The sequence below is a fragment of the Cenococcum geophilum genome, assembly GCF_001692895.1.
Source record: "Cenococcum geophilum 1.58 unplaced genomic scaffold K441scaffold_24, whole genome shotgun sequence".
In the NCBI taxonomy this organism is placed as follows: Eukaryota; Fungi; Ascomycota; class Dothideomycetes; order Gloniales; family Gloniaceae; genus Cenococcum; species Cenococcum geophilum.
Genome location: NW_027137582.1, coordinates 327463 through 434184, shown reverse-complemented (window position 1 = coordinate 434184; position 106722 = coordinate 327463). Strand labels below are relative to the sequence as shown.

The 106722-nt window shown below is 40.7% G+C and overlaps 20 protein-coding genes across 20 annotated transcripts; 11 read left to right on the top strand and 9 right to left on the bottom strand.

Annotated features, from left to right (window-relative positions):
- The first annotated feature begins 1467 nt into the window (after positions 1-1467).
- K441DRAFT_124979 (GTP-binding protein rho1 precursor) lies at positions 1468-2631 on the top strand. The gene is made up of 5 exons (XM_067640034.1): positions 1468-1677; positions 1761-1788; positions 1923-2120; positions 2202-2336; positions 2421-2631. The coding sequence occupies exons 1-5, from the start codon at positions 1610-1612 to the stop codon at positions 2571-2573; spliced, it is 582 nt and encodes a 193-aa protein (XP_067503376.1). The 5' UTR covers positions 1468-1609; the 3' UTR covers positions 2574-2631.
- Positions 2632-7034: 4403 nt separating this feature from the next.
- On the top strand, positions 7035-9657 carry K441DRAFT_660640 (acid protease). The gene is made up of 3 exons (XM_067648736.1): positions 7035-7907; positions 8114-8936; positions 9064-9657. Exons 1-3 carry the CDS (start codon positions 7470-7472, stop codon positions 9243-9245), a joined length of 1443 nt encoding a protein of 480 aa, XP_067503375.1. The 5' UTR covers positions 7035-7469; the 3' UTR covers positions 9246-9657.
- Positions 9658-9739: 82 nt separating this feature from the next.
- K441DRAFT_611846 (uncharacterized protein) lies at positions 9740-12927 on the bottom strand. Its single transcript, XM_067645595.1, has 4 exons — positions 12534-12927; positions 12383-12476; positions 10903-12333; positions 9740-10847 (listed from the first exon to the last, which is right to left on the bottom strand). Exons 1-4 carry the CDS (start codon positions 12773-12775, stop codon positions 10092-10094), a joined length of 2523 nt encoding a protein of 840 aa, XP_067503374.1. The 5' UTR covers positions 12776-12927; the 3' UTR covers positions 9740-10091.
- Positions 12928-12939: 12 nt separating this feature from the next.
- K441DRAFT_124763 (Formyltransferase) lies at positions 12940-14643 on the top strand. Its single transcript, XM_067640033.1, has 4 exons — positions 12940-13360; positions 13411-13481; positions 13536-13663; positions 13714-14643. The coding sequence occupies exons 1-4, from the start codon at positions 13102-13104 to the stop codon at positions 14405-14407; spliced, it is 1152 nt and encodes a 383-aa protein (XP_067503373.1). The 5' UTR covers positions 12940-13101; the 3' UTR covers positions 14408-14643.
- Positions 14644-14879: 236 nt separating this feature from the next.
- K441DRAFT_562948 (uncharacterized protein) lies at positions 14880-15704 on the bottom strand (the record flags this gene model as incomplete). The annotated part of the gene is made up of 2 exons (XM_067643586.1): positions 14880-15419; positions 15495-15704. The coding sequence occupies 2 exons, from the start codon at positions 15702-15704 to the stop codon at positions 14880-14882; spliced, it is 750 nt and encodes a 249-aa protein (XP_067503372.1).
- Positions 15705-19576: 3872 nt separating this feature from the next.
- On the top strand, positions 19577-21064 carry K441DRAFT_611837 (uncharacterized protein). Its single transcript, XM_067645594.1, has 2 exons — positions 19577-19680; positions 19730-21064. The coding sequence occupies exon 2, from the start codon at positions 19839-19841 to the stop codon at positions 20814-20816; it is 978 nt and encodes a 325-aa protein (XP_067503371.1). The 5' UTR covers positions 19577-19680; positions 19730-19838; the 3' UTR covers positions 20817-21064.
- A 495-nt stretch (positions 21065-21559) lies between these two features.
- On the top strand, positions 21560-22851 carry K441DRAFT_611834 (RTA1 like protein). The gene is made up of 3 exons (XM_067645593.1): positions 21560-21803; positions 21882-22298; positions 22366-22851. Exons 1-3 carry the CDS (start codon positions 21585-21587, stop codon positions 22576-22578), a joined length of 849 nt encoding a protein of 282 aa, XP_067503370.1. The 5' UTR covers positions 21560-21584; the 3' UTR covers positions 22579-22851.
- Positions 22684-24050, bottom strand: K441DRAFT_563423 (uncharacterized protein; the record flags this gene model as incomplete). The annotated part of the gene is made up of 3 exons (XM_067643610.1): positions 22684-23009; positions 23062-23566; positions 23619-24050. 3 exons carry the CDS (start codon positions 24048-24050, stop codon positions 22684-22686), a joined length of 1263 nt encoding a protein of 420 aa, XP_067503369.1.
- A 1526-nt stretch (positions 24051-25576) lies between these two features.
- Positions 25577-26468, bottom strand: K441DRAFT_124672 (uncharacterized protein). Its single transcript, XM_067640032.1, has 2 exons — positions 26438-26468; positions 25577-26219 (listed from the first exon to the last, which is right to left on the bottom strand). Exon 2 carries the CDS (start codon positions 26084-26086, stop codon positions 25724-25726), a length of 363 nt encoding a protein of 120 aa, XP_067503368.1. The 5' UTR covers positions 26087-26219; positions 26438-26468; the 3' UTR covers positions 25577-25723.
- An 893-nt stretch (positions 26469-27361) lies between these two features.
- Positions 27362-28201, top strand: K441DRAFT_660628 (uncharacterized protein). The gene has a single exon (XM_067648735.1). It carries the CDS (start codon positions 27421-27423, stop codon positions 28021-28023), a length of 603 nt encoding a protein of 200 aa, XP_067503367.1. The 5' UTR covers positions 27362-27420; the 3' UTR covers positions 28024-28201.
- A 257-nt stretch (positions 28202-28458) lies between these two features.
- Positions 28459-29269, top strand: K441DRAFT_660627 (uncharacterized protein). The gene has a single exon (XM_067648734.1). It carries the CDS (start codon positions 28652-28654, stop codon positions 28952-28954), a length of 303 nt encoding a protein of 100 aa, XP_067503366.1. The 5' UTR covers positions 28459-28651; the 3' UTR covers positions 28955-29269.
- Positions 29270-29595: 326 nt separating this feature from the next.
- K441DRAFT_660624 (uncharacterized protein) lies at positions 29596-31692 on the bottom strand. Its single transcript, XM_067648733.1, has 5 exons — positions 31458-31692; positions 31016-31364; positions 30761-30950; positions 30425-30617; positions 29596-30344 (listed from the first exon to the last, which is right to left on the bottom strand). The coding sequence occupies exons 2-5, from the start codon at positions 31197-31199 to the stop codon at positions 30096-30098; spliced, it is 816 nt and encodes a 271-aa protein (XP_067503365.1). The 5' UTR covers positions 31200-31364; positions 31458-31692; the 3' UTR covers positions 29596-30095.
- A 1019-nt stretch (positions 31693-32711) lies between these two features.
- Positions 32712-34521, top strand: K441DRAFT_660623 (uncharacterized protein). The gene has a single exon (XM_067648732.1). The coding sequence runs from the start codon at positions 33053-33055 to the stop codon at positions 34334-34336; it is 1284 nt and encodes a 427-aa protein (XP_067503364.1). The 5' UTR covers positions 32712-33052; the 3' UTR covers positions 34337-34521.
- Positions 34381-36908, bottom strand: K441DRAFT_124582 (glycosyltransferase family 22 protein). The gene is made up of 5 exons (XM_067640031.1): positions 36351-36908; positions 36037-36267; positions 35765-35967; positions 35550-35696; positions 34381-35446 (listed from the first exon to the last, which is right to left on the bottom strand). Exons 1-5 carry the CDS (start codon positions 36618-36620, stop codon positions 34426-34428), a joined length of 1872 nt encoding a protein of 623 aa, XP_067503363.1. The 5' UTR covers positions 36621-36908; the 3' UTR covers positions 34381-34425.
- Positions 36909-39168: 2260 nt separating this feature from the next.
- On the top strand, positions 39169-43491 carry K441DRAFT_563277 (kinase-like protein; the record flags this gene model as incomplete). The annotated part of the gene is made up of 2 exons (XM_067643600.1): positions 39169-39974; positions 40068-43491. 2 exons carry the CDS (start codon positions 39169-39171, stop codon positions 43489-43491), a joined length of 4230 nt encoding a protein of 1409 aa, XP_067503362.1.
- A 136-nt stretch (positions 43492-43627) lies between these two features.
- On the top strand, positions 43628-44412 carry K441DRAFT_124543 (uncharacterized protein). Its single transcript, XM_067640030.1, has one exon. The coding sequence runs from the start codon at positions 43763-43765 to the stop codon at positions 44234-44236; it is 474 nt and encodes a 157-aa protein (XP_067503361.1). The 5' UTR covers positions 43628-43762; the 3' UTR covers positions 44237-44412.
- A 1011-nt stretch (positions 44413-45423) lies between these two features.
- K441DRAFT_660618 (uncharacterized protein) lies at positions 45424-47275 on the bottom strand. The gene is made up of 2 exons (XM_067648731.1): positions 45890-47275; positions 45424-45837 (listed from the first exon to the last, which is right to left on the bottom strand). Exons 1-2 carry the CDS (start codon positions 47165-47167, stop codon positions 45604-45606), a joined length of 1512 nt encoding a protein of 503 aa, XP_067503360.1. The 5' UTR covers positions 47168-47275; the 3' UTR covers positions 45424-45603.
- Positions 47276-48018: 743 nt separating this feature from the next.
- K441DRAFT_660617 (uncharacterized protein) lies at positions 48019-50363 on the bottom strand. The gene is made up of 4 exons (XM_067648730.1): positions 49893-50363; positions 49699-49839; positions 49161-49623; positions 48019-49097 (listed from the first exon to the last, which is right to left on the bottom strand). Exons 1-4 carry the CDS (start codon positions 50216-50218, stop codon positions 48372-48374), a joined length of 1656 nt encoding a protein of 551 aa, XP_067503359.1. The 5' UTR covers positions 50219-50363; the 3' UTR covers positions 48019-48371.
- Positions 50364-58263: 7900 nt separating this feature from the next.
- On the top strand, positions 58264-58858 carry K441DRAFT_660616 (uncharacterized protein; the record flags this gene model as incomplete). The annotated part of the gene is made up of 2 exons (XM_067648729.1): positions 58264-58694; positions 58750-58858. A coding segment is annotated over exon 1 (214 nt), but the record flags the coding sequence as incomplete, so codon positions are not given.
- On the bottom strand, positions 58772-59112 carry K441DRAFT_660613 (uncharacterized protein; the record flags this gene model as incomplete). The annotated part of the gene is made up of 2 exons (XM_067648728.1): positions 58939-59112; positions 58772-58868 (listed from the first exon to the last, which is right to left on the bottom strand). Exons 1-2 carry the CDS (start codon positions 59043-59045, stop codon positions 58772-58774), a joined length of 204 nt encoding a protein of 67 aa, XP_067503357.1. The 5' UTR covers positions 59046-59112.
- Between the last annotated feature and the right edge of the window lie 47610 nt (positions 59113-106722).

Here is a 106722-nt window from a genome sequence, read left to right as displayed (position 1 = left end):
AACTACATAGAACTTATTATATACTCTAAAGTAAGTAAAACACAACTCTCAATTAAATTAAGGTCTTCTCAAACTTATATAGCTTTTACAGTAGTGTTATTAAGGCATATTGGTGGCAGAAGAGTTTTGACCCAAGCGCATAATTGGTTGTAACGCGAACGACATGAGTCTTCGGTTTGAGTCATTGCACAACAGTCACTCAACACGATACCATAAAGATGGTACTAGTACATCAACATTAATACCTCCGTTGCCGGATATCATTGGTTTATCGCTCAATGATGCCCTAAAAATACACCAATTACATCCTCAAAAATTAAAGCTTTCGTAGAAGATATTATATTAAAATATCCTCCTTAGTGACTCTAAGTTAACTCCACCAAAAGTCGCAGGGCACACATTATCAACAATAGTACAGCGCACTTGCATGCCAAAGCGACAGGTTGCGTTCATGCTATAAGAAATATAAAATACCTTTATACAAGCCAGTGATTACGTGACTCGCTTGCAAATCGTTTGGAGAAGTTCGATATAATTCTGTAATATGCCGGGATCCACATAATTGTTAGAATCTGACGGACCGACATGTGGATGCCAATCAAGCACGTGTGCACAGTTTTTGGTAACAGATTCTTGAACCTATCATACCCGTATCTAGTTAATAATTTCATTGTAGTGGGTGAGTGTAGTGTATGCTGAGAGCAAAGGGAGGTAATTTATACAATAGTCAAAATTAGGATCATTAGCTGAATGAAGCTCTCGCTGGCAGGCGAAGCCTTGACCGAGACATGACGGGAAATGGAGACCGCTCCGGCCCAGCAGCAGAACTACGGTTCATAATTATGCTGCTAGTGTTGACTGCGCCGCAAAGACCTGATACACATTCCGATAATCGTCTGCCTAAATCGAAGAATAATTGAGTACCAAGATGTCGTCGACAGGATACGATGACACATTGGAGCTGGGAATGTTATTCTGGCAGCTTGCGCACGCCACAGAAAGGCGTCTGTGTTGATTCGCGGATAAGCACTGCGCAAGGCAATGCTCAGCGTCCTCACCCCAAACGTCTGGAGGGCTGTTGCTGAAACGGCTGTGTTCCTAGCTGCTGTCGTGTGTGACGAAGTCGATGAAGAGTGACGTTGCCACGCTAGACTCCCTGCTCGTTGGCGAAGCCGAGCGAGAGCGATGCAGAGCGTCGCGACCTTTATCAGCGGCGTTGCTGCTTCAGAGAGTTCTGAGACAGGACTAGACCCGATAGCCGCTGCCCTGCAACTCTACTGCTGCGTGCTCTCCATCAACAATCAACCTCCTCTACTTTTTGCCCACCACCAAGCTTGCCATTTCCCTCTGCCGCACTCCAGCTTCACTAACCGTCGTTGCAACCCGATCGGGCGTCTGAACCGCCCGTCGCTCACTGTAGCAAAAGGCAAAACACAGCCGCAACACAAAGCCTCTAGCTGGTCAGTGCACGTTCCTGCCTAGCTCCTCCTCCTCCACACCACAACGTACTTCAACAACTCCCTTTCCACCATCACACTGATTCTCATCTTCCCACACAGCTCTCTCCTGCCCAACGAATTCCACCACCCGTCTCTCTTGATTGTGTAAGATGGCGGAAATCCGTCGAAAGCTCGTCATCGTCGGCGATGGTGCCTGCGGAAAGACCTGCCTTCTCATGTGAGTCCTCCTGGAAACTTACTGCTCTGTCAACACCCGGTCTCTTGAACGCATTCCAAAAGCTAACGATCTTGTTTCAACAGCGTCTTCTCCAAGGGTACATTCCCAGAGGTCAGTCATGCAAATCCACGTCATCCACTTAATTATGCCGAGCTGCGTCAGCCTGGCAGATTATTATCTCCATCAAATAAACCCACCCTCACATAACCATATTTGCATCGAAACTAATATAATGCTTTGCATAGGTATATGTCCCAACTGTTTTCGAGAACTATGTTGCCGATGTCGAGGTCGATGGGAAACATGTAGAGCTGGCCTTATGGGATACGGCGGGGCAAGAGGACTACGACCGTCTCCGACCCCTTTCATACCCAGATTCTCATGTTATCCTCATCTGTTTCGCAATCGACTCGCCGGATTCCCTTGACAATGTTCAGGAGAAGGTAAACAAGCCTCAAACCAGCTCTCACGTGCTGTTCGTTGCTTCTTATCTCAGATGTGCTGACAACTTTTCAACACCGCAGTGGATCTCTGAAGTCCTACATTTCTGCCAAGGCCTCCCAATCATTCTCGTTGGTTGCAAGAAGGATCTACGGTATGACCAGAAGACTATTGAGGAGCTACACAAGACATCGCAGAAACCCGTCACCCCAGAGCAGGTTAGTCTCCTATTTATCCCAGCTTGCACTCTTCAGCACTGGATGAAGAATGCAATAGTAACTCTAAGCTAACTTTTTATTTAGGCCGAGGATGTACGCAAGAAGATTGGTGCACAGAAATACCTCGAATGCTCAGCCAAGACAAACGAAGGCGTTCGGGAGGTTTTCGAACATGCCACCCGCGCAGCTCTACTTACAAGGAAGAAGGATAAGAAGGTCAAGTGCGTGATTATGTAAATCGGCACTTTCTTTATACTCTTGCGACCGTCACGGCTACATCATTTCGGCATGCATGGACTTAGACAACTGCTTGTGACGGTCAATGTGCTTTGCGGTGGTCTCCTGGATTAAGCTCATTTGCGGATGATGAATTTTGGTGGAGGGCGGACGTGGATGCTATTCTCGACTGCAGTCCGCTCCCGCGTGTTAGAGCTTTCTTTACGGCAACCAACGAGGCGTTCAGCACTGGGTCTTTGACATGGACATCTTGGGGCAGTATACAGACAATATTTCTCAAACTGAGAGGGAGCGGATTTAGGACTAAATGAGGTGGAGAAGCTGTCTGGATTTGTGCTCGAGTATTTCTCGATGCTATCAACGACGAACCTACAAGAGGTGCTTTCGAGGATGAGCATGTTCCGGTGGTTAGCTCCTATCATTCATATATCAAATTTGTAGTCCTTGTCTGCGATTTCTTGGTTTCGGGTTCCTTTCGAGCACGTCATAACCTTCCCCACGACCTATTCTCTTTCTTTTAACATCCAATCCCAACCTTTTTTTCTAACCCCATCGTGTTGTTTGCTGTTTTCTTTTCCCGGCCTTGTGTTTTCCGATTCTGCGCATCCAAGGTATAATACTTTTTCCCTATAGGCGTCGAATTGATCTCATGCAATCATAACATTGCCGCTCTTACTTGATTCATCGTAGCTATTCGGACTACCACGACTTTTGTAAGAAATTATACATTGAATGTTGACAATATACGTTCCGCAGTCTCGCTGTGACGCCCCACATTCCCGCCTTTACAGTTGTTGCTTTGATATGTTAATCATTACTGCTAAATTATCAAACGTCTTACGGCTTTTCGAGTCACCTATGCAAAAGTGGAGGCGTCGTAGGCGATCAGGGGCACGTAAACATTTCATCTGTGCTTTCGGGCAACATTACGCGTCTTCTCGGGAACTAAGGATCAAAATACGGACTACCGAATCCACTGTTAGGAAATGCTGGTTTTTAGCCACTTTTGCCGATCTTTAACCATCCCTATCATCAAACCTTTTCAAATATGCCGGGCAAGGCCAGCGGAATCCGTCATGCCAGGTATCACTGCAATGAGGCTGCCGATAGATCGTCCAAGTGGCGCGGCCAATGTTAGATTTACAGGTACTGTCCTTGTAAAGCAGATGGGGTACGCTTAGTTTGCTACCACACCACCACTCGAAGAGGCCCGATTCACAATTTATGCCATTGCAATTAGATCCTCGAGATTCTTTGATAAAGACGTCGCGGTGTTTCAGAAGATATACTATACTAGTGGTCCCGGGCTCAATGCAACAACCGAGCTCAATGCAACTTTTATATTTGTATGGCGTCTCATACAAAATCAACCTTTTTCCAAGTTGAATAACTTAACAATACTACATAGAAATTATATAAGAATTTAAAGGCTTATATATAATCCTTTAAAAATCAATATCATAACTTATTTAAAGCTGATATTTATTGTATTTATTGTATTTCTATACTTTTTATTATTATATTTTATTTAAGGCCAGTAAATACTAAAACTTCTATAAAATAGAAAATTAATATTAAAATTAAGTTTCTTTATACTTATTTAGGTATAAAAAAAAGAAGTATATATATTTAATAATTTATTATAGCGTTGTTGTTGAGTTATTCAACTTGGAAAAAGGTTAATTTTGTATGAGACGCCATACAAATATAAAAGTTGCATTGAGCTCGGTTGTTGCATTGAGCCCAGGACCACTAGTAAGCGCTGCTTACTAGTGGGTACCACGAGTATATCAAACACTCTTCGGTTCGACAAACAGCCAAAATCCCCATATCCCATGCGCCGTCGCTAAAGACATGCACGCGAAGGGCCATTCGTTTAGTCCTTACAGCACAATAGGGACTTTGACCGAGTATCTAAAGCACTTCCGAATGTAATATACACCACGAGCAATCTCATATATCTCTCATTGCGCAGACTTCCAGTGCAGCCGATGTGGCTATGAAAATCGGTAGAGAAGCACAGTATTATTTAGGACGTTGGAGGAGCTAATGAGTATGTGAAGACTTAATTCGTGTTTGAGGGTATAGGTGGTGCAGCAGATAAAGCAGATCCAGCAGATGCGGTAGATACGGCACATCTCGTTGTTCTATCTAATGCATACTTGCGGGTAGTAGTCTTTCTTCAGTATTAGACAGAACGTATTTCTTTTTCTTCTAATGGATATCTATTACACATTTGATGATAAAGCTTTATTATATGACATGTTCTGAGCCGTCGAAATCGGACTCTGCACTTGTACGAGGTGACTTGGCCTACGAACCTGCTGGTCTCCGGATTCAGCAGAGCCAACGCAGAGACGTCGCGCAGCGTACGGGTGGGATTTGGTGGTTGTTAAGACGTAGGTAATAAGAAGTTTTCATATAAAATGGTGATTTGGAAAGCTACTACTAACGGCACCCTTTTATAGTAAATAACCACATCCCGAGCCCATCTGTGTAATCCTCATAGATACGAGTCGGATTTAACGTCCCCTTATGATGGACGAACGAACAAATAAGTAAACACGCCCCTTCCTAACCCTTAGGACGATACGCCCGCGGAGAATGATAGGTTACTCGCCGTTAATCGCACTATACTGCCTGGTAGCCTGGATAACGACCACACGGTTTTTGTCTCCTCTCTACGGACTGGCCCTCCCTAGAGACGGCCCAGGCGGAAAAGATCCCAGAGCATACACATCCCGCATCCCGCATCCCGCTCACTCTTTAGTATTATAGTGCTAGTTACAAATAAATCCCCCTTACACTTTTGATAAGCTCTAAGAGGATTAGCGTATATATAATGGTAATAGTCTATGAGTGATAGCTGTAATAGGGGACGGTTAGGATATAGGAAACTACTAGTATATGGCAATCAATTAATTAACGGTAAGGCCTAGCTGGGACGTAATGAACCCCAGCTCCAGATAAGCTAAGAGAAGGATGTAATGGTAACCACGGAGATCTAAGATCTAGCGGAGGTTTGGATGTAGCTGCTGAGCTAGCTACGTGCGGAGGTGGTTAAACCGGGGTTTTTTTATCTTACTAAGGCGGCTTATAGGATATTCCCCCTAACATGCCAGGGATTTTTTCCTATATAGTACACAACTTTCCCCTGTGTACGGAGCAGTCTGTGTGGGCCTAGATAGGATCCGTATCGGGCGTTAATCAAAGAGTCAAATAATAAATGACATGTTCTGTTTTACCTTTGATGTTTCCTCAGCAATGCAATGGTGGTAGAACTTAGCAGTATCTTCGCTGTCTCTGTATTCATGGTGTTTTGCCGTTGTTTTCTTCGAAGGTCAGTAATATTAGCAACATACACTGTACCAAGCCACCACTAAATTACCAGTCTTTTCTAGTTTTAACATAGGATGTGTCCCTAGCGTCTAGCGTGTGCATTGTCGGCGCTCATATTTTCACCTGGCATTTAACCATGAACTTTTCAACTTGACGCAAACCTATGAAGTTTGTCGCCACTCCCTACAAGAGGTGTCAACTCCCCACCTATAAACGGTCCCTGTTACTCTAAATAAGAAGAGATTTTATCGCAGCCACAGCCATTGTCGTTATATGCTGCCATCGCTATATAGCGCCATCGCTGCATGTCGCTATTACCACTACCACTGCCAATACCGTCATCACCACTTTTGTTACTGTTGTCCTTTTTGTTAGTGACATCCTCTAGAGGCTCTTGCTGATAACTCTTCCAATGTAGGCTGCTAGTAAGCGGGAGACCTCCCCGCTTTATGATGATCTGGAAAGGAAATTTTAACTGGTTTCGGTCCACGGCAATTCCGTGCGCACGGAGAGATACTGCGATGGGTGGGTGTGCGGTTATGACTGTATGAACTCTACTGGGGTATTCTCCCAGGCTCGATCCAGACACGCCCATGAAGCGCCATCTTATGTAATTATGAGGAGACTCCCAGGCCACTTACTAAGCAAGCTGAAGAGTAGCAGGCGATTGTACTTCGTGTACTGTTATTGTAACCATCATCATTGTGTTGATAAATGAGCCGAAGTCCTAATGAGTCATATTTAATCACTTGATGTGAGTTTGATGTGCTGTTATTGAGCTGCCAATATGATGTGGCGAGTGTAGAAAAATGAGGAATGCTTTTTCGGTCTCGGGGTTTGTCGGGGCTGGGCTTTCCTCAAAGAGTCGTTGTTACCTTGTGAGTGCTTGCAATCAACTACCGAAGGCCTTTTCGAATATTTCGAGAGTGTATTTAGATTACAGCTAGGCGTGGTGGAAACATGAAAAAAAGGGGGGAAAGGGGAGAAAAAAAACTGATGCGTTGAAAGTTGCAGAAACGGACGGAAAGTGGTGACTCCTGAACCAGAAATTTCTTCTGCTTTGCGCACAAGAGCGTTTCAAGCACCGACCATGGCGGGAGTGGCGGCGAAATCAATGGGACACAGCACCCAGAGTGACCAACGCTAGCTCAGCTTCGGCCTCACACGGGCACTCTGACCTTCACCGCCAAGCACTTGAAAGACATCTCCCAGCCGTGCATATGCGCTGCACACCTTCTCGCTCCATGGCCTCTCTTTTCTCCTCCTCCTCTTCCTCCTCTCCCTCCTCCCTTCAAATGCGCCTTCTACGCTCACCCAATCGCTCATCTTTATCTGTTGTTGTAGCGTTTTCTTAAGTACTTCTTCTGTGCGTATCGTCTAGAGGACGGTCATCCAGAGAAGCATCCGAACCTTACTCCGCAACCCTTCCGAGGACAAACAAAATTGCATTGTGTATTTTCGCCCTTGCTTCTCGTGCATCTGGGTCTGCTTAATTGCTTTGTATCCAGCTTTCTCCTCTCCTTTTAACTCGTCAAGGGCAATTGAACACTTAATATAATGCACATTCCCTCAACTTCCGCTGTAGCATGTCTATCATTGCTTCCGCTCGTCTCAGCCTTCTACCCCTACGTGCCCGTGTATCCAATAATACATTCACGGAAGGACCTATATGAACCCGTTCGTCATGCCGAAGACGCGCTTAACCCTCGAGATGACTCGATTTCTCTAGGTATTAGTCGCACACTTACGAGACGAACGAATAAGTACAATATCATTAACTCCCAACCTCCGACACAGTCCAATAGCGTGGCAGTTGATCAAGATGGGACTGACTTCTCCTATATGGTAACGATTACTTTCGGAACAAGCTCAGAGGAATACCATATGTTGTTGGATTCGGCAGCTTCAAATACCTGGATTATGGGAGGAGATTGCACATTAGATGTCTGCAATACACACAATACTTTTGGGAATGGAGACTCTACGTCTCTGACTGTGAGTAATACTTGTTCTAATGCGAGAGTCGTTTGGGATTTCGATTTCGCAGGGATGTCCCTGTCTGCCCTCTTATTGAGATTGGTATTGCGTCTGCCTGTGATATTCCCCCATGAATATGCAATGAACGCTAGCCTATTTTTTATATCAACCTCGCCGCGCGTATCACTCCCTCTAGAGCACTAACTGAAACTGACATATTCTAGATATCAGATAAGACATTCAGCATAGTTTACGGCACTGGCCAGGTTAGTGGAAACCTCGCTACCGATACTGCTCACATCGCTGGTTTTAGCGTTCCTTTTACCTTCGGTCTTGCGAGTAATGTTTCTTCCGACTTCTTGTCATATCCCATGGACGGCATTCTTGGGCTTGGCCGTGGCGACTCGACCTCTAACACAATTGAAGCGCCTTCTATACTGGATGTCCTAATATCGGAATCTCTCATCAAGACCAAACTCTTCGGGGTGCACCTTTCTCGCACTTCGAGCGGCGTCAATGATGGTGAACTAGATTTTGGTACGCCGAATCCACAGCTTTACAACGGAGACCTCACATATATCCCAACAATAGCCAACACCAATGGCTTCTGGGAGATTGCCGTTGATGACGCTGGTGTAGATGGTAAAGCGTTAGGTGTGAAAGGCCGCTCCGCTATCATCGATACCGGCACCTCATTCATCCTGATGCCGAGCGATGACGCTGTTGCTCTACACAAACTTATTTCCGGCTCCACGCAAAGCGGTGAGACCTTTACAGTCCCCTGTTCAGCAACAGAGATTGTCCAGCTCTCATTTGGAGGTGTTAACTTCAATATCTCAACCGCCGACTATGTCGGCCGTAGGCTCGGCGGTGGTGCCTGTGCTAGTAACATAATCGGACGGCAGACCTTCGGTACTACGCAATGGCTAGTTGGAGACGTGTACCTAAAAAATGTCTACACGGTGTTTGATTTCGACGGGTCGCGAGTAGGATTTGGGGTCAAGGGGGAAGAGAAAGCGGCTGCATCGTCTTCAGCCACAGTGTCAGGTATGTCGTGCGCAACTCCCACCTCCGTGACGGAAAAATCTCCTACGGGTCAAACTTCCATCATCTCCATTCCCACTATGACTCCAACTAGCAATCCGGTGCCGTCGACTGAGAATAGTAACTGTAGGTAGCTCGCCCGTTCCGAGCAAAACTTCGCCTCTAGCCGGCACTACCGCACCGACTGCTCTCTCTCAGCAATCACCCGGCGCTTCTGCTTCACCAACTCATAATATGGCAGTAAAATGGGATGAAGGGTCAGGTGCTATGCTTGCGCTTATGGCTTTTATTGTGCTAGCTGTCGTTTTGTAGTGTCAACAGAGGGGGAGATGGGGACGTTCTTGATGGAGCATGTCTTACGACGTCGAAACAAGCTAATGCGATGTTAAGATTGGACTAACGTAGAAATGCTCTGGTCCAAGGCTGCAGGTGCCGCACCTACTTTAGCCGTGCGAAGGAATCATGGAAATGCTGATGAGAACAAGGAGCTGGGATTACCCTGAAATGAGGCTTTATGCGCCATGGGAGAAGTAATGCGTCGCCGCAGCAAAGAGTATTGCGATTCTTGCATGTGCGATTTACTTTCTTGAATTGCATCCCTCACCCTTTGAGGAAGCTTGCATAGTGTAGCTTGGCAGCATTAGATTTAGTGAGCAACAGTTCGTATGAAATCAACGAGCATTTTGTCATGCTTGTCAGGATTGTTTGAGATAGTGGTGCCTGAATAGTACTTTAAACAAGCTTTTGAAGGCTTTTAAAATACGTTAAAAGTTTGTCTAAAGTACTAACTCTTAATGAATAAATGACTCGCGTCTGGGATCTATTATAGTAGCTTAAAGATTGTATCGGGTTGGTATAAGGGAAGGTTGCGGGTGGAGCGGTTTGTTTAACTGAAAGTACCTACTTGATACCGAACCGGTACTTTTGAGGATCTTCACATGAGGTCCACCGAATATGGTATAATAACTGAGATATGGGTTAATTCCTGCTTGCCTAGTCAAAAACTTCATTGGAGAATGAAGTTCCACGGTCTGCGATATTCGCGCGATTGTCGAATAAGGCAGAGCTCTCAGTGCACCAGAACCTATTGAAGATCTAGGAACTAGCACTTCAACTCACGGCAGGTGTGTATCCTCATTACTTCAATCCAATTCCTCCTCAACGATTCAAACTCAGTAAACCCTCGACATACCTTCTCGCATCGATCCCAATACCCTCTGCTAAACCCCTAGGACCCCATCCTGCAGCCGGCCCACCCATCTTCTCTCCCGTCGTCGGTCCACCACCAAGCCTCCACATCCCACTTCCCATCCTACTTCCCACACTCTTTGCCCCCGGTGGCGCCGAATCCCTGGCACGGCGGACTAAGAACGCTTCGCGGAGGTCGCCGGTGTCGTACTCATCTTGCTGCGTCTCGTCGTCCTTCCTTGGCTCCACCTGCGAAGGTGGTAACCGCATCCAGACAACCCACCAGCCACGACTAGTTTTACAGGTACGTTCAATCTCCGACACGGCATGTCGCGTCCCTGCTACAGTAGTTAGGATCTGCGAGTGTACGTTCAGCGCCTCTACGCGGCTCCATCCAATGACCCCTGCAATACCGCCGAGGCCTTCCGCAACGAGAGTGCCGGGCTCCGGAATGTTTGGAATGCTGGAATGTACGGTAAGAGTACGAGGGTCGTACACCAGATCAAAAATCGGCTGTGTATTAGGGCCAGCACCCTGGGTCGTAGCGGTAGTAGTGTATGGGTTTGAAGCGGCAGCGATACGAGCGGCAACTCGGTTTGGTGAAGTGCTGTTGCTCAAGGGACGATGTAGAGGTGAGAAATACGTGTGGAGGTTGCGGTAGAAAGAAGAGAGAGTGAGCGATGTGGTACGGGGGTGGAAGAGGAATGTGTAGATGAAGGGGCGGTGCTTTGGTTGACCATTAGTCACTTCAACAACCATTGAATTGGAGAGGAGAACTCACCACGTAGACTATGACTCGGAGCCTCATGTTCTTTCGCTCAACTGAAGAAGTGTCTTTCAATTCATCCTGGTAAGATGGATGAGTCTCTGTTTCACCGGGCGTGGGCAGGGGGCAATCTTTCGCAAGCTCGACATGAAGAGTCCGAAGCAATATCCTGCTATTCCAGTCGCCTTCACCAGCATCATCAGCATCATCGTCATCTTCATCATTTTCCATATCACCCTTAAGACCAATAATAAAGTAGCCAATGTTTTCTTGGAATATTTGAGTTTTCAGTCGTTCCTCGGCATTGTCAACGTCAGGCCCAGGATCCACGTATCGCATTGACATCTCTCCCCTTTGACTTCGCGCGTCATCATTTTCACTGTCCGCATATTTTTGGGATACCTGTCGAGATGTCTGTGGCTTTTTGCCACCCCAAGTACTTCCATATCCCAAGGTGAGATATTTCACCCATGTTTCGGGATCACCTAGCGATGCTTTGATAGTTTCATTTGTCTCGATCCCTTCCGTTGAATCTACAGTGGGCGGGGCCTTGTCCGGTGGGGGCTCTACGGCAGAGACAATTGGAAGCGGTATTCCAGGAGGGAGTTCTGCTTCAGGGTCGGTATTATGGGCTTCTTTTCTACTCTTTGCGTTTGCAGGCCTTTGAATACTATCTTTAGCGGGCGGTTTTCCGACTGAAGCTGGATGATGGGCTAGAGCAGCTTCTTTCGGATTCTTCCTACGTCTCTTCCTTCTGTCTGAACTTGGATTATCCTTCACTCCATATGTATATTCTCCATATCCGTAAATCCACTCTACCCATTGCGACAAATGCTTAAGAGAGGCACGAGTTATGGCACCGACCCCAGAAAATACGACACCGTCAGCAGCGCCAGGGTATCTACCACTTCCCATCCATGGTTCTAGTTCGGGAGCCGTGTTGGTTAGTTTGTTGTTGCTCGTTAAGATTTTTGGATCCAGTTGCTGAGCTGCGGAGGGCTCGCCAAAGCGAGAGACGATCAGGTCTACAAGACCATCTGTACGGCGTGCATAGTCCTCCAGGACCTCACGTTCACCACTACCCCATTCTTCCTCGCCAACTCCCATCCCGAGCTCTCCACCAGAAGCGAGCTTAAGACCTCCAAAGATATCGACGGCTGGACTTCCATGGAGCATTACGTCCCAGCTATTTGCAAATTTTGTCCAGAATTTGCCCAGGATGTTGCAGAATTTGGATCGGTTTAATTTTACGTAGAGATCACTAAGGGAAGACCCATGATGGAGAAGGAAGATGGAGTGGGCGCGGTGTAGGTGTTGTAGAAGGAGTGCCGGAGGGCTTACTTCCCTAGATGAATACTCAGCAGATAGCACAGTAGGAGTAGAACTACTGCTTGAGGGCTTTGCGGGTGGTGTTGGGCTTATAGGAAGCCGAGTCAAGTCAATGGACTGCAAGTGGACATGTTAGATTTGTACACAAGTATGACGTTATACCTACAGCCAATATCCACCATCCAACCTCCAGCTCATGCATTACAATACGTGACTTTTCAGTCTCTACAGAGTCGACAGCTTCTCCATTCGAAAAGCTCCTGGATATGCGTCAGCGGATATATATTAAAACACAGCAAGAGAAGGTGGAGATGTACCGGGCAAAGCTGACCATGCCCTGGGCAAGGCCAATCTGGCGAAGTTTCTCATTCTCCTCCTCGCGCAGCTCACGGCCATGATTTGCATATTTTCCATTGCCCTTGAGGCGGGCCTTGGAGTAGTAGAAGACGACTTGATTGCGGAAGGTCTCGTCTGTATTTCCCAAAGAAGGATTGTATATCCCCAGAAAAGAGAGCTGGGCCGGCACAACCTTCGAAGAGTGTGCAGCTACCCCAGACATTGGAGAGGTTGGCGCTCGTCGCGCATATATCTGCTCACAAGCTTCTTGTTGTAGCCCAGGTTAAGCAATTGCGTCACTGGCGGTTGCAGCGCCGAACAGGGATTTGGTGGCACGGCGGGAACAGCGGCCTCGCTCTTCTTCGATCGAGACGGGCACGCCCACGCCGATGGATCGAGCAATTGGAAATACCTGCGAAACCAGGCTTGGGCCTCGCTGTACCTGCGTTTCCTTCTCATACGGTAGGACAGAAGACAGGACACTCGGTTCGACGCGCTTCGGCCACCAAGCCCAGATCGCTGATCCCCATCCTTGCAGCATCTCATGCCATGAAGTTGCTTTGCATGCTCCAGCTTCCTGCCCGCTCCTTTAAGACCCCAGGAACCCTGTTCTATAGCTGCCGACACAGCTCCACCAAAACATCCAATCCGCTCAGAATCCTCTTCTGTGGCTCTGACGAGTTCAGCATTACTTCATTGCGAGCTATCCGCAACGAGCACCTCAGGAATCCGAAGACGATAGCATCAATTGATGTTGTGCATAGGCCAGGGAAGCGCACTGGAAGAGGTTTAAAGCTTATACGTGAAGGCATGCATGCAGAAGAGCTTCTCTCAAAGCGCAAGCTAATTCAATCAAAGTCCCAATTAAAAAGGTAGCACAAGAGTTGAAGCTCAGTACCCACGAGATTGACACTTTTACGGGTTGGAAGGTAGCGTATAATTTTGAATAATTGCATGAGCTATCCTCGCACTAACTTCAATAGCCACCTGTCCATCAGAATGAACCCATTAACCTCATTGTTGCCGTCTCCTTCGGACTATTCGTCCCTCCACGAATCCTGAACGGTGCGAAATATGGAGGATTGAATGTCCACCCATCCCTACTACCTGAGTATACACATGCATTCCTACCTTACGATAGCTACGTGCTTACAACTTCAGCCTCCGTGGCCCCGCTCCCATTTACCATACCCTCCTACAACGCCGCCAAAAGACTGGTATCACTCTCCAAACCCTCCATCCTAAACATTTCGACCAAGGCATGATTCTGGCCCAGACGCCTTACCCAGGACTGAACATTCCAAACAGCGACATGTGCACACCAGGCCAGCTGTTGGACTTTCTTGCTCCATTGGGTGGTCAAATGCTCGTGGAGACGCTAAGAAACCGAGTATTTGCGCCTCCGCTTGAAGACGTCGGTTGGTACGGCAAAAATATATCTGAGGCGGACTTGAAGCATGCACCCAAAATACAAAAGGAAGATAGTCACATCGACTGGAACACGTGGACTGCCGACGAAATTCTGTTACGAAGCCGCGTTCTAGGAGATCTATGGGACAATATAACGTGGCGGGAAAGCATTTCCGACAAGGGCATCGATCATACTTCACTGCCGCCGAAGAGGACTATCTTTCATGGGTTTGAAGAGTGGCAGAATACCGACTTCGGCAAACTGTCTAAAACGGATTCTTCTTTTTGCCTAGCGACCCGTGAGAACCCTCCAAATTTTCTAAGGGTTACTAGCTGCACCGTAGAAGGCGGGAAGAAAGGGACTGGGAGCAGAGAAATCATCGCAAATTTGGGGAAGTTTGCAAAAAGTGATGTCGGTACACATCTACGATGCATAGAAGTGTAGTCTCACCGCAACCCTGTGAGATCCAGTTGCTAAGGCCGGTGAACTAACTAGGCAACGTTCGCTTTTAGAAAGACTTATCGAAGGTAGGCATTTGTATGAAAAGTCGTATGGAAACCAACGCCTCGAAAACAGGACGTTAACATTTTGTAAGTAGATAGTAACGAGCGGCCTGCATTTTGCGGTCAAGCTCGAGCAACAACCAAAATTACAACAGAATAGTAAATCGAAAGGCATATCGTCATGAGATCCTTCTCCAGGTTCCAAAAAGGAAATCATATCTTCTCGTGAGCTTGAGCACTTCAAGCTAGAGTGCCACGGTGGCTATTGGAAAGAGGACTAATCATCCAAGCGACCCAATCCAATACAGAAACCAAAACTTAACAGAAGCTAGCACCGACGGCAGTGCGCACCATTAAACACGCAGTGTCGTTTCGGATCCCGAATCGACCCACACCTTTCCTTTTGCCATTGATCAAGCTTTCGCTCCATGTTTTGGGCCAAGAAGATCGTCCAAAAATCCACCCCACACTTGTTTCGCCATACCCGCTGTCTCATCTATCGACCCTGCCTTAAACCTGGCAGCGGCAGCTGATACCTTCTCGGCCATGCCCTGAAAATCGATGGCGGTATTGTCGGAGACTTCGGACATTGCGGAGGGGGCGCTAATGTGAGTGCTATCGGCTGAAACAGTAATGATTTCGGGCCGCATCACCGTGTTCTCAGCCTCAACAGCGTAAGGGTTCAAAGTCGAGGTGGAGGACAGAACGGTTGAAGGAAGCAGCGGCACGCGGAGCATCGGTGCAGCCTCAGTCCCCGGGTCAGAGTCGGGTAGAAAGGCAAAGTCGATTGTGGAGCTATCGTTGACGGTTTTGAGGGTGCGGCTGGTGTTGAAATGGCGGACAGGCAGCGGGGAAGTAGGCGCTGAGGCGCTAGGGCGTTTTGATTCGGAATTCATGGCTGTGCTGAAGCTGTGAGTGTTGACAAGTTCGTGGGCGGAGAGGCGTTCCATGAGCTGTAGAACAAGAGGTGTGTAAGTAAAATTCTACTTGATNCATGATGTGACGACGCAGAAAAGCGAAAGATATACCTCTGTTTTGGTACCAGTAGTCGGAAGGTGACGCTTGTGGCATTCTACTCTCAACCCCGCAAGATCCCGAGGCACGTTGATGGCAGGGCGTTCAGAGGTGAGCAGAGAAGAGTAGGTAGCAGAGCCAGTAATATGAAGCTTTCGAACTTGCCTGCTGCCCGCAGCAAGCTGGTTGAGAGCGCGTAAAGATGAAGCTCGCGAAGCTGCCATTGTTTGGAGAAGACGAAGAATGGTAAGTTTCAGGGGAATATCTGGACTGAGGGACAAATAAGTGATGGGCTCAATAAACGTATATATGTATGCCAAATTGCTAGGAGGGATTACGAGACTCGGGATTGGAGGTGAGGAACGTCAGGGAAGCCGGGAAGTCGAGGGTGGCCGGATACAATGGGAAAGACCAACACAATCAATTGATGCCAATTTATGAAAATGTCGCATACTTTGTGCACATCTCTCAGGCACGTAACGCAAACCTGTGACGCTCGCTGAAGCCACGGGCGGCATCTCAGCTTACATTGCCCGCCTTGGTACTGGGACTTGGTGTGCGTGCGTGCCATCTCATTCAACGATAACGCTAACGGGGGAAGCTTGGGCCCTCTCAACGGGAAGGATAAGGCGCTATCTAGGGGTTGTGGGCCACTGAAGGCACCCCGACCCACGGGTGCGCCATCAGCTGAGGCATTACGAAAACACCTGCCCATCAGAACGGCCTTCCCCGCAATTTGGCATTCTTTTGACAATCCTGTCACGCCAGCTGCGTCGTCGGACAGAAGGCCACAGGAGCGTCCGCGGAAGATATCCAGACTCTTGATTATATGCATCTCGGCACCGTACCGAAGGATGTTGTTGGGACCGCATAAAAGTCAGGACCCGAGTCGAGGGCGGAGTTTGATACGGCGTGTTCGGACGCCGAAACCATCCCGGTTCCCCACCACATATGCGACGATGTGATAGGAAAGCCACGCCTGCCGAAGCCTTGGTGACCTCTAGTGTTTCATAGATCGCTATAGCAAATGCACTTTGGAAGTACTAAACGTACATGTACCTGTATGCATCAAATTGAGAACATATACCTTTCATGTTATCCCTTCTCTTAGCTTCAAAACCGCTTCAACAAAAGGGGTAATTGATATTCCGTACAAATGTAACTAGTCCTAGCCGAAGTCTAGTGTTGAAACACAAAGGAAAATGCGGTGAGGCGTGTTCTAGGCCACCAACTCGTTGAAGATTGTTGGTCTTGAACGAAGATCACAAGTATAACAAATTTTTAATTTCCGCACCATCTTAATTCGGCCTGATGGTCTGTATGTATTACCCATTTGTTCCCACCAGAATTACAGTTAATAATAGTATAATAGAGTGGTATGATTGTTGCTTCGGGAGTTATGCGCCCTAGATGCTTAGCGTCTGTAATAGATCCCGGGTTCAAATCCCGGTCAGGCCCTATTTTTGCTTCAGTGGTATGTGTCTTCTGTTTTGGTCCTTTTTTTTGCAGTTAGGAGCATGTAAACTGTTGGGAGGGGGGGTACTTGGGCAGTCTCTTTGACCTCAGCGATGTGCACGTGATGGGTCACGTGACAGCGCGCGGGCCATCGTGTAGATATCTTCTCGGGGCCCTCGAGCCCTGAGATTCTTCCTCATAGAGCATCATATGTATCATTTCCATCAGCCTGCTCAGCGTCTGACATAAACTATAGTGGCTCGCTAATTATTGAATGGTCTCTATCCCTTAACCCGTAATGAGGCGTGCTAGAGGTTGGTAGGGACGGTAGGATTAGAACAAGCTATAGAGTGTTAATGATGACCTGAAGAACATTTATTAGAGTAGTGGAGTGATCTGGAATAGTTCCTCGATGTGGAATTAAGATTGTTTATATAGCCGTAGAGGACGTGCTCATGGACCCATTAGCCCGATTATAAAAGAGTTAACACATGCTAAGAATATCACTCGGACTAGGCTCCATCTAAAGGCGTGAGCAAATAACAGGTTATGGAAAGTGCTGCAAAGCGCCGCCTAACCAGTGCTGCGGAATGCGGAGTGGGAACAGTGACGTCTTTTGATCTGGTCCAAGGGTCGTGGAGGGCGTTATTTGGTTCCTGAATCTTACAGAAGGAGCCGCTAAGCCGCCAGCTAACATCTAAGAGCCTACCACTGGCTTTAGAATGCTTGATTGCGGAGTTGCGCGCTTCGCTGGTGGCCTCAGTGGCTGTGTTGAAGAAACATTTAGGTACAACGTTACATGGCGGAGAGAGGCTTAATTTCGAAAAGGGGCAAGATCTGCCGTACCTCAGCCTTACCAACGGGCTAAGACATCAACATTTTAATATGGTAACCGTAATAGTTCTTGAGCAATTTTTTCGTGCCAGTATCTCAAACAATCCTCCTATGCTTGCATATCTCCCCGAAATATTACCAATTAGAGTATTAAAACCCTACAACGTGACATTGGTGCTGATCTATACGAAAGAGTATTCTGAGCATCCAACCCGCCTTGGAAGTGGCTGGGAAGGAGTGCTGACCTGCCACCCCGTGCGTTGTAATCTAAGAACGGAATTATAGGAGTTTGCAAGAGGGTCTATGCGTTATCCCGTGTCACGGAACAAATCTTTTGCGGAGTGTCTGATTCATGAGATAACCTTCTGTAGGTCCGTGAGATGCTTCTTAAGGGTTTGGTACTTCGTTTTCAACGTACGGAACTGCTCACGCGAGTCCAGGATGGTCTGCTCGAGGTTCTTAACTGTTCCGTCCTGGACCAATAGTTCATCACGCACGTTTTGGTAGGTCTTGTTCATTTCTTGCGGTAGCCCTAGGGTGTCTTCCTAGGCACGGTTCTTCAGCATGCCTTTCAGCTCTTTCATGTTTTCCGGCTTCTGGAGATCCCGAATGAGGTCGAACGCGCGCTGTCCGACTTTCTGATTCTGTTCTTGTTCATGGCCCTCTTGGTCGGTTGAGCTCACTTGCGTGTTCATGGTTCTGGGTTCGTGCCACGTAGGCGTGTTCCGGTCTGGATTCTGGGGTTCGTTCTGAAGGGTTCCGGTGGCTGTTGTCGACTGTGGCAATGAGGCCCTAATCAAAGGACGCGTTACCGTGTCGCGAAGCGCGTTGGAAGGGTTGTTGTTATGGTGAAAGTGAGAAGGTTTTGAATTATGCCGCAAAGGATAATGAAGTAGTAGGAAGCTTAGTCTTCTGTCACGGCGGTGAAAGAATAAGAGGTGCAAGGTGCAAGTTCACGCATAGATTGATCTGAGACTATAATGGCTCGACTAGCAACCATATTTCACAAAGCATGAATGTGGCAGTAACGCGGGCAAACGCGGGCAAGCGCGGTCACAACGCAACACTTCACAAAGTACTTATAAGCCTAATGCCAAGCATTAGGTAGTTTTCTTCTCTAAGCCCAGTCTCAGATCAATCTATGCGTGAACTTGCAGCTTGTGCCTCTTGTTCTTTCACTGCCGTGACAAAGAAAAAATGACGGAGAATCCTTCAGGCCAGATCGGTAAGCACTTGTACTAGTCATTGATGCATGCAGATGGACTAAGCGTCTTATTGTTCAGAACTCTCTCCAGAACTGCCAAAACTTGCTCCCGGCCTACGCTGGTCTCCTGAACCGGAGTCTGATGAAGACGAATCGTCATCGCAGAAAAAATACGTGATAGTAGCACCAAGACCTGGCTTCTACAATATTGGGGAATCAGCCGATAGTCCAACACTCACTATTGGAAAAAACCTTCGTTCAACATACGGCATAGTTGTTGGTGAAGAAGATGAGTTTGATCGTTTTCGGAGAGCCGATGAAATAGGCGTTACCAAAAAGGACATTGACGAAGAAACCATTGACGAAGAGCTTATTGACAAAGAGGAAATTGATGAGGAGGATGTTTGGATACCGTACCAAGAGTTTCGTGCACCCGCCAATCGACTGGCCACAACCACAACTACGCCAAACACCTCCCGAAGTTCGAGGTGGCAGGCCTATATTAGCATACCTTCAGAGACCCATGCGTTCATCCACCCCACCCCTGAAGAGGTCCTCTATTATATGCTAGAGAGCATAGAAGAGTTCCATTCTGATGCTTATGGTAGCTTTCTACATCGGAGTAGAGATTCTGGCCTCGATTTTCTAAGTTTACTTCGTCCAGAAGCACTTAGAGTGTTATCATCTGGTAACTACTCGCGAGACAAGTAAGTTAAATTCTGCTATAAATAGATACTATTAACTAACAAATTCAAGCCTCCTTCTAATTGGAGGCAACACCCCAAAGGTTGGAATATACTTGCATATCATCTGGCTCAAGTCTGATTCTAGTATCTACTTTCTCTATGTTGGACAAAGCATAGAAATGCCAACACGACTGGACCACCACCGGGACCCTGAGTATAGGGCCAGGAATCCGAGCTTGCATTACTTCGTCTGGGACCGAGGTGATGAGAACAAGATGTACGAAGTTGAAGAAGAATTCGTTTTCTTGTCTGCAATAGATAGAGTAGATCCACTTCTACTCAATCTACTTGAAATGTGGTGTTGTCTAATGTTGCAAACTCTCACAAAAAATGCTCTTGCAAAGTATCTGCCGGCAAATATGGTTGCACCTTACGCCGGAACCCATCTTAACATCGCCATACCTCTTCACCAGGCTCCTTATTGTGTCATGGTCGATACTCAAGATCCCAGCATGTATCACACGTCCGACCCAATGGTGGCGCAATACTATACCAGTCTAAGAAGACGGTTTTACGAGCTAAAATTTTCACCAAACATGGTCCTTCGGGACTATTATGCAAAAGTCATGCGACAAAGAGTTATTACACGAGTTCAGACAAACCAGAAGAAGCTTGTAAAAGGGTTAGAAGGAGTCGAAAAACTTGTCAAGATTCGTCTAAATAAATCTGGCTCCGCCCATCAGGAGTTTTTTCTAGCCAGTTTCAGTTTCACTATCAGTCGAAAGTGGGTTCATCTTGAGCACAACGCCCCTGTCCAAGTTCGTTTTGAGAGTATAACAGAGGATGAATTCAGGCGTAAAGGTAATCATCCAAATGTTTACTGCCTAAATGCTACGAAAGACGATCCAGCTAGTCGTCTAGCAGTGTTTGTTGAAGGCACTTCTGACAGTGGAGCGCCATTTGCCGGATGGCTTCGATCAAACGCCGAAAAAAAGGTCTTTAAAATAAACACTCTTGTGGACATGTTCGAGGGCGGAAGTATGATAAAATCAAGGCATCTTCCACGGAGATGGATTGAGCTTAAATTTCAGAATCAACACGGCGAGATAGTCCAGCAGGCTTTCTACACGAAGAATTCCAGCCAAAAAACAGACTAAATGCAGGCATCGATCCAAGATGACGGGTCGAAGGTCAACTTTGTCATGATTGCCAAACAGGTGGGACTAATACACTAAGTAGTAAATAATGGATTTCGGAAGGGAACCTTGACGACTTGGGAGAGCCGGAAGGTACTGGTCGGAATATATATTGTAGAAGGAGTACAGTCAATCCTTTGAGTGTTTGCATTTGCTGGTGCATGAGATTGCGGGAGTCTGTGTACGCGTGGAATAGAAGTTAATGTCTGAATGGTCCGTGAGAAATCCTGTTTTCACATAGGTCCAGTTGCCATAGAAATACGCTAAGCGCTCGTAGCAACTCGTGTTGATCGGGAAGGAATTTACGCGCGCCTTCAAGCGGCGCTGTCTGCCAACAAGGCTTTCTTGCGAGGCGCCTGAGCCTAGCCAAGGGTCCGGCAATACGTGGAGGCTTGGCGGCCAAGAACACGAAATACGACGAATGCGAAAAGTGAACAAGTCGACCAATCAGAGCAAAGTCGATATAGCTCTTAGCACTCTTCAGTGTAGAGATTCTATACCAACTTCGCACTCTTCGCATTTATCGTTTGGGCATCGCAAAGAGATAAATATTTAGAACAAGAAGCTCATTTTGAAAATCGAGAATGCGTAATCTTAGGAGTTTTGACTGTAAATAGCAGTATCAGACCATGCAAGGATTGAACGGAGTCCAGTATATAAGTGAGTACTTTGTCTAGAGAATGGCTATCTAAGAACGGCTCAACCATACCTACCTTAAGTCTTCCCATAATGGCTAATGACAAATCCAATAGTATTTGGTCCTACAACCCCTCAATCGCACTAGCCATCGCAGTCGCTATTTTATATCTCATCCCAACATGCGTACTTTTTTTGCAAACAGTCATCAGATATCGAAGCTACTTCTTCCTATGCGTCGTCTTTGGCTCGGCCCTCGAAGTAGGAGGCTACATCGCGCGAGCAGTATCAACTCGTCAGGTTGATGAAATCGTACGTAGTCTTTGCTTAATAGACTCTCATTCAAGTATTTTAGTAACACGATGCTAATGCGTTATAACTGGAACACAGCCACCCTACGCGATCTCAAGCACCCTAATCATCCTCGCCCCTATCTTTGTAGCAGCAGGGAACTACCTCCTTATCGGACGTCTCATTCAAGCAGTCCTTGACCAAAATCAACATCGTATACTCGGCATCAGAGCTGAACGCATCACGAGGACTTTCGTTGGCTGTGATATCGCTTCATTCTTGATCCAAGCGTCTGGCTCTGGGATTGCATCCTCCGGAAACTGGCAAGGCAACAACGCTAAAATCGGAACTGATGTCTTGATTGCCGGGTTATGTACGCAGGTCCTAACGTTTGTGTTCTTTCTGGTAATCATTTGGGCGTTTGGGAAGAGCGCTAAACAATACACGAAGCTGGACGCACCAAAGGGATGGCGAAAGGTCTTGCATGCCATTTATATCTCGTCGGCACTGATTCTAGTATGTCACATCTGAATACTGATCGGAAGTCTGAATGCGTTTTCTAATGATCGTAACCCCGCAACAGGTGCGTTCCGTATACCGTGTTATAGAATTTGCTTGCGGGATCCACGGCTATCCTTTCACGCACGAATGGATCTTCTACGTCTTCGAATCTCTGCCGATGCTGCCTGCAATCTCGATATTCTGCCTTTACCATCCAGCGAAGTATTTAGGAAGAATGGGCGGTCTCGGAAAGTCGTTGAGTTCAGACGCAGGGGTAGACTTGGGTCAAGCGTAGAGTGAAGCGGGAAGACAGGCAATATTAGAGCAGGAGGAAAACACTGAGGTTTGCGGATCCTGGAGGGTTCAGTGGCAGTAACGACTGTAGTGTATGGCAATGTGCTCACGGATCATATTCTATTTGGCGGGTTGCATTGATGCGGTGGAATGGATATCTTGATGTAGTCCTACACCATTCAAGATAGGGTCGAAAACAGTCGGGCACCGTTCTGTATATGTTCTCAATCCAGCTCAAAAGCGCCGTAGGGGCGTTAACTCCTTGGAAACCCATTCTTTCAAACGACAGGATCGGCGAGAGTATGGCCTGCACTGCAATGAAATGCGCCAGCAGAATTTGAGAAATGCTATTGTGAGGATTGATGAAGGACAGAAACTGGTCGTGGGTCCATCTTGACGGCAGGTTGTAGAGCGTAACAAGCGTTGTATATGCTTATTCAAATTGTAAGTACCCCAGCATTTCCAGAATATAGAGAGTACTCACCCTGAACGGGGTAGTTATATGCAAATTCTAGCGTTCTTACAATAATATTATGGAACGCTTCCTCCCAGTCAGTCAATGGTAAGGTCTCTACAGCTTTGATCGAAGCGGTTGCGTCATCGAGATCATTCGTATCGATAGGAAATTGGGATGCGTTTGAGAGTCTGTTTTGCATTGTCGCAAGATGGTTGGCTTCATGAAATGCGTGGAATACAGAGTCGGGATTCATCAGCTGGTCCTTTCCTGCAATAATGTTACATCCTCGAATCATGGTCAGAAACTCTGCCAGACCGTCTTGTAAATGGCTTGACTGGAAAGCGAGTGCCAGTGCAGCGGCCATCCTGGCATCGCATTCGCTCCTAGATTGAGCAGGATGTGAGAGGGCTTCATTTAAGGACCTCACCGCGATAACGCGGTGGGAAAGGGCTTCAGCTCCGACATTCGCGCTAGAAATAGCGTCGAGATGGGATGCGGCCAGAGCAAGTATCGAGTGGATTAGGTATTCGTACTAGATGTATCAGCCTCGGCCTCAATTTAGAGAAGAAATAGCATTAACGTACATTGTGGGCAATGCTTGGAATTATGGTGATCCAGATTTTGTCAGCCCCGACAGGGAGATGAGGGTAGCCTGTGATGAGAAAGTGATGGAATAACCGCATGTCAGACATTGTGAAAGTTCCCGGGGTCGACCTCAACTGCACCGCATCTTGGGGACTCGGGGATCCCTGAGAATTCTGTATTATGTTGGTCGGGTACTCGCAGCGCAAGCCAGCTTTTACACAATGATTGCAATCTGGATAGTTCTCGTTGCATTTGATTCTGCGTCTCTTGCAATTGAAGCAACCTCTTCTCGACTTTGTGTGGCCCTTTCGTGGGATTGGCTTGCGTGGTGCTGCAGGCGTTGTAGATCCATCAACTGATGCTGCACTCGCTCTGTCTGAATCGCTCGACGTTTCTGAAGTATTGAGATTGGAGCATACAGGCAGAGACATGACGGATATATTGGAACAGCTTAAACAGAGAGTAAATCAGAAAACCGAAGTGTATGGATATGGGTAATTTACTACTTGAAGTCGTGTTTTATGCTCTTTTAGCGCTGGAGACGAAGTTGGTTTAGAGATACGAAGCTCGTGGCTTAGACCGCCATGCCGTGGTAACGCCATGGGCCTCAACCTGCATATTGAGGTTGGCACGGCTGACTCACAGCCCTACACCACTAAAGCAGCACCAGATCATCCCGTATTTCCTGGTCGGCTTCGCCGATTGACGAATTAATCGATCTATCTTCATTTTAATCTATACGACAAGAGATTCACCGACGTAATTCTAAATATAGATATCAGGCAAGGCAGTTTCACCTCAAAAGCAGCTAGCAACCACGCAAACCGTTCATAACGCTGCCTGGAAGAAGAAAACTATTACATTACTAATGCGCACCCTCACGCTCCTCATCCGCGTGTCCAAGTGTCCCAGCGCTGACATTGCCGAAGCGGCTTCGACTCACCCCTGGGCAAAGAACGAAGGATGCCACGGCTCTTAATTACTGAACTTGTAAGGTCCTCCCGAGTCTTCGCCCAGGTATGAATACCACAGAGCTATGGCCACAAGCTGAATTCCAGACATTTAACTGAGAAGAGCAACGATCATCGCAGTTTCAGACATTATGCAAGCAAAGCCGAACCCGGCATCATGCCGATCAAACCCAGAACCCTCTCATTCTTGAAAGACGCCTTGTGGGCCATTGATATTATCCATCATAAGAATATTTGTCAGCCGGAATTCGAGGCTATATATTGTCCTAATTGGCGCTGCCATTAGGACCAGTTCTTTTGGCGCCCAGTTGGGGTTGACAATATGGGTTGTTGTAATTGGGCAGCATCGGATTCGTGTCATCACCAAACCCTTCGAACTGTTTTCCGGCCTTCTGGACAGCTGCTAATGCGCCCACGGCCTGACTTCTGGGGCCGTTAATTGTTTCTGCTGCGACTGTAGTTAGCTAAATGAAGCTTAGAGCTTAGAAGGCATATGAGATCGGCCGCAAAAATTTATTAGCTCTTTTGTGCTCCCGCATGCTCTAAGGATAATAAAGGCAACTGCAACGGAATTACCCATGGAATTTCCCAGCTTGACTCTGCTATGCCAGCAGGAGTCTTCGATTTTGGTGATATACCCCGAGATTCTGCGGGAGTTTGATACTTCGTAACCTAAGCTCGTATTTGAAAGTGAACTTACCAATGAATGATTTGAAAAGTGGAATAATTGAAGACCCGAGGAGTGCCAACGACACGATTTGTGCAAAGCTACAGTTACTGTCCTTTGCTTTAAGGTACCAGGCATTAATCTCCATGTGGTTACGCAAGCCATTGTACATGTACGTGGCACTGGCCACGACGCAGAGATTGACAAGCGTTACAAGGAAGCGAATGATCCACCCAATCTTTCCCTCCAAGGCCTCACCCACAGAACCCACAGCTAGGAAGATTAACCCGATGACAAATGTACATGTTAGTGGGATCAACAGTGACCAAAATTGACTCGTAGACACTGTATGTTAGAGTGTGGGTAGGAGAGCTGCGGAAATATTGCGCGTGGAAAAGAAGCTTGGATCTAGGATACTATTGCTGCCATTGATGAAGCAGGAGACTGGGAAGATAGTTGAGAGATGCTACGTCCATTGGAAATCCCTGAACGTCGCGGTTTTTGCACAGAAACCAAGTGAAAACAAAAGTAAGGAGGATACCAAATAGTCAGACGAGTGCCGACTAGAAGTTCTTTTGAAAAGGTGAGGAATTTTGACGAAAGCGAATATATGTGTGGCCATAGACATGAGAAGCATGCAGCACACGAGGTTGTAGTGGTATGCCGAGATATCGCAGCTCTGATAGAGCGTAGCGAATAGAAGGCCTATGCTAGCAACGAGCTGAGTGTCGCTCAGTGAGTGTAGAGTGGTATCGATACTATGAGCAGCTCGCTGGTAGTGTTCATTGCTAAATCCTGATAAGTACCCCCAATAGATTATAGAAAACATGTTAAACCCACTCCCGTACTGATTGACCTCTGGATTCTGGATGCGCCAAAAAAACCAGATGGGCCATGTGAACTAGCGGGAGCACACCCGCACCCAGAGCCAGAAATTCGGCGAAAACGAAAATGTTTATAACCTGAGGTATTGTTAGCGTGCTTAGGAGTTCAAAGGGGCTAGAATTGTGTATGAGGAGAGTTGCTTTGCTCAATAGTTCACTGTCTGCAAGAATAGACGGGAATCAGGTGAGAAATCGTCTCGGAGCGCCGACAAAAACCGAAGGTATGTCAATCGCTAAGCAGCTCAGAAACTTTTGACACAACATTTCAATGCACCATTTCCGCTCGATGTTCTTACATTACGTCCGTGACATCAGTGTTTAAGGGAAGTTTCTGGTTATCGTCGAGATTGATAGCGTTCGCGTAGAGTGAGAAATCGCAGGAGTGTTTTGATTTGGGCAGTAGATAGTAAGCCCATAGCGAAGTATTTTAGAAAGAAAGGAATGAAGAGTTCGCAGTGAACTAAGTAACGAACGGAAGGACCGACAAATGCTATGGGGATTAAAGGAATGACCAAGATGGGATGTAGAAAGATCGACTATTTGATACTTAAAGAGGGGCCTTTTCAAAGGGTGACCGCATATATACTTCGACGGCTGTCTGCACAGCCACGGGAGAAGGAGAATGGTATGGATATTTTAGAACTTCCCTACCACGTCTATTCCGCTTCAAGGTTTGCTCCAGATGCTACTGCAAAGTTGAAACCTGGTCTGAGCCCTTGGCGCCTCCTTTCTCGTCCTTCCATGGTCCGAACCCGAAAATTAGGGGGCCAATCTAGCGTGGGTTTTCCATGCCCATGTATGCAAACGAGGGAATTGTGCAAGGCTCACTAGGCAACTAAGCTAAATTGAAAAATTTCGATGTTTACCTTGATAAGTCGATTAGCCATCCGTCGAGAGTCTCAGGAAGGATTCTGCCAAAAAAGAACTTCTCTTACTTGGGATGGCTGTCCGAAACGAAGGGGCTTCGATCTGCAAAAACAACGCGCCCCATGGATTAGACTAGGCTCTGCCTTGAGATGTGGTAGCGTTCTGTGAAATGTACTGAAGGTCCTCTTACGAAAGTATGATGATATCGATAATCAGTGAAGTCACTTCGCTAAAAAGGGGGCGTGGAGCCAAGATATGGGCGCACGCAGTAAGCTTATTTTGCATTTAACGAGGTCAGAAACTAGTGAGTTTCAGCCTTGTCAGCCTTATATTCGCAAACTTCCCCGCCAACTCTCCTCTCACTCTCACTCTCACTCTCGTTATTCTTGACGGTAGCAGCAGCTTCTACAAAATGCCTATTCTTGAGGTCTGCCAGCTTCGCCTGAAGGAAGGTGTCTCAGTAACCGACGAATCTCTGGTTAAGAATCTTTCCACGGTTCGCTCAATCATCAAAACAAACTCTCAGTTCTACCACTGCATAGAAGATCCATCTCTCATATACATTCTTGGCATGTGGTCCACTCTGCAGACTCACCAAAATTTCCTTGCTTCTCCGGAGAAGAAGAAAATTCTGGGCACGCAGGATGATCAGCTTGAGTTCCAATGGATGCTACATATGGAGCTCGACAGCATGTCCTCCCTGCCACTAGACGCACCTGTTATGGCAATTTCAAGACTGTTTATCAAGGATGGCAAACACGTAGAAGAGTATAACCGAATCGTCAAAAATCACAAATCAACCATCGTGGGAGCCACTGAACCGTATAAAGTCGTGGACGGTTGGCGATGTGATTCAGAACCTGGCAAGCAGGAAGCGTTGATGTTTACGGGCTGGGATACTGTAGATTCGCACAAGGCGTTCATAGAAAAGGCGAGAGAGAACAAGGAGTATGCTAGCGTGCGTGAGAATTATGATGGCATGGAGGTCCGCCACGCACGAAACATGGAAGGATAATTACGAAAGTCTACCAGAGCTTGGCCATCGAGGCTTACATTTATGACACCACTGTCATAGTGTTTCGAATGGAGTGATTCGAAACTGTATTGCTCAACTCAGACACTTGATTAAATCTCACGGGTAGGAAACAAGATGAATTAACGCGACTCTACCTAAATAATGATGCATAATCACCAGTCTGGGTTTTAGAGGTGCTTGTTCTAAGAATCTTTCTTGGCGAGGAACGTCCATGCAGGTGGGCACAGTTGAGAGAGACGATTAATCACGAGCGAAGACATTTGAGTGAGAAGTGCAGGTGTGAGGTGAGGTGAGATTTTAGGAGCGGGAATGGAAGGGATCAGCGCAACACGCTGTTTCCGCACGAGGGCAGTGATACTTAATCACGGAAGGTCACACCGAAGCCTTCGGCAGGGCTTTTGCGGAACAACTATCATTCTCGAGATGGGGAGCATCCTCGATTCTCGGATCTCTTGTTTGCAATCTTGCTTCGATAAAAACCCGGAAGTAACATTGACCAGGCTCAAATACCTCCCACCGCTTGCTAGGATTTAAACTCGACCCCGCAATGTGCAAATTAGGCAGGAGCGATTGCAGTCCATCAATCTTAAAATGAAGTGAACCCTTCATGATGTTTTACACCATCTCTACTTTCGTTTGCTTGTCCGCCCACGTTGGGGGTTGTCCTCGCTTCACCCTCAACATGCACAACCCACTCTCTCCAAACACTGCAATCTTTCTATCTGCTCTCCTGATTTCAGCGTCATGGGCTGCTGATTTCGATGTACTTCGCTACGTTAATCCATTGATAGGAACAAACAATGGCGGCAATGTTTTCGCAGGCGCAACTCTGCCTTATGGAATGGCGAAGCAGCTGCTGATGTCGATGGCCAAAACACAAGGGGATTCTCCGCAGACGGGAGCAATGTGACTGGATTCTCGACCACGCATGACTCGGGCACTGGTAACCATTCCCTGGGAAACTTTCCCCTGTTCCCGCAATACTGCTCGGGAGACGAATTAGACAGTTGCAAGTTTCCGATAACAGCTCGCGCGACACATTACATCAGCGACTCAATTGTTGCTACCCCTGGATATTTCGCACTGTCTGTCTTTTTAGCTATATGGCAACGTGGAGCGGGACACGTTGTAGATTAGTAGAATAATCTATACGAGCGAAGTAGATTAGTTAAATTAGAAGGACCAGATAACCAAGAGAGGTAATTTTATTGATTTAGAAAGCCATAGAGGTTCTATTTATATAGTATTAAAAAATATTTAAGAATATATATTTCTTTACTTAGATAAAACCCTTACAGTTAACTTGAAGTAATATTAAGTACCTATTAATATTAGTTATTTACGCTTACGGATAAGGTATTATTAATTTTTATATACTTTTTATTATATATAATACGAACTAGAGCTTGATAGCTAGACTAAGTCGTTTGTTCCTAAGTTATAAGGGACAAGGGATTAGCGTAAGGTATATTACTGTGCGAGTGTTTAACATCTACAGAACGCGTCACGAGGCCTGGGAATTTAATGCTTAAATCTCCATGAGAGATTAGAGTTCTAATGTTTGTATTGATAAATTACCAGTTGTAGTACTTTTGAAGAGCAACACAATCCACCCAGCCTAGGCTCTCCAATACCAGAAGCAGCCGATGCAGAAACTCAGAAGCCCAACCATGACACTAACATGCTTGCTATCTCATCTACTCATGCAAAAGTATTTCTCAAAGCTTGTTTTTCTGTTTTACCTTAAAACGCCACTCTGAATGCTGAAAATCACACTACGCTCCCCCTTTTTCTTTTCGTTCGCTGTCTATAACTAGCTCTACGGGATATCTGATAGCACTAGGCACATGCGATATATGCTGACTAAAATGCTATCCTTCGCTCGCGAACGCCGGCTCCCATGCATGTGATCATCTCGTTCGTCTTCATTTCCCTCTTTATGCCTATTAATACTAGACATGGCTGTGAACTTCAATAACACGACCTCGTAAATGCACTCAGACCCGTACACCACGCGCAATGATGACAAATAGGCTCAGCTCGGTCCTCGGTCAAGCTCTTGGCCTCGGAACATTCAATGTTAGTAGCGGTGGTGGAGGCGTGAGAGGCTCTGAACTCTGGAGTCGCCATTTGTGCAGGCTCGCCTGCCATAGCACAGTGCGCTCGTCAAAGAGCTCAATCATGCACTCGTCAAGGATGCGGGCCTTCGGGTCTGCGTAGGTGTGATACTCCAAGAATATTGATTCTAAAGACTCGGCTTGACATTTGCGGAAGCACCCGACGACGCAGCCGGTGCGGTGCTATTGCAGTGTTAATGGCATATATTTGGAGGGACAGTGTGAGTTGGTATTTGGGGAAAGGAGGGAAGTGCAAGACCTACTTTGCCCTTATTACAATGGATCAAGAGCGGATGGTTTGACCGATCCAGTAAAATCCCCAGCGCCTCCGTCATTTGATACTGCGGTACGCAAACGGTACCCTTATTTGCCGGGATATGCACTTGGAAATGCCGGATTCCGTTTTGGGCCATGAACTCGACGTTTGGCTGGGGGTATTTCTCCGGAACCAGGGTTCTGGAGATGCGATTAGCACCATCTAAACAGCAGCACCAATATAGCAAATTAAGATGTTTCCGATCCCCAAAGCTCATGCAAATGAATAGATGCGTGTGGATGGGCTTTAGGGGGTCTAGGAAATGAAGTGACTTGGGCCATACAGAATGGTCTTCAGCTCTAGACTCCTCAAGAACCCAAAATTTTCTGCCAAGGGAAAGCTGCTGCGGTAGATACTGCCTGGGATAACAGCGCCGAAGTTGATTGGGGGAATGAGGGAGCAGAGGCGGTCAGGAGCACGTGACTCCAAGCGTGGGATTGGTAAACCCATATTGAGGCCTGAGACATGCGTGGCTATAAGGCTATAGTTTCAGAGGGATGCCAAGTAAGAGGAGTGGAGCCGTGATAGTGATCATTACCTTCGGGCACGCCCTCCTTGATCGTTCTAGAGGGAACATCCTCATGATCCCTCGTTGCTGCATGGTGAGACAGGGTCTTTGCATGATCTAGACCAACTGCCCGCATCATATTGTTCACACATTCAGCAAGAATGTTTATTGCAGCCTCGCCATCGGCATCCTCGGGGACTGATGGTATAGACATGGCTCGGTGATATATGGGTTTAGTCTTTCTTGATTTGTGTCGACTCGATACTTTTGGAATGGGGCCTTGAAAAAGGGAGATAGTCGGCCGAGAGGTAAAGGGAGTTATGAGAGATATAGGGTGGTGGTCTAAATTTCAGAGCGGTCCGGCGGCGGAGCAGGGAGCCTGACGACGTGTAAGTAAATGCAGGGCGCCTCGTTTATTCCCAAGCGGTGGGAATAGGAGGCTTTTGGGGGGGGAATCCTGGTCTAAGCTTACTTCGCGGGTTACCGTCTCACTAGCACAGGCATCTTGTGAAGGAGATGGTGCTGTTATTCCAATAGAGATTCATGGCAAGTAGATATAAGTGGCATTAAAAAATATTTTTTGGGGGGAACGAAGCGAGGCTGTGCAGAGGTCAGAGGGGGATGTCGGAAGATTTTGGGGAGAAAAGAACAAACTGGTGAGAGCTGGAGCTTGACGGGGTGAAGGTTTAGCTGGGAGTTGGTCAATGAGAAGCGAGAGAGGGGAGCTTTTTGGAGCGTCGGGGGACAAGTTTGAATTCATTGTTAGGGAAGGCCGCGCGGGCCGGAAGTTGATCCGTGAGAGATTGGCGGGCGCCGTCCCTGCATCACAAAAATAACTTGGGCGAGTGGGAAACTACGTCACCGTTATTCTCCATGTGGCCAGGAAGGGGGAAGGGGGGGAGGCTGATGGAATTGTCAGCCAAGCCCACGACATGGAGAGGCACCTACAGAGGGCCGCGTGAAATAGATTTCCCCTTCCTTTTTGGGATTAGTGGTTTTCCCCATAAGGTCACTCATAAAGTTGCTGTGCTCAGAGTCTTATGGGCAGGACCGCCTAAAATCTCGTTGCTTAGGCCCGTAACTCTGGGAAGTAGCGTGCCTTTGACTCTCGCACGATTGTGGCCCGTGCGCGAACACCAAAATATTCAACAAATGTATCCACCATAGAATCTATATAGCTTCCTACCCTAATTGTATACCACAACAGGTCGCAAACGTACTTCCAGAAGTAGACACCAAAATATATCATTTTGAACTTTATTATCACGATTTAAGATGGCGATTGTGACTCTAAATCCTCAGCTTCATATTGCTAAACTCTATTTAATCTAGGCCTTTTAATTGGTTCGTTAGTGCAAGAGCCTTTATTGACAGCGCACGGGATACAAGGGGGACCACAAACGCCCCCCTGCTAGTATGTGTCAGAATAAGCGAGCCCCAAAGTGTGTACCATAGTATAGCAGCTAAGTTAGTTTGCTTACACTAGTAGTAGGGCGTCTGACCCGTTTGTGGTGGTACCCCCTCCTTGTAGGCTATACGCGTACTTCTAATTCTGGATTTACGCACGGATCACATACTTGATGGACGTCGGGATAGGCACACACTGCACACATGCTGAATAATACTAATACCATCATAAATGGTGATGCTGAGATCCTGTCGCGTGTTCGAAGCCACGACCAAATAGGCGGCCCTGGCTGGAATCGCTGCAACGCCATATTTGTATCATCATTCTACCGTCTACCACCGCTGCTGCCGCTACTACTGCTGCCACCACTACTACTACCGCTAACACTACCAAAACTTGGCGCATCCAGTGGGTGACGGCAAGCTACGCAGAGCATCTATCCGTTCTAGCCCTGACGTCGAAGGCTTTCAACGCCCTCAATCATGTGCGCTATCGTGGCTTCGCTCCCCGCCTTATCAACACTAGCGTGATGATCTCCCTTGGAAGAACTTCCACCTCAAATCTTCAACCCTCACTACCACCACCACCACCCGCCTCACTCCCGCTCCTAGCACTCCCATTCATCAATTAAATATCCAATTACTCTACAGAGGCAAGCTATGGACTCACCACGCTCTTCCGCCCTTTCCTCTCGCTCCTCTCGCCGCTCCTTCCCAAACCTACACCACCTCTCACTCGCCCCACTGAGTTCCAAATACCCACTCGACGCCTCCTCGCCCACCTCACCTTCCGGCGACTCTACCCGCGCGGTCTATACATCCTACATCCAGGGCAAATCCGCGCCAGCCACCCCAGGCATCCTCAGCCTGTCCCAAAGCCACAGCCCGAGCCGCCACGGCCGCAGCACCGGCCGCACCTACGCCTACGACGGCTACTTCCTGTCCGCAGACGCGCCATCTCGCGACCTCGGCGCGATCCCCAAGGCGAAGAGCTCCAGCGCGCTGCTAGCCGCGCCCGCAGTGCAGCCACCCGGCCCACACGCACTACCGCACCAGCACCAGCACCCGTACGCGCACGCGCACCTGCACGCACGCAAGGGCGTCGCGCCGGCCCCGCTGCGGCCGCGGCTCCCGCGCCGCGCCACCGATGAGCCCGACGACGAGTGGCTGCACCGGGCCGGGCTGGCGATCGCGAGCGAGACGCGCGAGAGCAAGGGCCAGAGCTGGCTGGTGCGGCGGGCCAGCTCGACGAGCCTGGCGCTGCCGGGCGAGGGCTTCGGCGACCCGGGCCTCGAGCACCCCTTTGCGCTGCTGAGCGGTGAGCATTTTGCCGACGACGAGTATAGCCCGCTTACCCCGCGCCTGTCGCGGTGGGGCAGCAGGGCTGGGAGTAGAGTCGGGAGTCGCGCTGTCAGTGCGCGGAATAGTAGGAGGGGCTCGATGGTCGGTAGTAAGATTGAGTTGATGACGGCGGCGGGGCGGAGGACGCCATCGGCGGGGTTGGAGGATGGCTATTTTGGCGAGCAGATGGTTGCGGAGCCGGATTTTGTCGAGCCGGATGATGAGTTGGTGGGGGATGAGGAGGAGGTGGCGCGGTTGGCGAGGGAGAGGGGGTTTGGGCTCGGTGGGTGGATGGATAGGCTTATTGGGTGGACGCTATTTAGGGTTGAGGAGGATGGGGAGGAGACTGAGGACGAGGAGGATACTGAACGAGAAGAAAGTTTGACCGAGGAGCAGTTGAAGTTGAGGAATGAGGTGGATGCAAGGAGGAGAAAGTTGGAACGAGAGATGATTATCAGGGCTTCTGCGGCTGGTTCGGGAGAAAAGGGCGACAAAGGTGATACGAAAGAATCTACAGAGACACAATCTGCTGCAAGCGATAGCGAAGGAGGGTGGCAGGATGCTGCGTGGCTTTTGAGTGTTGCTTCTAAGGTTCTGCTGTGAGGACGATGCGTCTAATGTGTCTAATGTGTCTAATATCTATATACCATCTATATGGCAACTGTAATGCTAATGGCAGCAATCCGAATCTATCAATACTTTTGGGACGAAATGCCTTCCTCTAAGCACCAGACAATCACGTCTCCATTCCGTCTCCGGTCGTCGTGGAAGTGGCTATTAAACCCTCTCCAGCACTCCTTGTACTTAGTTCCATCCAGCACTTCGTTCAGCGTCTCCTCCAACTGCTCAAAGAAGACTAAATACTGCGGCCATTGCCTGTTTTCCGTTTTCTTTCCACTAGAGCCTTGCTCTTCCTGTCTTCCGTCGTCACTGGCCCTGCGGATTGCCCTCTTGTCTTCCATATGGTCTGCTAGCCACTGGACTGGACCTGGGTCCAGATAAAATTGATCCGCTTCGTCGAGGTACTTGTCACGATCCTGTAAGGGCACATTGATCGGCGGTTCACAAGTGAGAGCCCACGCGCTGATTTCTGGATGAACGAGATGGCTACGCCAAGGCGTGCTGTGGCATGGCATTAAGAACCCGACGCTAGTAGCCGCATATCTCTGCGTTTCGTGCTGATGCCGCAGGTAAGACAACACGTCGATAACCCCGCGCTGGTGGACCTGAGAGACATAGCCCGCAACGGTGAGGTTGAGAAGGAGCAGGAAAGCGAGGATGGCCTTGCGAGATGCAGTGAGAGGCTTGAAGAAGGAGGCAAGGGGGCGAGCAGCGAGAATGTGCAAAAAGGGCAGCACAGGATAGAGGAAGCGGACTTCCTTGTGGGAGATGAGGCTCAGGATGAAGGCAACAAAAATGCTAGTCCAAGCGAGGCGGCCTAATACTAGCTGAGACGGCTCATCCTGGCCTCTCGATCCAGGAGCATGTGCTGGCCTCCTTTGAACAGCTTGCCAGAGCCCTACGATGGCGAAAGGCAGGGCAGTGGTAAGTAGCAGCGGCAGTCCTTCGGTGAGGTAGTAATCTCCACGGTTCTTTCCGTAGAATACAGCAAGAGATTGGGCTATGTTGAAATAGAGGAACCGGACGGGCGGGAGGGTCCAGACTTGGTAGTAAAGCCTATCTGAGAGGCTAGATAGAGCGAGTATGGCGGATCTGAAACGAAGCAGACCGTCAGCCAAGCCAATTAAACGGCATCATCGACAAAACAAACGTCTTTTTGCAGATATCGATCCTGTGCAGGGCCCACTTAACTTACCCACAGAGAAGGATTTCTCGGACCAAGGCGTACCGCGTCTGAGTGGTCGCCTGTCGCAAGGTTGGGAGAGCAAGGCATAGCCAGATGAGGACATTTGTGGGTCGCAGGATACACGCGGCTGCTGCTAAGAGCAGTGACAATCTCAGCCTAGAAACAAAAGTGCGGAGAATCAGCTTCTTGGCATCGTGGGATTCAGACGAAGATTCATTTCATACTTGGCAGTTTGGTCGACAGTCCGGTCGTCGTTCTTCCGGGCATCCTTATCTGTCCACGACGTCCTGCTGCTGAGAATGGCAGAGCCAGGCAGTTGCCAAGGCCAATGGTAAACGGCGATCAAGGTGATTGTCGTTTCAAGACAGTTGGACAAAGTGCGCGTTGAGCAAAGCCATTGCCATGGACTGCAGAGAGATAATGCAAGCTACAAACAAAGAGTAAGATCAGCTAAAGGATGGGCGCGTTTTTGGCGAATTCTCTTTCGGCTACCTACAGCTGCCCATGCCGTGCGAGTGCCTCGTCCATAGATGCTCTCCGCAAGTCTCCACGTGTAACAATCCAGGAGAGCTGCAAAGATTGCTTGCGTGAATTTAGGTGCAGCAATGAGCAGCTCCGCACGTAGAGCCGGAGAGACGTCACAGATGCTAGCCAGCGTTGCCGCGATGTGGTAGACTCCTGCAAACAGCGCTGGATGCAGAGAGGACCGCAATTGGGTTCTCCATTCCTGCAGACATTGTGAGCTTGCACCCCAGGAGAGTCTGACAACGTGTGAGACGTGAGCGAGGCAAAAAAGAAAACATTGTCTACCCATACCCATGTCATCCAGGCACCGCTGGAAGGGCCAAAAGCGAGCTGCCAGGCCGGCTCCAGGGATTGAAAGTATTCATCTGGCTGGAAGAAGGTGCTGAGGGTTAGTGCGTTCACGATGCGGAAGGCAAGCAGCAGGACGAGCACGTTCTGCGTGGGTGCACGATGGGTGTCCGAAAGGAGGCGAGCATCCTGCTCTCCAGTAGGGCTCGTAATCGTGGCTTTCGTTCCGTGGGCGCCTCGAGTTCCACTAGCGGACTGGGTAGGCATAAGGCAATCAAATCAAGGTATGAGCAGGAGGGAAAGCAGGTCGGGAGCTAGAAACGTCTTTTTTCAACCTGCGACATTGGGAGGTTGTCTGGAACGCTTGGGGCACTGCCCTGTCGGACAAATCTCCTTGACCCTAGAAGCGAGGGCAGACCGCCAGGGTTCTGCTGCAGCCGGCCAATTCCATCATGTGTCTGAGCAGCCACAAGCGCTTGGTCAGGCACGATCGCAGGAATAGCGCACTCATCTTCGAAATTTTGCTATCGTGAAATACCCCATCTGGCCTAGCCCCGCGACTTCTTGGCCCTCTCACGGTGTTGCTCGCAAAAAGTGACAAGTCACTTTTCTCTCCCGCTTCCCTCGCTCTCTCTCGCTCTTCCTCGCTCCTCCTCGCTCCCTCGCTATCCCTTCCCTGTCCCCAACGCCCGCCCTCCAACCACTATCAACAGTCACATATCAACCCCGCCTGTTCAGTGGGTCCCATGTTCGTGACATTTGCTGTGACTGCGTCGTGATTAGAGCGAATCCGCGGAGAAGGACTGGAGGCCCCTTGACAGCCACAGCGACGGCCTCTAGTCATCAGCAGACGGGATGACATGGCTGAAGGCGGCGCGCAGGCAACACCACCGCCAGCGCCAATGGCAGCCGATGGCGTCGTGTAAGTACCCATCTCATCGGTTCTCTCGGGTCTGGGCGAAGGAGTTTGCCGTGCTTCGGCGGGAACCAACAAGCAAAAAAAGCCCGAAAATCCGGGGAAGCGGCTGGGCCGGCTGATCCAGCGCTCTCGCCATGAGTGATGCAAAGCCTCCCAGCGACACAAATTGTGGTGTTCGAAAACAGAGCACCATCGTGCTGGGTCGCTGTCACCACGTCAAGGCGCTGAACGCGGCTGGGGAAATAGCGGCCTTTGACATGCATCTGCAACGCTCGCCGGGAGCAATGCGTCCTCGACCGATTAAATAGTGGGGAAAATGGCCGACTTGCCCATCAGGACTCGCAGCGTGCCTGTGTGGTTTCTGCGTGCATGGTAGCGATGGGCCTGGGCGATTGCCTCGAGTCGATTTGTTTAACTTTCGATGGGATGGATTTTGACTTTTGCTGGACAACTGCTTGGCTAGCCCGTCAGACGCCTCTCAGCAGGAGGAGCAGCACCAGGCCCGGCTGTGTTGCTTGGGAGGAAGGGAGGGGGGAAGCGCAACGCACACTGGGGCAGTCGGCCAAAACAAAACGCAGGTACTCTGCGCTGCAGCTGGCAAAAGTGCTGGCAATAGTCGCTCGTAGGCCGGAGCGCATGCTTCGCCATCAGAGAGGTAGAGTACCGGCCCAATGCAAAACCGCTTGAAGCCATCCGCTCGTCCTGTGCGCACAGAGATCAAAAGGCTGCAAAAGCAGCTCCAGATTAGGCGTGGCAAGCCTCCAACCCCACCCCGGTAGCGCGATGCAGTCTGTTGAGGCCTTTGACCAGCCTTGCCGCAGTGCTGGGCCATGCCCAGGGCAGCCAGCCGTCGCTTGAGGGGCTCGCAACGAATGGAGCGGCGGACGTGCGCACCAACAACGTCTTGCTGTCAACCCCAGCAGACCCACTGCCCACTTCGGGCCTAGATGATGTTCGTGATACTCATGCAAGGAGCGGGTGCTGCTTTGACCCAATTTCCAACGCCTCTCGATCCCAAGGCTCTCGCTCAATTATTCAATTGACGCACCCTCCACTCCCTGCTCTGCTCAACCGCGCCGGTCCGCCCTATCTGTCGGGTTGAGCGGTCGCACTACTGAGGGGGCTCAACTGCTGCTACAAATACCATCCGCCCATCGTAGCGCCATCTGCGGGCTAGCTCGACGGGGCCCATCCCCATCCTATCGTCACTGCAGCCCCAAGCCCGCCCGCCCTCACCCTCCAAGGTGAAGCCATCGTCATAATTTTCCTAGTCTGCAATTGACGCAGGTAAAACCAGACGCCGCCCCCTCTCTCCCGACAGGGCAATGAACTGACCTGCTAGTCCCGTCTGTCAAGTGTCGTAGTCCCAACTCTTGTCCTCGACCACCACGACGATCGGCCTGACTAAACCACTAACCCATATCATCATCCGCACAAGAGAGTCACCACACCACCTTCAACTGCTCCACACCCCGTAACGCCACTGCCAGGCGCCTCCGGCATTGGAGCCTTCCAATCCTTCGACCCGTAATACCAGCCCATTGCTGCCCCTTCAACGATCCAGCCCTCCACAGTCGCCACCAAGCAGGATGATACGGCCTCCACAACTGCTCCTGACGTTCTGCTCCTGACACCCGTACACACTTGAGGGTAGTATGGTTGCGCTGTGAAGCTGAACCCTGTGGCGACGCTGGTGTGAGCGAACGCTCTAAATCTGAGCCAAGTCCAAAAACAACGACTCTGGGGTCACGGCTGGCCAAACCCGCCAAAATGGCGGCTGGAGCTGGAAGCGATGCAGACGAACCGAGAAGAAACTCGCCAGCATCCTCGGTTTGCTATATGGAGTGCATAGATCCTTTGGAAACAGCTATATCCCACCGGGGGTCGTCGAACACAATGGAGGGAACTGCAGCACAGAAAGTAAAGGACACGGAGCATTCGGCTTTCAGTTTGCAACCAGACGATGAGTCTGACAGCACTCCTCGCTCAGAAGTGCCGTCCGTGGTAGATTCTTCAGTCGTACGGGACCAACATGCTTCAGCCCAGCCAACTCAAACCGTCCCTTCGGAGCCGGGTTACTTCTCACCACAACCGTTACGTTTCTATCCCGCCAGGTTGCCAACTTCGATGACAGCTTTAACAGAACCTTCACCAACGCAAAGCCTCAATGCATCTGCGACGTCTATCCATGTCCCGCAGCCCCCTTCCCTTGAGCATCCCGACAACCCCTCGACACCACTCGAACAACAGGATCGACCTATTGTTCAGAGAGACATTTCGAGTGCATCGGCCGCCAACACCAACACGGTTAGAGCGGCGTCAACAGACCCAATCCACCAATTCACAACACTCCCAAAACCCCAGCGGGACGGTCCGCACTACCCCAATCAGTCATACGCTGCACTTCAGGCGCAACACTACCCACCACCATATTTACCACATATTCTGCGGACCCAAAGCTCCCATCCCTCACATTATTCATCATTTTCTACAACTCAGATATCTACATTTGGTCTTGCTTACGACCAAGATCGTAGCATGGCCGATTCCGGCTCCAAGACTGCCGGTAACTCGCCTACAAGTAGCCCAGGACTTTTCAGTCCAACCACTCCACCTCTTCGTCCTGGTCAGCAATCTTCTGAGGATCCTGGCTTTTACTCAAGCCCATACCTACACTACACGCACAGGCAAGCCCCTAAAGAGTACGTGAACATTCTTCGTTTCTTGTCACGGGCTCATCATAGCCTTTTCGAAACCTAAAGCAACTTCAAGCGCTTGCAGCTAACTTGTTGAAGGACTCATATCGCCGATGTGGACGTAGATCCTATCTCGGGCCGCAAAATCATCAACCAGTACGAAGTCATCGATGAACTCGGACGCGGGGTACATGGCAAGGTCAAGCTTGGCAGAAGTCTCACAACGGGCGACTTCGTAGCTATTAAGATTGTCGATCGATACTCCAAGCGGCGTAGGCTTGGAAAGAACACTAGCCATGAAGATAAAATCAAAAGAGAAATCGCGATTTTGAAGAAGGCTCGCCACCCGAACATTGTCAGCTTACTCGAGGTCATAGACGATCCAAGTAGGAAGAAAGTCTACATAGTCCTAGAGCACGTTGAACTAGGCGAAGTAAAATGGCGAATAGAAGGTGCCAAGGAAATCGCCCTCGTCGAGTGGCGTCGGTATCATCGCGAATCAGACGGCATCTTTCACAATGATGCCGCCACGATAGAAGACGACAGGATCATAGAATCGGCACAGCGTCGGCGTGAGAGACGAGAGCGACGGCGATTAAGGGAGCTGCATGATCGCCGACTAAGAGGGCCGGAGATTGAATCATGGAGTTTCGAGCATGGTGGAGACTCGGACTCGGACGCATCAAATAACGACCGAAGCTCTCGAGCCTCGAATACCCATGCGGATGAATCACCAGCCAACCACTACACATTCGAAGACCACGACGATTCCGGGTACAGCAATAATGAAAGTAATATGAACACCGCTTTTCGATCGCACACTCCCACTGCTAGTTCACCGCAAGATGATCAACACATAGATCTGACAGGCCTAGAAGGGACTATGTATGGCCCATATGATCCCGACATACCTCGTGGACGAACGCCGAGTGTAGCCGGGAGTTCCTGTTCTCACTTCGCAGATTTAGACGACACCAGCGGAATTCCTGAACACTTCCGCTATGTTCCCCTCATGACCCTTGATAGCGCTCGAGATGCATTCCGAGATACCGTACTTGGTCTGGAGTATCTCCACTACCAAGGAGTTATCCATCGAGATATCAAACCAGCAAATTTACTTCAGACGAAGGAACATCATATAAAGATATCCGACTTTGGTGTCTCGTATCTTGGGAGACAGGCACCCGAAGACACCACGGAAGACCATTCCGAGTCTGAACAAGATGCGGATGAAGCTATCGAGCTCGCCAAAACCGTTGGCACTCCTGCATTTTACGCACCCGAACTTTGTAGGACTGATATCGATGCCGAGACCCCTCCAGTCACTGCCAAAATCGATGTGTGGGCTCTAGGGGTTACGCTGTACTGCCTTGTGTTCGGGCGCGTGCCATTTCATGACAACAACACCTTCGTCCTCATGCGTCTCATCACTGACACAGATGCATATATCCCCCGTTCCCGGCTCAAGGCGGTTGCTGAGAAGTCTAGCTCGAGGCCTACCTCGCACGGTCGACCATACCACTTAATAAGCAGTAACAAAAGGGCGCCTCTCGATCTCGAATATGAAGCTGTTGACGATGATCTCTACGATCTGCTCAGGAGGCTTCTAATTAAAGACCCTCGTAAACGAATCACGCTCAAAGAAATCAAACACCATCCCTGGCTCCTTCAGGGTATCGACAACAAGGTTGCTTGGGTTGAAGAGACAGATCCTAAGAGGCAAACTCAAGGTAGGAAGATCGAGGTATCAAAGGACGAGGTTGAACAGGCCGTTGTCCCTATCAGCATCATTGATCGAGTGCGTTCCGGTCTTCGCAAAACTGTTGGCGCTGTCTTGAATATCGGAACTCGTGGAGGATCCCGAAGGCGTGCACAAAGCTCGGCAACGCCCACAGAAACAACGCACCTATCTACAAATTCATCCAGCAGTACCATTAGTCAGGATGGTCGGAGAGATGCTCGCAGACCCAGCCTCGCGGTTAACGAAACAATTTTCGCGGCACTGAAGAGTTCAAGAGAAGGTGAACACCCTCTATCCCAGAGCGTTACAGCAAGCCCAGAGGCCAAAGAACAGGCACAGTTCTTTGAAGGAACGAATTCAAGACCTCACTCGCCCAGCCACAGCGCCGAAAGCTCCGAGCACCCAGCGCCTCTTACAGGATTGACCAGACCACTACCACCTGAGCGAGCTCAGTCTACTATGTCTACCATGTCTACTGCTACTTCGGTAAGAACCATTAGGCAATCAGATATTCCATATACAGCTGGTACAACATCACCTACGCTGCCGCCAGGTCTCCCTGGCACCCCGCTAACCCTCGATACACCGGGTGGATCCAATCTCGGCGGGATTTTCGGTGGAGTCCCTCGTCGGTTAATGAATAGCGTCAGAGGTCGAGAACGAGGCAACAGATCCCGAAACGAGCATAACAGAGCGAAGTCTATTGACCATCTTGTTACTGGGGATGATGACCCTCACGGAGGCCCGAGTATTGCGTTAAGCAATGCGTTTGCCGCCGGCCATGTTGACCAACCTGCTATCCTCAAAGAACCGTTGCCACCATACAGCTTCCCGGCAAGCCCTGCGAACGCACTATCAGAGCACCTCTATCCTGACCCAATAGATCGGGCACTATCGCGGCAATCGTCAATATCCTCTGCTTCCTCTCGCCTGAATCATGTATACACGGCTCAAGATGATCGATCAATGGCTCAGGGTTCAGGTGGATATCCCTTCCCCTGCCTCCAGCGAGAGACTTCAGACGACCGATTCAATCGCGCAAAAGATGAGCTTGTGCGTCGGAGGGTACTAGAAGAGAATCAAATTCGAGAAAGACCACACTCGGCAGTGTATCCGCGACCCCCAAGCGCATTAAGTCAGACGGCTTGCCCTCCAAGCCCTGACGATGAGATTTTCTACCAGAGACAGAGATTGGACGACTTATTCAGCCAGCAGCATCCAAGTCATAACTCTTCCATCGAGAATAGTCCCATAAGTTATCCCGTGAGCGTCAACTCACTCCAGTCCAGGACGTTAACATCGAGTTCTTCTGAGGACCATTTTACCTCCATGTCACAATCAACTTCCAACCCCTCAATACCGTCCGTAATCTCCGCAAACTCGTCAATAGCCCCCGAAGATGGTCTATTAATGGAACCGGTCAAAGAAGTTGTTGCTCGTGCATCGGACGACACATTGAATCCAAATGCCATTACTAGCGAAGATTGCACAGGATACGAGGGTGATGTTTTCGAAAGCGGCGATGATAATGAAGAACAAGAAGACTCGGATGACGATTTTATCGTCATGACTCGGAAGAAGAAAGGCAAGGAGGGCCTTGGGAGAAGCGATACCATTTCCAGCGCTGAACTTTCGCGACACTGTGTACGACGAGAATTAGCTTCTGCGTGCCGAAGAAGGTCTACACGCAGCGGTAGCAATGGAACCGTTAAGAAAATCCGGCCTTACGAAGACACGGACGACGAAGATCATCACAGAGAACCATCATCGGAAACCATATAAAAAATTACTTTTCCCTCCTCACGAAACATACACGAACACGACATATTTCATCACACGTAGGCAGGCCTCCTCTGACAGCACACTCCATGTTAAGGAACGTGGTCACACCCATATTTTATTGCTGTCACGAATCGCATGCACTTGTCATTGGCCACGAAGACTACTGGTCATGTACAATTTTCCTAATTATTCTTTTAATTTTATTTCTAGCGAGGGAGTCAAAAGGGTGGAATAGGCGGCGAAACGGGTTGAGAATGCCCTTGGGACAACAATGGAATGGAAATCATCTTCCGGGATATCAAACATAGGCGTAGAATTTGCAAATGCATGGGACGGTTTACATTTTGATTTGATGAATTTTGTATTCATTTCCGACCTCTTTCCTGAGCATCATAGACTGCTCTTACTCCTCTCCATTTTCATTGAAGGGCTCATTTCGCGCTTGATTGGTGCATGCTTCTGCTTGTGCTTGTACGGAGTACCTCTCGCGTCCCCGCAAGGGGATTCGCCCAGACGAAAATGTCGATGTGCGTCTGGAAATGGGCGCCGTTTGTGGGGAATCGTTAATACCGCAATTTCTGTAGCCCCCCTTTTTTCGAACACGCTTTTTCCCCTCACTTTTGGTGTGTGGGCGTTGATACATTCGGAAGGGCACAGCAAAGTATGTAGTCAGCGCGTTAGCGGAACGAGTGGGGCGTGTGGCAGGACGCCTCAAATGCAGCAAGCTGGATTGGGCAAAGGCTGATCGGTGTGCCAAACTCTCACCGCGATTGTGATGACTCTATATATTAGTGGCGATATGTCCGTGCTTCGTGCTTATGGCAACTGCCTTTTTGCTCCCACTTCCGCGGCCCTACCCTACAGGCGTTCCCCCGGAGTTGGGGTCCGAACAATATGGAGTATTGGCGACTCTCTTGTGCACATCCGATGCGGCAATCTGGGCTAAGGGTGTTGTGAGACAGTTCGCTAACCCTTGACAAAAGTGGGAAGAGATCTGTGGTTGGAGGGTCGGCTACCACGCCGCTGGAGAGGGAAATGCTAGAAGCTCCAACAACACCGATCAGCTTGATCTGCGGGATCTGATGGTGAGACGCATTTAGAGGTGTGGGTGGTTGGTGGTTGCGCTTTCATGCATTACGTCTTTTCTGGGGGAGGCTAATAACACTAAACCTTGGCCGGGCTTGTTGATAGCAGCTGAATACAGATTACTCCGGGTCTTTGGTCTGTCACATCCGTCCCGCTTTTCAAATTCACAGCTTGGATATTGCTGAAGGGATCCTTGATATTTTCTTATTTGAAAATGCAAAGAAAACCTTTTTGTGAACACGGCGCTGGGGTTTGTCAAATTACGGGGACTAGGGTTTGGTTTCCAATAGTCATACTCCAGGAATGCAACGAGTAGACTGAAGCAGCGCATCCAACGCATATCAGATAGGATTTAGGTAGTGCTGAGTCAGTAGTCAGTCGCTGAGTTAGTAAAGCGGCAGCAGATTTCAATACCACTAATATTGGTGGCCATCACTGAAGCTGACATAGAGTCTTAGGGAGGTTAGCTATATGAGAGAGCTGGGTCTCAATTGGCCAGAACTAAGAGTTCAGTCGCAAGATATGTGTTCCATTTCCTACCTACGAAAGTAATTACTTCCTTGTTTTCTTCCCTTCGGCAACGAGGGGCCTCCGCCAGTCCCCTCACTCTGATTTTGCAGAGGCTGTCTTTCGCAGGACGGGACCCGTTCTCCAAAACCTATAAAGTTGAAGTTTTCAATTTGCTGGCTTCCGTTGGATTGAAAGACACAATACTAAGGTTGAGGGGACCTGATACTATGCCCAATATACACCGGCCTAGTTTCACTTTGATTTTCCGAATAAATGAATTTTGAGTTGGGAAATGATCCTATCGAGTTTTGTACACTCCTAGGAAACTCTTAATAAATATTTTGGCCTTAACACTATGATAAGTGTTTTATATTTCAACCCCGTCTAGTCATATCCTGCCATGAAGAGTCCCAGCGGAGAAGGTTATCAGCACCATAAGACACGACGTAACTTGAAATCCTTCAGAAACATTCTTACGGGCAACGGACCAAATAATGCCAAAGACCAAGCTAATAGCTAGAAACACCAATCCCACCGCGCAGACCTTTGTCCAATTGATCCCAGGCACAAGATGCAAACCCCATCCTTCGGCACAACGAGCAATCTCGCAGATACGAAGCTCATTCTTGCGTTTCCTAGGGATCCGTTTGGCCAAAAACAGCACAGTATCAGCGTCATAAGGACACTCGAACAGATGAGTGAGGAGGTTGCCTGCGATCGGCGGGTCCGTCCCAAGCTCTGCAGGATAAGGTACATAATCTGGAGAGTCCGGTATAGGACGACTCCCTCTGACGTTGACCAGATTATTCTGCAATAACTCAAAGCGTACAAACCGGATATCTTGGATCTTCCGAATGGACAACAACGATGACCATCTGTCAACTTTACATTGCCGTAAATACAGCTCTTTCATGTACGCGAAGAAATCTTGATCAGACGTTAAGTCATCAGCTCTGCCTTGCAATAGCTTTGGTGCGTTTCCTGATTTGGCATGAGCGCACAATAGAAGAAACAATGATTCACCGCCCGATGCAGCTGCTGTCTGCGGCTGACTTCCCGGAGCTTGATCTCTTGTTACTGGCAATTTCTCTTCGTCAGATCTTTTAGCAGAATTCCAGAAACATCGGAGAGCGTTCGTAATCCATGAACAAATACCAGAAAAGCCTGCTCGTCTGCCAGCGCCTTGCCGTTCTCTGAGCCCATCAGCTGCTTGATTGAAGTGATTGACTAGTTGTTGTTCGAATTCTTGCACTGCTCCAGGGACCAGTTCTTTATAGTCGTCATACATTGGCTTGCCACATCGACAAGTCCACCGCACCCTGACTTTTCCATGCTGACTCGGGGCTTCAAAGATCTTGCAGGGATTCAGTGACATTTGAAACGCAAGCGGAGATATGGTTAGCCGGATAGAGAACAATGGAACCGAATTGGATGCGTCTGAATTTCCTTGGGTTCGGTTGTGAGATTGTGTGACTTGCTCCAGGACCTTGGGCTCGGTTGAGTTATCTGAGAACGGCCTTTGGTTTTGAAGTCGGCGGAGAAACAGTTGAAACGCTTGTCCTTCGTAAAGAAACTTTTTCGCCTGGGACAAGTTTGGCATTGTATCCACTTCTTCTCCATCACTGATGCCGTCCTCAATTTCATTCTCGGTTTCCGATTCAATCGATTTCTGTGCACGTTTTGTGAGGTGATCCTCGATTGTTTTGGATTTGCCCACCTGCTGGCTTTGCAGACTATCGAACTGAGACGGAGCAAGAACGAACCCTAAAAGGGACAGAATTTCCCATGCTAAATAAGACACTTGCGAACGAATGAGCCTGTATGAATCCTTGTGGACTTGTGTTGATGCTTCTCTTTTCAGATCAAAAGAATATCTCCGGAGGGCGTCAATGAGAAGGTGTCGAAACGTCTCATTAACTGCCTTGTCTGTACTTAGATAGCCCAACAAAAGAAATTTTAGGCTTTTGTTGCTCGCCATATCAGTTGCAATTTCGTGCGCGAAATCATAGAGAACACTAGCATTGCTGGAGGAAGAAGCGGATCCATAACCGCGGTCTTGGGACGATAACTCTGAAGTCATTTCAGAAATGGAGTTTTCTTCAGGAAAGTTCCCTTCAGATTTCTCAGGGCATGTCGACAAACTATCTTGAAAAATCTTGGGGGCCTGTCGACTAAAATCTGATTTTTCTACCACCCTGTTCCTGTTGTCTACCCCCCTATTTCTGTTGCCTATCACGCTGTTGTTATTGCCTACACCTTCCTCATATTTATGTAAGGCTCCTCTGATCGGCAAAGGCCCCCCATCCTGAGTCTCGTTAGCAGGCTAAGATGATGAATGGTTCTAGGTCCATACCACGTCCGCTCCGCAAGAGTTACATCCCATATGCGAACAGTTAATGCAAATTGGGCATAGAGTGACTGACATTGGGCCAAATCTGCATGCAGTTAATGCAAATTGGGCATAGAGTGACTGACATTGGGCCAAATCTGCATGAACAGCAGTACCAATAGAAACTGTCCATAATGCAGTGTGTCGTATACCTGATAGCTATTAAACAAAGTGGAGGTTGAGGTTGAGGTTGAAGGTAAACGCAGGTGGATTTTGTATTAACCCTTAAATAAACCCAAGAGTGGCTACAAGATATTTAAATAGTCCTCAGCCGGGGGAAGAGGATCGTACTGCCTTGCGGCGTATTCGTTACGGTTAGAGAATTGATTGGCGCCTAAACGAACGCTGGCCTTCAAGCCATCACAAGGCTGAATTTCGCCTTACCTCTAACACAGCCTCCTTCATGATCAGTCAGAGCATAAAGGTCAGGCAATTAATGGTTGGGTTAACGCAAGGGGGGATCGATTGAGTATATCCTGACGTATATCGAAGAAGAACTAGATTTATATTATTATATATAGCTAAATTGATTATCTATTAGGGTCGGTTTGAAATCTGGAAAAATTGTATATGATGGCATATTGGTAAACTTTAATGAACCAACATTGAATACTACCGCAAATAAATGAAACTGCAATACATACAGAGCCAGCGTATAATAAAGCACACAAATGGTGACTATGCCGCACTAACACCAACCGTGATCTACTTTGGCTACCCACATACTTAATTGTTTAGGACAGAGTCAGCCCGACATTTCTATATCTTGCCATCCCTCGCCTACCTCCAAGGATCGTGCGATGCCCTGCGTGTTCATGAAAACACATTGGAACTATTACCGTATAAATCTTCCTCTTATGGATATATCTTCTTGACCCTTCTTACCCTAAGATTACTAATGCACATGTACACTGGGAAGAGCTGATCCGGCGCGGTCCTTTCCTTGTATTTCCGTACCTCCGCAACCTGGCAATCCCCGCGCAGCGTGAGATGTATCCTGCCGCGACTCATAGAGTATTCTAGGAGATCCGACTAACGTTTCCCCATTGACGAGCTTGGATTTTCGAGAGCGAAGGTTGTGCGTAGTTTCGCCATTGGCGTAAGATTGGATGGCATTTTTGGTGGAGGTACCCCTTGGGGTTCCGGCTGTGGATTTGACATTGACGGATTTATGTTTTTTAATATGCTTGGATATTCTACCACTTTCGTGTCGAACAATCCCACGCGCTGAATTTGGTTTGAACGGCGCAAGTAAAGTTCCAGACTGTGATTGGAGTATCTCCGTATGATCTTTATCATGATTGCCACTCTCGCTGCAATCTGGAGTGATGGGGGTGGCCGATGGGAAATAGTTGGATGATGTCAATCGGGAAATGCTTAGGCTTGACATTTGGTGATCGGTATCCGAATCGTCGGTTACATCGCAGTCTGACAAAATATCACTGTCTTGGGTGGCCGTTCTGGATAAAGTGAAACTGTCCTCAGAAAGAATTTTAAGTTGACTAAGGATCGATGTGCGATGTACATCTCGTGCCCAGTCAAAGATGTAGTCGACAAGCAGAAGCAGCGTAAGTGCGTCGTCATTAAATTTTAAACACCCAGACCACTGATTAGATATTTCCTGGTTCACAGAATGAGCTTGCAGACCTAGAATTCTTATTTCTCTAGACTGCGTGCGACTCACATATCTTGAATTCCCTTTCTTGTCTTTTTCGGTATAGCAAATATAAATACGCCAGTTGGCCCCTCTGTATGCAAAGAACCAAACCATAGGACATGTGAGCGGGCTTATACCATGTTTGGCGCTTTCGTTTTGAAGTCCTTCCTGGATTTTGAGAAGTGTATAGATAGTGAACATTGTTTGAAATTCTATGTCGCGGAAGCCATCTGTGCTTTGCTCTGACTTTGCCTCGCAAACGAGAAATGGAAATATTATCGGATAACTGGCGCTCTTCACGAAAGACCTATATTGGACTTCGTTTTCGCTTTCGGCTGGAAGTTTGTTCAAAGCTTCTCGAAACCTCCTGGTTTCGACAAAACCAAGGGTTAGGTCGGGCCTTTCCATTTTCACTGGGTCTTTCTCCGAATTGTACACATGCTTGATTGTCCTGCCGATCCCTAGATGAAACATCCTATCTAGTTCATAACTGGAAATTTGTCAATCTCTGGTTTGGCGATCCCCAGACACAGTTTAATATCACATAAGGGAACGATCTACTCACTTCTCCGTACAGTCTTCTTTCAAACCGCAATAACACTCTGTCCGATTGCCTCGCCGTTCTTTTAGCTTTGCGAAACAGTTCGTGGAGATGGGGTAGCTGGCCTCGATTTCGGATCTCCATAGTCTACCATGGCATTTCAGACTGCCGAAGTGAGTACAAGATATATAAGCCGAATAATAGGTCAGGTGTGTTACCAATCTACTTCCATCGAAAATTGGCGGAAAACCTTTGTCTCCAAAGCAGTCCTCCACTCCCCTTCGTTACTATTTAGTTGCTCACACCTTTTGGCGAGGCTAACGATTCGTATCACCTGGTTTCTGGTTGCATTCCGCTGCGCCCTCAAACGTGCAGAGCCGTCAGTTAGCCCTCCGTACGATTCATATTTAATCTTTGTGACCCTTTTAATATCATTAACGATTTCCGGGCGAGCGGCTAGCCCTTCTTCGGCAGTGACGATAGATATCCCAAGTTTATCCGCGAGACTGCGTTTGTCGATCCTATTTGGGGCCGTCTTAGTCATATTGTTTGAAAAATGGTGTCTGCAGATGAACCAGGCCTATTTCAAGTCAAGTTTGCGATAATGTGAGATGCGCAGCGAATTGTGGGCTGGGAAGATGATTGAAATTAGCAATTAGAGAACCATGAGATGTAATATAAGAGGATTTGTATATGCTGCGCAATCGGTTGATATGGGTGTGGCACAGCACAGATGCGACAGCATATCTTCGAAGCTGCAGGAATCGTTAGGGACGAGAGTGCGCACCTTCTACTTTGGGACATCTCCGGCTAAGCTACAAATAAACTTGAAACACGAAGTACTTCAGAGCAGAACGCCGAACTACTGTCAACCTCTACTGTGGTATCAGGTATATATTTTGTATGTGGGTCTTCAGCTGCAGGGAGCCCTGTAACGCACAGATAATACAATACACCAATCAATATGCTAGATTTCTATACAAACTAGCATATTGATTGGTGTATTGTATTATCTGTGCGTTACGGGGCTCCCTGCAGCTGAAGACCCACATACAAAACATATGCCTGATACCATAGTAGATGTTAGAAGCAATGCTACGGTACATATATTAGTGGACGCCTGACGGCCACAGCCCCTAGAACTTGATAAATATAGAAGTTGGCCCTAGCTTACTTATCCTTTCATTCACCCCCACCTAGGCAACACTGTTCTCGTCTCAACGCCTAAGCGACTTCACGGAAATTTTAATACTTTGAGAGAGGGCTGTGCGTGGAGGACTCAATTTTAATCCGAGTTATCTTTCCGTATAATAGATATATTCAACTAGGTGAATCTATATGCTTAAGCTCTCGTTCGCCGATCCTCCGGAGACTAGAGCATGCAATGGAACAACAAATTGATTCAGCTCTTTCAGAATCCCCGTACGCGCGCCTCTACCTTTCGCGGTAGTAGCTGGTGCTATAAATTTACCGGACAACTATACTACCTGGGGTAAACGTTAATTGACGCTGGACTGACTCCTTCAGGAGAATAGGGTGCAGATCATCTCCCGTGGGCGTCAAAGCACATGTTGTCAGACGCGAATTAGCAAAGCCTTTCAAAAAGGTACATATGAGGCTAGGAAATCGGGGATAGCGATGGAGTATCGGGAAAAGAAGTATAAGAAACCGGGAAGCGGTCTCTGAACAAAAACGAGTATAATTGGTATTCGCATGAAGCTCCTAAACTCATGTTAGTAGACTTTAATCATCGACAAATAGTGAGAAAACCTAATACTAGAAGAAATGTCCCCTGGCAGGAGTAGCGAGGAGAGTGGATTCGGATTCTCGAAAGTGATTTCTCTACAAAGAATGGAAGAATGTGCTTTGAGGGCACCATAGTTGGATGGATAAGAAGGCCCTGGGTTACCCTCCTACCTGTTAAATAATAATAAACAATCGAATATTATATAAGATTCAATTTACCGTCCGACCTGGTCCCCCTAATGGGTCCACACAGACTAATTCCTATGGGAAAAACCTCCTTACTGAGAAAAACCCCACTTTTAAGTGTATAAAAAACCCCCAGGGGAGACGTAAGAGGTAATATTCCAGATAATATCCATACTATATTAATGGGAGGAAAAACACTGTTAGGTTGCTGCTTTGAGACTCCCTTTATATAGGAGTGTCTAAATGCCTATCTTACCCCATCTGCCATTTATACCATCTTTGCTATATTTATATATTGCTTGTCTAAGTCGTGTACCTATCCCTAGCTCCTTTTCTAAGTCTTCTGTAAATATCTCCTAATAAATAACACTTGCGTTCCGCCCGGGCCTGCATGCTAAGGTCTCTTATCCACTCCTTTATTAAAGGGTTTCTACAACAGGGTATATATAACTTAGTATCGCTTTTGCCCTAGGGCCTAAACCTAGGCCCTTGTACCTATTTATAAGGTGTAGGAGGATAATCTAGTATTTAATAGGGGGCCCAATCCCTATAACTAGATACCTAAGTTGCCGGATAATATTAAAATGGGGGGCCTCTACTACGCTTAGGGCGCGGATTGCTTATGTATGTGTGTAAATGCTATGCGGTGTGTGTAGTATTTATAGGAGAAAGGGGGTACGCCGAAGGGATGATACTTGTCGATTTAATGTCCAAATATGTATATTAGAGACGTAGTAGCGGTGTTTAAACTTTTTGCTAAGGCTTACCCCTCAGTGAAAATCTTTGCACCACTACCACGTTGCTGCGCAGGCGCTGCGCAGCCGTACACACGTCTCTGCGTTTGCTCTGGTAGTCTATTGACACGATCCGAATGGAACATTAATAGTAGCTGCCAGGTTCCCGGGCTCCACCGCATGGGGGTGCAGAAGTCGCTTTTCTGGAGTCGTCTTTTTGACTGGTCTGGCGCCAAGGCCTGTGAAAACTCTGCTGTTCTNACGGCGTCAAGGGTTGAGTATTCGAAGGCCCCCTCTAGCCAACGTAACGCTGCTGCATCAGTAACAGACGAGATCCTCTCTCTCAGCTTGACCATGCGGACAAGATGAGACGGAAAGGAACCCCCACAGGACCGTATGGGTCGGATCTCGATTTTGGTGTTCCTTTTAACAATCGAATATTAGAAGAATGTCCTATCCCTTAACCCGCTGCTTTGCGTCCATCTGTTCGATAACGAGTCAGCCAATCAGATAAGCTGCACGAGATGTCAGTGCCCAATTAATTCTAGTCGCGATTTAGCGATGGACGTAAGCGGGTTAAGAGATAATATATCTCAGGCACTGCTTTCGAGTATTCAAGTGAGCTTACTGAAAATCGATATATTTTGTAGACTTTCAGCGTGATTTCCGCCTCGTAATTATTGCATTAGACAGGGATTCATATTTGAGTATGAATTTTGACTTACTCTTTGATACCTAGGATCCTGTCAACCAATTCCCAACCAGATGAAGATGCATCGTGAATCAAAGTGCTGGGAATCACAAAGGATAGGATATCTTTTTCTTCGGAAGCTTCCTTTTGGGTCTTCCTATTATTTATACCATCATCTTCTTTTTCCAAGGAACATTATATTATATCAGCTTCACAACATCTTGTTCTTTAGACCACACAATATCTTCGTCTACCATGTCTTCTATGATCGGGATAGCATCTTCTCCACTGTCTCTACATCTTCAGAATTTACCTCCTGAGGATCCTTTCTCCTCTCTGTCACGTCAAGCTGTCCGTGTTGGCATGGTTGATGATGGCGAACAGCACGGCATAGTCAATGGTAAAGAGTATCTAAAGTGGAATAATATTAAGATTCAACTCGCGATTAGGCCTCACGGTATATTGGGTTGTGAAAGAGGTTGCTTATTGATGGGATGCGAATTGAAAGTTAGCTTCCACAAACCAAGCGCTCCATATCAGCTGATAAACTGACGCCTTTCATTTGCGGCTTCTCCAAGAATTCGCTCTAAAGCCTCTTCTCTGCCGCTGAGGTTGACATGATAATTTGGGACTGCCGCCTCTGGTATCCGGCATCCAGAATTATTCGCGAGTACAAGAATGAACTTGAGTTCCATGAAGTGCCCTTATTTGGCATGGCGGGCAACGTTGAGGGTGCTGAGCGCGATTTTGGAGCTTTGCATGCTGCGATGTGGAATAATTCCCAATTAACCCGGGAGGGCGTAGCGCACGCGGCATCATTCTTGTGTCACCACGGTGACCAAGTAGGATGGTTCGACCAGATTGCGAAAGGACATGCGAGCCTTGATTCCTTTGTATAGGAGTTTTGTTTGCGGTTTGTTATGAAAGAAACAGGGTAAGGTTTTCGTTTCTGGTCTTCACGTCCTTTTTGTGGGTATTTACTCCTGGGGATGGCGATTCCATTCCGAAGAACTATGCTAATATAATTAGACGAATCCTACGGGCAACTAAGCAAGAGATAATTGACTGGTACCGTCACTCGACCGGCCGATTTGGATTATCCGGAACCCTCGACGTATTACCACACGAACGCCTTGCTCTCGTACAGCTACAGCATCTCTCCCGAATCGCAGCTTATATCTACGATACACGAGAGAAGCCTTATCCTTCTATCCCGGAGCTGGACCCGACTGCGGCACCATTCAGGATACGTAGAGCTGATAGCACGTTCACTTGCACCGGGCCCAATGCAGAGTCCGAATAAGGGCGCCAGAAGACGAGGCTTGTATGACTACCTTCGAATATTGTATTGGCTAGACTTTGAAATTTGTGAGGCTACTTGAGTGGGTATCAACGTTCGTCTTTACGGAGGGTGCGGTTCTTGACAGGAGCATTGTTGCTTCTGCATTCCCTTGCGGCTGGATATAACTATAAGACTATATATAGACTATCACGGTCTTAATAAAATTATAATTAAGAACCGTTACCTACTACCACTAGTTAGTAAAATGCTGGATTAACTATTTAGGGTAAAGATCTTTATAAGCTAGATTTATAAGACGCCTATTATAGGCTCTATATTAAAGAAGGGGATAAATAAAAAACAACTTTTAAGACCTAATACGGCCACTTTAAGTATCTAGTAATGCCTTTTGGGCTAGCCAATACGCCTATAATATTCTAATTATGTATTTATAGAGCCTTAGGGGGACTAGTTAACCATATATATTGTAACCGACTACGGGTGCTGCCGAGACAGCCTCAACGCCACCCTATATATTAATCGCAGATCAATATTGCTTGCAGATCACTGTTCCCATTTCATCCTGTTACCTACACCATTTTATGTATATATACCTCTTAATTTCCATAGATTTACAATTAAGTCGCTTATTTAATTCCTATATACCTGCAAAGCTTACAGTTATAAGCCGGCCTGCCTACTGTACTATACCTAATCTATACATTTTAGCGCTTACTAAGCAATTAATCTGCTAACGTGTTCCTTACCTCAGCGAGCTCAGACCAAGAAATCGATTGTGCGGATATAGGAATATCCGCACCGTCCGCTAAGCTGATTTAGGACGGCAATCGTTTTCGTGGTCTGAGAGACTTTGCGAGATTTGTAGGAAAACCTAAACACGGTTTATATGAGAAGACCTTATTAACTTTAACAAAATTGATCTACCCTCCACAATACCTATTAACATAAAAATTACACTAAATTATAGAGAAAAGCCTACTCTATAAAGTTATGAGATCTTTAGCTCCTTTATACACACGCGCGATATTAAGAGGAGTTCGTTGCCGCAGAGGCTCTAATTCCACTGCCCTACTGAGGGCGCATAAAAACGACCTACGCCTACGCCACAGCCCTCTTCGCAACTAGTAGGTATTCCATCTGCTATATACCTATTTAATTATTTACTTTACAGCCCTTTATAGGTTTATGGTGTAGGCCCTAATAGAGTTATAAGCTCAGCGTGTGTGTAAGCTGTAGAGGCTTTGTAAGAGCTCTGCAGAACGAAGCTTAAGGGGAGACCTGCACGGAGCTCTTCGCACGGAGCTCTGCACGGAGCTCTACTAAGGCTCTGCGCGGAGGCTCTGGCACGAAGCCGCATCCGTACGAAGCTCCTGAAAAAGCTCTACTCGAAGCTCTGCCCGAAGCTCTGCTTAAAGCTCTCTGCTTGAGGCTCTGCTCGAGGCTCTGCTGCGAAGACTCTGCTTAAAGCTCTTCTAGGAGGCTCTGCTTGAGGCCGCTGCTCGGGAACTCCTTGACGACTCGAAGCTCGAGATCGATAGCTGTAAATATAGAATAGAAACTAAAGCTACTTACTCAACAAGCAGCACTAAATATACTGAGGAAGGTTTTTACAATTGCCCGTACGAAACCCCGCGTACGGAACGCCTATACAATTCGTCCTCTACACAAACCGTCTCTGCAATTGATCGGCCCGTACAAACGTCTGCACGCTTGCACGGCTACACTAGCGTCTGCACGCCTGCACGTGGCGTCTGCACGAATCTCTGCACGAAGCTCTGCATCGAATCTCTGCACGTGGCTCTGCACGAATCTCTGCACGAAGCTCTGCACGAATCTCTGCACGTGGCTCTGCACGGAATCTCTGCACGAATCTCTGCACGAAGCTCTGCACGAATCTCTGCACGAATCTCTGCACGAATCTCTGCACGAATGCACGATTCACAATCTCTGCACGAATCTCTGCCAGAAGCTCTGCACGAAGCTCTACTGCTCTGCACGAGGCTTTACTAAGGCTCTGCACGAGGTTCTGCCCCTAGCAGTAGTGGGGCACTCGGGCCAAGGGAGGTATTTTTAAGGAAGGCCACTACCCGCACCTATTGTACCTACTAAGTGCTTTGCAATGGCTTTGAGTAGTAGATGTCTATATATCTGTATAGTTTTATCTATATTTAGCCAGACTATTCAATAAGATACAATATGTGCTTATGCTTTTAACACAACGCGTTTTTTAACTTTAACGAAATTAATATTAGGACCGAGCGATAGCCGTATTATAAAATTCGTACCATTTAGAAGCCCTAGTTCTTAAAAATATTGTATTACTTTTGGTAATAATAACGCGTTATGTGAATGAATGGATTAGATATCCGCAATATCCGTTTTACGGATTTTGCTTATGCTTTTAACAAAACTCGCCAAAGCCTCTCAGACGTGATTTTGCAATTCGGAAGACGGCGTAAGGTTATTCCGATGCTAGCTAAAAAATCGCGTCTGAGCTCGCTGAGGTAAACGTGTTCCACCAGTCATCCAGCAACACCAGTCATCCGGCAGCCCCAAAAACCACCAAAAATTAGAAAAAATGCAACCTTAATATCTCAATAAATGGCTTAATAATAAATTCCAAAATTTTAGAATTAGCCTTTTATACCTATATTAAAGACATTTAATAAAGTTCTAGTGTAATAAGCCTGGCTATTATTGAGATATTAGGTTCTAGCCCCTAATTTTAAGCTAAATTGCGATATTTTTAAAGCTACTTAATAGATTATTTTTTAAATCTAATAAGAGGTTTAAAATAGGTTTAAAAGGCTAATTCTAAAATTTTGGAATTTATTATTAAGCCGTTGTCGAGATATTAAGGTGCATTTTTTCTAATTTTTGGTGGTTACCACCGTGGCTCATTTGAATCTGTAATTAAGTCGATTGTTCGGTTGCAGCTCCAGAATGAGGCTCCATATTTAACTTCGTAATTAACGTCGGTGAGAAATTCGAATGAGCCCCTCTCTGCCACCAGGCCTCTATCGCGACTCCCTACTTTAGTGTAGCAATAGAGCCTCCTCGGCCAACGCCCTCTCTGCGATCGACGTTTCCTACGTCTCTGCCCGCCTCCCGTAGGAGCTGTAGTAGAGCTACAATAATGCCCGCGACGCCTTAAAAATAAGCTTATCGTAACCACGAAGGTTAGAATAATATTATATAAGGCATGTAAATGCGACAGCAGTATCGCGATTAGAAGTTGTTACTTTGGCGCGTATGCGAGGGCTCCAGATTAATATGGAATATGGAACTGGAGCTCGAAGCTCCATATTGAAATAGTGCCAAGAACCTCATTATAACTACTGTATATAGTATAGCTTGCAAATTTGACGCGCTTGCCGATATGGAGGGGCTCCATATTCAAAAGTTGTCAGATTTACCGAACAACACCCTCATATTCATATTTGAGCTCCATTTCCGTTATAATATGGAGCCTCCATATTGAATATGGAGCTGCAACCGAACATGCCCTTATTTAAGAAGTTACTACTTCTTCCACCTTTATAAGTGTTTTAAGCTTCTTCTAGGTACCGCTCTTATACTTATAACTACCTTTATTTACTAAGCGGACGGATAATTAATATTAATTAAACTAAACCCAACTAACTGTATAAACCTAACTGTATAAGCCTAACCTCCTGTCACAGTACGTGCCGACTGTCAAGGTACGATGTACGAGGTGACTGTATATGATTGACAGTATGTCGTGTCATCTTATACGCCCCCGGTAGGGCTTTGTTTCCACCGTTCCAAAGCCAAAGCTACGACCCTACCCCGGGCGGGATTCTTACCCCCGTTCCACGTCAACGCCGACCCAGTAAAGTCTCTGTATCTATTCGAGAACCGATCTCTCCGTCTCCTCTTTGAGTTTCTAAGCTGGCAGCAGGGAGACACCCTGCGGGCTATGGTTTCTCTGTCTCAGTCTCCGAGTCTCCGTATCTAGCCATGCTTCTGCTTCACGTCCCGAGTTTCTAAAGCCGGCTGCAGGGAGACACCCTGCGGGCTATATTCCTTGTGTCTTGATTACAGTGTAAGACTATGGGTTACGATCTCGTCTCCGTCTCCGTCTTCGAATTTGCACAGATAGTACTTCAAGTTTACCGCGACAAGAATCTACGTTTTAACCTCGATCTCCGCACTCCGAGCCTTTCGAGTCTACGCAATAACCTCGATCTCCGTAACCCCCGAGCCTTTCGAGTCTACGTCTTAACCTTGACCTCCGTACTCCAAGCCTGTCGAATCTATACCTTAACCTCGATCTCCGCAACTTTGAGCCTTTCGAGAGTCAATATCCGCAATACGCCCCGCGGTTACATTTTTTTTTTCCGTCTCCTCCGTTTTCCATATTAGTTTCGCTCCTTCGCCTCAGCTTTATATTGTATCTAGCACTCGAGACGAGTGCTAGCGGAGAGCGATGTAGTAGGGATATAGGTAGGAGGGTCTGAGGACTGTAAGGACGAGGACCTTTAAGGACTGGAAGGACGAGAACCTTTGAGGACTGGAAGGATGAGGATATATGGTCTATTTTTTTTTTACCTCCGCATTTTTACTGCCGTTACTTGGCTCACAGGAGCTCGCCTTGGAAGGGGGATGTACTGTCACGGCACTGACCTGACGCGTTGTTATGGCTCGTGTACGCGTATGCATGAGCACGGACCTGACCCCTGAGCGACATGTATATATACCGCCTCACCTCCTACATAGATCCTTACACGACATCGTTTGTCAATCATATACAGTCACCTCGTACATCGTACCTTGACAGTCCGCACGTACTGTGACACCTCCTTTAACCTAAATATATAACCATTTAACAAAGTTAACCTATTTACTATAGCATAATAACCTTATATAGCGTCTAAGTAAGAGCCTAGCTAGTATAATAGCCTAAGTATAAAGCTAAAGCGAGATGCTAGAGTATAAAGCTAAAGTAGAAACTAGCTTAAATATACTAATAGTAAAAGATAAGGATATTAGGTAGATATAAGAAAGGTATTAAACTAATAGTAGCTAAAGAACTATTACTAAAACTAAATAACTGTTTAAATAACTAGCTAGTAAATACTAAATTAAATTAAAGCATTCTAGGAAGGCACTAATACTATACTAAAATAATTAATTTTAATTCTAAAGTACTAATTAAGCCTAAATAGTGTAACGGAACCTTGTAGCAGGAACTACGGTGGGTTCTGTTAATAGGCTAGGTGTGTAGGAAATGCAAGTATAATAGTCAACAACGTAATAACAACTAGTGGAGTGGTTGCCTAACAGATTAACTCTAATTGTATTCTAAGAATTACTATAAGGAAGGAACTATTTAGGTAGGGACTAAGGGTCCTTAAATACACAACTATACTCCTATAAAATCCTTCTTATACGTAATATACGTCTTATATATAAGGTACGTAAGTTCCTCTCGTTCCTCTTATTTAATATATAGCATGTTATATAACCTTAGTTACTATTCCTCGTTATATAGTTCTACCGGTTTTATCCTAAACTATGCTTAAATTAACTAACTAGCTTCTTCTAACTCTTCCCTAAGTAGTTATAATATAGTACTTAAAGCGTCCGTAACACTATCTCCCTCCTTTCTATCTTCGTCCTTAAAGATTTAAAATATCTCTAAGTTATTTACTAAAGGTATAATATCCGTCTAATTAATTTAGTTAATATTGTTGCTTATTATACCTAAAGCAATTTCTTCTTTATACGCCTAATGTCGTGCCCGCACTATCGCTGCGATATTATCTTTTAGTAAGATTATACTGTCGCCGTGTTCTTATTGTGCAAAAGAGGGGTTAGTTTATATTATGCTAGCGAATCCTTCTTTGTAATAACCGTCCTTTTGCTTAAAGTGTACTAAAGCAAATATTCGCTCGTCCTATAACGTTTACTCTACCTCTAATGCTAAATATACGCGACCTATTACTCTTAATAGTCGTCTAGTTCCATAATTAATTTATTTTAGGGTCTTATATTTAATCTACTGCTATACGGCTAGATAGTAAACTGTCTTAAGCCCTTACTAAGTTAGAATGTTCTTATAATGCGGAACAGAAGGCCCTAGATACTCGCATTGCGGCATCTACTTAATTACTTCGTCTTAAGAAGGTTCGTAAGAAGGTTTATTTTAAGGAGTAGAAGCTTATAAAACAAGGTCTTTAAGAACTGGGTAATAAGAGAGCTGACTCTCCTCCTGTAGTAAAGGGAACAACTTTAAGTAGTTTGGCAGTCGCTCTTCCTAGGTCCCTCTTAGGTAACTTATTTTTTAATAATCCTTCTTTATTAATATTGCCTGACCTATTTTCTTCCAATACTCCTATACCTTTCCTATAGCATTCTTTAAATTTTCTAGTGGCTCCTAGGTAGTCTTAGTGTAGCCTATCCACTTAACCTTATACTATGTTTTATTGTTAATATCCTTATAACTAACAATCCTTAAAACTTACTATTCGTCTTCTTTCTGTCCTCTGTATATATCTACCTCATAAACTAGTGGCTTAACATTTCTATATGCTAGCTCTAGCATCGCAATATGCTGTATAGGGTAGATCTTTATTTTAGCTAGTAGGTTTAACTTAAACGTAACTAGTAAAATCCTCTATATAATTTTAAAAGGTCTTAGTCTAACGTAGTCTAACTTTTTGCTTAGTTATTAACTTTTAAAATTTTTATATAGTAGCTATACTTTATCTTCCTCCTTAAGATCTGGTCCCTTAGATCTCTTAGCATCGTAGTATTTCTTTATTCTTTGCTATACTACCTTAGCCGTTTCTATAAGGTTTGTATAAAGATTTATTAAAGTCTCTATCCTTTATTTGGCTTTACTACTTATTTTCTTTACTTAATATAGTAATAACAATATTCTTAGTTTATACCCGTAATTCGCCTTAAATAGTAATATACCTATTCCTTCTTATAGTGTTGTATTGTATACAAACTATATAACTAGTAATAATAATACCCAATTATTTTATGCGTAATTAATGTAATACCTTAGATACTGCTCTAGTGTCTAGTTTAATCTTTCTGTTTAGCTATCTATCTATAGATAATATGCGGTAGAAGTTGCTGCTTAAACTCCTTACTCCGCTAAAAATACCTCTTAAAATACTGTTATAAATCTTGGATCTCTATCTAATATGATTTTACTTAGTGCTCTATATCTTATAAATACTTCTTTAACATAGATTCTAGTAATATCCTCCGCTGAGATTTCTTCCGTATATACTATAAAGTATCCCCACTTTATAAGCTTGTCTACTATTACTAAAATCGCGTTATAATCTTATCCGGTAATAAGATCTCTTAACTTTAGTAACTTAATAATAAAGTCCCATGATATAACCTCCTATGGTCTCTTTAGTATTTTAATAGGTTATAGCCCTCTATACGGCTTATGCCTTATTAGTTTATTCCTTTAGCAATCTAAACACTCCTTAGTAACCTTCCTAGCTATTCTCTAGATTCTGTTAATAATATACTCCTCCTAGAGTCTTAATACTAAGCCTATTACTCCGTTGTGTCCTTAAGTTAGTTCTTTATAAAAGTCCTCTATAAACTCTTCTGCTATACTTCTTAGGATATACTTCGCTTCTCAATTTTTGTATATATTTAACTGTAGATCTTCTAGCTATACTTCTAGAATTCTTTATGCCTAAAAGCTTTTTAGTATCTTGTAGACTTTCTCTAACTTATTCTCTTAAGTTACTATAATCTTTAGATAATTGTACCTAATCAATCTGTCTTCGTTTTTTCGCAGTAAAGCCCCTAATAGCTTTTTATTATTTTATAGTTTAGCTTTTCTGCTTAGAGCGTCTACTTATGCATTCTCTGTACCCTTGGTATACTAAATCTTAAAATAGTATTTTATAAGTATCTCTACCCATCTAACCTATCTTTAGTTAAGTTCCTTTATTGTTAGGAATCCTATTAGGTTCTTATAATCCGTTTTAACTATAAATGGTTTCTCTATACCTTATAAGAATGCTCTCTATTTTTTTAGTACTATAACTATACCTAATAACTCCTTATTATAGATGTTATAGTTTAACTCTAGTAGTATTATCTTTTAACTATAATATGCCACTAGATGCCATCTATTTAGATACTTTTATATAAAATATACCCCTAGTATAAAGTCTAATACATCTATTTCTATAACTGTTTCTAGTCCTAGTTAATAGATCTTAAGAACTGGCTCCTAGGTAAATAACTCTTTAATTTTTTTAAAGAGTCCCTACTGTTCCTCTCCCTATACCTATAGTTCTTCTTTCTTTGTTAATCGCGTAAGTGGTTTAATATCTTTTAACCACTATGCTATAAATCTTCTATAGTAATTATAAAACCCTAAAAATGATCTTAACTGCGTGACGTTCTCTAGTTCTTGCTAATTTGCTATAGCCTTAATCTTCTTTAGATCTATACTAAGTTGGCCTAGTTTAATAATAAATCCAACAAAATCTGTCTTCCTAGTAAAGAACTCGCATTTCTTAATTGCTACTGGCATCTATTCTTCCTATAGTCTCTTTAAAACCCATTTAATATATTCCCTGTGTTCTTCCTTAGTTGTTAAGTAGATAATAATATTATTAAGGTATACTATAACAAATTCATCTAAGTGTTCTCTTAATATATTGTTAATACGCTTCTAGAATGTTACTAGTGCGTTTATAAGCCCGAATTATATAACTAATAGTTTATATAGTTCTTCCTTTAACCTAAAGGCTGCCTTTTATTCATCGCCTTTTTTAATTCTAATCTAATAGTATGTGTAACGTTTCCCGCCCCAACGTCGCCATTCGGCCAAAAAGACACGGAGTGCTTGCGAACTTGTTCGCAAGCGCGGCGGGATCTAATATATGTACTCTTACAATTGCCCTCCCCTCTGCGCGTTCGCCCTCGAACGCCAAGCCGCAGGGGGTCCGCACACAAAGAGTCGCACCATATATTAGGAGTCCCTAGTAACGTAAGCGATCGGAATCTTCACCGACGCCTTATTGCACGGATGCGCATTAAACTGTACCAGAGTAAAGTAACCGATGGGGATTGAACCCACGACACCTGGCCCTAGTAAGTTCGCAAGCACAATTATAACGTTTCCCGCCCCAACGTCGCCATTCGGCTAAAAAGATACGGAGTGCTTGCGAACTTGTTCGCAAGCGCGGCGGGATCTAATATATGTACTCTTACAGTATGCCCATCTTAGATCTATCTTTATGAAGATTTATACGTTGCCTATCCTGTCTTAGATTTCGCTAATTAAGGGTAAAGGATACCTATCCTTTCTAGTAATGTTGTTTAATTATCTATAGTTAATGTATAGTCTTAGTTTACTATTCTTCTTTAGTATAAACAGTACTGGATAACCCGCTAATAACTATGATGGTCTAATATATCCCTTTTATAAGTTTTCTTAGATAAACTCTTTTAATACTCTACCTTCTTCTTTAGTAAGCTTGTAGATTGGGAAGAACTTTAGACTCATTTCTTCTTTTAGTTCTATCTTATAATCCCATACTACGTGCTCCGATAGCTTTTTACTCTTAGGTAACTATAGTTTCTTACTATACTTGCGGTATCTCTTTAGTATATAGCTTAGTCCCTTTTCCGTTTCTTTATAGGTCGCTCCTACTTAGTACTATACTAACTTGGCTTATTATCGCATCTTATGGCGTTAAGTATCCCTAATATTGACCTAACCTATAATCTAATTAATCTTTAGATTATATTCCTATAACTAAGGCATTCCCAATACTGCCTTATTATTCCCTAATGGTAATATATTAAAAAACATCTTAACTTATCTCCCTTTAATAGTTAGCTAAATAGGTCCTGTTTTAAGATTAATAATACCTCCTCTATAGGCTATCGGATCTCCTAAAATTGTTACTAATAGGTAAGGACATTCCTTTTGTCTGTGTGGTAATCCTATTCTTTTAACTACTGTTGGCGAGATATGGTTCCTTATTACTCTACTATCTATTAGTGCCTTAAACTGTTAATCTTGCTATTTAACTTATAAATTTAGGTGTTGTTCTTGAATTCCTTTAAGGGTTTAAGGCTCTACTATTAGTTCCCTCTAGTTTTATAGGCCTCTACTTTTTCCTAACTATTGGCTACTAGATCTAGTTTATACTTAGTCCAACTTAGGCTAATACTTAGTTTGCTTTTTATCCTTAATATACTATAGATAGGTGTTCTCTGGATATTCCCACTATTATTATCCGTCTAGGTATTCTTCCGTAAGGAATCTTTCTAGTTAAAGTGTTAAGTCCCCTTATTCTTAAACTTTTACTAGGTACTAACTATGTATATATTTAGCGTTTTAATACTTCGCCTTGTCCGTCATCTAATATATCCTTATTAGATACTTCCGATTTTTATCTTTTAGTGCTCTATATATATTGTATATATTATCTATATATACTATCCATAATAATATATAATATACTTAGTATCTTGGGTTAACTCTCGGCTTATCCTTATCCTTAAGTTTAAACCTCTCTTATGTTAATCTAAGCGTTGTGACTTTATTTATAGGTACTAAGATACGTCTTTTGCTTCTCTAGTCCTCTAATTACTTCTCTAGATCTTTTAATATTATAATTAAGGCTCCTTTAATATAAGTTATAGCCTTTTCTATAATTGGGTGGTCCCGGATAACTTTTTTTATCTAACTATATATAGAAATCTTCCTACTTATTATTGTGCCTCTGCCTATACTACTTTTAGTATAGCTGCCTAAGTATATACGGCTCATCCATAAGGAAATATCTTTTTATTACTATATTATAATAGCCTTTAGTATATTATTTCTTAAACCTAGTAGGAATCCCTAGATCCTCTTCTTATTCTAGTTTAGTAAGCCACTTAGCTCTTAGTATGCCTGCTCTAGGCCTATTAGTAATTCTTTATACTAGCGCTCTGTCCTTTATACGTTCTAATATACTAGATCTCTTATTTAGTTTCTGTTCTTACTATAAGGTAATTCTTACTCTAAATTCCTCTATAGTTTCCTTTATATCGCGTCTTATAAGTAGATCTTTAAAGTCTCTTTGCTTCTTAATTTTGGTATTAACTTTTCAATCTTTAGGCTGAATATTGTATTCTCTTAGTAAGTCTTCTAGGTTTATATATCTGTCTCCTAGCCTAATCGCTATTTGCGCTACAGATTCTCTAATCTATAAAGAAGCTCCTTACCTCTTATCTGTAGGTGTCCTAATTTATACTTTAAATTCTTAATCCCTTAGATTCTTTAATCCTAAGCTTACTTCTAACTTAAGCTTAGCTTTTGCCTTAGTTTAACTAGACTTGCTTAGTGTCCTTGTCTTATCTTAAGAATCTTAAATTTTACTTATCTCGTTTTAAGAATCTTATGCCTTTAGGAATTCTTGTCCTAAGCTTATTTGTATATTACTAAACTAAGCTACTACCCTACTCTATCGGTTTTTGTCCGTTGTAGGTCCTTAAGTGTGCCTTATTTCACTTTAAGAATCTTAGTTATCTCTTATTTTGTCTTAAGAGTCTTAAGCCTATAGCCTTTTGCCTTTATTAAGTAGTAAGCTAGCGCTAGCAGTCGTCTACTTACTTAATTGTCTCTAAATATTACTCCTTCCATCTTATAAAGCGATGGATGCCGTATCTAACGGTGTTATAATACCCGTTACTAAACCTTACTCTATAGCGGTCTTAGTCTTTACTTCTATTACGTTATTAAGGTTTAGATACCCCCAGTTAGTTCCTTTACTATCCTCGTCGCTGTTAATTAATAAGTACTTTAACTCCATTATTATTATTGCTAATTATTGTCCGTATATTACTGTGATATCTTAATCTAGCTTATAGAGTTGATCTTATTCTTCGTCTAACTCTATAGTTCCCTTAAGTCCTTTTAACTCTAGTTCTTATAGCTAATAGCTTGCACCATACTTAGTATCTTTATAAATTTAGTATACGTTATTGTAATAAAACGCAAAACTTCTAATTAAACACTCTTTTGTTCCTCGTAGTATACTGCCGTTTCTCTATATATATATGTCTTCTACTATTAGTCTGGTTCCCTTTATTGTATAGTAATTCTAACCATCTTTATAATCCCTCGCGAAGTAACCCTATTTTCCGCAATTTATACAAGCTCCATCTCTAAACTATTAACTTTATTGTAGAGTCCGCCTAAACATCTTCTACTATTAAGATCCCTGGTTTAGCCTCTGCTCCTTAGTCCTATAATTACTAAATCCTTAACCTTTAGGTTTCTATAGTTTCTTACTCCATCTCTTATAGGCTTCTTTAGTACCACTTAGGTCTATTAGCTCTGCGCTATACCATAATTTTTAACTTGGCTTTAGTTGTTGCGTGCTTTACGTCTTATATAACTATAGAATTCTATCCTAACCTCTCTTAGTCTGTTCCCTTTAGTAGATCCTATTATTAATTTTTATCGCTTAGTCTATTAACTCCCTTAGGGTGTCCGTATCTTCTATTAGAATAATTACGTCCTAGACTTTAGCCTTAAGTCCCTGTTTATACTATACCATAAGCGCCCTATCGTTCCACTTAACTTATATTGCTAATATTTAAAACTGCGTTATATACTTAATTGCTGAGGTCCGTTATATAATGTCTTAGAGTTTTCTTTTTACTATGGTCACTACCTCTGGGTCTTTAAACATTTATATGAATTATTCCACAAATCTATTCTAGCTTAAAAATATAAACCGTACCTCCTAGTTTATAGTTGTTATTCCGTTTACTTATATCTCTATAAAGTAAGGTTTAAACTATTTAAGTGCCCTTCCTATTAAGAATAACCCTGCATACGCTATTTAATCCATAGGTGTTGCTAGCTTTACTCCCTCTTGCGCAACTTTAAAATACATTTATATAAGGAATCCTTTAAGCTTTAATCTTTCTCCTAAGAATCTTTCGATTAATAATAACTTAACCTTTACTACGCCTATCCCGTTAATCCTTTATTTAAGTGCCGTATTATTTTCTATTAATTGGTAACTATTTCTTATAATTGTCCTACCGTTACAGGTTGTTGCGAGTCAGTGTCCGCTATACTAGTGTCACCCCCTGACCTTAACGTAGTTGCCGCCGTCAATGGCGTTGTAGTGGCTACTTTTAGTGGCATGTTGTTTGACTTATATTTAATACCGTAACTAGGTAATAATTATATAACGGAACCTTATAGTAGGAACTACGGTGGGTTCTGTTAATAGGCTAGGTGTGTAGGAAATGTAAGTATAATAGTTAACGACGTAATAATAACTGGTGGAGTGGTTGCCTAATAGATTAACTCTAATTATATTCTAAGAATTACTACAAGAAAGGAACTATCTAGGTAGGGACTAAGGGTCCTTAAATATATAACTATACTCCTATAAAATCCTTCTTATACGTAATACACGTCTTATATATAAGGTACGTAAGTTCCTCTTGTTCCTCTCGTTTAATATATAGCATATTATGTAACCTTAGTTACTATTCCTCGTTATATAGTTCTACCGGTTCCATCCTAGACCGTACTTAAATTAACTAACTAGCTTCTTCTAACTCTTCCCTAAGTAGTTGTAATATAGTACTTAAAGCGTCCGTAATAAATAGCACTAGCCTAAATTGGCACTAGTTATCGTAACTAGTGCTAATTTATGCTAGTGCTATTTAGGCTTAATTAGTATTTTAAAATTAAAATTAAATATTTCGGTATAGTATTAGTGCCTTCCTAAAAGGCCTTAATTTAATTTAGTGATAGGCCTATATTAAGGCTCTAGTTTAATTTAATCTAGTATTTACTAGCTAGTTATTTAAACGGTTATCTAGTTTTAGTAATAGTCCTTTAGCTACTATTAGTTTAGTACCTTCCTTATATTTATCTAATATCTTTATTTCTTACTATTAGTATATCTAAGCTAGCTTCTACTTTAGCTCTATACTTTAATATTTTACTTTAGCTTTATACTTTAGCATCTCATTTTAGCTCTATACTTTAGTATCTTACTTTAGCTCTATACTCTAGTATTTTACTTTAGCTCTATACTCTAGTATCTTACTTTAGCTCTATACTTTAGTATCTCACTTTAGCTCTATACTTTAGCTCTATACTTTAGTATCTCGCTTTAGCTCTATACTCTAGTATCTTACTTTAGCTCTATACTCTAGTATCTTACTTTAGCTCTATACTCTAGTATCTTACTTTAGCTCTATACTCTAGTATCTTACTTTAGCTCTATACTTTAGTATTTTGCTTTAGCTTTATACTTTAGTATCTTGCTTTAGCTCTATACTTGTTACGGCACTGGCAAAACTTGGCAGAACTTGGTTGGCAGAACTTGGCAGAACTTCGCGGTCACGTGACTAGAAGACCGCATAAAAAGAACCCTACTTCAACCAGCGCTGCTCTTTTTCTCCTTTCCTTTCTCTAGCTTTAGATCCTCGTTTATAGACTACCAATCGTATAGGCTTGCGCGTCCCTCTTGCCGTACTCGTGCCTCGATTAACTAAGTCGCTAACATTATCTAAAGCTTAACTACCCTTTCTTCCTAAGAAGGAACTTAAATATATCTATAGACCACGAACTAGAATAAAACATAGAATTAGACCTAAAGAATATTACCAGAACTAGAAGAACAGAAAAGAATAATAAGACCTATAGAATACGCATAGACCAGAACCCCTGCAGAATCCTACTAAAGGTTACCCTAATAACTGTATTACGATGCTAAGAAATATAGCAGCCGGCAAAGCAGCCGTAGGACCCTCGAATACCTCCGATAGTAAAACAGCAACTAACTTAAACTCCTAAGTGGAGCTTATAGCAGCTAATGCCGAAATTAAACGACTTTGAGAGCTGCTTAAAGCTAGAGAACCCCCTACGCCTAGCGAGGAATTATTAGATACCTAGAGATTTGCTATAGTCCTTAAGGCTTTAGCCTAACGTATAGTATTAGTATTATTACGGTCCATAAAGGTTACGGACCCCCTATTGTTTATAGACGGAACCGACCCTATATTTAATAATTAGAAGCTTTAATTATAGGATAAGCTTAAAGTTAATACGGACCACTTCCCTACCACTTAGGCTAAAATGGCTTATATCTTTAGCCGTACCGGCGGGGACGTATAGACGTACCTATGTCCGCGGTACGCATAGGACTTAACAGAGCCCTTCCTCTCTAAAGAAGAGATAATTGTCCACCTATCTTCTATTTATAAGGACCCCTTTAAAGTATAGAATGCTTAACTTAATTATAAAAGCCTAAATATAAAAACGACAGAGACCTTCTTAACCTTTTAGACCCGCTTTCTATACCTAGCTAGCTAGGCTCAAATTCCCCAGAAAGATCTAATGCTAGACCTATTTAATAAGCTTACCCTAGACCTATAGCGAGCCGTACTGCTAGTTTTTACTACTATATAGACGCTAAAGGAACTTATGGACTAGTGCTTAGCTATTAACTAAGGCCTCCGCCAAATTAAGGCACGCGCCGAACGGTATAAAGCTAGAAACCCTTTAAATTAGACTATAAGCAATATAAGAACGGCCTACAATACCCCGGTACGATTGGCAACCCCTATAGCACTACCTATACAGCCCACCGCTAATTTAGCAGCTAGCCGTGCGGCCAGCCCTGCTATAGGTCTAGTAAATGCTCGGCCTATATATAGCAACCCCCGTATATAGGCCCTTAGTAATTAAAGAGCTTGCTTCTCTTATAGATAGAAAGGTTACTATATAAAGGATTGCCTAATAAACGCGAAAGCGGATAAGGTTCTATTAATCCAGGAGGACAGCGCGGAGTTAGAAAAAGAGGAACCCTAGAGAAAGACTCCTCTCTAGGGTTAAAAGGGATTAATATATTAGATGTTAATCTAGGTTAGCTAGTTAGTAAAAAAAGCTGCACTATCCCTTATACTTTATTCCGTAATAAATACTAAGTTTTAACCTCTACTTTAGCTAACTTTAGAGTAAATGCCTTCGCCTTAATAGATACCTAGTATACCGTAAAGCTGGCTGACTTTCTAAATATATCTATTAAAGAACTGCCTAAACTAATTCCTATCCGCGGGTATAATGGGCGGATAGGACTACCTATTACGACTATCTTGCGGATTTACCTTCATATTAACGGATAAAGGTAGTATAACGCCCCCTTCCTTATTATAGACCTAGGTAGCCACAATATAATCTTAAGGTAAAAATAGCTAGCCTATTTAGGCTTATAGCTTAACATATAGAGTAAATAGCTTACCTAGCCTAAAACTCTACCCCTAACCCCTTTCTTTATAAAAGAAATCAGCATTATAATAAAAAACCTCATACGGCCTTAGATTAATACTATTTACTAGGCCAATGCTATGCGTAGGGACTAGGCCTTTAAGAAAGATATATAGCTTAATTCGCAACGGATCCGTATACTACGTTGCCCCTAGACTACCTATATTACGCCACCCGCATTAAAGACCTAGGAAGTTAATAGTAACCCAAAAAAGCCCCCTATAGAGAGCTTAGGCCCTATGCAGCTATAAAGAATAGTAAGGGATATTAGACATTATACTAAACTAATAGATTAGAGGGATAACCTATGGAAGATAGAATAGGAGCTAAGAAAGATTATAAACCCTAAACCGTAAAATACGGTCCAGAAAACGGCTGTAAGGAAACCAGCGGACCTCCCACTAGTTAATATCTACTGTATTAGTGCCGTAGGATTTTACTAGAACTTAGTTTAGCCTAATACTATTGCCTTTATAACAAGCTTATACGAAATTAATTAAATAATTAAGGAAAAGGGAAATAAGCTTAGCGGATAAGAAAGTAAGCTTATAGATAAGGAACTAGTAGAACAAAAGCTGCCCTATTAATACCAGAAATTTAAGGACATATTCTCTAAAGTAGCGTCTAATATATTTCCACCTTACTAACTATATAACCACAAGATTAAGATTAAACAGGGTAAAGAAAATACCCTTAGCTTTAGCCCCCTCTATAAGTAGTCTATTACCAAATTGCAGGCTATAAAGTAGTATCTTATTAATAACCTAAATAAGGGCTTTATTAAGCCTAGCTAAGCCCCTTTCACCTCGCCTATTCTCTTTATTAAAAAGCTAAATAGAGGACTCCGCTTCTGCATTAACTACTATAAGCTAAATAATATAACCCGTAAGGATCGCTATCCGCTACCCCTACTTAATAAAACTCTAGCCCAAATAAGTAGAGCTAAGGTCTTTATAAAGCTTAATATCCGCTAGGCCTTTTACCGAATTAGGATAGACCCCAGGTCTAAAGATCTTACTATATTTTAGACCCATTACGGAACGTATAAATATAAAGTGCTCCCTTTTAGACTAACTAACGGACTAGCTACGTACCAGCGGTATATAAATAATATACTCTTTAACTACCTTAACAATTTCTATACGGCCTATTTGGATAATATTATAATCTACTCTAAGAACGAGCTAGAACACGAGGAGTACGTCTATAAAGTCCTACAACGGCTCCACAAGGCTGGCCTCTAGGTTAACATTAAGAAGTTAGAGTTTAGTATTAAGCGTATAAAGTACCTAGGTTTTATTATTAGTACGGACGAAATTAAAACCAACCTAGAGAAAACAGCTATAATTAACTAGTAGGCACCCCTACAGACTATAAAGGGGGTACAATCCTTTTTAGGGTTTTGTAACTTCTACCAACGCTTTATTAAGAACTATAGTAGGATTACCCAGTCTTTTAACCGTCTTACTAGAAAAGACTAGCCCTTCTACTTTAACGCTATATATAGGCAGGCCTTTAATAAGCTTAAGAAACGGCTGGTATTGGCTCCCCTACTTGCCTATTTTAACCCAGAACGGCCCTTAATACTAGAAACTAATGCCTTAAACGGCGCGATAGCTAGTATTTTTTCCTAGAAGTAACTGGATAAAGAGTAGCACCCTATTATATACTATTTGAAGACTATAATAGATGCTAAGCTAAATTACTACATCTATAATAAAGAAATGCTGGCTATTATCTCTAGCTTTTAGTACTAGCGTGTACAGCTAGAGGGGACCCCTAAGCCGATTAAGGTAGTTTTAGATCATAAGGCCCTAGAATACTTTATAATAACTAAGGCCCTTACGGCCCGGCAGGCACGCTAGGCGGATACCCTATCTCAGTTTAACTTCTTAATTATATATAGACTAGGCGCTACGAACCGTGCGAACGCTTTTATAAGGCGTAAGCAAGACCTAGATAACCAGACGGCTGTAAAGATCTTACTATAGACCCAGACGCTACTATAACTAGAATACCTTAACCCCTAGATATGGGCAGAACTAAGTATAGACTCCTTAGGCGCCGAGATATATTCTATTAACTCCTCTAAACTTAACCTTATTAATAAACTACTATAGGTTAACTAAACGACCCCCTCTTTACAGGAATACTGTAAAAAGGCAAAGAACGTTACCAGCCTATAGTCCCTTAAAAACGGACTACTTAAGCACTAGGAATGGCTAGTAGTAGCTAAGGAACAGAACTTATAGACCCGGCTTATTGCCAAAGCTTATGCCTAGGTCTCTACGGCTTACCCTAGAAAAAATAAGACCTATAAGATTATTAGTAACCGCTACTACTGGCCCGGAATAATTATAGATATTAACCGTTATATATAAAACTGCGACAGCTGCCGTAGATTTATAATTCTACAAGATAAGACCCTAGGACTATTGAAACCTCTTCTAATACCTAACCGCCCCTAGCAGTATATCTCTATAGACTTCTATAAGCTACTAATAGACCGCGACGGATATGATATGGTTATAATTCTAGTTAACCGCTTTAGCAAGCGCCCGTTCTTAATTCCCTGTTATAAGAATATTAATGCTAAGGAGGCGGCCCGACTATATATCTACTACGTCTACCATATTTACGGACTACTAGATACTATTATATCCAATTACGGCCCGTAATTTATATTAGCCTTTTAGAACGAGTTTACCCAGATCCTAGGTATTAGGCTAAAGCTCTTTATAATATACTACCCCCAGACAGACGGCCAGACGGAGATTGTAAATTAATATTTAGATTAGAGACTCTAGCCTTTTATTAACTACTTTTAAAACAACTAGGGCGAACTACTACCCCTAATAGACTATGCCCAGGCGACCCTACCCTATAACTCTACGGGATTTGCACCTATCTAACTAGAAATGGGGTATTTACCCTAAATAAGCTTTAACTAGGATAGACTAGAAGGACCACGGACCGTACGCAAGAAACTATTTTATAAGGAAGCCCAGCAGTACACCAAGCGCTTAGAGGAAGCCTAGACGGTAGCCCGTATAAATCTAAAAAAGGCCCAGAAATTAATAAAATAGTAGGCAAATAAGCATAGGCGCGAACCCGACTTTACCGTAGATAATATAGTCTAGGTTATGATAAAGAACTAGAAGATGGAACGGCCTAGCCATAAGCTAGACTATTAGATAGCGGGACTATATAAGGTCCTTAAGAAGATAGGTAACTCGTATAAAGTAAAGCTCCCGGATTTAATTAAGGTTTACCCCGTTTTCTCGCCGGATAAGCTATAGAAAGCTACAAACGACCTATTACCTAGACAAAAGAACGAATCTCCCCTACTAATTTAAGTCAATAGCGATAACGAATGGGAAATTAAAGAAGTACTAGCCTGTAAACTAGTAAGGAAAACACTAAAGTACCGCGTTAGTTGGAAAGGCTATGACCTAGATCTTACCTGGTACCCTATATAGAACTTTATTAGCAGTCCCTATAAGCTTTAAGAATTCTATAACCGCTACCCTAATAAACTAGGACCCCTAAAGTACCTAGACGAGTAAATAGAGTGCTAGTATAGCAAAGATAATAAGCTACCGGAAGAATATAAAGATAAAAACGCCCTATAAGCATAATACGGACTACAAAGCCTAAGGGCAGGCTTTTGCGGAGGGGGGGGTAATATTACGGCACTGGCAGAACTTGGCAGAACTTAGTTGGCAGAACTTGGCAGAACTTAGTTGGCAGAACTTGGCAGAACTTCGCGGTCACGTGACTAGAAGACCGCATAAAAAGAACCCTACTTCGACCAGCGCTGCTCTTCTTCTCCTTTCCTTTCTTTAGCTTTAGATCCTCGTTTATAGACTACCAATCGTACAGGCTTGCGCGTCCCTCTTGCCGTACTCGTGCCTCGATTAACTAAGTCGCTAATAATACTCTAGTATTTTACTTTAGCTTTATACTCTAGTATCTTACTTTAGCTCTATACTCTAGTATCTTACTTTAGCTTTATACTCTAGCATCTTGCTTTAGCTCTATATTTAGGCTATTACGCTAGTTAAGCTCTTACTTAAACGCTATATAAGGTTATTACACTATAGTAAATAGGTTAACTTTGTTAAATAGTTATATATCTAGGTTAAAGGAGGTTAAGCTTATATAGTTAGGTTTAGTTTAATTAATATTTAATATAATTAAGATTTAACTTAATTAATATTTAATTATTTGTCGGCTTAGTAAATAAAGGTAATTATAAGTATAAGAGTAATACCTAGAAGAAGCTTAAAACACTTATAAAGGTAAAAGAAGTAGTAACTTCTTAAATAAGGTAGCAGATTAATTACTTAGTAAGCGCTAAATATACAGATTAGGTGTAGTATAGTAGGTAGGCTGGGCTTATAACTATAAGCTTTATAATATATAGAAATTAAATAAGTAACTTAATTATAAATCTATGGAAATTAAAAGGTATATATATATGAAATAGTATAGGTAATAGGATAAAATAGGAACAGTAATCTGTAAGTAATATTAATCTGCGATTAATATATAGGGTAACGTTAAGGCTATCTCGGCAGCACCCGTAGTCGGTTATATATATATAATTTATTTAAATAATATCTTAATCTACTTAGAAAATAAGAATTAGTATAAGCAGCATATCCGTAAAGTACTAGAACGTTTAGATAATTAGGGCCTCTACGCTAAGGCATTAAAGTATATCTTTAATACTAAGTAGGTCAAGTTCCTGGGTTATATTATAACGCCTATAAGTATAATTATAGACCTAGTATAGGTGTAGATAATTTAAAAGTGGCTAGAGCTAAAGAGCTACTAAGATATCTAAATATTTTATTACAGACGCTCTAAGTACAATATTATAACTACTTAGAGAGGAGTTAGAAGAAGCTAGTTGGTTAATATAAGTATAGTCTAGGATGGAACTAGTTAAGCTATATAATAAGAAATGGTAACTAAGTTACGTAATTAGATCTATATAATCTATATAATCTATATAATCTATAATAGAGTAGATAGAGCACACGTATATTACATATAAGAAGGATTTCTTAGGAGTATGGTTGTGTATTTAAAGGACTACAGTCCCTACCTAGATAGTTCCTTCCTTNTAGTAATTCTTAGAATATAATTAAAGTTAATCTATTAGGCAACTACTCTACCAGTTATTATTACGTTATTAACTTTAATTTATATTACCTATACACCTAGCCTATTAATAAGCCTATTATAGTACTTACTATAAGGTTCCATTATATAATTACTACCTAGTTATGGTATTAAATATAAAAAGTTAAATAATATACTACCAAAAGCAGCCACTACAACGCTATTAACGGCGGTAACTACTTTAAGGTTAGGCGATACTAGTATAACAGATACTAACTTGTAGTAACCTATAACGGTTAGATAACTATAAGAAATAGTTAACTAATTAACAACCAATAATGCGGCGCTAGAAGAAAGGGTTAATAGAATAAGAGCAGTAAAGATTAAGTTACTATTAATTAAGAGATACTTAGGAGAGAGGTTAAAGCTTAAGGGATTTTTTATATAAATGTACTTTAAAGTTATATAGGAAAGGGTAAAGCTACTAACACCTATAGATCGCATAGTCTATGTAGGACTATTTCTGTTAGGGAGGGCACTTAAGTAGTTTAAGCCTTACCTTATAGAAATATAGGCGAATAGAATAACAACTACTAACTAAGAAGTACGGTTTATATTCTTAAGCTAGGAAGGGTTTATAGAGCGACTTATATAAATGTTTAGAGACCTAAAAGCAGTAACTATAGCGGAAAGAAAACTCTAAGATATTATATAATAGACCTTAGCAATTAAGTATATAATATAGTTTTAGACGCTAGCTATATAAGTTAAGTGGAATAATAAGGCGCTTATAGTACAGTATAAATAGGGACTTAAGTGTAACGGGGCCTTATAGTAGGAACTACGGTAGACTCGTTAATAGGCTAGGTATATAGGTATTGCAGATAAGTTAATAACGTAGATAATAACTAGTGGAGTAATTGCCTAATAGATTAACTCTAATTATATTCTAAGAATTACTATAAGGAAGGAACTATTTAGGTAGGGACTAAGGGTCCTTAAATACACAACCGTACTCCTAAGAAAGTCGTTACTCTGTCTGCTCTATCTACTCTATTTACTTTATTATAGATTTCGCAGATTATATAGATTATATAAATTATATTATATAACTCTGCTTACTATTCCTTATTATATAGTTTTATAGGTTTTATCCTAGACCGTACTTATATTAACCAACTAGCTTCCTCTAACTCCTCTCTAAGTAGTTATAATATTATACTTAAAGCGTTTATAATACTATCTCCCTCCTTTCTATTTTTGTCCTTAAAGATACCTAGTATCTTTAAGTTATTTACTAGAGGTATAATATCCGTCTAATTAATTTAGTTAATATTATTATTTATAATACCTAAAGCACCTTCTTCTTCTTTAACTCTTTATTATACGCGTATAGTCTCTTTTATACTATTACTTAGTGAAGTAATACTATCTCTATATTCTCATTACGTAAAAAAGGGGTTAGTCTGTACTATATTGGCAAGTCCTTTATCTTAGCAGCCCTCTTTCTATATAGAGTATACTAAAGTAAATGTTTAATTGTCTTGCGATATTCGCTTAATTTCTAATATTAAGTATACGCGTCTTATAACTCTTAATAGTCTCTAAGTTTCCTAAGTAATTTGTTATAGGGTTTTATATTTAATCTGCCGCTATAAAGCTTAATAGTAAGCTGTCCTTAGCGCTGCTTGCGGTTTAATATACCTTAAAAGAGTCCGTATATATTTTTAAAGCTTAGCGTCTAGCTTATGCCCGTCTTTAGCGTTTAGAATATATTTATAAAAAGGTTTATTTAAAGAAGTGGAAACTTATTTAATAAGGTTTATAGGAACTTAGTAATAAAAGAATAGATTTTTTTCTAATAGAGAAGGAAATAACTCTAAGTAGTTTAGTAGTCGCTCTTCCTAGGTCCCCCTTAGGTGACTCGTTCTTTAGTGATTCTTCTTTATTAATATTACCTAACCTTTTTTCTTCTAATACTCCTATACCTTTCCTATAGCGTTTTTTAGGTTCTTTAGTAGCTCCTAGGTAGTCTTATTATAGCCTATCCACTTTACTTTATACTATGTTTTATTATCTACGTCCTTATAACTAATAATCTTTAAAACTTGCTATTTATCTTTCTCTTATCCTTTATATATGTCTGCTTTATAGACCAGTGGCTTAATATTCCTATATACTAGCTCTAGTATTGCAATATGCTATATAGGGTAGATCTTTATCCTAGCTAGTAGGTTTAACTTAAATATAACTAATAAAATTTTCTGCGCAATTTTAAAAGGTCCTAGTCTAATGTAGTCTAACTTCTTACTTAGTTACCAACTTTTAAAATTTTTATATAGTAGCTATACTTTATCTCCCTCCTTAATATCTAGTCCCTTAGATTTCTTAGCATTATAGTACCTTTTTATCCTTTATTGTACCGTCTTAGCTATTTCCGTAAGGTCTATATAAAGATTTATTAAACTCTTTATTCTTTACTTAGCTGTATTACTTGTCTTCTTTACTTAATATAGTAATAATAAGGTCCTTAGCTTATATCCGTAATTCGCTTTAAATAGTAATATACCCATTTCTTCTTAAGGTGTTACATTATATGCGAATTATATAATTAGTAATAGTAATACCTAATTATTCTGTATATAATTAATATAATGCCTTAAATATTGTTTTAGTGTCTAATTTAATCTTTCTATTTAACCGTCTGTCTATAGATAATATATAGTAGAAGTTGCTGCTTAAACTTCTTACTCTGCTAAGAATATTTCCTAGAATACTACTATAAATCTTAAATCTCTGTCTAATATAATCTTGCTTAGTACTCTATATTTTATAAATACTTCTTTAATATAGATTCTAATAATATCTTCTACTAATATTTCTTTTAAATATGCTATAAAGTATCCCCACTTTATAAGCTTATCTATTATTACTAAGATTATATTATAATCTTATTTAGTAATAGGATCTCTTAATTTTAGTAACTTAATAATAAAGTCCTATAATATAACCTTCTATGGTCTCTCTGGTATTTTAATAGGTTATAGCTTTCTATATAGCTTATACCTCGTTAGTTTGTTTCTTTAGTAATTTAGATATTCTTTTATAACTTACCTAGCTAGTCCCTAGATTCTATTAATAATATACTCCTTTTAAAGTCTTAATACTAAGCCTATAGCTCTGTTGTGTCCTTAAGTTGGTCCTTTATAAAATGACTTAATAAACTCCTTTATAATAGATCTTGGTACGTATATTACTTTTTAATTTTTATACTGCTCTAAGTCTAGATCCTTTATTTATGCGTTTAGGATCTTTTATATCTAATTACTTTCTGGTAATTTATGGGTCTTTTCTTCTCGTGTTGCTATAATCTTTGGATAATTGTACCTAATTAATCTATCTATATCCTTTCGCAATAAAGCCCCTAGTAGTTTTTTATTATTTTATAGTTTAGCCTTTCTGCTTAAAGCGCCTACTTATATATTCTCTATTCCCTTAGTATGCTAAATCTTAAAATAGTATTCTGTAAGCATCTCCGCCTATTTAACTTATTTATAATTAAGTTCTTTTATTATTAGGAACCCCGTTAGGTTCTTATAATCTATCTTAACTATAAATGGTTTTTCTATACCTTATAAGAATAATCTTTATTTTTTTAGTGCTATAACTATACCTAATAACTCCTTATTGTAGATGTTATAGTTTAGTTCTAGTAGTGTTATCTTTTAACTATAGTATGCTACTAGGTGCTATCTATTTTTATATTTCTATAGAAAGCACACTCCTAGTATATAGTCTAATATATCTGTTTCGACTATTATCTCTAACTATAGTTAATAGATTTTAAGAACTGGCTCCTAAGTAAATAACTGTTTAATTCTCTTAAACAGTTCCTTTTATTCCTCTCCCTATACCTATAGTTCTTCCTTCTTTATTAGTCTTATAAGTAGCTTAATATTCTTTAACTATTAAGCTATAAACCTTCTATAGTAGTTATAGAATCCTAGAAATAACCTTAATTATATTATATTTTCTAGTTTTTATTAATTTACTATGGCCTTAATCTTCTTTAGATCTATACTAAGTTAGCCTAGTTTAATAATAAATCTAACAAAATCTGTTTTTTTAGTAAAGAATATATATTTTTTAATTACTATTAGCATCTGTTCTTTTTATAGTCTCTTTAAGACCTATTTAACGTATTCTTTATATTCTTCCTTACTTATTAAGTAGATAATAATATTATTAAGGTATACTATAATAAATTTATCTAAGTGTTCTCTTAATATGTTATTAATATACTTTTAAAACGTTACTAGTGCGTTTATAAGCCCGAATTATATAACTAGTAGTTTATATAGTCCTTTCTTTAACCTAAAGGCTGCCTTCTATTTATTACCTTCCTTAATTCTAATCTAATAGTACGCCTATCTTAGATTTATCTTTATAAAGATTTACACATTACCAATTCTGTCTTAGATTTTGCTAATTAAGGGTAAAGGATACCTATCCTTTTTAGTAATGCTGTTTAACTATCTATAGTTAATATATAGCCTAAGTTTTCTATTTTTCTTTAATACGAATAGTACTGGATATCCTGCTAATAACTGCGATAGTCTAATATATCCTTTTTAAAGATTTTCCTAGATAAACTTCTTAAGTGCCTATAACTTTTTTTCTATTAACTTATAAGTTAGGTAGAACCTTAGACTTATTTCTAGTTTTAGCTCTATTTTATAGTCCTATACTATATAATCTAATAGCTTTTTACTTTCTAGTAACCATAGCTTCTTGTTATACTTATAGTATCTCTTTAGTACGTAGCTTAATCCTTAATTAGTCTCCTTATATATTACTCTAACTTAGTACTATACTAACTTAGTTTATTATTATATCTTATATTGTTATATATTTTTAATATTAACTTAACCTATAACCTAATTAATTCTTAGATTATATTTCTGTAACTAAGGTATTTCTAATACTGTCTTATTATTCCCTAATAGTAATATATTAAAAGATATCTTAACTTATCTCCCTTTAATGGTTATCTAAATTAGTCTTATTTTAAGATTAATAATACCTTCTCCGTAGGCTATTAGATCTCCTAAAATTATTACTAGTAGATAAGGGTGCTCTTTTTGCCTATATAGTAGCCCTATTCTTTTAACTGCTGCTAGTAAGATATGGTTTTGTATTACTCTACTATCTACTAACGCTTTAAACTGTTAATCTTGCTACTTAATTCTTAGGTTTAGGTGTCGTCCTTAAATTCCTTTAAGGGTCTAAGGCTCTACTACTAGCTCCCTTTGGTCCTATAGGCCTCTACTTTTCCTAACTATTAGCTGCTTAATCCTATTATACTTAGCTTATTTTTTTAAGCTAATACCTAGTTCGCTTTTTGTCTTTAATATGCTATAAATAGGTGTTCTCTAAATATTCCTACTATTGTTATCTATTTAAGTATTCTTCTATAAAAAACCTTCCTGGTTAAAGTATTAAACTTCCCTCCTCTTAGACTTCTACTAGATGCTAGCTATATATATACTTAGCATTCCTATATTATTGTTTATCTATTATCTAATATATCCTTATAGGGTATTTCCGGTTCTTTTCCTTTGGATTCTTATATATCTTATATATATTGTCTACGCATGCAATCTATAATAGCGTATAGTGTGCTAGGTGTTTTAGGTTAACTCTTAGCTTATCTTTATCCTTAAGTTTAAACCTTTATTATATTAATCTAAATGTTATAACTTTATTTATAGGTACTAAGACGCGCCTCTTGCTTCTCTAGTTCTTTAATTATTCCTCTAGATCCTTTAATATTATAATTAAGGCTCCCTTAATATAATTTATCGCTTTTTCCGTAATTAGGTAGTCTTAGATAACTTTTTTATCTAACTATATATAGAAATCTTCCTACTTATTATTATGTCGTTGCCTATACTACTTTTGGTATAGCTGCTAGAGTATATATAGTCTGTCTGTGAAGAAGTATCTTTTTATTACTATATTATAATAGCCTTTTATATATTATTCTTTAAACCTAGTAGGAATCCCTAAATCCTCTTTATTTTCTAGTTTAGTAAGCTACTTAGCTCTTAGTGTGCCTATTCTTAGCCTATTAGTAATTCTTTATATAGGTACTTTGTCCCTTATACGACTTGGTGTGCTAGATCTTATATCTAGTTTCTTTTCTTACTATACAATAATTTTTGCTCTGAATTCGTCTATAGTTTCTTATTATTTATATCTTATAATTAGATCCTTAAAGTTCTCTTACTTCTTAATTACTATATTAACTTTTTAATCTTTAGGTTAAATACTATGTTTACCTAGTAAGTCTTCTAGGTCTATATATCTGTCTCCTAATCTAACTGCTATTTGTATTATAGATTCCTTAATTTATAGTAAAGTCTTTTACTTCTTTCTTACGGGTGTCCTTATTTGTACACTAAATTCTTAACCCCTTAGATTCTTTAACCCTAAGCTTACTTCTTTCTTAAGCTACGCTCTAGCCTTAGTTTAACTAGGCTTTATTAGTGTCCTTATCTTATCTTAAGAGTCCTAGATCTTACTTATCTTATCTTAAAAGTCTTATACCTTTAGGAAACTTCGTCCTAAGCTTATTTATATATTACTAAACTAAGCTATTACTCTATCCCATCGGTTTTTGTCTATTGTAGGTCCTTAAGCATACCTTATCTTATCTTAAGAATCTTAGTTATCTTTTATCTTATCTAGAGAATCTTAAGCCTTTAGCCTTTTGCCTTTATTAAGTGGTAAGCTAACACTAGCAGTTATCTACTTACTTAATTATCTTTAAATATTACTCCTTTTGTCTTATAAAGTAATAGATGCCGTATTTAATGGTGTTATAATACCCGTTATTAAACTTTGCTCTATAGCGGTCTTAGTTTTTGCTTTTATTACGTTATTAAGGTTTAAATACCCCTAATTAGTTCCTTTACTGTCCTTATTGCTATTAATTAATAAGTACTCCGACTCTATTATTATTATTACTAATTATTATTTATATATTACTATAATATCTTAATCTAGCTTATAGAGTTAATCTTATTCTTTATTTAACTTTTTAGTTCTTTTAAGTTCTCTTAACTCTAGCTCTTATAGCTAATAGCTTACACCGTACTTAGCGTCTTTATAAATTTAGTATGCGTTATTATAATAAAACGCAAAACTTTTAATTAAATATTCTTTTATTCCTTATAGTATACTATTATCCCTTTATACGCCTATGTTATATACTGCTAATTTAGTTCCTTTTACTACGTAGTAACTTTAACTACTTTTATAGTCTCTAGTAAAATAACCCTATTTTCTGCAATTTATATAAGCTCCCTCTTTAAACTATTACTTTTGTTATAGAGTTTGCTTAAACGTCTTTTATTACTAAGATCCTTAGTTTAGCCTATACTTCTTAGTCCTATAATTACTTAATCCTTAACCTTTAGGTTTCTATAGTTTTTTACTCTATCTCTTATAGGTTTCTTTAGTACTACTTAGGTCTATTAGCTCTGCGCTATACTATATTTTCTAATTTAGCTTAGGTTATTGCGTATTTTATATCTTATATAACTATAGAACTCTATTCTAGCCTTTCTTAGCCTATTCCCTTTAGTAGATCCTATTATTAATCTTTATTACTTAATCTATTAGTTCCCTTAGGGTATCCGCATCTTCTATTAGAATAATTATATCCTAGACTTTAGCCTTAAGTCCCTATTTATACTATACTATAAGCGCCTTATTATTCTATTTAACTTGCGTTACTAGCGTTTAGAACTACGTGGTATACTTAATTACTAAGGTTTATTACGTAATATCTTAGAGTTTTCTTTTCGCTATAGTTATTGCCTCTAGGTCTCTAAACATTTATATAAGTTATTTTATAAACCCGTTCTAGCTTAAGAACATAAACCATACCTCTTAGTTTATAGTTGTTATTCTATTTACTTATATCTCTATAAGGTAAAGCTTAAACTATTTAAGTGCTCTTCCTAATAAGAACAATCCTGCGTATGCTACTTAATCTATAGTTATTGCCAGCTTTACTCCCTCTTGCATAACCTTAAAGTGTATTTATATAAAAAATCCTTTAAGCTTTAATCTCTCCCCTAAGAATCTTTTAATTAATAGTAACTTAACCTTTGCTGCTCCTATTCCATTAATCCTATTTTTAAGTGCTGCGTTATTTCCCGTTAACTAGTTAACTATTACTTATAGCTGTCCTACTGTCACAGGTTGTTATAAATCAGTGTCTGCTATACTAGTGTCGTTACCTAATCCTAATATAGTTGCCGCCGTCAATGGCGTTATAGTGGCTGCTTTTAGTAGTATATTATTCGACTTACTAAAACCGTAACCGTGGTAGTAATTGTGTAGCGGGGCCTTATAGTAGGAACTACGGTAGACTCGTTAATAGGCTAGGTATATAGGTATTGCAGGTAAGTTAATAACATAGATAATAACTAGTGGAGTAGTTGCCTAATAGATTAACTCTAATTATATTCTAAGAATTACTATAAGAAAGGAACTATCTAGGTAGGGACTAAGGGTCCTTAAATACACAACCGTACTCCTAAGAAAGTCGTTGCTCTATCTGCTCTGTCTGCTCTATTCGCTCTATTATAGATCTCGCAGATTATATAGATTACACAGATTATATTACGTGACTCTGCTTACTATTCCTCGTCACATGGTTCCACGGGTTCTATCCTAGACCGTGCTTGTATTAACTAACTAGATTCCTCCGACTCCTCTCTAAGTAGTCGTAATATCGTACTTAAAGCGTTCGTAATATTAAGGCTAAAGTTTAGGACGTAATTATTCTAATGGAAAATGCGGACACCCTAAGGGAACTAATAGATTAAGCGATTAAGATTAATAATAGGATCTACTAAAGGGAATAGGCTAAGAGAGGCTAGGATAAAGTTTTATAGTTATATAAGGCGTAAAGTATATAACAACTAAAGCTAAGTTAGAAATTATAGTATAGTGTAGAGCTAATAGACCTAAGTAGTACTAAAGAAGCCTATAAGAGATAGAGTAAGAAACTATAGAAACCTAGAGGTTAAGGATTTAGTAATTATAGGACTAAGAAATAAAGGCTAAATTAGGGATCTTATTAGCAGAAGACGTTTAGGCGGACTTTATAGCAAAGTTAATGGTTTAGAGATAGAGCTTATATAAATTATAGGAAATAAGGTTACTTTATAAGGGATTATAAAGATAGTTAAAGTTATTATATAATAAAGGGAACTAGACTAGTAGAAGATATATATATATAGAGGAATAATAATATACTACGAGGAACAAAAGAATGTTTAATTAGAAGTTTTACGTTTTGTTATAATAACGCATACTAAATTTATAAAGACGCTAAGTATAGTATAAGCTATTAGCTATAGAAGCTAAAATCTATAGAGTATAGAGGAACTAATAAACTAGTTCATAGATTAGACATTAAGGACGATAAATTTAACGTAGGTGAAATATTCCGTAATAATAAGGTAATAAAGGCGGTTTACTAGGAATATATAGCTATTAGAGATATTATACTAGAGGTAAAGGATAATTCTACTACGGAATAGGGAATATTAGTAGGGATCGAAACCCCACTAGGCACGATATCTATTGCTTTATAAGACGTAAGAGAAGTAGGGTAGTAAACTACTTTAGCACTTAATAAAGGCAAAAGGCTAAAGGCTTAAGATTCTTAAGATGAGATAAGAAACGACTAAGATTCTTAAGACGAAATAAGGTATACCTAAAAACCTATAATAGATAAAAACCAATAAAGTAGGGTAGTAGCTTAGTTTAGGAATATATAAATAAGCTTAGGATAGAGTTTCCTATAGGTATAAGACTCTTAAGACAAGATAAGTAAGATTTAAGACTCTTAAGATAAGATAAGAACACTAAAGACGCCTAGTTAAACTAAGGTGGGAGCTAAGCTTAAGCTAAAAGTAAGCTTAGGATTAAAGAATCCAAGGGGTTAGGAATTTGGAGTATAAATTAAGACATCTATAAGTAAGAGGTAAGAGGCTTCTTTATAGATTAGAGAATTTGTAGTATAAATAGTAGTTAGATTAAGAGACAGATATATAAACCTAAAAAACTTACTAGATAAATAAAGCGTTTAGCCTAAAGATTAAAAACTTAATATAAAGATTAGAAAGTAGAAAGACTTTAAGGATTTACTTATAAGACGCAAACTAAAAGAAACTATAGAAGAATTTAGATAAAGAATTATTGCATAGTAAGAGTAGAAACTAGATAAGAGATTTAGTATATTAGGACGTATAAGGGACAGAGCACCTATATAAAAAATTACTAATAGGCTAAGAGCAGGTATACTAAGAGCTAAATAGCTTACTAAACTAAAATAAGAAGAGGATTTAGGGATTTTAACTAGGTTCAAAAAACGATATATAAAGGGCTATTATAATATAGTAATAAGAAGATACTTCTTAATAAATACACTATATATACTTAAAGGGCTATACTAAAAGTGGTATAGGCAGCAATATAATAACAAGTGGGAAGATTTCTATATATAGTTAGACGAAAAAGTTATTTAAGACCACCTAATTATAGAGAAGGCGATAACTTATATTAAGGGAGCCTTAATTATAATATTAAAGGATCTAAAGGAGTAATTAGAGGACTAGAGAAACGAGAGATAAATCTTAGTACCTATAAATAAAGTTATAACGCTTAGATTAATATAAGAAAGGTTTAAACTTAAGGATAAAGATAAGCTAAGAGTTAACCTAAGACACTAAGTATACTATATATTAGCATAGATTGCGTATATAGATAATACGTATAATATATATAGAGCACCTAAAGATAAAAACCGGAAATACTTAGTAAGAATATATTAGTTAATAGATGAGGCGAAATATTAAAACACTAAATATATATATATATATATATATATATATATTTTTAGGTCCGTTGTATTATACTACGTACAATACTGCGCATGCAGCCTCTAGGCTATGGCGCTATAGTTCTATATACATAAATCCTTTCTAGGCAGCTTAATATGTACTAGTAGCTATGTCCTAGTAGTTTATAAACCCCTAAGGGTATATAGCTCCTTAATAAAACACTAAGGTACTGCAACTACTAGGGAATAAGAAAACGGTAGGAAAAACCATAGGAAATCCTAACACCTGTCCCTATCCTTGTGCAATTTATTTCTGTTCTTTTGCTCTCTAATATCTTTTTAAGAGCCTAGTAGGAGTTGCCTCCTTCTAGAATCCTATCTGTTTTATTCTTCCATAGAATCTTCTTTACGTACTAGTTTAGCTGCTTTAAGAGTCTTGCAGTCTTTACTATTAGCAAAGTGTTTTTCTTTACAATTAATGCAAAGAGGGGTGGTATGCTGGCAAGGCTTGCCTGTTATTATACAGGTAGAACAGGAATGGTCTTTAGATAAATGTGCAGCTGCACAGTATCTGCAGGCCCTAGTAGAGCACCTATCTCCTATATGGCCAAATTTTTGGCAGCTCGTACACTGCGTAGTAGGAGAGACTTCGAGATATTTTACTACCTTAGTAGCTGTACCTGTAATTGATATCTCTTTTTGCTTAAGGATTTCTTGTCTTTTTTCTTCATTCTCTATAGTAAAAACTATAGAGCCAAATCTAGTCTATGGATTGTGTCTTTTTTTACTAGATAAGATCCATCTAGGTAGTCCTTATATCCTTATAGGATTAAAGGTCTTAATTTCTTCCTTTAAGAGCTTAGAGCCTCCTTCTCCTAGAAAAGGTAGGGTAGGAACCCCGTGGGCTATAATTTGAACCTATGGTTCTAGTTTTTGTTCTCTTTAAAAGGTAAAGCAGTTATGCCAGATATCCTTATATTTGACTAAGAAATCTACATTATACTCTTCTATAGTTATAAGGAGAATATTTTGTTTTCCTTTTATTCTAGCTATTAATGCTAAAACTGGCTTTTTTACTTGCAATTTTAATGCAAATAGTTAATTAACTTTATTTCGTATGGAGAAGGTATCTAGGAGTTGGTCCTTTTCGTCTATAATTAGGACTAGCTTTCTTTCTTATAGCTGCTTTTTCTTACTTCTAGTAGAAGTAAAAGGGGTAGGAGAAGGTAGTAATAAGGAAGGTAGTAAGAATAAAGAAGGGAGGTCCTTCTTTAGCCTCTCTGCGTAGGTTTCTTTAGTAAGGGCCACCTCCTTACAGAGAGCTCTTACTTCTTCAACTAGTCCTTTTAGGACTTCTTTTGTCTTTTCTTTCCCTTTTATAAAGGGATTTTCTCCTACTAGGATACTGCGTATATAGTCCTCTAGCTATTTAACTTGTTCTTTTTTTTCTTCTTCTTCTTCTTCTTCTAGCCCTTTATAGGCCTAGGTTAGGCTTTCTAAGGCCTTTTATAGGTGTTGTTCTAGAGAAAGGGGAGGGAAGGATATACTAGGTATACCAGCCGTAAAAGTTATAAGTTTTATTGTCTTTTTACAGGTTTTTGGTTTTCTTTTTCGGTAGAAGACTAAGGATGTCCTCTTTTTTCTCCTGTCCCAAATAGGCCAGGAGAAGGAGAAGGGGTAGAGAAAGTAAAAGTAGACTTATTGTCACTTATTTCTATAGGAGGTTGTTATTTTTTTTTATACCTACTAGGCTTCGGCATCTTATTAAAAGGCTCCCTAGTTTTTACTATCCTTATACCCTTTTTCCTTACTAATCCTACTAGAAGATTTCTAGGGAGATTAGGCTAAAAGGTAGTAGAAAAACTAGCTCCTATTTTACAGTTATGGTATTAGTAGTAGTAGTAGTAGTAGCTTTAGTGTTCCCGTCCGTGCCTCGCTTATAAGCTAGGGCCACCCTTAAAGAAAATTTTCTATTAGGAAAGAGGGTAAAACGACAAATAAATCCACCTCTAGCTCGCTAGGTAGTAGGAATTAGGTCTTAAAAGTTGGGAAATCGATTATTTTTAATAGTAAGATGGGTATGCATAAGTTTTAAAGTGTGGCGCTACCTTTTAGTAAGGTTGCATGTGTGGTGTAACTTACTAAATATATATATAGTTAGTACCTAGTAAAAGTTTAGGAATAAGGGGACTTAATACTTTAATTAGGAAGATTCCTTACGGAAAAATGCCTAAATAGATAATAATAGTAGAAATATTTAGAAAATACCTATCTATAGTATATTAAAGATAAAAAGCGAACTAAATATTAGCTAAAGTTAAACTAAGTATAAATAGGATCTAGTAGCTAATAGTTAGGAAAAGTAAAGGCCTATAGGACTAGAGGGAACTAGTAGTAGAGCTTTAGACCTTTAAAGGAATTTAAGGTTAATACCTAAATTTATAAGTTAAGTAGTAAAATTAACAGTTTAAGGTATTAATAGATAGTAGAGTAATAAGGAACTATATCTTATTAATAGTAGTTAAAAGAATAGGGTTACTATATAAAAAGAAAGAATATCTTTACTTATTAGTGACAATTTTAGGGAATCTAATAGCCTATAGAGGAGGTATTATTAACCTTAAAACAGGACCTATTTAGTTAGCAATTAAAGGAAGACAAGTTAAGATGTTTTTTAATATATTACTATTAGGGAATAATAAGGTAGTACTAGGAATGCCTTAGTTATAGAAATACAATTTAAAGATTAATTAGGTTATAGGCCAAGTTAATATTAAAGATATTTAACGCTATAAAATATAATAATAAGCTAAGTTAGTATAGTACTAAATAGGAGCGACCTACGAAAAGACCGAGAAAGGGTTAGGCTATATACTAAAGAGATACTATAAGTATAGTAAGAAACTATAGTTACCGGAAAGTAAAAAGCTATTAGAGTATATAGTATAGAACTATAAAATAAAATTAGAACTAGAAATAGGTCTAAGGTTCTTTCTAATCTATAAGCTTACTAAAAAAGAAGGTAGAGTATTAAAAGAGTTTATTTAGGAAAACTTATAAAAGGGAGATATTAAACTATTATAGTTATTAGCGGGTTATCTAGTACTATTTATATTAAAGAAGAATAGCAAACTAAGGCTATATATTAACTATAAATAGTTAAATAGCATTACTAGAAAGGATAGGTATTCTTTACCCTTAATTAGCGAAATCTAAAATAGAGTCGGTAATGCGTAAATCTTTATAAAGATAGATCTAAGATAGGCGTACCATTAGATTAGAATTAAGGAAGGCAATAAATAAAAGGCAGCCTTTAGGTTAAAGGAAGGACTATATAAACTATTAGTTATATAATTTAGGCTTATAAACGCACTAGTAATATTCTAGAAGCGTATTAATAATATATTAGAAGAACACTTAGATAAATTTATTATAGTATATCTTAACAATATTATTATCTACTTAATAACTAAGGAAGAATATAGAGAATACATTAAATAGGTCTTAAAGAGACTATAAAAAGAACAAATACTAGTAATAATTAAGAAATACAAGTTCTTTATAAGGAAGACCAATTTTATTAAATTTATTATTAAACTAGGCCAACTTAGTATAGATTTAAAAAAGATTAAGGCTATAGTGAATTAGTAAGAACTAGAGAATATTATATAGTTAAGATTGTTTTTAGGGTTTTATAATTACTATAGAAGGTTTATAGCGCAATAGTTAAAGGATATTAAGCTATTTACGTAATTAATAAAGAAAGAAAAACTATAGGTATAGGGAAAGGAATAATAAGAACTATTTAAAGAAGTTAAGAGATTATTTACCTAAAAGCTAGTTCTTAAAATCTATTAACTAGGACTAGAAACGGTTATAGAAATAGATATATTAGACTTTATACTAGGAGCATATTTTATATAAAAGCATCTAAATAAACAGCATCTAGTAGCATACTATAATTAGAAGATAACACCACTAAAGTTAAACTATAACATTTATAACAAAGAGTTATTAGGTATAGTTATAGCACTAAAGAAATAAAGAGCATTCTTATAAGGCATAAAGAAACTATTTATAATTAAAACGGATTATAAAAACCTAATAGAATTCCTAATAATAAAGGAACTTAACTAAAGATAGGTTAGATAGGCAGAAATGCTTACAGAATACTATTTTAAGATTTAGTATACTAAGGGTACAGACAATATATAAGCCAATGCGTTAAGTTAGAAAGCTAAACTATAAAATAATAAAAAGCTATTAGGGGCTTTACTGTAAAAAGACATAGACGGATTAATTTGGTATAATTATCTAAAAATTATAGTAACTTAGGAAGATAAGTTAGGGAAAATCTATAAGATATTAGAAAGCTTTTAGGCGTAAAGAATTTTAAAAGTATAGCTAGAAGATCTATAAGCGGATATATATAAAAACTAAGAAGTAAAGTATATCCTAAGAAGTATAGCAGAGTAGTTTATAGAAGACTTTTATAAGGGATTAACTTAAGGATATAACGGAGTTATAGGCTTAGTATTAAGACTTTAAGAGGAATACATTATTAACGGAATTTAAAGGATGGCTAGAAGGGTTACTAAAGAGTATTTAGATTACTAAAGAAATAAACTAACGAGGCATAAGCTATATAGAGGGCTATAACCTATTAAAATACTAGAAAGACTATAGGAGGTTATATTATAGGACTTTATTATTAAGTTACTAAAATTAAGAGACCCTACTACTAAATAAGATTATAATATAATCTTAGTAATAGTAGACAAGCTTATAAAGTAGGGATACTTTATAGCATATATAAAAGAGATCTTAGTAAAAGATGTCGCTAAAATCTATATTAAGGAAGTATTTATAAGATATAGAGCACTAAGTAAGATTATATTAGATAGAAATCTAAGATTTATAGTAGTATTTTAGGAGGTATTTTTAGCGGAATAAGAAGTTTAAGTAGTAACTTCTACCGTATATTATCCGCAGATAGACGGTTAAATAAAAAGATTAAACTAGACACTAAAGTAGTATTTAAGGCATTATATTAATTACGTATAGAATAATTAGGTATCGTTATTACTAATTATATAGTTTATATATAATGCGACACTATAAGAAGGAATAGGTATATTACTATTTAAGGCAAATTATAGATATAAGCTAAGGATATTATTATTACTATATTAAGTAAAGAAAATAAGTAATATAGCTAAGTAAAGAATAAAGATATTAATAGATCTTTATAAGAACCTTATAGAAATAGCTAAGGTAGTATAATAAAGAATAAAAAAATACTACGACGCTAAGAGATCTAAGGGACTAGATCTTAAGGAGGGAGATAAAGTATAGCTACTATATAAAAATTTTAAGAGTTAATAACTAAGTAAGAAGTTAAACTATATTAGACTAGGACCTTTTAAAATTATTTAAAGAATTTTACTAGTTATATTTAAGTTAAACCTATTAGCTAAGATAAAAATCTACCCTATATAGTATATTATAATGCTTAAGCTAGTATATAGGAATATTAAGCTACTAGTTTACAAAGTAGACACGTATAGAGGATAGGAAAAAGATAAATAATAAGTTTTAAAGATTATTAGTTATAAGGACGTTAATAATAAAATATAGTATAAGGTAAAGTAGATAGGCTATAATAAGACTACCTAGGAGCTACTAGAAAATTTAAAGAACGCTATAAGAAAGGTACAGGAGTATTAGAAAAGATTAGGTTAGGTAATAGTAATAAAGAAAAATCGTAAAAGAATAAGTTACTTAAGGGGGACTTAAGAGGAGTAGCTACTAAGCTACTTAGAACTGTTCCCTATTTAGTTAAAAAAGGACTAGTCCTCTCGTTATTAAGTTCCTATAGGCCTTATTCTATAAGCTTTCACTCCTTAAAATAGACCTTTTTACGTACCTTCTTAAGACGGATTAATTAAGTAGATATAGCTAAACGAGAATTAAAAGCCCGTTATTAAGTATTAGTAGCCTCTTTTTTAGCATTTTAAGAGTAATAAAGCTCCGCTAGTGCAATTAAGAGCTTATTATTAAGCTTTATAGCAGTAAATTAAACATAAGACCTTATAATAAATTACTTAGGGAACTTAATAACTATTAAGAGTTATAGGACGCGTATACTTAGCGTTAGGAATAAAACGAATATTGCAAGACAATTAAATGTTTACTTTAGTGCACTTTAAGTAAGAGAAAGGTTACTAAGAGGAAGGACTTACTAACGCGACGTAAACTAACCCCTCTTTTATATAATAAGAATATAAAGACGGTATTATCTCACCTAGCGATAGTATAGAGGAAACTGTACGCGCACGGCGAAAAGTAGAAGAAAAAGATACTTTAGGTATAATAAGTAACGATATTAACTAAATTAATTAAACGGATGTTACACCTCTGGTAAACGACTTAGAGATATTTAAAATCTTTAAGGACGAAGATAAAGAGGAGGGAGATGGTATTATGGATGCTTTAAGTATAATATTATAACTACTTAGAGAGGAGTTAGAAGAAGCTAGTTAGTTAATATAAGTACGGTCTAGAATAGAACTAGTTAAGCTATATAACAAGAAATAGTAACTAAGTCACGTAATTAGATCTATATAATCTATATAATTTATATAATCTATAATAAAGCAGATAAAGCACACGTATATTGCGTATAAGAAGGATTTCTTAGGAGTACGGTCGTGTATTTAAAGGACTACAGTCCCTACCTAAATAGTTCCTTTCTTATAGTAATTCTTAGAATATAATTAGAGTTAATTTATTAGGCAACCACTCCACCAGTTATTATTATGTTATTAACTTTAATTTGCATTACCTATACACCTAGCCTATTAACGAGCCTATTGTAGTACTTACTATAAGGTTCCGTTATATATTTCTAGGCTTTGCTAATTTCTATAAGCGCTTTATCTATAACTGCTTAGATATTATAGAAGCCTTTTAAGACCTGGCCTAAAAAGTAAAAAGCTTAAAGGTAGGAAGAAAGAAAACTAAAAAGGAACAAACTAAATAGTATAAACTATAGTTATAGCCTAGAAAGGTTTAAGAGGCCTTTTAAAAACTATATAAAAAGTTTATAGAAGCTCTATTACTACGGCAATTTAACCTAAATTAGCTATTAATAATAATTAATAATTAATTAAAATTTATCTTTATTAGTATCCTACTATAACCTAATAGGTATTTAAACGCTACCTAGCTCTACTAAAAACTAATAATATTCTATATTAGAAAATTCTAGTGGCCTAAAGTTAGATATTATACCTACGATAAAAAACTACTGGCTATAGTTAACTGCTTTAAATAGTGGCGAGATTACCTTAAGTACGTAAGCTATACTACTTATATACTCTTAAATTACTATAATTTACGCTACTTTATAACTATAAAGGAGCTTATACCTTAATAAGCTAAATAAATAGAGAAGCTTACGCGATTTAGTTTTGGGGTTGAGTATAAGCTAGGGGAAAATAACCTTACTAATAAACCGTTACAATGGCTAGACTATACTAATGGCTTTAAAATAGAAGAAGAAAAATAGATAATAGATATCTTATTTCCTATATTATAGAATAAGCTTTAGGCATAGGATACTTAAATACCTATAGTTCTATATACTAAGTTTTAGGTAGTATAAACTCTATTAACTTCTACTAATATTCTAGCTAGTACCCAGTTTATTACCGTTAAGGGTCTAAATATACTTAGATAAGATATCTTTAGTATAAGTTTGGAACCTAGTAATATACCACCTCTAATTACTAAGCTATTTCCATAAATTAATAGTAAAGCTATAGAGCAATTAGAACTCGGAGCCCTATAATAACTAAAAGACTTTAACCTTATAGCGGCCTTCCTAATATATATGCACTAAAAAGTTATAAGATCTATAGTACCATCTAGTTTTATATTTAGAGTAGTATAAAATAAAAATAGCTTTTACTCGGAAATTGTTTAAAAGGTTAATAGATCTTATCTATAAGGTATAACGGAGGGATATCTTTTATACCACCTTTAATATAGAAGTAGACTAGAAATATAATAGAAAGAAAACTGCTAGGTACTACTATTAGAAACCAAACCTAATAGGCTTACTATATAGAAGTAGTAAGGTTTAGATGCTATAAGAAGTAAATTTATAATAAAAGATTATTATAAAGAATTATAATAATCCTTTAGGCGGCCACTATAGTTAAGCTAAAATAGTAGAATTACTTTAGTATAAATACTATTAGCTAAAGCTTAAGTAGGAAGCAAAGGAGTATATTAACTATTATAAAAAGTGTTAAGTATATAAGATCTATAGGCATAAGCTATAGGGTCTACTTAAATTAGTTCCCCCCACTAGTAAGCTATAGTAATATTACACTATAGACTTTATTATAGACCTCCTACTATTTAAAGATAGCTAAGGATAAATATATAACTTAGTCCTTATACTTATTAATAGGTTTTTAAAGTGCGTTTAATACCTTTCTATTAATAAGACAATTAATATATAAGCGCTTACTAACCTAATTAAGAAGAAATGCTTTCTTAAAGTAGATTGTTGGGAATATAGGCAAGTTGCCGTTATATAAGGCAAGTTGCCACGGCACTAGTGTAGCGAGGAGCCCTAAGCTCCTCGCCCTTCCTTAAGTAAGAGAGATATAAAAACAACAATTATTATACTATCTACAACTTGTAGATACGTAATATTACCTTATGTTACTAATACTAATTAGTGGTTAACTTTACTGTTATACTATAGAATAGCTAGGTATTCCACTAAGAAGAGATAAGCCACTGTACCAGTGCTACTTATACTAAAGGAAGCTGTCTTTTAAGGTTAGAACTGGTCCTAAACCTTAAATAGAACTCTTCCACAAATTAAGGATCTAAAAGGCCAGAACTGGTCCTAAGCCTTTTCTAAATTATAGATTCTTGTGTCTATTATATAGAATAATACGCTTTATAAGTCCTTATAATTTAAGGCTAGAACTAGTTCTAAGCCCTATAATCGCAGATTCTTATTATAAACGTGTACTAAATAATAATCCCTATACCAATAATATATCCCTTCCTCTAAAAATATAGCTACTTTAAACAACTAGAAAGACTTCTTATTACTAGGGGTAGCTAAGTACGCGAAACTTATTAATAAAGATTAGAACGAATTCGCCTTTAATATAATAACTTATACCGTAAAATAGGTTAATGGCTTTCTTCTATACTATATTATATTCTACTAAAATAGACACTATACCGATTTATAACTATAGGAGTATTTTAGGGAGGATTTTATAGGATGGACTGCTAATACCTAGGCACTTAGCAACGTTAATATTGTTTAGAATTTTTAAGACTTCCTCTATAGAAATGGGGTATATATTACTAAGAATGGCAACCTAATTACTAGTAATATTTAGGCCGTTATTATTAGTATAGAAGAACTAATATAGATGAAAGCTAAGATTATATGTTAACTACGGAAATCTAAAACCAACCTATATTCTTTAAAAGGCAACTTTAATTTATATTAAAACCCCTAGAACGCTAATCCCCTACCTAAAGGTACCCTTCTACCTAAAGGTGCTCTTTCTCTACCTTCTCCGCTACCTCTAACTTCTCTATCCCAGCTAACCAGTAAGCCTCTATTATAAGAAGTTACGAATCTAATAAAGGTATATTTAGATGAAGAGAAGAAGTTTAGAGGAGAATTATATGATATACTTAGAATAAAACTATAGGTCTTTTATAACTGTTATAATAAAGTTAAAATTTAAGGCTACTAGTACTATTACGCTTTCTCTATTATATTAAAGGGACGGGCAGTAATATTTTATTACAACTATATTATAGGTAGAAACTATAGCTTTAATATAATGCTTTAGCTTATTAAAGCCTATTTTAAAACTAATAAGAATCGCTAGCTTTATATATCCGAATAGTAGAAGACTATATTTTAAAGAGTTATCGCTTTTAACTTAATAAAGACTTATTTAGAGTACCTTTAACTACTCTTTAATAAACTTTAGAAAATCTAACGTAGCCTTATTGAAACTTACTAAAATAAGAACAGCCTAAGGACTAGGTTATCTTAGCCTGCTATAACGTTCCTAAGTGTAATTTAGCGCTATATAAACCTATAGATATATTTAAAGGAGTATATACTAAGCTACGCTCCGCTATAGGTACTATAATATAAATATAAGAATCTTAATAGTTTTATACTGAAAACCCTACCTAATTAAGTATTTCTAATTAATATAATTATAATTAGACTAACTAAATATATAGTGGCCGTGGTGGGGAATATAGTAAAGGGTATAATTAACGTTAACTATAAGGTAATTATGGAGGTCCTTATAGAGGTTTATTCTAAAGTAATTGCTAAAAGAAGTACTACGTTTGTAAGAAACCAAATTACTAGTTAACTAGGTATTCTCTTAATAAATAAAAAAAGGCATATAATAAGTTTTACTAGAGTATAAGAAACGTTAAAAATTATAAGGTTACTACGGCCTACTTTTAAAGCTTTCTAGTTTAATCTGTTATACGTAAGTAAGGTTACCCTTAGTTACTCCTTTAATAACTAGAAAAGAGTATTACTTAAAGCTATTTAACTAAGTTAGAGTTACGCTAACTACACCACCGTTTTAGTTACCTATTAGTTTATTAATTGCTTAGGGTTCTTTAGTAAGTAGGTTATAAAGTTAAGATTAAGGCGATTAAGTATCTTATAAAGTACTACTATTACTACTAAATAAACTAAAAGTCCCCTAGCCGATTTAAATTTACCCTTAAAGATAACTATAACTTTAACTTTTATATTATTATTAACGTTATATATTTTAGCGGCAAGCTAGTACTCTAAGTTATTAACTTCTTAACCTCTTTCTAAGCTGTACGTTTCTTAAAGGATATATTAGCTAGGAACGCATAGGATACCCTATAATTATACTAGGTTAATATCTACCTAGGACCCCCTAATTAAATCGTCTATAATATAAAAAAGAACTTCTTATCTATAAAGTTTTAATAATAGATAAAGGTAATAGTAATTAAGGTTAAGGAAGTCCCGGTTAAGGTATATAATAGTATTAGAAAAGTAAAGCAATATTATATACTATTATACCACGTATATAAGATTATCTCTTTAGAACTAGAGGACGCTAGTAAAAAACTTACCTTATAAATAGCTGTTAAAGCCGTTAATAATTCCTCTGGCCCGGATAGACTTATACCTATATTATTAGTTTTTAGCGCCAACCCTTAAATAACTAATAATTCTTTATTATCTTCTTCCGTTATATAATAAGCTAAGGCTATTTATAAGGTAATAAAGGAGGTATAATATCTCTACGCTATACGCTAGGTTAACAATATACTAGGAATAAGAAATGGCCTAAATACCTTAACTACGCTTAATCTACCACTCTAGTCTAAGGTACGCGTATAGCATAAAAAGGGAAAGTAGTTAGGCCTATATTAACTTATTATAATTAATAGTTAAACTTATACTATTTAAATGCCTTATAAACCTACTTAATTCCATTTAACCGTTATTAAGCCTTATTATAAAGATAATAGTTTTAAGCCTTTATAGGATACCCTAAAGAAAAACTCTAATTAATATACTTTAGAAGGCAACTATAATTCTAATATAATTATAGTAGAGGTTCCGCAACTATAACGCGGCAAAAATTACCTAAAGGGATTATAAAATCGCTAATATCTTATTAATTTTAAAGAGCAATTTATTACCGCCATTAAGAATAGAGTTAAGTTATTAATGGCCTTTATAATAGCTAAGGAAAAGGCTAACTTTAAGCTTACAAAACAGCTCTAAAAGGAAGGTTATATTATAACTCCTAAAGCTCCTTTCTAAGCATCTAATAAGTAGGAGATTAATAGTCTTATTATAAGAGAAGTCTTTAAATTCAAAAAGTATAACCCTATTAAGTTTAATAAAGTTTATATCTTTAAGTTAAGAATTAATAATAAGATTAAAGGTAAAGCTACTAACGTCCTATTTAAGAAATTAAGGCTTATTATTTAAGGTTATAATAATAATAGTAAGGAGGTAATTCTTATATAATCTCCTATAATTTAATAAGCTAGTTAGTAAGTTATTATTACGCTAGCTCCCTCCTTAATAAAGAATAAAATAGTAGTTTATTTATAAGATATTACTTAAGCCTATACCTAATTAGAGATATACTTTTAGCGCTTAATATTAGCATACCTTCTAGAGTAAATTCGCTACTAGTATCCTAAAGATACAATTATAGTTATGCTTAAGCCATTATATGGAATTATAGAGGTAGAAACTTACTAATAGGCTACCTATAGTAAGCACTATAAAGAGAAGCTTTTAATAACTACTTCTATATTTAATCCCTGCTTCCTTATTATAATTATAGGAATTCTATTTAGAATCGTTAGTATATAAACTAATAATATAATTATTTTAGGAGACGACTAGTTCTTAGCTCTTAAAGAAGACGAGCTAGTAAAGGTAAATNTTATAGNAAAGCTAAANGAAAAGCTTAATTTAATAANACTATTACTCTTTAATAGATATATCCTNNCCNTAAATAAGGATTCTATTACTTTACGCCAGAAGGGTTAAGGTAAGAAGATTAATTCTCTAAAGTAAAGATATATAGAGTAACGCGCTTATAGAGTGTATATTACTTTTATCTATTAACCTAAGGCTTTATTTAATCTCTTTATTACCGCCTAATACTAGGAACTAACTAAGGATAACGTTCTTGCCCTAAATAAACGTCTTTTTTAGTAAATAAACCATCTTAATTAGGGACTACTTTATATGCCTATTAACCTTCCCACTACTAAGCTCTTTGTATTTATTAATAGATTATTTATAAATAATAAAGATTTTAGCTCCTAGTTAGGATATAAGATTATTATTATAAATAAATTTATTAGAGAGAATAACTTTATAATTTATAGTAATCTTATCTACTAGAGCTTAACTAAGAGTAAGTATATTACTTAAAGCGTTCTAGTGTTAGAGATATATAGAATAGTTAGCAGAGTTAATATGGCAATTGCAATTAGAACTACCCTAAAGATAATTATAGATTAACTCAAACTTCCCGCTATCCCTATAATTATATACACCAACTTATATTCCCTTTATAAGTATTTAGTTAAGCTTAGTGCTATAAAGAAGAAGCGCCTTATAATTAATATTATAGTACTTTAGCAATTCTATAAGTATTATAAACTCTTTAAAATTTAATAGATTAATAGCTAAAATAACCTAGTAGATGTAATAATAAAGGCAAATCCAAATAAGGCACTAGAGACGTTTATTAACACAAATACTCTATATATATAAGTTAAAGGTTAGGTTAAAAGGGAGTAGGAGTATAACATTCTATAGACCCTAACTTAAACTAGCTAATTAGGATTTTCTATCCCTAGAATAGAAAATTGCTATTAGCTCACTTACTACTAGCGCCTTAGCGGCCCTCCTAATAAGATATTTACCTATAACTTCTAAGTAAAAAAGCACTACGTGCTAAGAGGCAAATTTTAAAATAGCAAGACTTATATTATAATGGCAATAGTAAGTAAGGAGGATTAATATTTATTACGCTAGTTAAGCGGTATATATATGTAGATGGTAACCGTAAAAGAAGAGTTGCTAGTGTTAGGAATATAGGCAAGTTGCCGTTACGTATTGCCGCGGCACTAGCGTAGTAAGGAGCCCTAAGCTCCTCGCCCTTCCTTAAGTAAGAGAGATATAAAAACAATAATTATTATACTACCTACAACTTATAGATATATAATATTACCTTATATTACCAATATAGATTAGCCGCACTTTATTATTACTAATAGGGGTAACGTCTTTATAAGCTAGTACTAGTTAGATTTATACTTTTATTTAAAGATAGACTATTATTATAGTATAGCTTTCTATTTATAAATAATTAATAAATTCAATTTACCGCCTATCCCGGTCCCCCTAGTGGGTCCACGCAGGCTAATACCTTCTATAGGAAAAACTCTAACTTAGAGAAAACCCCACCTTAGGCCGCGCTGGAGAGATAGCAGCGTTCCGATATTAGAGCGCTAGCGGCTCGCCTTCTACCTGCCTTTAAGTCTGTATATTAAGCCAACTAGCCATACTTCGCAGATAATCTTACTCTACCCCCTTCTTTCCTTATTTTTTTACCCTTATTCTTTTACCAGTCCTCTAGGCTTTAAAAGGGCTAGTATTTACTTATATCCTCTATATCTATTACCTTTACTACCTAAAACTAGGGTAAAACACCTAACTGTACTAGCCATTTTGCTACTACTTAGGCGCTTTTTTTATTATTTAAAATATCCTAAAGGTGTTTAGAGGCGTATTTTGCTATAAAGTCCGCCCTTTAGTAGTGTAGATACTAAAATAGTATATAGTGGACTATCTACCTTATCTAGCCGCATTTGTACTACGGGAGAACCACTAGTATACTAACGGATATAAGCTATATATTAAGCCCTATTACCTCTATACAAAGAAGAAATAGTGCTATAGCCTCTGCTTTTATTAGGCCTTTATATAATAGGATTATAGGTTTCCCCTATAGGGTCTTCTATATGGTTTCTATGCGGTCTTTAGCCTTTACCTATTACCGTTGTCGCTATTTTAAATCTACCTATTTCGCGATAAAGGTGGTTGCCTGCCTTTAGTGCTGGTAACCTCCTATATAGTAGCGGCGCTCCGCCTACGCTCTACTGGCGTTCCGCTGGCCACGCTTATAGGGGTTTATTATAGCTTTCCGCTCTATATAGTCCTTTTAGTACGTAAGGAAGCCTTATATCTTATTTTTATAGTCCTTTACGCGTTCCCTAAGCGCTTTTAATAGTACTAGTAGCCGTTTTGTTTTTTACTAGTGCTTTACTAATATATTCTAGATACCGTTAAATACCTCTACTAATTCCTTTTCTACCCTATTAGAGGCCGTCTTAGCAGCTCTTTAGAGGGCTGTTGTTTTAATATAGAGTTAGATTAAGGGAATAGCCACTTCCTTCTCCATTATAGCTATTAGTATTCGCTAGTATACCCCTATAACCCTACGGAGACACTAGTTCTGGACTTTCTATAATAGTTTAAGTAGGCTTTTCGCTGGCGTTCCGCCGTCGTCCCGTACTTTCTATACTTAGGCGCTATACAGCATCGCTAGGCGGATGGTGGCTATATATAGGAGGCGTAAGCGGCGCATTAATAGGCCCTATATAGACGTGGTAATTCTTAATATTACTTTAAAGGCTGCTAAGCCCTTACTTACGGCCTTTTTAACCTACTCTTTTTATTAGAGCTTAGGGTCTACTTAAATCCCTAAGACTCGCATACTGGTTTTCTAAGGGGCTCTCTCGCAGCCGGCGATACGCACGGTGGACGTAAGGTCTATAGTGGCGTAGCGCTGTCGCCTTATAAAGTGTATAAGCTAGTACTTCTTAGGGGCAAACGCCGCCCTATATTGGTTTGCCTATACTACGCAGTAGTTATAGGCGGCCTTTAGTTATTAATAGTTCTTTGCCGTAGAATCCCCCTAAGTAATAAGGTTTGTATTATCTATAAAGCTAAACCTTAACATGCCGCTATTAGGGCGCTAGAATTCCTTTAACAGCTCTAATATAAAAAAGAGGAATAAGATTAGTAATAAGGGTGACCCCTAAGAGATGCCTGTCTGTGTTTAAATCTAGTTACTCTTATATCCTATAAACTTAATGCGGGTTTTACGTACTATTAGGAAGCTTTATATAAAGTCTATAAGCTACTTTAAAAAGCCTTTTTTTTTAGAATGTGGAGGAGCCTTTTATAGGAGACATTATTAAATACCCCTGCTAAGTCTAAGCTTAGCATTAACACTATACACTTACGGCGCGTTTGCTACGCCGTCTATATATAGGAGCTATCTAGTCCTACCGCTAATAGTATAAATTATTTACGCCTTACTCCTATCTGGTTCTAAAGGAGTAGCCTATACTTCTCTATAGCCTTAGATATAATATTAGCTACATACTTTTTTAGGACTTTTACTAGCGTGTTTTTAAGGGTAATTAGTCTATAGCTGCCTAGAAGAGAGTAGTCTTTCTTTCCTTCTTTATATAATATTATAGTTATAGATTCTTTAAAGCTTTCTAGTATTATTCCGCTAGTAAAGCAATAACTAGCTACTTCTACTAAATCTTTTAAAATAATTAGGGTAACTACTTTAAGGACCTTATTTAGTATGCTATCTAGCCCTAGGGCTTTTCTATTTAGAAGACTCCTAATAAGCTTACTAATTTCTTCTGTTAAGATAGTGGGGCTAATATTAAGTATATTTTATTCCCTTATTGTCTCTATATTACTAAGGTCTGCTATTCTAGTTTTAGGAAAGAACTTAGCTATAAGGATATTAGCCTTTATAATATTANTGTCTATTAAGGGATCCTTAGTAAACCTCCTAAGGTCTAGTAGATAGGGGTCCGCCTTTACTACGCTTGCTTTTTTGCTTTATTTTAATAGAGTCTAAAGTCCTTTATTATATAGTTTTAACTAATCTTTAGTAATTTTATAAATAAAGCGTCTTTAGTTATTATAACTAACTCTCCTAGTCTCTTTTTATAGTTAATTGTTTAATACTAAATATCTTTAGTAGTCCTTGGGGTTGTTATAAGCTTAGAGCTGTTGTCGCGCCTATTAGGCGCTAGCGTAGAGCTATATAGCCTATGGCGACCATTCTTAACAGGCCTGCTGGCTAGGCTGTGCTTATAGGCAGGGTTCTTTAAGTACTTACTTAATCCCTTTCTAAAGGGCTTAAAAGGGGTCTTTAGATATAGCCTAGTTAAGCTCCTAGATACTTTAAAGAAAGCCCTATAAGTTTAGCTTCTTAAGGGTAAGATACTAGCGTTCCGCTAATAAATAGCCAGCGTTATTAATTTAAATGCGGATTGGTATATAGTCTTTTATAAGGGCCCATTTCTTAACTATACTATAAAAGTTAACTTTTCTATATAGATCTGGTGATATAAACGTGAGGTCTATTATACTCTCCTATTGCCCTCTTTTCTATATAGGCTCTCCTTTTAGTATAGCGAGTACTAGGCCTCTAGCGTTAGTTTTGGCCAGAAGGCGTTCCGCCTACTCTTCGCTAGCTATATACTTTCCGCCCTATATTAGGTAGTAGGCGTTAAAGTTACCTAAGAGTATAATTTCTCCCTTAGCTTCTTTAATAGCCATTTTAACCTTAGGCCATGCCCTAATCTAAGGGCTATCTTTGCGCGGGTTATAGATATTAATAATTATAGCCTCTAGCCCCTTTAGGCGTACCTAGAGGGCTATAGTAAAGGGGCCGTACTATCTATACTTTTAATGCGCGGCGTTAATATTCCAGCTAATTATAAAGCAGACCTTTATTATAGGGAGAGCGTTATATATAAGTATAAATCCCCTAGGGTAGTATATTAATTTAGTATATTTATTATATACCAGCTCCTAAATTATAAGGACCTAGTAGTCCGCCAACATAACGCTGTTAAAGAAGGGGTAACACATCCTTTAGTTTACATTTCCGTAGTTATACTAGATAATTATATACTTACTTATTTAAAGTAGGTGTAGGCTTATCTATATTTGTGTCCTATTCCTTATTGTTTTCACTATTAACTATTATTGCTCTATTAGCGCGAAGCTAGAGTTTTAATTATAATCTATTTCTGCTTACTATTTTAATAAAAGATAGTTTGCCTAGTTCCCGTTTAAGTAGTTATTCTTAAGTCCCTAGGTAAAATATTTCCCATCCTTTTTTCTTATTAGTGCTAATTATAAGGTGTAAGGGTTATTTTGGCCCTTACTCGGCTGCATTGCCTAGGGGCTCTTAGGGGTCGCCAAGGCTAGCCTTTGGCTAGCCCTTGGCACCTCCTTATAAGCACCTCGGGCTTACAGCCCTTCCCTCCTCATCGGTTCGTCTTAGTACGAGGCTATTGCCTACCCTTATTACCATATCGTCCTCTTCCATCGACTCCCTATGTGACTTATGCTCGGCTTGCCTGCTCCCTACCGTACACCTTAGTAATACTGCCTTACATTTAAACCGATTCTATACCCTTCCGGGTGGTAGCCCATAGCAAGCCAAGGGCTTCACCCTTAAGCAATTTCACGATCCTCCATTTTTACCTAGGACGATTACGTTTACTGCAATATAGTAGGTATACTAGCAGACGCCTGGCAGATCGTATCCGCATAACGGTATTAGAATACGGATTAGGTCCTCTACCTTCTTAGAATAATCGCGTATACTATAGAGCAGCTATACTAGCAAGACGTCTAGCAGATCGTATCCGCATATTACGGTTAGATAGATACGGATTAGGAGATAAGGAAGACGGTAGCTACCTAGCTAAAGGTTAGGGCTATTTAGATCGTACGCGATTATCTCTAAAGGCGATTAGTATACTTGTATACAATTAGTTGTGCAGCGGTGCAGCTCTGCCCCAACGGCGATCTAAAGGTAATTCGATTACTATCTAAAGGCTTTCTGGTAGGAGTTAAGGGGGTGTTATATATGATAGGGATCGTACACGATTTGCGTTAGCTTGCAATACTCTAGGCTTAGTTACCCTAAATATAGCTACCCTAGAGGCTATCTAATTGCTATTTAATGGCTATCTAAAGAACTAACGGCTAGTTTTTAAAGCTATAGCTACTACCCTTTCTTCCAGATTAAATGCAACTAAGGGCTACGGCCTAATTAGCCAAAGGGCTGCCGAGACTAAACCGCAGGCGGTTGTCTCCTAGAGCTACGGCTTAAAGATTATACGCAATCTCTCTATAAGGCTTTGGTCGCTCCAAGAGCTCTAGCTTGTATCAAGAGCTATAGCTTGCCTAAGAGAATAGCAGCAGCTTAAAGATCCTACGTGATTAAGCCGGCTCCAAGTGGAGACTATCTGGCTGTCAGCCATAGAGCTGTCGAGACTTAATCGCAGGCGATTGTCTCTAAGACTGATCGTATACGATTAAGTCTTACCTACTAGCAGACGCTCTTTTCCTTCCTAAATTAGACCTTTTTTCCCACTGGGTTTTGGTCATAGGTTAAGGTTTTTATCGAGGCTGCTTGGCTCCCTATTTCCTACTTCCCTATATGAGCAAAGCTTCGACGCTGCTCATTTTTCTGTATATAGAAATCAATCTATTGGGTATACGGGCTGGGGGCCAGCCCTAACTAAGGGGGGGGCAATGTAAGGGTTATTTTGGCCCTTACTCGGCTGCATCGCCTAGGGGCTCTTAGGGGTCGCCAAGGCTAGCCTTCGGCTAGCCCTTGGCACCTCCTTATAAGCACCTCGGGCTTGCAGCCCTTCCCTCCTCATCGGTTCGTCTTAGTACGAGGCTATTGCCTACCCTCATTACCATATCGTCCTCTTCCATCGACTCCCTATGTGACTCATGCTCGGCTTGCCTGCTCCCTACCGTACACCCTGGCAATACTGCCTTACATAAGGTTTCCTAGTATTAAGGGTTAGTATATTATTTTTACGGCTTCTTATATACGGAGCGACTGCGTTAAAAGGGCTATCCTCTTTGTTTAAATACCTTTAAGGTAGCTTTAAAAGGTCCTACACTCCTTTCTTTACTATACTTTATAGGCTTTACCGTAGTTAATATAGAATACCCTTTCCTTAGGGCAGTCTGTGGTGTTATATAGTCCCATATATTACCTATATTTTATTTACTTTCCATATACGCTTTATATATACCCCTATTAATTATAGCGGTAGCATTACTTTATAATTACGCTATTTTTAAATAGCCTAGTCTTAAAAAGCTAGGATTTAATAACTATTTTACTTTTTATAATCTTTTGCTAAATTGCTTAGGTTAGGACACTAATTATAATTATTCCCCTAGTCTTTATAGGTTCTCTCTAGGCGCTATTAGAGTTTGCCTAGTGTTTTGCCTACGCTTTAGGGTTATATAGCTATTAGATCTAGCTA

Bases quoted from the DNA above. Each gene is read 5' to 3' on its own strand.
- K441DRAFT_124979 (XM_067640034.1), top strand. From the start codon at position 1,610: ATGGCGGAAATCCGTCGAAAGCTCGTCATCGTCGGCGATGGTGCCTGC. The intron at 1,678-1,760 runs GTGAGTCCTCCT...TTGTTTCAACAG, and splicing joins GGAAAGACCTGCCTTCTCAT to CGTCTTCTCCAAGGGTACAT. The intron at 1,789-1,922 runs GTCAGTCATGCA...TGCTTTGCATAG, and splicing joins CCAAGGGTACATTCCCAGAG to GTATATGTCCCAACTGTTTT.
- K441DRAFT_660640 (XM_067648736.1), top strand. From the start codon at position 7,470: ATGCACATTCCCTCAACTTCCGCTGTAGCATGTCTATCATTGCTTCCG. The intron at 7,908-8,113 runs GTGAGTAATACT...GACATATTCTAG, and splicing joins GAGACTCTACGTCTCTGACT to ATATCAGATAAGACATTCAG. The intron at 8,937-9,063 runs GTATGTCGTGCG...TAGTAACTGTAG, and splicing joins GTCTTCAGCCACAGTGTCAG to GTAGCTCGCCCGTTCCGAGC.
- K441DRAFT_611846 (XM_067645595.1), bottom strand. From the start codon at position 12,775: ATGTCTGGGGTAGCTGCACACTCTTCGAAGGTTGTGCCGGCCCAGCTC. The intron at 12,477-12,533 runs GTACATCTCCAC...ACGCATATCCAG, and splicing joins GGCATGGTCAGCTTTGCCCG to GAGCTTTTCGAATGGAGAAG. The intron at 10,848-10,902 runs GTGAGTTCTCCT...GGTCAACCAAAG, and splicing joins TCCGAGTCATAGTCTACGTG to CACCGCCCCTTCATCTACAC.
- K441DRAFT_124763 (XM_067640033.1), top strand. From the start codon at position 13,102: ATGAAGTTGCTTTGCATGCTCCAGCTTCCTGCCCGCTCCTTTAAGACC. The intron at 13,482-13,535 runs GTAGCGTATAAT...TAACTTCAATAG, and splicing joins ACACTTTTACGGGTTGGAAG to CCACCTGTCCATCAGAATGA. The intron at 13,664-13,713 runs GTATACACATGC...TTACAACTTCAG, and splicing joins CACCCATCCCTACTACCTGA to CCTCCGTGGCCCCGCTCCCA.
- K441DRAFT_611837 (XM_067645594.1), top strand. From the start codon at position 19,839: ATGCCAACACGACTGGACCACCACCGGGACCCTGAGTATAGGGCCAGG.
- K441DRAFT_611834 (XM_067645593.1), top strand. From the start codon at position 21,585: ATGGCTAATGACAAATCCAATAGTATTTGGTCCTACAACCCCTCAATC. The intron at 21,804-21,881 runs GTACGTAGTCTT...ACTGGAACACAG, and splicing joins CTCGTCAGGTTGATGAAATC to CCACCCTACGCGATCTCAAG. The intron at 22,299-22,365 runs GTATGTCACATC...ACCCCGCAACAG, and splicing joins TCTCGTCGGCACTGATTCTA to GTGCGTTCCGTATACCGTGT.
- K441DRAFT_124672 (XM_067640032.1), bottom strand. From the start codon at position 26,086: ATGTTTTCTATAATCTATTGGGGGTACTTATCAGGATTTAGCAATGAA.
- K441DRAFT_660628 (XM_067648735.1), top strand. From the start codon at position 27,421: ATGCCTATTCTTGAGGTCTGCCAGCTTCGCCTGAAGGAAGGTGTCTCA.
- K441DRAFT_660627 (XM_067648734.1), top strand. From the start codon at position 28,652: ATGATGTTTTACACCATCTCTACTTTCGTTTGCTTGTCCGCCCACGTT.
- K441DRAFT_660624 (XM_067648733.1), bottom strand. From the start codon at position 31,199: ATGTCTATACCATCAGTCCCCGAGGATGCCGATGGCGAGGCTGCAATA. The intron at 30,951-31,015 runs GTAATGATCACT...ATAGCCTTATAG, and splicing joins CAAGGAGGGCGTGCCCGAAG to CCACGCATGTCTCAGGCCTC. The intron at 30,345-30,424 runs GTAGGTCTTGCA...ACACTGCAATAG, and splicing joins TCCATTGTAATAAGGGCAAA to CACCGCACCGGCTGCGTCGT.
- K441DRAFT_660623 (XM_067648732.1), top strand. From the start codon at position 33,053: ATGGACTCACCACGCTCTTCCGCCCTTTCCTCTCGCTCCTCTCGCCGC.
- K441DRAFT_124582 (XM_067640031.1), bottom strand. From the start codon at position 36,620: ATGCCTACCCAGTCCGCTAGTGGAACTCGAGGCGCCCACGGAACGAAA. The intron at 35,968-36,036 runs GTAGGTAGCCGA...CTTTGTTTGTAG, and splicing joins CTCGCACGGCATGGGCAGCT to CTTGCATTATCTCTCTGCAG. The intron at 35,447-35,549 runs GTAAGTTAAGTG...GCTTCGTTTCAG, and splicing joins CGAGAAATCCTTCTCTGTGG to ATCCGCCATACTCGCTCTAT.
- K441DRAFT_124543 (XM_067640030.1), top strand. From the start codon at position 43,763: ATGGAATGGAAATCATCTTCCGGGATATCAAACATAGGCGTAGAATTT.
- K441DRAFT_660618 (XM_067648731.1), bottom strand. From the start codon at position 47,167: ATGACTTCAGAGTTATCGTCCCAAGACCGCGGTTATGGATCCGCTTCT. The intron at 45,838-45,889 runs CTGGTCAACGTC...CAGATTATGTAC, and splicing joins TTGAGTTATTGCAGAATAAT to CTTATCCTGCAGAGCTTGGG.
- K441DRAFT_660617 (XM_067648730.1), bottom strand. From the start codon at position 50,218: ATGACTAAGACGGCCCCAAATAGGATCGACAAACGCAGTCTCGCGGAT. The intron at 49,840-49,892 runs GTAACACACCTG...TCACTTCGGCAG, and splicing joins TTTTCGATGGAAGTAGATTG to TCTGAAATGCCATGGTAGAC. The intron at 49,098-49,160 runs GTGAGTCGCACG...TCTGTGAACCAG, and splicing joins AGAAAGGGAATTCAAGATAT to GAAATATCTAATCAGTGGTC.